Here is a 144179-nt window from a genome sequence, read left to right on the forward strand (position 1 = left end):
AGGGCTTGGTACTTTGTGGGAGGAAGGAGAGGGGAAGCAGCGCGCCGAGGTCCAGACCAGACCAGGTGCGCAACAGGGAGGCGGAGAGTAAGAGGTCGTCACGCCCGGAGCCGGATCCGCCTCCGAGGCGGAATGCCCACCCGGCCCCTACCCTGTTATGTTTATGTTGTGCGGTCGGAGTTCGCACCTTTGGGGGGGGGTACTGTCACGCCCTGACTCTGGGGACTCCTATTTGTTGAGTCAGGGTGTGTATATTCTATGTTGTGATGTTCTATGTTATAGGTTCTATTATGTCTAGATCTATGTTGGCCGGTGTGGTTCCCAATCAGAGGCAGCTGTCGCTCGTTGTCTCTGATTGGGGACCATACTTAGGCAGCCTATTGGCACTAGTGGGTTGTGGGATCTTGTTCCGTGTTGTGTTGTGTTGTGTTGTGTTGTGTTGTGTTGTGTTGTGTTGTGTTGTGCTGTGCTGTGCTGTGCTGCGCTGCTTTGGACTTCACGTTTCGTTTTGTTTGTTATTTTGTCGTTGTGTTTGATATTTAATAAACATGTACGCATATCACGCTGCGCCTTGGTCCGTCCCGTCTGTAAACGAACGTGACAAAATTGCCATCATCAAAACTGAGGCAGCAGACTTTGTGAAAATTAGTATTTGTGTCATTCTCAAAACTTTGGACCACGACTGTACATAACCCATATGTACAGTATGCCGTTTTGGTCCCAAACTTCATGTTGATATATCACAGACATCAATTGTCAACATACAGTACAGATGTATGATCTTAATTTGAGCCATGTGCTACAGCAGGAACATAACCCTGCAGCAACAGGAAATGTTAATTATTATGTGGATTATAATTCGTGGACATTTTTGTAGGGGTTGATATATTTTTTGTAAGGGAAAATCAAGTCTTTAAAAATGGAAATTATGAACTTCAGAAGCCTTTATAAACCTCAAATACACTACAGGTTTTAGATTTCCTGTTAAGATCCTCCATCTATACAGCAGGTCATTCTGAAAACCTGCAAACTCCTACTGACCCTACAGTACATCAGTAGATGGTGACTGTATGTTACTCTAATGCCGGGTGTAGCACGAAGCTAGCTAGCTAGCCGTTCTTCAAACAAAGTCAACACAGTGGCCATTGCTAGCTACCCAACACGACCAGCTAACTGTACGGTAGTAGCTAAATACAATATACTTGTCCTAGCTAGCCAGCGTCTAATCATTGCTGCGTCATGAAAGGAACTTGACACAGACACAAATGATCTGTTTAGTGTGTTATCACACTATTGGTGGTTTGTTGTGACCAAGTGTTGGTGCTAAACGGTGTGTTATTGTTATTGGATGCTAGCTTGCTAGTTAGCTATGGTGTCATAGTTTGCTAGCTGAATAAAGTGGGTTGAGTCTATTCCTTTAAACATTGAACCGCTGTGGTTCACAACAATTCTGATTTCTAAAGGTGGAAGTTGGGAGAGTTTTTGTTCGGGTGGTTCAGTGAAACAATTTTAGTTTCTGAGGTAGAAGTTTTTGGTGAGGGAGGCCCTGCTCTCTCCTCTCCCAGATGCTTAGCTCATTTCATTCCGATCTCCTCTGCATTTTTGTAGCCATTTGCTACAGCCTGTCAACTATGCCTCTGCCTATCCCTGTTCTCTCCTCTCTGCACAGGTTACACAAACGCACCACACCGCGTGGCTGCTGCCTCTCTAACCTGGTGGTCCCTGCACGCACGACCCACGTGGAGTTCCAGGTCGCAGGCAGCCTCTGGAACTGCCGTTCTGCTGCCAACAAAGCTGACTTCATCCCAGCCTATGCCAACCTCCAGTCCCTCGACTTCCTGGCGCTGACGGAAACATGGATCACCACTGAAAACACTGCTACTCCTACTGCTCTCTCCTCGTCTGACCATGTGTTCTCGCATACCCCGAGAGCATCTGGTCAGAGGGGTGGTGGTACAGGAATCCTCATCTCTCCCAAGTGGACATTCTCAATTTTTCCCCCTAACCCATCTGTCTATCTCCTCATTTGAATTCCATGCTGTCACAGTCACTAGCCCATTTAAGCTTAATATCCTTGTCATCTATCGCCCTCCAGGTTCCCTTGGAGAGTTCATCAATGAGCTTGACGCCTTGATAAGTTCCTTCCCCTGAGGATGGCTCACCCCTCACAGTTTTGGGGGATTTCAACCTCCCTATGTCCACATTTGACTCATTTCTCTCTGCCTCCTTCTTTCCACTCCTCTCCTCTTTTGACCTCACCCTCTCACCGTCCCCCTACTCACAAGGCAGGCAATACGCTTGACCTCATCTTCACTAGATGCTGCTCCTCTACTAATCTCACTGCAACTCCCCTCCATGTCTCCGACCACTACTTTGTTTCCTTTTCTCTCTCGCTCTCCTCCCACACTACTCACTCTGCCCCTACACAGATGGTAATGCGCCGCCGCAACCTTCGCTCTCTCTCTCCCACTACTCTCTCCTCTTCCATCCTATCATCTCTTCCCTCTGCTCAATCCTTCTCCCTCCAATCTCCTGATTCTGCCTCCTCAACCCTCCTCTCCTCCCTTTCTGCATCCTTTGACTCTCTGTGTCCCCTATCCTCCCGGCCGGCTCGGTCCTCCCCTCCAGCTCCGTGGCTTGATGACTCATTGCGAGCTCACAGAACAGAGCTCCGGGCAGCGGAGCGGAAATGGAAGAAAACTAAACTCCCTGCCGACCTGGCATCTTTTCCCTCCCTCCTCTCTACATTTTCTTCATCTGTTTCTGCTGCTAAGGCCACCTTCTACCACTCTAAATTCCAAGCATCTGTCTCTAACCCTAGGAAGCTCTTTGCCACATTTTCCTCCCTCCTGAATCCCCCCCTCTCTCTCTGTGGATGACTTCGTCAACCACTTTGAAAAGAAGGTTGACGACATCCGATCCTCGTTTGTTAAGTCTAATGACACTGCTGGTCCTGCTCACACTGCCCTACCCTATGCTTTGACTTCTTTCTCCCCTCTCTCTCCAGATAAAATCCTGCGACTTGTGACTGCAGGCCGCCCAACAACCTGCCCGCTTGACCCCATCCCCTCCTCCCTTCTCCAGACCATCTCCGGTGACCTTCTCCCCTACCTCACCTCGCTGATCAACTCATCCTTGACCGCTGGCCATGTCCCTTCCGTCTTCAAGAGAGCGAGAGTTGCTCCCCTTCTCAAAAAACCAACACTGATGTCAACAACTACAGACCAGTATCCCTTCTTTCTTTTCTTTCCAAAACTATTGAGCGTGCCGTCTTTAGCCAACTCTCTTGCTATCTCTCTCAGAATGACCTTCTTGATCCAAACCAATCAGGTTTCAGGACTGGTCATTCAACTGAGACTGCTCTTCTCTGTGTCACGGAGACTCTCCGCACTGCTAAAGCTAACTCTCTCTCCTCTGCTCTTGTCCTTCTAGACCTGTCTGCTGCCTTTGATACTGTGAACCATCAGATCCTCCTCTCCACCCTCTCCGAGCTGGGCATCTCCGGCGCGGCTCACTCCTGGATTGCGTCCTACCTGACCGGTCGCTCCTACCAAGTGGCGTGGCGGAAGCTGTCTCCGCACCACGTGCTCTCACCACTGGTGTCCCCCAGGGCTCAGTTCTAGGCCCTCTCCTTTTCTCCCTATACACCAAGTCACTTGGCTCTGTCATATCCTCACATGGCCTTTCCTATCATTGCTATGCTGACGATACACAACTAATCTTCTCCTTTCCCCCTTCTGATAACCAGGTGGCGAATCGCATCTCTGCATGTCTGGCAGACATATCAGTATGGATGACGGATCACCACCTCAAGCTGAACCCTGGCAAGACGGAGCTGCTCTTCCTCCCGGGGAAGGACTGCCCGTTCCATGATCTCGCCATCACGGTTGACAACTCCGCTGTGTCCTCCTCCCAGAGTGCGAAGAGCCTAGGCGTGACCCTGGACAACACCCTGTCGTTCTCCGCCAACATCAAGGCGGTGACCCGCTCCTGCAGGTTCATGCTCTACAACATTCGGAGAGTACGACCCTGCCTTACACAGGAAGCGGCACAGGTCCTAATCCAGGCACTTGTCATCTCCCGTCTGGACTACTGCAACTCGCTGTTGGCTGGCCTCCCTGCCTGTGCCATTAAACCCCTACAACTCATCCAGAATGCCGCAGCCCGTCTGGTGTTCAACCTTCCCAAGTTCTCTCACGTCACCCCCCTCCTCCGCACACTCCACTGGCTTCCAGTTGAAGCTCGCATCCGCTACAAGACCATGGTGCTTGCCTATGGAGCAGTGAGGGGAACGGCACCTCTGTACCTTCAGGCTCTGATCAGTCCCTACACCCAAACGAGGGCATTGCGTTCATCCACCTCTGGCCTGCTGGCTCCCTTCCTCTGCGGAAGCATAGCTCCCGCTCAGCCCAGTCAAAACTGTTCGCTGCTCTGGCACCCCAATGGTGGAACAAGCTCCCTCACGACGCCAGGACAGCGGAGTCACTCACCACCTTCCGGAGACATTTGAAACCCCACCTCTTTAAGGAATACCTGGGATAGGATAAAGTAATCCTTCTAACCCCCCCAATTGTAAAGTGGTTATCCCACTGGCTATAGGGTGAACGCACCAATTTGTGAGTCGCTCTGGCTAAGAGCGTCTGCTAAATGACGTTAATGTGCCCTTGAGCAAGGCACTTAACCCTAATTGCTCCTGTAAGTCGCTCTGGATAAGAGCGTCTGCTAAATGACTAAAATGTAAATGTAATGTAATGTTTCCCTATTAGGACTCTGATTCTGGATCTGCTATGATTAATGGCTAAATTATTTCTAAACAATTTAATTGAAACCCATGGAGAGGCTGTCTTCTGTCGTGCATTATCTGAGATCAGCTGTCTCACGCTCTGGTTTAGAGAGCGATACCTACTAAATTGCTCACAGGAGGAGGGCCAGTGCCTACCAGCTGACAGTGATTAAAGACTCCTACACTGTGATGAAGTTTGCAATTAAGACATGTAGGTCTGATCTAGGGAACCATTTGAGGATAGGAGTCAGGTGATACCAGAGAAGACAAGGCATGGGTGCCTCTATTCCCTTTTAAAAATAAGTCTCTTCCCTTTTGTATATTTTGCCATGATACCAATAATTTCTGATAAACACACTAGTTAAATATGTATTGCCAGTAATTCACCACGTTCTGCTTTATGATAAAGGAGGAATTAACAGTATCTGGGGCGGGTGTGATATAACAAAAAGGAACAGCCTGTTTAAAAGGGGAGGATGATATAGCACATTCCCAGAATGATGACTTCTATGTGGGATTGAGTAATGATGCCTGATGGTAATATCACGGGCACACATTGTGCACACACTCCTCAGGTTCCTGCGTCAAAGTGGCTGAGGCGGTGGGTATTTCACAGAGGTGGGAAACTTGGCTCGCAGAGGTGAGTGACCCAGTTAGTTGAAATAGACTGGCTTCTGATTTGGGGAGGGGGCACAGACAGGGGTCTGGGTAGATGTGGGGGTAGAACCAGGAGTGACAGGTGTGACTGAGGTCACAGTCCCCAGAGTGACCTCATGCATGGCATTGCATGGTATGATGCTCACGCCACCTTCCCATACTCTATTCTCCTACTCAAAACAAAGCTTTCAAAACGAGACCACCCCCACTCCCTATGCCCCCCCCAAAAAAAATAAAATAACTCTCAATAATTTTTTCTCATGATGAATCGGAAATTGCCATTGAATTTCCCTTGTAGTAATAATGGTGGATTGGATTTAAATACTATTTTAGCAGGTGCTCAAAAAGCTTTAGAGAGAGGAGGGGGGGAAGGGAATTCTTAGTAAAACTGGTATGGTGTATAAGGTACAACGATCTGTGCAGTGTGACTGTTTTTCACATTTGAGTTATTTGGCAGACGCTCTAGGACTTCCAGGAGCAATTATATTTCACATAGTCTGCTCAGGGATTCGAACCAGCAACCTTTCGGTTACTGGCCCAGCCTCTTAACCGCTAGGCTACCACCCAGCCCACAGTTAGTGCAACCTGTAATAGTAGAATGGTAATTTGGACCATTGTAAGATGTTCGATTTAGTGAGTTCTAATAACGGCTTAAAGTGCTAGTTCTCACTTTTGACATTTTAGCTTATTTTTGACTTCCCTGGGGCGTTATCATTTCCTCCAACCCGTTTTTAAATTCGTTTGCTGGTTATTTAGCAACGTACAACATCTCCTGGCTAGCATTTTTGGACAATGCCATTTTTGGACAATGCCATTTTTTGAGAATGCCATTTAGTTGCTGCATTGTTTAATGTACTTATAGCCAGACATTTTGCCAGATAAACAATAGTAAACCATCTGCATTATGGAAAGACTCTATCACCTTTTTATACCAACAAATCCCAAAATTGCTCTTGGGGATAAAGCAACCAATTTATAGCAAAATAAAATAAAAACTTACCCTGGTCTTTCTCTGTGAAATGTGAAAGGTTTTCAACATAGCATGTATTGTTCAGACATGGGTGAGTCTTTAGCTTGCAGGTATAGATCTATAAATACCAAGAGAGCTTATGCAACAAGTACTGTATGTTTTGATCTGTTAGCCAAATGGGAGTCACTCCATTGATACAGGTCTAATGTTTATACAAGTTCTGTTGTTATTTTAGCCTTGACAGTGTTTAAAGGTGCAATATGCAGAAATTGCTATGCCATTTCCTGGTTGCTAAAATTCTAATAGTTCGCCTAATTTCAGTTTATGTGACAAAAAAACAAGAAAGTATAGAGCCTTCAAACTCAACACTGGACCTCGAAGCCACTACATCTTTTCATTTTCCCCCTCTAATCAGGGACTGATTAAGACCTGGGACACCAGGTGGGTGCAATTAATTATCAAATAGAACAGAGATCCAGCAGGCTCCGGACCTCGTAGCGTAAGAGTTGAATACCCCTGGTGTAGAGAATCATTGTACCATCTAAACCGCTGTGAAATATATTTTCAATAACCAAAAATATTGTATGTTCAGCTGTTTGTAGCTGGTGTACAAAACCAAACGTAAACTTAAGCATAGAAATACTGCACATAGAACATATCTACCGCTTCTTAGACTTGCTTTCAATGAGAATGACAGATCTATAACTCACATTTATATGTCAATTTGTTCAGGTCGCCTAAAAAGTACATATTGCAGCTTTAAATAGTGGGTAGGTATGGTGTCCATTTCAGTAGAGTGACTTTTGGTCAATCCCCAAGACCTGTCAGTCAAATAGAAAGCAGACAGGAAATTGGGTCACTGAGCCAAATAGGTTTTAGCCAGTAGCCACTGACAAAAAGTCAAAGGATATATCCAGATTTTCAATGTTATGATCTGACATGATCAATTTACATGTTTCCATGCACTGAGGAGCAGACATGGGACCAAGTCCCAATTTTCAAGTTCTGAGTAACATCAAATCAGCCATGTTTTTTGGACAGCTGTGAGACACAACTGATACATCTCCACAGATGTCAATGTTGCCTGCTGCATCAGTTCTGTAAGCTGCATATTAGTGCAGCAGCAACACATGCAATCAGACTTACATCCCTGTTGTGTGTTCCTCCGTATCAAGTATATTTCCTATGGAGCATAAACACACAGAGTGTCTTACACTTCAGACTCAGACAAGTTATGTCTCTGAGATTGCCAGATTTTTGTAGAAGTTTGTGTAGAACTAAACTTTATAGAATACTCACTACATGCAAACCCGATACCTCTGGTGTAGTTAAGCAGTTAGTCTGGTTCTTCAAGTCTCAATAAGGTTCCAAGTTAAGAGGGTCAAGTCTCAAGAAGTCGTCCTGTGAACATAGTGAAAGTGGGAGGGGTATTTGTATAAAAAAAAGTGTTGAAATGGCAGAGCTGTCATCTGTTAAGTCATCAGTTTTAGTCTTACTCAAATCACTTTCAGTCTTAGTGTAAGGTTGACAGTAATTTTTTCAGTCATATATATATTTTTTGTCTTAAGTCATGAAACACTTGGTAAGTCTGGGTGGAGTGTCATGTCATATTTTTTTCAACTTTGAGTCAAGACTACAACTCTGTTGTGTAGAATACATTAGGCTGTATTCAATATGGTCAATATTCAGGATGAATAGAATGTTAATTGCATTTTTTATTAAACTCCTAACTTCACATGCTGATTGACAATATTATGAAACATTCATAATGTCAAATGAACATGCATTATGTAACGTCAGGCTTCAGATGGATGTGTTGAGTCAAATATAGGAAGACCAAGCGTTTTCATTTTTTAAAAAGTCAAACAGCAGACACCAGCTGTTCTTGTAGAATAATAAACAACTGTAAATGTATTGGCTCTCAACATGACCTGGACTTGAATTGTTTGAGGGACAAACAGTACTCAAGAGTGAATGTGAAAATGTGTCTATTTTTGCATGAGAGAACATCTGTGTACTCAGTTCATCTCACAGACAGACACAGAGGAAGTTCCCCAACCAACTGAAAAATAGGCCCCCTACAACTCCCTGTCCCTGTTCCTAGCTGTTTACTCAGGTGGGTATGGGCCACTCAGTCACAGCTCTGGGATCAGTGTTTAAGACAGGGCTCAGCAGAGCAATTAGTTCACAGGCATTGCCACTTACGATGGCCCCTTTAGATAAAAACATGCATAACAGGGGCACTGACAAACAAGATACCGTTACGAATGGTTAGAACTTCCCGAATAACACAGACAGACACATCTGACAGGTATAATTTCCATTACATCAAGTCGCACTTCAGCAAACTTATTTTGCAAAGTACTTGCCTAAATTACGATTAGACTGTTGATCAGAACATTGATTACTATCTCCTCAACTCAGTTAGATTTGGGTGTACTTCTTGTCATTATGTCTGGGTATTATTTGTATTCTTCATCCATGCATGCAAGCTCATTCATGCACACCAGGTTTTGATCAGTTGTATAGTAATGGCTCCACAGTCTTGGTCATACATTCAATTATACAGAAATAGGTCCCTCAGTTCAGTCCCTGTTTGTGACCATGTTCTTCTTTTGGAGACTTTGGCTTGACTTCAGACCAATTATCAAATTCCAGTCTCCTGTTTTCAATTAGTAAATTAATTCAACTTTTTAACCACGGAAACTAAAGAGTTACTCCATAAACCATAGGAAGTTGTATTTATTTATACATTTTATCTGAATAATTATAGAATTGTCCATTTCCATCCAAAAATGATTACCGGTAAGACAAATCAGTTCAAAAAAGAATAACACACTGCACTATGATTCCTGTCAGACTTATGACATTACTCAATCCATCTTGAATTGCACAGTTAGTTGCGCTGACTGTAATTCAAAAGTTGCTTAATGGGTTTCTGCATAGCACTCTGACTAACAGATGACTTTTTGCTTATTCTGGTGTACATCCTCTATTCCTAGAATGACCTCTGACTTCTTGAACTGGGTTGCCTCATGTGATTATGACTCCTGAGTGGCGCAGTGGTCTAAGGCACTGCATCGCAGTGCTAACTGTGCCACTAGAGATCCTGGTTCGAATCCAGGCTCTGTCGCAGCCGGCCGCGACCGGGAGACTCATGGGCGGCGCACAATTGGCCCAGCGTCGTCCAGGGTAGGGGAGGGAATGGCCGGCAGGGATGTAGCTCAGTTGATAGAGCATGGCGTTTGCAACGCCAGGGTTGTGGGTTCAATTCCCACGGGGGGCCAGTATATAAAAAAAAAATGTATTCACTAACTGTAAGTCGCTCTGGATAAGAGCGTCTGCTAAATGACGTAAATGTAAATGTAAAATGATTGGTTGTTGTCATAAAAAGTATGTATGTATCACGGCCCATTGTTTGTTGTACCCTAGTCATTAAAATGTTAATGGTTCTGGATGTTCCACAACTTGTTAATTTTTAAGATCAAGCAACACAAAACCTACCGGAGGTATAAAGCCATCATTTTTGTGTCTTACTCTTTGGGCAACGTGATTGAATAAATGCTTGTTGTCTGTTGATATGCCCTCCAGGGTTAGAGCAGGTTGTGGTTTAGGTCAGCATCTGGACAAAAGGAAACAAATAGTCTATTCAGCTAACCCTATATTCTCAGCTGTGAGGCTACAGGTCAGTATTTTTACATTTCTTTTCCCATCAAAACGATGGGCTAAGAGTACCTGCTGGGTGTGATATTTCTCCAATAGTCATCCTCAGCTAATTCATCTTGGAGGGTAGACACTTGACAGAATATTTTGCACTAACGTGAGATAGGATGACGGGAAACCCAACAATATCCTCCTTCTTCTCTATTCCTGGGTAATATTTATCTTTCATGGAGGGCATACCACAGGTGTATGTTTACTATTTTGCAGAAGTGGCAAATCTTGTCACAACATAAGGGCACCATAGAAACGTAAAAATATAGTTGTTTATCAAATTACCCTTGGACTAGTTTTCTCCATGACACTATTCACAACACTTTGTACCTTATCAAAATGGCAGTTTAGGTGGAATAGGCCTAACTGTCAATATAGAGTTGTGTTGAGAGTGAAAATCATAATCCGCATTATCCAATAGATAAGGCATATATAGCTGTTGTTATGACTGCATGTAGACACACTGTACCAGCCTCATTAGAGACTAACCCTTCGGAGGCCTCTGCTGTGCCTCAATGACCAGTCTAGGAGCTCAATGCCAAGGTCAACTGCATAATTTCCAAATTCTTCCGCTCCTCTACCCTCTCTTTAATTGTTGAGGTCGTTATGTAAAACCCATTATGTAATCTATTTTTCAGACGGTTATTTTCCTGGCCCCTGTTCTCTAATGGGGAAGGGGTTAGGGGGTCGCATCCCTCTGTTGACGTTCACATAGCCGTGATAAGAGCCCAGCTCATCTCCTGCTGTTGGGCTTCATTCACAAGGCACCCAAACACGCAAACAAATGGCCAGGTCAGATTGGAGGAGCGCTGCGAAAATACACACGGGTCCAACGGAACTGTCCACAACATGCAGCAACTCGTGCCAGTCCACTCTCCACATCATGACCACCAGTAATGTGCCGATCCACAGTGCAACCAACCGACGCATGCCTCATGAAACTGTAGACGTGTCTGCTGAAACCAGGCCCAGCTCACTTTCTTGCTATTTATTTGTTGTTTTGAAGGAAATAACAGGTGTCTCATCATACCATGAGGCACAATTTGTTTTGAGGCTTTTTAAAAGTGCATGAAAGAGTCTAAAGTTATGTAGAGCATTATGACCCTCTATGTCATGCTCATAAAGGCTTTATGAATTGTACATTATCACCACTCACAGGTGAAGTTCACTACACCGCTGGATCACAGTCAGTACACACCTAATGGACTAGAACGTGACGGACAAAACTATTAGCACGTGCTGGGATCTGAGGACAACCGATTGGCCTTCCCACATGGTCATACATGGTCTCCCGAGTGGCGCAGCGGTCTAAGGCACTGCATCTCAGTGCTTGAGGCATCACTACAGACCCCCTGGTTCGATTCCAGGCTGTATCACAACCGGCCGTGATTGGGAGTCCCATAGGGCAGCGCACAATTGGCCCAGCGTCGTCCGGGTTTGGCCGGTGTAGGCTGTCATTGTAAATAAGAATTTGTTCTTAACTGACTTGCCTAGTAAAATAAAATAAATACAGTGAGTATACAAAACATTAAGAACACCTGCTCTTTCCATGACATAGACTGACCAGGTGAAAGCTATAATCTCTTATTGATGTCACTTGTTAAATCCACTTCAAATCAGTGTAGATGAAGGGTAGGAGGCAGGTTAAAGAAGGATTTTTAAGCCTTGAGACAATTGAGACATGGATTGTGTATGTACGCCATTCAGAGGGTGAATGGGCAAGACAAAATATTTAAGTGCCTTTGAACGGGGTATGGTATGGTAGTAGGTGCCAGGCGCACCAGTTTGTGTCAAGAACTGCAAAGCTGCTGGGTTTTTCACATTCAACAGTTTCCCGTGTGTATCAAGAATGGTCCACCACCCAAAGGACATCTAGCCAATTTGACACAACTGTAGGAAGCATTGGAGTCAACATGGGCCAGCATCCCTGTGGAATGCTTTCGACACCTTGTAGAGTCCATGCCTCAACGAATTGGGAAGGTGCTCTTAATGTTTGGTATACTCAGTGTATATACTCTGAACTTCTATCTGGCCAGACAGGAGAGGATGAATTCCCCCTCTAGTGTCAATTTTTCATTGTCACCGTCATGTTGTTAAGCACTTCGTGACAAGAGATTGATTGATGGTGTAACAAATTGTCACCATTAAAAATGTGACAAACCACTACAGAAACAAGTGTGAAGGTGACAATCCCCAAAATGAAATTGCTGTGTAGGACTACCGGCTTCACACAACTTACTGGCATGCGAGTGTCTCACAGAAATGCTTCTGACACAATCATGTGACTCTTACAAGTGTGTTCTAATGTACCACCAGTGTAGAGGCGAGGATTTGATGCACATGCACCCTTCTTGATCTGCAGCAAAATAGTCACTACTTCATGAACTAGCACACCTGATTGAACTGACCAATGGCGTGCTACTTTAATCAGGTCTACTAGATCAGAAATAGATAAAAACAGTGAAATTAGCCAGGGGTATTAGAGGAGAGGTTTGGGAAAGACTGCTAAATCTAACTCCTAGAAGAGGCCTTCGGCATGGGCTACAGTGGCTGTGTGAGCGTGCTGGCCCTGAATAGCTTTCACAAAACTGAATGAACAGCTGTCCAACTTAATTGGATACTGTGGGCAGATTTGGAGAGATTTCATCAGTGAGATAGTTATTCCGTTCTGGGAGTTTTTCTGCTGTGTCACTAAGCAAATCAAAGCTGCCCCTCGTGAGGCGCTCGCACAAACAAGGACTTTGTGTGACGAGCATCATGCGCCTGTTGTTTTCATAAATTCAATTGCGCTAATTTAACAAACAGCACTGGAGCTTGGGAGGCAAGGGGGCGACTCAGTGTGAGGTTGTTATTGTTTTCTGTGTGTTGGACTGCAGATTACATGCTTTTAGCTGCATCAGTGTTCAGCTCATTGTAAGGGCGGGCGACCACCTGTACGCTCCATGTCCATTAGCTTCCTGTAAACATTATATTTTGGACTTGACTCCGTGACCCCCAAGCAGATCACAACATGAGCCATTCCCCAAGCCCCTTTGGGTCAAAAAGCAAGCCACCAACATGCCTAGGTTTAATTTTAAGAAATGAAGACAAAGCCAGAATCCTAGCAATACATTCAATTGTAGTTTTCAAACTGTCTCCGGTGGCGAACGTTCAAACAAACTTTCCTCTCACTCAAGCTATTTAACGTCAGAGTCTAATTGAAGGACCCCAGCAGTATGTTCTACCTGGAATGCAAACCCAGTGACCTCCTCCAGGGTTCACCTTTCCTTCCCTCTGACGAACAGGTCGTATTATTTACCTCTGTGTAAATACAGGATGGGTATTTTCTCTCCCGATGGGTTCAAAGTCTTTCTTTATGATCATAACATGATGTCTGGTGTAGACAAACATTTAGCCAGTTGCACGTTTGTCCACTTTTAAACCATAGGAGTCACACACACCTCTACATACAGTAATAACACTAAATTGACACAGCCCACAGGAACGCACAAGTGCGCATGCACGCACGCACACACATGCACACAAAAAGACATACAAGTACTTGAAACCAGTTCCATTACCAGTGAGATTATGGTTTCAAAAATAAGGAACTATCAAATACTTATAATTTGCCTATAGTTCAATAGTGACTGGCTTTGATACAATGGTGGATCTCCTTCCTCGCAAAGATCCATACAGAATGGTACGTACAGTAAGAAGCACGAACCTTGGCTTGTGTGAGCCAGAACGGCTAATAGAGGCAGGAGCCTACAGTATATTCTGTTTCTGTAACTCCCAACCTTCCTTACTTACCTTCCAATGTCAGGGCTGACACTAACCACAAGGCCACAGAGTTGGTATACAGAATGGACTTATTGTGTATCTGTGTCAATACTGCATCAATACTCAGAATGTGAATACATTGTATGAGTATACCAGTGTTATGGACATACTTCATGTTTCCTTTAACAACTCTTTGTCCAGCTCTTATCATCTGATATGTGTTAATTTCTTAGTATTTGTCTTTTTTTTTTTTACACATTTAAAATTTTAGAAACTTTTTTTTTTAAATTACTGAAAGAATATAAGTAAAATAAATGAAAATACAAAAAAACGAATAAAAGGAAAATATAATAATAATAAACGATTAAAAAAATAAAAATAAAATTTGGGGAAAATAATATAAGATAGCAACAGACTAAATGAATAAAAAGTTACATCACATGGAAGTACATGGAGAAACCAGAACAAATGATTGAGAGAACATGTTGCAAGTAGCACGATTTTGGATGGATGCTGATTTGGTGTTTGGAGGTAAAGTTCATGATCAACAATTTGAGACTAACGATGATTTTCCTTTGGTCGTGGTGAACGCTTTGGATTCTGTGATGGCAATCATTAGCAACCATGAACAGAGATTATCACAGTTACGGACTGTCTTGTGATGCTGCAACTGGCTTTATTTCAGTATGTACAACCTCCTCTTGGCCCCCAAATAGCTATCTGTAATAGTGTTACTAATGGAGCGCTGAATTGGTTAAGCATCGGACTTCTTGTAAATGCTTGTTTATGTCTCCGGTGTACAGTCGGCTACACTAATATTTGGAATCTGAAATGGTGACTCAATTAACCTTTCGTAACTTGATTAACTGTGCTAAATTGGACCATTTACTGGAAGCTTGCATGCCACAGGTGAGTGAATTTTCAGGTCAGACCGCTTGTAAGTCATTCTTTATTGTAGAGTACAGAGTATATAAGCTCGCTCCCATTCAAAGTAGTGTACACACATCCAACCAGTTACACTTACATAGGCACAGAGTACTGTCACGCCCTGGCCTTGAGAGCCCGGTTTTCTTTAGTTGGTTTGGTCAGGGTGTGAATTTCTATGTGTAAGATCTAGATATTGTAGATCTATGTTGGCCGGGTGTGGTTCCCAATCAGAGGCAGCTGTCGATCGTTGTCTCTGATTGGGGATCATACTTAGGCAGCCATGTTGCCTACCTATGTTGTGGGAACTTGTTTCTGTGTGTATGGCTTGTTTGATGTTAGCCTTTAGAACGTCACGTTTGTTGTTTTGTTCGGTGTTTATTCAATAAACAACATGTACGCATACCACACTGCGCCTTGGTCCAATCCTGTACTCAACGAACGTGACAAGTACAAAACAAGACCGTGGAAAATGTGATTGACATTTAGAAAGTAAGAATTAGAAAGCTACTTCTGAAAAAAATGTGGCTCCTTAGGTCTTGCTAAGCCAACAACATTCTGAGAGAGACAGGGAACAAGTTGAGAAAGGTCAAAATGCCGTGGAAATTACTTGTGTTGACAAAATTGGAGCCATTTTCTAAGAACGCTCATGTTCTCCAACTCAATACGTGTTTGACATCCTCATTATAATTGAATAAAGAAAATCAATGAATATTAAATGATCACTGACACATGGGAACTATGTCACTGTCACAGCCTGCTCTTGAACTGCACATACAACACTTAGATCTACTGTAGCCTAACCGCTGATTTCTACATTGTGCAGAGTGACATGGTAGACCTATGAGGTTTACTGGCTCCATCCAGTGGCTACTCACAACCGTTACACAGGGCCCTATTCTAACGAAGCTGCTTGCTGTGCTGTATGGCGTTGGCCTATCTTGTTTTATGATAATGGTCATTTAGAATCAAATCAATGTATTTTTTGATGTTTAAATAAAACGGAGGAAAACAATTAAATCAAACATTCTTTTTCTGCACATTATGTGGTTTGAGTGCACACAGTAAACTTCAAAATACCAATTGTGATCAAATAGGGCTTTCACCCTGGTCCTGAAGAAAGGTGGTGGGATGATAAAGCATTACCATCTCATACATTTAAATTAGGAATTATAACTTGTCCTGAAATCTTTTAGATTTTACCCTCTGGCCTGGACTGAATGGACTTTAAATAGAATACTCCTCAATTTTGTATGAGCGCTTTCATAAAGTTAGTATAAAAACATTTACACATGGTATCGTATTGCTATTACCCAATTGCTATTCGTTATTACCCAAAGATAGCGCTAACTCAAACCCTAATGTTGTTGTGGTGTGTAGCCTACTATTTAGTGTACTTGTAGCGTGTATATGTCCTACGGAATAAGCCTAACGATACATCTCACAGTCGGAACGTGGCACCCTCAGTCAAAGCACATGAGGGTGCCATTTCTCTACTGCACTAGGCTATGAGCAAAACGCATGCCACCAATAGGTGTAAAGTACCAGAAAATACCCAATGCTACCACATTACTTCCTATCAAATACCAGGTAAATACCAGTCAAAACAGCACTGTTAATTTAGTGCTACAGAGAAAATGTGCCTACTGTACACATACAGAAGGTAGAATCATGGAGATATGATGCACTCATTACTCAAGCGCTAATTATTCATTGATATAAACAGGAATTTCAGATTTGCATATCTCAAGTTGGGATTGAATAGTACACTAAACAGTGTGACATGGCAGAGTTACACGGGAGGGTAAAACCTTGCCAGTATGAACAAAGCAGAGAAGGACAGAGCAAACCACCCACTGGGCACACACTGGTTGAATCAACGTTGTTTCCACGTCATTTCAATGAAATTATGTTGAACCAACGTGGAATAGACGTTGAATTGACGTCTGTGCCCAGTGGGCATTGTAAAGGGCAAACCTTCATGTAGTAGACATCAAGAAAACCCAGTTCTGTCAAGGGGAGCTCAGGTAGCTCTCCTCTCCGCACAGGCTATACAAACGCCTCACACCGCGTGGCTTCTGCCTCTCTAAGCTGGTGGTCCCTGCACGCACCACCCACGTGGAGTTCCAGGTCTCAGGCAGCCTCTGGAACTGCCGTTCTGCTGCCAACAAGGCAGAGTTCATCTCAGCCTATGCTACCCTCCAGTCCCTCGACTTCTTGGCGCTGACGGAAACATGGATTATCACTGAAAACACTGCTACTCCTACTGCTCTCTCCTCGTCTGACCATGTGTTCTCGCATACCCGAGAGCATCTGGTCAGCGGGGTGGTGGCACAGGAAACCTCATCTCTCCCAAGTAGACATTCTCTCTTTTTCCCCTGACCCATCTGTCTATCTCCTCATTTGAATTCCATGCTGTCACAGTCACTAGCCCATTCAAGCTTAACATCCTTGTCATTTATCGCCCTCCAGGTTCCCTTGGAGAGTTCATCAATGAGCTTGACGCCTTGATAAGTTCCTTTCCTGAGGATGGCTCACCCCTCACAGTTCTGGGTGACTTCAACCTCCCTACGTCTACCTTTGACTAATTTCTCTCTGCCTCCTTCTTTCCACTCCTCTCCTCTTTTGACCTCACCCTCTCACCGTCCCCCCCTACTCACAAGGCAGGCAATACGCTTGACCTCATCTTTACTAGATGCTGTTCTTCTACTAATCTCACTGCAACTCCCCTCCATGTCTCCGACCACTCCTTTGTATCCTTTTCTCTCTCGCTCTCCTCCAACACTACTCACTCTGCCCCTACTCAGATGGTAATGCGCCGTCGCAACCTTCGCTCTCTCTCTCCCGCTACTCTCTCCTCTTCCATCCTATCATCTCTTCCCTCTGCTCAATCCTTCTCCCTCCAATCTCCTGATTCTTCCTCCTCAACCCTCCTCTCCTCCCTTTCTGCCTCCTTTGACTCTCTATGTCCCCTATCCTCCCGGCCGGCTTGGTCCTCCCTTCCTGCTCCGTGGCTTGATGACTCATTGCGAGCTCACAGAATAGGGCTCCGGGCAGCGGAGCGGAAATGGAAGAAAACTAGACTCCCTGCGGACCTGTCATCTTTTCACTCCCTCCTCTCTACATTTTCTTCATCTGTTTCTGCTGCTAAAGCCACTTTCTACCACTCTAAATTCCAAGCATCTGCCTCTAACCCTATGAAGCTCTTTGCCACCTTCTCCTCCCTGCTGAATCCTCCCCACCCCTCCTCCCTCTCTGTGGATGACTTCATCAACCATTTTGAAAAGAAGGTTGACGACATCCGATCCTCGTTTGTTAAGTCTAATGACACTGCTGGTCCTGCTCACACTGCCCTACCCTATGCTTTGACTTCTTTCTCCCCTCTCTCTCCAGATAAAATCTTGCGACTTGTGACGGCCGGCCGCCCAACAACCTGCCCGCTTGACCCTATCCCCTCCTCTCTTCTCCAGACCATTTCCGGAGACCTTCTCCCTTACCTCACCTCGCTCATCAACTCATCCTTGACCGCTGGCTATGTCCCTTCCGTCTTCAAGAGAGCGAGAGTTGCACCCCTTCTCAAAAAACCAACACTCGTTCCCTCTGATGTCAACAACTACAGACCAGTATCCCTTCTTTCTTTTCTCTCCAAAACTCTTGAGCGTGCCGTCTTTAGCCAACTCTCTTGCTATCTCTCTCAGAATGACCTTCTTGATCCAAACCAGTCAGGTTTCAAGACTGGTCATTCAACTGAGACTGCTCTTCTCTGTGTCACGGAGGCTCTCCGCACTGCTAAAGCTAACTCTCTCTCCTCTGCTCTTGTCCTTCTAGACCTGTCTGCTGCCTTTGATACTGTGAACCATCAGATCCTCCTCTCCACCCTCTCCGAGCTGGGCATCTCCCGGCGCGGCTCACTCTTGGATTGTGTCCTACCTGACCGGTCGCTCCTACCAAGTGGCGTGGCGAGAATCTGTCTCCGCACCACGTGCTCTCACCACTGGTGTCCCCCAGGGCCTCAGTTCTAGGCCTCTCTTATTCTCGCTATACACCAAGTCACTTGGCTCTGTCATATCCTCACATGGCCTCTCCTATCATTGCTACGCAGACGACACACAACTAATCTTCTCCTTTCCCCCTTCTGATAACCAGGTGGCGAATCGCATCTCTGCATGTCTGGCAGACATATCAGTGTGGATGACGGATCACCACCTCAAGCTGAACCTCGGCAATACGGAGCTGCTCTTCCTCCCGGGGAAGGACTGCCCGTTCCATGATCTCGCCATCACGGTTGACAACTCCCTTGTCCCAGAGTGCGAAGAGCCTTGGCGTGACCCTGGACAACACCCTGTAATTCTCCGCTAACATCAAGGCGGTGACCCGATCCTGTAGGTTCATGCTCTACAACATTCGGAGAGTACGACTCTGCCTTACACAGGAAGCGGCACATGTCCTAATCCAGGCACTTGTCATCTCCCGTCTGGATTACTGCAACTCGCTGTTGGCTGGGCTCCCTGCCTGTGCCATTAAACCCCTACAACTCATCCAGAATGCCGCAGCCCGTCTGGTGTTCACCTTCCCAAGTTCTCTCACGTCACCCCGCTCCTCCGCACACTTCACTGGCTTCCAGTTGAAGCTTGCATCTGCTACAAGACCATGGTGCTTGCCTACGGAGCTGTGAGGGGAACGGCACCTCCGTACCTTCAGGCTCTGATCAGTCCCTACACCCAAACGAGGGCATTGCGTTCATCCACCTCTGGCCTGCTGGCCCCCTACCTCTTGCGGAAGCACAGTTCCCGCTCAGCCCAGTCAAAACTGTTCGCTGCTCTGGCACCCCAATGGTGGAACAAGCTCCCTCACAACGCCAGGACAGCGGAGTCACTCACCACCTTCCGGAGACACTTGAAACCCCACCTCTTTAAGGAATACCTGGGATAGGATAAAGTAATCCTTCTACCCCACCTTACCCCCCCCCCCCCAAAATAAATAAATAAATACATATATTAAAGACAAAAAACGAAACTAAAAAGTAAATAAACAAAATAATTTAAAAATAAAAATAACTGAAACAAATAAAAAAATTTAAACAATTAATAAACATTTTGTAAAGTGGTTATCCCACTGGCTATAAGGTGAATGGACCAATTTGTAAGTCGCTCTGGATAAGAGCGTCTGCTAAATGACATAAATGTAAATGTAGGTCACACCACAGATATGCATTAGCTGAAAAGAGAGAAAGGGGGAGTGTTCTATGAAATGGAAACAACTGGATATATGGAAGTGTTGTCGATTCACTCTTTTGTATTGCTTTATTAGAATGGCAATTCAATGGTAGTTATTTTGAATGATAAAAAAATTTAATTGCCTTGAAATGAAGGTATTCTGGAATAACTACCTTCTCTGTTATAAGGATCCTGAAGCGTTTGGTCTCCTGATCCACCTAGACTCAAGTAAGCTTTATGCAGAAACAACACTCTGAAGTTATTTTCAGTTTCTGCGAATGGAAATTGCATCACTTGTAATTCTCAGAAATGCACCACTAATATATTTAGATGACATCAGCGTTTTCCCAGGTAGATTGCGTCAAATGGGCTTCCAACAACTATTTCAATGATTCATACGTTTCCTATAGAAATAGTTCCTCCTTCTCTCACAACTGAATATTTCTGTTTTTTATCAATGACTTTATAAGGACATTGATCCCAAGCATATGAAGTGTCAGTGACTCAATACACATATGATGTGTGTCAATGTTGTATTTTCTGTTCACTTACTTATGGTTACATAGTTAATGTGCTGCTACACCGCTAATGTTGAGAACCTTAATATTGGACTGACTGAGGGAAAAGTTGGCTTGAACAGTTACATGTATTACTTAGTTATTACATATTTACACTTACAATCACCTGTCAACATGCCAATTTAACACACATGTACAGTCTCCGTACTGCTGTGCTAGTCTCCGTACTGCTGTGCTGTTTGTTGCTACTTGGCTACCTGCCAAACTATTCACGTTTTACTTTTAATAAACGTTTAATCAATCTTTGTGTTCAACAAATTTACCAACTTTTTAGTTTTGTCCTCACTCATCTTTTTTCGTTAAACTTTTTCACCCCGGACGTTTATCCCGAGACAGAAGAGTCATTTTCCTGTGCGTTTTAGCTGCCAACTTTACGTTATTTTCCTTTTTTCCATCGCAACTTTTTTCCCTTATTCAACTTTTTTCACTCCGGACGCTTTATCTGGACATGGTTCATCAACATCTTCAACAGCCGAAGCTAAGTAGTAACATTAACATGATGTCTTCTAATTGCAGTCGCTGTACTCATAATATACAGGAGAACGATCGCCTTCACGGCGAAAATAGCTGTGCTACAAGCCCAGCTTCAGACGCAATCGTTAGGCAAGGGTAACCTCAGTGTAGGAAAGGAAGAAACAGCGTCTGTGCCACCAGTAAGTACAGACAGTAACGTTAGTATAAATCCCCCCCGCACAGTCCCCGCAGCCGGACAACTTTCTCATGGCTTCTGGAGGGAAATACTGTTGGAATGCTCAACCGGTGTCGCTCATTCAGCCGACAGAAACCTTCAACCGGTTTTCCCCATTATGTAGCGAGTCGGAGTCTGAGTCTGAGTCTTCTCTAGTCTCTACTCCTCCCGTTACGGGTCTGAGACGCCGAAGGCTCCCACCATTAGCTCTGACAAATTGAAAACCCTAGTCATTGGCGACTCCATTACCCGCAGTATTAGACTTAAAACGAATCACCCAGCGATCATACACTGTTTACCAGGGGGCAGGGCTACCGACGTTAAGGCTAATCTAAAGATGGTGCTGGCTAAAGCTAAAACTGGCGAGTGTAGAGAGTATAGAGATATTGTTATCCACGTCGGCACCAACGATGTTAGGATGAAACAGTCAGAGGTCACCAAGTGCAACATAGCTTCAGCTTGTAAATCAGCTAGAAAGATGTGTCGGCATCGAGTAATTGTCTCTGGCCCCCTCCCAGTTAGGGGAAGTGACGAGCTCTACAGCAGAGTCCCAGCACTTAATCGCTGGTTGAAAACTGTTTTCTGCCCCTCCCAAAAGATAACATTTGTGGATAATTGGCCCTCTTTCTGGGACTCACCCACAAACAGGACCAAGCCTGACCTGCTGAGGAGTGACGGACTCCATCCTAGCTGGAGGGGTGCTCTCCTCTTATCTACCAACATAGATAGGGCTCTAACTCCTCTAGCCCCACAGTGAAATAGGGTGCAGGCCAGGCAGCAGGCTGTTAGCCAACCTGCCAGCTTAGTGGAGTCTGCCAATAGCACAGTCAGTGTAGTCAGCTCAGCCATACCCATTGAGACTGTGTCTGTGCCTCGACCTAGGTTGGGCAAACCTAAACATGGCGGTGTTCACCCTAGCAATCTTATTAGGATAAAGACCTCCTCCATTCCTGCCATTATTGAAAGAGATCGTGATACCTCACATCTCAAAATAGGGTTACTTAATGTTAGATCCCTCACTTCAAAGGCAGTCATAGTCAATGAACTAATCACTGATCATAATCTCGATGTGATTGGCCTGACTGAAACATGGCTTAAGCCTGATGAATTTGCTGTGTTAAATGAGGCCTCACCTCCTGGTTACACTAGTGACCATATTCCCCGTGCATCCCGCAAAGGCGGAGGTGTTGCTAACATTTACGATAGCAAATTTCAATTTACAAAAAAAAATGGCGTTTTCATCTTTTGAGCTTCTAGTCATGAAATCTATGCAGCCTACTCAATCACTTTTTTATAGCTACTGTTTACAGGCCTCCTGGGCCATATACAGCGTTCCTCTCTGAGTTTCCTGAATTCCTATCAGACCTTGTAGTCATAGCAGATCATATTCTAATTTTTGGTGATTTTAATATTCACATGGAGAAGTCCACAGACCCACTCCAAAAGTCTTTCGGAGCCATTATCGACTCAGTGGGTTTTGTCCAACATGTCTCTGGACCTACTCACTGCCACAGTCATACTCTGGACCTAGTTTTGTCCCATGGAATAAATGTTGTAGATCTTAATGTTTTTCCACAAAATCCTGGACTATCGGACCACCATTTTATTACATTTGCAATCGCAACAAATAATCTGCTCAGACCCCAACCAAGGAGCATCAAAAGTCGTGCTATAAATTCTCAAACAACACAAAAATTCATTGATGCCCTTCCAGACTCCTTCTGCCTACCCAAGGACGTCAGAGGACAAAAATCAGTTAACCACTTAACTGAGGAACTCAATTTAACCTTGCGCAATACCCTAGATGCAGTTGCACCCCTAAAAACAAAAAACATTTGTCATAAGAAACTAGCTCCCTGGTATACAGAAAATACCCGAGCTTTGAAGCAAGCTTCCAGGAAATTGGAACGGAAATGGCGCCACACCAAACTGGAAGTCTTCCGACTAGCTTGGAAAGACAGTACCGTGCAGTACCGAAGAGCCCTCACTGCTGCTCGATCATCCTACTTTTCCAACTTAATTGAGGAAAATAAGAACAATCCAAAATTTCTTTTTGATACTGTTGCAAAGCTAACTAAAAAGCAGCATTCCCCAAGAGAGGATGGCTTTCACTTCAGCAGTGATAAATTCATGAACTTCTTTGAGGAAAAGATCATGACCATTAGAAAGCAAATTACGGACTCCTCTTTGAATCTGCGTATTCCTCCAGGGCTTAGCTGTCCTGGATCTGCACAGCTCTGTGAGGGCCTGGGATCGGGAGAGACACTTAAGTGTTTTAGTACTATATCTCTTGACACAATGATGAAAATAATCATGGCCTCTAAACCTTCAAGCTGCATACTGGATCCTATTCCTACTAAACTGCTGAAGGAGCTGCTTCCTGTGCTTGGCCCTCCTATGTTGAACATAATAAACAGCTCTCTATCCACCAGATGTGTACCAAACTCACTAAAAGTGGCAGTGATAAAGCCTCTCTTGAAAAAGCCAAACCTTGACCCGGAAAATATAAAAAACTATCGGCCTATATCGAATCTTCCATTCCTCTCAAAAATTTTAGAAAAAGCTGTTGCGCAGCAACTCACTGCCTTTCTGAAGACAAACAATGTATACGAAATGCTTCAGTCTGGTTTTAGACCCCATCATAGCACTGAGACTGCACTTGTGAAGGTGGTAAATGACCTTTTAATGGCGTCAGACCGAGGCTCTGCATCTGTCCTCGTGCTACTAGACCTTAGTGCTGCCTTTGACACCATCGATCACCACATTCTTTTGGAGAGACTGGAAACCCAAATTGGTCTACACGGACAAGTTCTGGCCTGGTTTAGATCCTACCTGTCGGAAAGATATCAGTTTGTCTCTGTGAATGGTCTGTCCTCCGACAAATCAACTGTACATTTCGGTGTTCCTCAAGGTTCCGTTTTAGGACCACTATTGTTTTCACTATATATTTTACCTCTTGGGGATGTTATTCGAAAACATAATGTTAACTTTCACTGCTATGCGGATGACACACAGCTGTACATTTCAATGAAACATGGTGAAGCCCCCAAAATTGCCCTCGCTAGAAGCCTGTGTTTCAGACATAAGGAAGTGGATGGCTGAAAACGTTTTACTTTTAAACTCGGACAAAACAGAGATGCTTGTTCTAGGTCCCAAGAAACAAAGAGATCTTCTGTTAAATCTGACAATTCATCTAGATGGTTGTAAAGTCGTCTCAAATAAAACTGTGAAGGACCTCGGTGTTACTCTTGACCCTGATCTCTCTTTTGACGAACATATCAAGACTGTTTCAAGGACAGCTTTTTTCCATCTACGTAACATTGCAAAAATCAGAAATGTTCTGTCCAAAAATGATGCAGAAAAATTAATCCATGCATTTGTTACTTCTAGGTTAGACTACTGCAATGCTCTATTTTCCGGCTACCCGGATAAAGCACTAAATAAACTTCAGTTAGTGCTAAATACGGCTGCTAGAATCCTGACTAGAACCAAGAAATTTGATCATATTACTCCAGTGCTAGCTTCCCTACACTGGCTTCCTGTTAAGGCAAGGGCTGATTTCAAGGTTTTACTGTTAACCTATAAAGCGTTACATGGGCTTGCTCCTACCTATCTTTCCGAGTTGGTCCTGCCGTACATACCAATACGTACGCTACGGTCACAAGACGCAGGCCTCCTAATTGTCCCTAGAATTTCTAAGCAAACAGCGGGAGGCAGGGCTTTCTCCTATAGATCTCCATTTTTATGGAACAGTCTGCCTACCCATGTGAGAGACGCAGACTCGGTCTCAACCTTTAAGTCTTTACTGAAGACTTATCTCTTCAGTAGGTCATATGATTGAGTGTAGTCTGGCCCAGGAGTGTGAAGGTGAACGGAAAGGCTGGAGCAACGAACAGCCCTTGCTGTCTCTGCCGGGCCGGTTCCCCTCTCCACTGGGGTTCTCTGCCTCTAACCCTGTTGCAGGGGCTGAGTCACTGGCTTGCTGGTGCTCTTTCATGCCGTCCCTGGGAGGGGTGCGTCACTTGAGTGGGTTGAGTTACTGACGTGATCTTCCTGTCTGGGTTGGCGCCCCCCCCTTGGTTTGTGCTGTGGTGGAGACCTCTGTGGGCTATACTCGGCCTTGTCTCAGGATTGTAAGTTGGTGGTTGGGGATATCCCTCTAGTGGTGCGGGGGCTGTGCTTTGGCGGAGTGGGTGGGGTTATATCCTTCCTGTTTGGCCCTGTCCGGGGTTTCTTCGGATGGGGCCACAGTGTCTCCGGACCGCTCCTGTCTCAGCCTCCAGTATTTATGCTGCAGTAGTTTATGTGTCGGGGGGCTGGGGTTAGTTGGTTATACCTGGAGTACTTCTCCTGTCTTATCCAGTGTCCTGTGTGAATTTAAGTATGCTCTCTCTAATTCTCTCGTTCTCTCTTTCTCTCTGAGAACCTGAGCCCTAGGACCATACGTCAGGACTACCGGGCATGATGACACCTTGCTGTCCCCAGTCCGCCTGGCCTTGCTGCTATTCCAGTTTCAACTGTTCTGCCTGCGGCTACGAAACCCCTACCTGTCCCAGACCTGCTGTTTTCAACTCTTTAATGATCGGCTATGAAAAGCCAACTGAGAGACCTGAGCCCTAGGACCATACGTCGGGACTACCGGCCGTGGTGACTCCTTGCTGTCCCCAGTCCGCCTGGCCTTGCTGCTATTCCAGTTTCAACTGTTCTGCCTGCGGTTATGGAACCCCTACCTGTCCCAGACCTGCTGTTTTCAACTCTTAATGATCGGCTATGAAAAGCCAACTGAGATTTATTCCTGATTATTATTTGACCATGCTTGTCACTTATGAACATTTTTGAACATCTTGGCATGGTTCTGTTATAATCTCCACCCGGCACAGCCAGAAGAGGACTGGCCACCCCTCATAGCCTGGTTCCTCTCTAGGTTTCTTCCTAGGCTTTCGCCTTTCTAGGGAGTTTTTCCTAGCCACCGTGCTTCTACACCTGCATTACTAGCTGTTTGGGGTTTTAGGCTGGGTTTCTGTACAGCACTTCGAGATATTAGCTGATGTAAGAAGGGCTATATAAAATAAAATTGATTGATTGATTGATTGAAGTCGGAAGTTTACATACACTTAGGTTGGAGTCATTAAAACTAATTTTTTCAACCACTCCACAAATTACTTGTTAACAAACTATAGTTTTGGCAAGTCGGTTAGGACATCTACTTTGTGCATGACACAAGTAATTTTTCCAACAATTGTTTACAGACAGATTATTTCACTTATAATTCACTGTATCACAATTCCAGTGGGTCAGAAGTTTACATACACTAAGTTCACTGTGCCTTTAAACAGCTTGGAAAATTCCAGAAAATGTCATGGCTTTAGAAGCTTCTGATAGGCTAATTGACATCATTTGAGTCAATTGGAGGTGTACCTGGGGATGTATTTCAAGGCCTACCTTCAAACTCAGTGCCTATTTGCTTGACATCATGGGAAAATCAAAATAAATCAGCCAAGACCTCAGAAAAATATTTGTAGACCTCCACAAGTCTGGTTCATCCTTGGGAGCAATTTCCAAACGCCTGAAGGTACCACGTTCATCTGTACAAACAATAGTACGCAAGTATAAACACCATGGGAACACGCAGCCGTCATACCGCTCAGGAAGGAGACGTGTTCTGTCTCCTAGAGATGAACGTACTTTGGTGCGAAAAGTGCAAATCAATCCCAGAACAACAGCAAAGGACCTTGTGAAGATGCTGGAGGAAACCGGTACAAAAGTATCTATATCCACAGTAAAACAAGTCCTATATCGACATAACCTGAAAGGCCGCTCAGCAAGGAAGAAGCCACTGCTCCAAAACCGCCATAAAAAAGCCAGACTACGGTTTGCAACTGCACATGGGGACAAAGATCGTACTTTTTGGAGAAATGTCCTCTGGTCTGATTAAACAAAAATAGAACTGTTTGGCCATAATGACCATCGTTATGTTTGGAGGAAAAAGGGGGTGCTTGCAAGCCGAAGAACACCATCCCAACCGTGAAGCACAGGCGTGGCAGCATCATGCTGTGGGGGTGCTTTGCTGCAGGAGGGACTGGTGCACTTCACAAAATAGATGGCATCATGAGGAAGGAAAATTATGTGGATATATTGAAGCAACATCTCAAGACATCAGTCAGGAAGATAAAGCTTGGTTGCAAATGGGTCTTCCAAATGGACAATGACCCCAAGCATACTTCCAAAGTTGTGGCAAAATGGCTTAAGGACAACAAAGTCAAGGTATTGGAGTGGCCATCACAAAGCCCTGACCTCAATCCTATAGAAAATCTGTGGGCAGAACTGAAAAAGCGTGTGTGAGCAAGGAGGCCTATAAACCTGACTCAGTTTCACCAGCTCTGTCAGGAGGAATGGGCCAAAATTCCCCCAACCTATTGTGGGAAGCTTGTGGAAGGCTACCCGAAACGTTTGACCCAAGTTAAACAATTTAAAGGCAATGCTACCAAATAATAATTGAATGTATGTAAATTGAGTGTGATGAAAGAAATAAAAGCTGAAATAAATCAGTCTCTCTACTATTATTCTGACATTTCACATTCTTAAAATAAAGTGGTGATCCTAACTGACCTAAGACAGGGAATTTTTACTAGGACTACATGGCAGGAATTGTGAAAAACTGAGTTTAAATTTATTTGGCTAAGGTGTATGTAAACTTCCGACTTCAACTGTACGTGTTTTAACGTATGTATTTGACAAAAATTACCATAATTTTTTTTAGTATATCATACAAACATGTTCATCATAACATCATCAATATTAATTTATCAATAGGCACACATACTTACAGTGAGGGGGAAAAAGTATTTGATCCCCTGCTGATTTTGTACGTTTGCCCACTGACAAAGAAATGATCAGTCTATATTTTTAATGGTAGGTTTATTTGAACAGTGAGAGACAGAATAACAACAACAAAAAATCCAGAAAAACGCATGCAGACAAATGTTATAAATTGTTTTGCATTTTAATGAGGGAAATTATTTGACCCCCTCTCAATCAGAAAGATTTCTGGCTCCCAGGTGTCTTTTATACAGGTAACGAGCTGAGATTAGGAGCACACTCTTAAAGGGAGTGCTCATAATCTCAGCTTGTTACCTGTATAAAAGTCACCTGTCCACAGAAGCAATCAATCAACCAGATTCCAAACTCTCCACCATGGTCAAGAACAAAGAGCTATCCAAGGATGTCAGGGACAAGATTGTAGACCTACACAAGGCTGGAATGGGCTACAAAACCATCGCCAAGCAGCTTGGTGAGAAGGTGACAACAGTTGGTGCGATTATTCGCAAATGGAAGAAACACAAAAGAACTGTCAATCTCCCTCGGCCTGGGGCTCCATGCAAGATCTCACCTCGTGGAGTTGCAATGATCATGAGAACGGTGAGGAATCAGCCCAGAACTACACGGGAGGATCTTGTCAATGATCTCAAGGCAGCTGGGACCATAGTCACCAAGAAAACAATTGGTAACACACTACGCCGTGAAGGACTGAAATCCTGCAGCGCCCGCAAGGTCCCCCTGCTCAAGAAAGCACATATACAGGGCCGTCTGAAGTTTGCCAGTGAACATCTGAATGATTCAGAGGAGAACTGGGTGAAAGTGTTGTGGTCAGATGAGACCAAAATCGAGCTCTTTGGCATCAACTCAACTCGCCGTGTTTGGAGGAGGAGGAATGCTGCCTATGACCCCAAGAACCCCATCCCCACCGTCAAACATGGAGGTGGAAACATTATGCTTTGGGGGTGTTTTTCTGCTAAGGGGACAGGACAACTTCACCGCATCAAAGGGACGATGGACGGGACCATGTACCATCAAATCTTGGGTGAGAACCTCCTTCCCTCAGCCAGGGCATTGAAAATGGGTCGTGGATGGGTATTCCAGCATGACAATGACCTGAAACACACGGCCAAGGCAACAAAGGAGTGGCTCAAGAAGAAGCACATTAAGGTCCTGGAGTGGCCTAGCCAGTCTCCAGACCTTAATCCCATAGAAAATCTGTGGAGGGAGCTGAAGGTTCGAGTTGCCAAACGTCAGCCTCGAAACCTTAATGACTTGGAGAAGATCTGCAAAGAGGAGTGGAACAAAATCCCTCCTGAGATGTGTGCAAACCTGGTGGCCAACTACAAGAAACGTCCGACCTTTGTGATTGGCAACAAGGGTTTTGCCACCAAGTACTAAGTCATGTTTTGCAGAGGGGTCAAATACTTATTTCCCTCATTAAAATGCAAATCAATTTATAACATTTTTGACATGCGTTTTTCTGGATTTTTTTGTTGTTATTCTGTCTCTCACTGTTCAAATAAACCAACCATTAAAATTATAGACTGATCATGTCTTTGTCAGTGGGCAAACATATAAAATCAGCAGGGGATCAAATACTTTTTCCCCCTCACTGTAACATCTCTCAGCTGTCATTATTACAGAAGCCATGCCTATAGTCCGTGTGGTGGTAGCTCCCTGCTCTTCTTCTTAGGAGAAGAAAGCCCAAACAAAGTTGTTTTCACATAAGTTTGCGGGCAATTTTTGTTTTAGGGAGAACTTCAAAACCAAAAACTACACAGTTCAGAATATGGTACACTATGGCCATACTGTACTCTAAACTATGTAATTGCATGAGGAAACCATTTGTGAGTTGCCGTACACAAATGCTTGCCTCGTCTTGCCCCTTCATCAATGATATAACTGTCATGGAGGCAGAGTTTCATCCTACATATTCCTCTAACTCCCCTACAGTTATGGTAATGACAGCAAAGAGATCCGTTGTTGACGTGGCTTTTCTGTTACAGTTAGCGAGACAGTGCGATCTAAAATCCGCTACAGCGCCAGCATCCCTGTGGCTTTAAGCATTAAATCAATAATAGTTTGTTCTGTTCCTACAGTACAGACTACAACATACTAAAGCATGAAATGTCGTTTTTGTAAAGATCCTCTTTTCCTTTGTTGAATGAAAGGCCTTTTGAAAACGTAGCTAAAAGATCAATTGGATGGAGCCTCGCTTTTTATTGGACCACATTTCCATAAAATAACCCTGAACGGAATAACATTTCTTTTGATCTACTTTATGGGTGGTTTCTGGCGTAGCTTATTGCTGACCATTCCCCTGTCACATGGATGGCAAATGAGCTGAGGTTTACTTAACGAGGCAATGTCAATGACCAAACAAACACTTTGCATTTAGTGAGCAAGAAATCCCTCACACCTCTCTCAAACTTTGTTCTATTCCATGATTGAATTAATTCATACCTCTAAACATTGCAATACATTTGATAGCAAAATGTTATGTTACGAGAATGACAACTTTTGCATACATTCCGTGACAAATGAGAACAGCGTTACCCAGATAAATGAAACAGTAATCCTTCAGATAGGTAGACAATTTACATGTCACGTTTGATTCAAAACCTTTTTATATGATGCAAGCTTGGCAGCATTGCTTACATGGGAACGAGCTTGGCAATGGCAAAACATATTTAGCACACAGGAAATACAGTAACTACATCTAACAATATTCCTATCTGAGGAGTCAAGGACAAGACCATTGGTGAAAGGGCACAGGTCATGGTTGTAAAAACTAGGGCTCAGATACTGTAGCTACTAGCTAGAGGTGACAAAATACCCAGGACATGACTAAAGGGGAGGACTGAGTCTTGGGAAATGGGACATGGTAGTTTTACGTTCCATTTGACAAACATTCTATAGAAAACTGAATGAAATACAATGAGTAGACTGAAAGAAGCTCCTACTCCCTTGTTGTTTGCAGATCTGGAGAAACCTGATATGTGTAAACAATATGGCGGAAGCTCCCCAAAGCCCACTGAATAGGCTAGACGGTGCCATCACCATTGTTGCTTACATCTATCCAGCTCCTTCAGACCTGTAAACACAGAAGGGATGGGGGCTAGGGGTTCAGATCACACTTGTTTGTCCCGTACATACAACGTTCTCTGCACTAGACAACACTGCCTTAAAAATGGTCACAGATTTTAGTTAATCAGATTCCTTCTTCAGATACTTCACATCACTAGGTTCTATCCTGGTACTTCATGTCTGTACAAGTCACATTTAGCTGTGGTATACTGTGATCACATAATACTCACAACACAGTTTGTAAAAAAAAAACAAAAAAAAAAACATAACATGTAACTCTGGACTTTGTCTATAAACATGTAGGTTTGGTACAGGGACCATTCAATTTGACATGCTAAGTCACATCTGGATGTCAGTTACCTTGTCATGGGGGGGAATGGAAACCTAGTTAAATCTGTCCCCTAGAGAACTGTCAGTGGGGTGGAATCTCGGCAATCAACACCTGTCCAGTCCATCACCTCGAAGGACGTGAAAACACTGTTTAAAGCTTTATTCCATTACAGCCTAACGCTAAGATTAAATTAAGTGTTTTCTTTCTAAAAATGGTGTCTGCAAGATATATCAGGTCTCTTGCACTGTTTAGAGGTAATTTATGGATAAAAAAGCTCTGAAAAAAACTCATCTGAAATGCATATATACAGTAACAGTCAAAAGTTTGGACACACCTACTCATTCAAGGGTTTTTCTTTAGTTTTACATTGTAGAATAGTGGAAACTATGAAATAACACATATGGAGTCATGTAGTAGCCAAAAAAGTGTTAAACAAATCAAAATATATTTTATAGCTCAGTTGGTAGAGCATGGCGCTTGCAACGCCAGGGTTGTGGGTTCGTTTCCCACGGGGGGACAGTATGAAAATGTATGCACTCACTAACTGTAAGTCGCTCTGGATAAGAGCGTCTGCTAAATGACTAAAATGTAAATGTATATTTGAGATTCTTCATAGTAGCCACCCTTTGCCTTGATGACAGCTTTGCACATTCTTGGCATTCTCTCAACCAGCTTCATGAGGTAGTCACCTGGAATGCATTTCAATTAACAGGTGTGCCTTGTTAAAAGTTAATTTGTGGAATTTATTTCCTTCTTAATGCGTTTGAGCCAATCAGTTGTGTTGTGACAAGGTAGGGGGGGTATACAGAAGATAGTCCTATTTGGTAAAATACCAAGTCCATTTTATGGCAAGAACCGCTCAAATATTCAAAGAGAAACGACAGTCCATCATTACTTTAAGAACTTTGAAAGATTCTTCAAGTGCAGTCGCAAAAACCATCAAGCGCTATGATGAAACTAGCTCTCATGAGGACCACCACCGGAAAGGAAGACCCAGAGTTACCTCTGCTGCAGAGGATAAGTTCATTAGTTACCAGCCTCAGAAATTGCAGCCCAAATAAATGCTTCACAGAGTTCAAGTAACAGGGACATCTCAACATCAACTGCTCAGTGGAGACTGTGTGAATCAGGCATTCATGGTCGAATTGCAGCAAAGAAACCACTACTAAAGGACACCAATAATAAGAAGAGACTTGCTTGGGCCAAGAAACATGAGAAATGGACATTAGACCCGTGGTAATCTGTCCTTTGGTCTGATGAGTCCAAATTTGATATTTTTGGTTCCAACCGCAGTGTCTTTGTGAGACGCAGAGTAGGTGAACGGATGATCTCCACATGTGTGGTTCCCACCATGAAGCATGGAGGTGGAGGTGTGATGGTGCTTTTCTGGTGACACTGCTGGTGATTATTTAGAATTCCAGGCACACTTAACCAGCAGTTAAGAAGGAAGGAGAGTGATGGAGTGCTGCATCAGATGACCTGGCCTCCACAATCACCTGACCTCAACCCAATTGAGATGGTTTGGGATGAGTTGGACCGCAGTGAAGGAAAAGCAGCCAACAAGTGCTCAGCATATGTGGGAACTCCTTCAAGACTGTTGGAAAAGCATTCCAGGTGAAGCTGGTTGAGAGAATGCCAAGAGTGTGCAAAGCTGTCATCAAGGCAAAGGGTGGCTACTTTGAAGAATCTCAAATCTAAAATATATTTTGATTTGTTTTAACACTTTTTTTTGCTTACTACATGATCCCATATGTGTTATTTCATAGTTTTGATGTCTTCACTATTATTCTACAATGTAGAAAATAGTAAAAATAAAGAACAACCCTTGAATGAGTAGGTGTGTCCAAACTTTTGACTGGTGCTGTACTTAAAGGAAGATACAACATTGAGACAATGGAATGTAGGTCTTCTAAATTAATGTCAATATCCAAGTTAGTTCAATATATTAACACCAGCAGTAACATATCAGTCCCTTCCTCACCTTGAAAAACTCTATTCACAGTCACACCTACAAAAATAACCGAGAACAACAATAGTATATAGGTCATGGGAGGCTTGGGGCTAGAGCTGGCTAGTTCCCAGACACTGATCAGGGTCGACTTTGGCATTTTTGTCTGAATGCATCCATTCAACCTACATATAATACATTAAGAATACATTTACAGTGTTCGCCCCGTTATGATCATTCATAATAGTGCATGACACCTTATGACAGACTAGGAACCTGCTAGTAAGCATTTGGTTGGACAGTGTATACCATGTGTATCCTGTATATACAACATGAAATGATAGATCCATGAAAGCCTACATAATGCATTACACACGTGTGTTTCACAGAATGTGGAAGTTGGAAGTTCATGTGTATATGAAACTTTGACCTACAGAAACCCACTACTGGATGTTTCCATAGCTGTCCACACAGTAGGCATAAAATTAAAAAGCGGTCTGATGTTAAAACTACTTTCATGTATGGATTCTCAATGCGAGGTTTCAATATTTGACATTTTGAGAACCATGTTACAAACAGTCCATTTTGCATGGTGTAGTCTAGTCCAGTGAGAGCTTGGTGGAGCTTGAAGGATAGACACAATGCTACGCAACGTAGTCTTCCAGGACCTGCTCCAAGGCTCTGCTTCCATTCTTCAAAATGCCCTCTGTGGCTGCAGTGTCCATTACTGGGTGCTTGGCGCTGCATTTGTGGGGGTGCTCGTCCCCCGTTTCGAGGAAGGCCACCCGCTTTCCACCGGTGACCCTTCTGTCTGCGAGCTCCACCTCCCTGGGGTCTGCACAGAGGAGCATGGCTCGCCCGCCGCACCCGCCAACGCCCCCTGCCCTTCCGCCATGGCAACGGCAGGGAGTGAGGTACAGGTAGAGGAGCACCAGGATGATGCTGACCACACAGGACGCCAGCGTGGTAAAGGCCGTGTTAAAATGCTCCCCGCCGCTGCCACGTTCCTCCCTGCTCTCGCCTGGTCCGCTGGTGTTACCTACGGAGACGGTGACCTCCAAAGTCTCGTTGGGGCTCCGGTGTCGTCCGCGGACTGCCACGCAGGAGTAAGTCCCTGAATCCTCCAGGAGAGCCCCTCGGATCTCCAGGGTACCGTTGGTGAGGACCGTGAGGCGGCTGCTCTGATCGCCTGTTACGCCCAGTGCCGGGGATCCATCGCCCGGGGTCACCCAGAACACCACCACCTCTTCCCGGAGGGGGAGAGAAACGCCGGGACACGGCACCATGAGCCAATCGCCAGGCTCTGCCTGGCAAGACACTTCTACAGTTCCATGGAACCCACCCTGAGGGCTGCCAGAACAATTCAGCCACTCCTCCTGACCCAGGCTGCATGGATACTCCTCTCTGAAGTCCAGTAGGGGACGGTACTGCCTCCTCTCCCAGTACTCAAGCATGGCGCGCAGGGCACAGTCGCACACCAACGGGTTCCCCTGCAAGTAGATGCCACCCTGCTGCCAGGTGGCCAGAGAGAGGAGGCTCTGCACGGGCACCTGCCTCACCATGTTCATCGACAGATCCAGGAAACGCAGGCGTGGCAGAGCCCCATCTCCCTGGTAGAGCTCCAGGGGGAAGGCAGCCAGTCTGTTCCTGCCCAGATACAGCCTTTCCAGGCTGTTCAGCCCCTGGAAGGCTCCCGCCATGGTCTGGCTGATTCGATTCCCAAACAGAAGTAGCACTTCCAGTTCCCCGAGCCCATGGAAGGCAGACGCGTTGAGCCAAGACAGCCCATTGGACGAGAGGTCCAGGTGGCGGAGGTGAGGGGTGGGGGCGAAGGCGTCCGGTGCCAGATGGGTAATGGCGTTTCTGCTGAGGACCAGCGCGGTCAGCCTGTCCAGACGCCGGTCTGACCAATCCAAAAGCAGAGCAGAGAGGACGTTGTGGCTGAGGTCCAATCGGGTGATATAGCCAGGGAGGTCAGGGGGAACGGTTGACAGATTGCGACCACTGCAGGAGATGATGTCGCTGGCACACAGGCAGGGTGGTGGGCAGGCAGCCGTGATCGTCGTACAGGACAGACACATGGACAGAAGGAATGCCAAGGTAACCATAAAGTGCCCGTCAATGGACACACACAGCGGTTGTGGCACAACGGGACACATTCTACTGTTTCAGGTTGTTGGTGAAGAAGTTGCAAACATCTTATGAGCCACTCTTAGGCGTCCCATTCAAAAAGAGCTGAGAGAGAGAGAGACAAAGAGAGAGATGGGTTTTGGCATCCAATACAGTCATATGACAGTGATTAACTTGTTTTCTCTGCAAAATAACCTTAAAGCTAGAGTCCTTAATTAAAACAAAAAAGCGTCCACCCCGCCTCTGTTTTGGTAAAAACTGAGGGATGGACCTGGAGAAATGTAACCACTCAAATTCATAGAGCTGTGGATGCAAGGATTCACGATCCATGATATCAAAATGATAGTTTTAACGATGTGTTGAGGCTATACAGTGTTTGTTTATATTAACATTGTTTACAACCAAACATTGCAGTAACCTATATTTTGGGTTCTGATGGGGTTAGACAGTTGAACTAAACTCATGAGGCATTAGCTATTAAATTAGATAACCATCTGGATGTTTTTTAATGCTCGTTTAGTAGGCTTCTTACAGTGAAATAGCTCGAACCACCATGTAGTTTAGAACTACTAGTGAAACTATTCTTGTACCAGATGAAAATTAGGCTATAAGGGAAGAGATTGAGTCTCATAGAAAAGACTCGCAGAGGGCGGCCAAACAAAAGAAAAGGTCCAAGCAGTAGAAAGCGTAACATAACCACTTACATTTCCAAGCGGAGAAGATCCTCACAATAATGCGACATCGTTTTCTTCGTATTGTGACCATACCCAATGAATGTATTTCACTCTCCTCTGGAACTTTTTTCAACTCACACAAGATGCGTTGGCTATATTCCGTTATAATAAAAAAATTAAGAGCCAATACTTCATACAATAAAATACACTTTCAAGCAGAATGCCACATGATTGCGCACTTCAAAAGCGGCGTTGTCATCTCCAAACCGACTCCAAAAGCGTCCAAATGAAAGCAGAGTTGTCAGGACTCAGTAAGCGTGTTGTTCAGTTCACCTTATAGTGGGAGTGGTTGAGCACAAAATAAATATGGCACAATCGATAGTAGGCTTAGGCTATTAAACCAATTAGGCTACTTGTTTCCTGCTGTCCCCGACAAATACAACCGTTGCTTGGATGCCACGGTGTGTCTGGGTCGATTACGCTATTGCGCAGCATCAGTGGGTGTTCACAACCCTCAACTGGTAAAAAAAAGAAAGAATCTACAACGTGTGTAAACAGAGAATTTTTAAATAAACACGTTTCATTTGCAAATCAAAATAATTTTACTGCAGGCTGATAGATGGATCTATTGATAACCAGGCTGCAACAATTGCATAATATTGGCATTAGCGTTAATGACAAATGGATAAGAAATATAAACGCAACATGTAAAGTGTTGGTCCCATTTTTCATGAGCTGAAATAAAAGATCCCAGAAATGTTCCATATGCACGAAAAGCTTATTTCTCTCAAATTTTGTTTACATCCCTGTTAGTTATTTTGTCATTTAGCAGACGCTCTTATCCAGAGCGATTTACAGGAGCAATTAGGGTTAAGTGCCTTGCTCAAGGGCACATCAACAGATTTTTCACCTAGTCGGCTCGGGGATTAGAACCAGCGACCTTTCGGTTACATTTTACATTACATTTTAGTCATTTTAGCAGACGCTCTTATCCAGAGCGACTTACAGTTAGTGAGTGCATACATTATTTATTTTTTCATACTGGCCCCCCGTGGGAAGCGAACCCACAACCCTCGCGTTGCAAACGCCATGCTCTACCAACTGAGCTACATCCCTGCCGGCCATTCCCTCCCCTACCCTGGAAGACACTGGGCCAATTGCACTACGCCCCATGGGTCTCCCGGTCGCGGCAGGCTACGACAGAGCCTGGATGGTTACTGGCACAACGCTCTTAACCACTAAGCTACCTGCCGCCCCATTTCTCCTTTGGCAAGATAATCCATCCACCTGACAGATGTGGCATATCAAGAAGCATGGTCATTACACAGGTGCTCCTTGTGCTAGGGACATTAAAGGCCACTAAAATGTGCAGTTTTGTCACACAACACAATGCCACAGATGTCTTAAGTTTTGAGGTAGGAATGTCCACCAGAGCTGTTGCCAGAGAATTTAATATTCATTTCTCTACCATAAGCTGCCGCCAACGTCATTTGAGAGAATTTGGCAGTACATCCAACTGCCCTCACAACCGCAGACCACATGTAACCACGCCACCACATCCTGCTTCTTCACCTGCAGGATCGTCGGGGGAGGGGGGGTGCTGAGAAGTATTTCTGTCTGTAATAAATTCCTTTTGTGGGGAAAAACTCATTCTGATTGGCTGGGCCTGGCTCCCCAGTGGGTGGACCTGGCTCCTAAGTGGGTGGGCCTATGCCCTCCCAGGCCCACCCATGTCTGCGCCCCTGCCCAGTCATGTGAAATCCATAGATTAGGGCCTAATTAATTTATTTCAATTGACTGATTTCCTTCTATGAACTGTAACAGGTCGATAGTTTTATCTAAAAATGATAACCTTTTTAATGTTTCACTCTAAAAAATTTTTTGAAATTCACTGAGGAGGATGGTCCTCCCCTTCCTCCTCTGAGGAGCCTTCACTGATTCACGTCACCAAATAGTACATTAAAACACACTGTTTTGCAATGAAGGTCTACAGTAGCCTCAGCAGCACTCTGGTGGGTAGTACCATGGTGTAGCCGGAGGACAGCTAGCTTCTGTCCTCCTCTGGGTACATTGACTTCATTACAAAACCTAGGAGGCTCATGGTTCTCACCCCCTTCCATAGTCTTACACAGTAATTATGACAACTTCCGGAGAACGTGCCCCAACCTATCAGAGCTCTTGCAGCATGAACTGACATGTTGTCCACCCAATCAAAGGATCAGAGAATGAATCTAGTACTGAAAGCATAAGCTACAGCTAGCTAGCACTGCAGTGCATAACGTGGTGAGTAGTTGACTCAAAGAGATAGAAAGACGATAGTTGAACAGTTTTGGACAAATTCATTTCTTCAAAAATGAAGGAGAAGCAAAGCGAGAGCTATATTTAGTTATTTTACTTTCACGTTCACTTACTTAGCTAGCAAATGCAGCTAGCTAGTTTTGCCCACTCAAACACCCGGCTCAAACAGAGGAATGCTATGTTAGCTAGCTGGCTATGACTATCCAACACAACACTGGAACTCTTCCAAGTCAAGGTAAGCTTTTAGTTTTACTTATTTATTGCCACTGGGGCCCGCCGGTGTAACTGCTAAACTGCTTACTGACTGTACACTGTACTGCATGATTGTAGCAGGTTTACTAATGCGTTAGTTATATTAGCTATGTTGACTATGACGTTACTTTAGCTCATATGGTGACAACGATGTAGGCTGTGTGTAGCGGTTATGATATGGTTTGGAAAGGTTTTTTCGCCTGGTCACATACAGCTGATGTGTTGTGCATTGAAGTCCACAAGCGAAGGGAAAAGGTGAGAGGAGGAGAGCGCATAGATGCGAGAAGGAATACAACGTGGCTGCTATGAAAGTAAAACTGTGTTTATGTGTGATCAGGGGTGTATTCATTCCGCAGATTCTGTTGAAAAACATTTCTCAAACAGAACGCAACGGAGTTAACATAGAGTACCTGAATTTGTCCAATAGAAACTCTTGTTTGCAACTGTTGGACTAATGATTACACCCTAGATCAGCTAGATTAACCTACGTTGTAAACTTTCATTCATAGGCTAGGTTGTAGCAACCTCATGATGGGTATAGGGAAAATTTGAGTATCATGTAGTAGACTAAACCTATCCATGTTACATTGAACTGGGTTAATGGAATATGAATGACAGTCATCCAATATGCTGTAATAGAAATAAGGTCATGCTCATGATTAGTTTTTTTCCCCTCCCTCATCTTAAGTGGCACCGACCGCCACTGATCTGAATATATTTAGTATCGTTTTATCTACAAAGCATAACTTTAAGGTTTCGAAATGTTTATGAAATTCACTGAGGAGGGTGGTCCTCCCCTGAGGAGCATCCACTGATACAGATATGCTTACCTAAATCATTCCTATTCACACCCAATAATTAACATCTCTAGAAGATGCAGTTTAACCGGGAAAAAATGACTCCTATAAGTGAGTGGTATTTACAATTATTGTTGCTAAAGGCTAATCAAGAAGTGTAGGCTATGAAAGCAAAGAGAAATCATCACCGATATTGATCAAATCCTTTGATTGCATAAAGTGCAATCAAATGAATTTTCTTCAGTTATGTAGGCTACATCCCACTGGGCACAGACGTCATTTCAACGTCTAGTTTTAATTTACATTTGATTGAGTTGTCAACTAAAGTGAATGTTAAAAAAAAATCACCATGTCATTGGATTTAGGTTAAAAGTTGGGTGAAAACCCCCAAAATGCCCTTATGTTGATGACTTTTTGCAATCCAAATCAGTTTTCCACAATGATTCAACGTCATATCAACAACCAGTTTTTGCCCAGTGGGATGTTGCCCAAAGGATCCTGTGTTGATACAGTTAGGTGGCCTATCCCATATCTCTCAAGTCTCCACTTAAAGGCCGAATCCGCAGTTGAAACAATAACAAAGTGTTTACCCTGCCTCTGTTTTGCTAAAAAGCTGAGGGATGGGCCTGGAGAAACCTAACCACTCAAATTCATAAACAGAGGACTGACCATACATTATATCAAAGGTATCGTTTTAACCCTGTTTTGAGGCTATACAGTGTTGAGGCTATACATTTACAATGTTTACAAACATTGTAGTAAAACCAGCTTATATTTTGGGTTCTGATGGGGTGTGACAGTTCAACTAAGCTCATGAGGCATTTTATAAGTTATATTCCTCAAGAATCAATGGGTATATATAATTAATTTACAAGTCCAAAAATGGATGTAGCAACTGCAGTTTTCCCCTTTAAGTCATACGAAGACAGTGGCCTATTTAAATCAGAATAGAGAGTAGCTTGGTTATGGAAATCACCATATGTCTTCTACCACAGTGGAGAAGGGCCTTAGAATTTCAACAGACATCCACTGTAACAAACTGGTGAATTGACCTGTATTTAGCACCTGGAAAAGGGAACAATGAAATTGTATATTATTTTAATAGATTGATTGTATAAGAAGATAAATCATAGGCCTACAGTATATATTTATACAAAATAATCAACACTTGAACTTGTCTACTTTGGATAAAAATTATAATATATTTCATAAATGAATATGAGGTACTGGCATGTCTATTGAACAGCAGTTATTAGGCCTATCTGGCAGTGTTTAAAGTATTTTGTGACAATCTAAAGCTTTAAATTCTGCCCATACCCCTGACTCATGTACCTCATTTCCTGTGACTGTGTGCTTCGAAGAGGTCCCGCTGACATGACCAATGCCTCATGCTGTTATACAGTATGGATGTTATATGCCTCCCACAGGGTAGTGTTACCCACATATCCTATTAGGAATAACATTATATTAACTAATTCAGTTTATGGTAAAAATCCAACTTTGAAGGGTTTGATCAGCATAACCAACATGAAACACTTCTCACCCACCTAACAGCTTTTAGCATTGAACATAAAATATCTGATTAGCTTGAATGATACAACCCATCCCACACAGATTCCCTCCCTAAATAAAACATGTGTGAATCGCTGTAGGCAGTGGTGTAGTGGTGCCTGGAGAAGTGGATATACTGTAATTGTGCAACAAACAAAAAAAGCGGCCCGCCCGGCAAAGGAAAGGCACCCTGTGTGAAATATTCTATGAGAAACAGTGACATACGCTCTGAATGACCAAAAATGATAAATCCCATATTGGTCTTTCACATTCAGGCAACCCAAGCTGTACTGTACAAGTAGGCTAATAGTAGGCCTACTATTGAAACAGATAAATGAGGCTGTCAACTGAGTCACAAATTCACAGGTTTCTTATTTATTACTTTTTTTAAAGGTTTCACTTAAAAAATAAAAAAAATAAAAAATTGGATGTTCTAAGTCACACTTGTCAAAGTCATACCACGGAGGGCCGAGTGTCTGTGGGTTTTTGCTCCACTCTTGTACTTCATTGATGAATTAAGGTCACTAATTACAATAGTAAGGAACTCCCCTCACCTGGTTGTCTAGGTCTTAATTGAAAGGAAAAACCAAAAACCTGCAGACACTCGGCCCTCCATGGAATGAGTTTGAACCTCCTCTTCAAGTCCACAACAGCAATGCTTAAACCACATCAGGAGACCACTTTTGAGATCGAAACTCCATCTTTACTCCTCCTCCATATTTACTGGATTGGTTGAACAGTGCAGAAGAGGACCTCCCCCGACAGCTTTTTTTCTTCTCTTCAAGACCAATATGTAGGGGATCTAGTTTCAGGCGTTTCTTTTACGCCTGCTACATTAGGTTAACCGCCGTGTGCACGTTGCTGCGCTTAAAATGTGAAGAAATAATAGTTTATCAACATTTTAAGCTAAACATTCCGGCCTGTTCCATCAGCCTTATTAATTGATATGGCGTATATGTCCACTACACTAGGCCTACTTAGATATGCATCGTGGGGATTAAAAAGTGAGTATACGTAATGCCCACTGAAAGATACGTGGGTATACGGCATATACCTGCGTATACCCTCCACTACACCACTCTGACTGTAGGTTGATTTTATCATAACAGCCAAGACAAAATCTCCCTGTGTGAAGTTATATATCATATACAGTTAAAGTCGGAAGTTTACATACACTTAGGTTGGAGTCATTAAAACTTGTTTTTCAACCACTCCACAAATATCTTGTTAACAAACTATAGTTTTGGCAAATCTACTTTGTGCATGACACAAGTAATTTTTCCAACAATTGTTTACAGACAAATTATTTCACTTATAATTCACTGTATCACAATTCCAGTAGGTCAGAAGTTTACATACACTAAGTTGACTGTGCCTTTAAACAGCTTGGAAAATTCCAGAAAATGATGTCATGGCTTTAGAAGCTTATGATAGGCTAATTTACATCATTTGAGTCAATTGGAGGTGTACCTGTGGATGTATTTCAAGGCCTACCTTCAAACTCAGTGCCTCTTTGCTTGACATCATGGGAAAATCAAAAGAAATCAGCCAAGACCTAAGTAAAATAATTGTAGACCTCCACAAGTCTGGTTCATCCTTGGGAGCAATTTCCAAACGCCTGAAGGTACCACGTTCATCTGCACAAACAATAGTACGCAAGTATAAACACCATGGGACCACGCAGCCGTCATACCGCTCAGGAAGGAGAGGCGTTCTGTCTCCTAGAGATGAACGTACTTTGGTGCGAAAAGTGCAAATCAATCCCAGAACAACAGCAAAGGACCTTGTGAAGATGCTGGAGGAAACAGGTACAAAGGTATCTATATACACAGTAAAACGAGTCCTATATCGACATAACCTGAAAGGCCACTCAGCAAGGAAGAAGCCACAGCTCCAAAACCGCCATAAAAAAGCCAGACTACGGTTTGCAACTGCACATGGGGACAAAGATCGTACTTTTTGGAGAAATGTCCTCTGGTCTGATTTTAAAAAATAGAACAGTTTGGCCATAATGACCATCGTTATGTTTGGAGGAAAAAGGGGGACGCTGGCAAGCCGAAGAACACCATCCCAACCGTGAAGCACGAGGGTGGCAGCGTCATGCTGTGGGGGTGCTTTGCTGCAGGAGGGACTTGTGCACTTCACAAAATAGATGGCATCATGAAGAAGGAAAATTATGTGGATATATTGAAGCAAGACATCAGTCAGGAAGTTAAAGCTTGGTCGCAAATGGGTCTTCCAAATGGACAATGACCCCAAGCATACTTCCAAAGTTGTGGCAAAATGGCTTAAGGACAACAAAGTCAAGGTATTGGAGTGGCCATCACAAAGCCCTGACCTCAATACTATAGAAAATGTGTGGGCAGAACTGAAAAAGCGTGTGCGAGCAAGGAGGCCTACAAACCTGACTCAGTTACACCAGCTCTGTCAGGAGGAATGGGCCAAAATTCACCCAACTTATTGTGGGAAGCTTGTGGAAGGCTACCCGAAACGTTTGACCCAAGTTAAACAATTTAAAGGCAATGCTACCAAATACTAATTGAGTGTATGTAAACTTCTGACCCACTGGGAATGTGATGAAAGAAATAAAAGCTTAAATAAATCATTCTCTCTCCTATTATTCTGACATTTCACATTCTTAAAATAAAGTGGTGACCCTAACTGACCTAAGACAGGGAATTTTTATTAGGATTAAATGTCAGGAATTGTGAAAAACTGAGTTTAAATGTATTTGGTTAAGGTGTATGTAAACTTCCGACTTCAACTCTAGCTCTGTTTAATCCATCACATAGCCTTTAAATGTACAATTAACTTGGTAGCTTTCATTGCTTTCCATTAAGATTGTCTTAACTTTTATGAGGTATTGGACAATGTTACACAGAGTTAAGGGTGCACTTCTTGCCCGCTGTAAACTTGAATGCAGCCTACATTCAAATAGTTGCTGGCTTGCCAGACAATCAGATATTAATTTAGAGCAATAGCAAACAGGTCCTATTATATACACTACCGGTCAAAAGTTTTAGAACACCTATGCATTCAAGGGTTTATCTTAATTTTTACTATGTTCTACATTGTAGAATAATAGTGAATACATCAAAACTAGGAAATAACACATATGGAATCATATAGCAAAACAAAAAAGTGTTAAAACAAATCTAAATATATTTCATACTTGAGATTCTTCAAATAGTCACCCTTTGCCTTGATGACAGCTTTGCACACTCTTGGCATTCTCTCAACCAGCTTCACCTGGAATGCTTTTCCAATGGTCTTGAAGGAGTTCCCACATATGCTGAGCACTCGTTGGCTGCTTTTCCTTCACTCTGCGGTCCAACTCATCCCAAACCATCTCAATTGGGTTGAGGTCAGGTGATTGTGGAGGCCAGGTCATCTGATGCAGCACTCCATCACTCTCCTTCCTTCTTAACTGCTGGTTAAGTGTGCCTTGAATTCTAAATAAATCACCAGCAGTGTCACCAGAAAAGCACCATCACACCTCCTCCTCCATGCTTCACGGTGGGAACCACACATGCGGAGATCATCCGTTCACCTACTCTGCGTCTCACAAAGACACGGTGGTTGGAACCAAAAATCTTACATTTGGACTCATCAGACCAAAGGACAGATTTCCACGGGTCTAATGTCAATTTCTCGTGTTTCTTGGCCCAAGCAAGTCTCTTCTTCTTATTGGTGTCCTTAGAGTAGTGGTTTATTTGCTGCAATTCGACCATGAAGGCCTGATTCACACAGTCTCCTCTGAGCAGTTGATGTTGAGATGTGTCTGTTACTTGAACTCTTTGAAGCATTTATTTGGGCTGCCATTTCTGAGGCTGGTAACTCTAATGAACTTATCATCTGTAGCAGAGGTAACTCTGGATCTTCCTTTCCTGTGGTGGTCCTCATGAGAGCTAGTTTCATCATAGCGCTTGATGGTTTTTGCGACTGCACTTGAAGAATCTTTCAAAGTTCTTAAAGTAATGATGGACTGTCGTTTCTCTTTGAATATTTGAGCGGTTCTTGCCATAAAATGGACTTGGTATTTTACCAAATAGGACTATCTTCTGTATAGTCCATGTTTCAAACTGATTGGCTCAAACGCATTAAGAAGGAAATAAATTCCACAAATTAACTTTGAACAAGGCACACCTGTTAATTGAAATGCATTCCAGGTGACTACCTCATGAAGCTGGTTGAGAGAATGCCAAGAGTGTGCAAAGCTGTCATCAAGGCAAAGTGTGGCTACTTTGAAGAATCTCAAACATAAAATATATTTTAATTTTTTTAACACTTTTTTGGTTACTTCATGACTCCATATGTGTTATTTAATAGTTTTCACTATTATTCTACAATGTAAAACTAAAGAAAAACCCTTGAATGAGTAGGTGTGTCCAAACTTTTGACTGTTACTGTATATATGCATTTCAGATGAGTAGGCTTTTTTTATCCATAAATTACCTCTAAACAGTGCAAGAGACCTGATATATCTTGCAGACACCATTTTTAGAAAGAAAACACTTTAATTTAATCTTAGCGTTAGGCTGTAATGGAATAAAGCTTTAAAAAGTGTTTTCACGTCCTTAGAGGTGATGGACTGGACAGGTGTTGATTGCCGAGATTCCACCCCACTGACAGTTCTCTAGGGGACAGATTTAACTAGGTTTCCATTCCCCCCCCCCCATGACAAAGTAACTGACATCCAGATGTGACTTAGCATGTCAAATTGAATGGTCCCTGTACCAAACCTACATGTTTATAGACAAAGTCCAGAGTTACATGTTATGTTTTTTTTTTTTTTTTTTTACAAACTGTGTTGTGAGTATTATGTGATCACAGTATACCACAGCTAAATGTGACTTGTACAGACATGAAGTACCAGGATAGAACCTAGTGATGTGAAGTATCTGAAGAAGGAATCTGATTAACTAAAATCTGTGACCATTTTTTAGGCAGTGTTGTCTAGTGCAGAGAACTCTAGCTCAATTGTGAAATTAGGCTCTCATAAAAGTTGTATGTACGGGACAAACAAGTGTGATCTGAACCCCTAGCCCCCATCCCTTCTGTGTTTACAGGTCTGAAGGAGCTGGATAGATGTAAGCAACAATGGTGATGGCACTGTCTAGCCTATTCAGTGGGCTTTGGGGAGCTTCCGCCATATTGTTTACACATATCAGGTTTCTCCAGATCTGCAAACAACAAGGGAGTAGGAGCTTCTTTCAGTCTACTCATTGTATTTCATTCAGTTTTCTATAGAATGTTTGTCAAATGGAACGTAAAACTACCATGTCCCATTTCCCAAGACTCAGTCCTCCCCTTTAGTCATGTCCTGGGTATTTTGTCACCTCTAGCTAGTAGCTACAGTATCTGAGCCCTAGTTTTTACAACCATGACCTGTGCCCTTTCACCAATGGTCTTGTCCTTGACTCCTCAGATAGGAATATTGTTAGTTGTAGTTACTGTATTTCCTGTGTGCTAAATATGTTTTGCCATTGCCAAGCTCGTTCCCATGTAAGCAATGCTGCCAGGCTTGCATTATATAAAAAGGTTTTGAATCAAACGTGACATGTAAATTGTCTACCTATCTGAAGGATTACTGTTTCATTTATCTGGGTAACGCTGTTCTCATTTGTCACGGAATGTATGCAAAAGTTGTCATTCTCGTAACATAACCTTTTGCTGTCAAATGTATTGCAGTGTTTAGAGGTATGAATTAATTAAATCATGGAATAGAACAAAGTTTGAGAGAGGTGTGAGGGATTTCTTGCTCACTAAATGCAAAGTGTTTGTTTGGTCATTGACATTGCCTCGTTAAGTAAACCTCAGCTCATTTGCCATCCATGTGACAGTGGAATGGTCAGCAATAAGCTAAGCCAGAAACCACCCATGTAGATCAAAATAAATGTTATTCCTTTCAGGGTTATTTTATGGAAATGTTGTCCAATAAAAAGCGAGGCTCCATCCAATTTGATCTTTTAGCTACGTTTTCAAAAGGCCTTTCATTCAACAAAGGAAAAGTGGACCTTTACAAAAATGACATTTTGTGTTGTAGTCTGTTTGTACTGTAGGAACAGAACAAACAATTCTTGATTTGATGCTTGAAGCCACAGGGATGCTGGCGCTGTAGCTGATTTTTAGATTGTGCTGTCTCGCTAACTGTAACAGAAAAGCCATCTCAACAATAGATCTCTTTGCTGTCATCTGTAGGGGAGTTAGAGGAATATGTAAGATGAAACTCCGCCTCCATTACAGTTATATAATTGATGAAGGGGCAAGACAAGGTGAGCATTTGTGTACGGCAACTCACAAATGGTTTCCTCATGCAATTACATAGTTTAGAGTACAGTATGGCCATAGTGTACCATATTCTGAACTGTGTAGTTTTTGGTGTTGAAGTTCTCCCTAAAACAAAAATTGCCCGCAAACTGATGTGAAAACAACAATTTGTGTTTGGGCTTTCTTCTCATAAGAAGAAGAAAAGGGAACATTTTCGCAGCAATAGCAGGGAGCTACCACCACACAGACTATAGGCGTGGCTTCTGTAATAATGCTGTGTTGAAACAAATCAAAATATATTTCATACTTGAGATTCTTCAAATAGTCACCCTTTGCCTTGATGACAGCTTTGCACACTCTTGGCATTCTCTCAACTAGCTTCACCTGAAATGCTTTTCCAATGGTCTTGAAGGAGTTCCCACATATGCTGAGCACTCGTTGGCTGCATTTCCTTCACTCTGCGGTTCAACTCATCCTAAACCATCTCAATTTGGTTGAGGTCAGGGGATTGTGGAGGCCAGGTCATCTGATGTGGCACTCCATCACTCTCCTTCTTGGTAAAATAGCCCTTACACAGCCTGGAGGTGTGTTTTGGGTCATTGTCCTGTTGAAAAACAAATGATAGTCCCACTAAGCCCAAACCAGATGGGATGGCGTATCGCTGCAGAATGCTGTGGTAGCCATGCTGGTTAAGTGTGCCTTGAATTCTAAATAAATCACAGACAGTGTCACCAGCAAAGCACCCCCACACCATAACACCTCCTCCTCCATGCTTTACGGTGGGAAATAAAAATGCGTAGTTAATCCGTTCACCCACATCGCGTCTCACAAAGACACAACGGTTGGAGATGGCGCCGTTTCACGGCCCTCTAACCAATTGTACTATTATGTGTGTTTTTTTCGCGTTATTTGTAATTTATTCTGTACATAATGTTTCTGCCACCGTCTCTTATGACCAAAAAGAGCTTCTGGATATCAGGACAGCGATTACTCACCTCGTATTGGACTAAGATTTTATATTCAACTAGTCGGACGCAAAGGGTATTCTACAGACACCCGACAAGGCCCAAATCCCTGTCATTCGCATGAGAAAGAGACGGAGATATCGTGGACGTAGGTCGGGGTGCCTTGTAAGGATCCGACGGCGAGCGAGTAAACTACCTCTTCCATCAATCCTATTAGCCAACGTTCAATCATTTCAAAATAATTTCGACGACCTAAGATCAAGGTTATCTTACAAACAGGACATTAAAAACGGTAATATCTTATGTTTCACCGAGTCGTGGCTGAATGACGACACGGATAACATACAGTTGGCGGGATATACGCTACATCGGCAGGATAGAACGGCTGACTCCGGTAAGACAACGGGTGGCGATCTGTGTGTTTTTGTAAACAACAGCTGGTGCATAAAATCTAATACCAAGGAAGTCTCTAGGTTTTGCTCGCCTGAGGTAGAGTATTTCATGATAAGCTGTAGACCACACTATTTACCAAGAGAGTTTTCATCTATATTTTTCCTAGCTGTCTATTTACCACCACAAAACGATGCTGGCACTAAGATTGCACTCAATTAGCTGTATAAGGCCATAAGCAAACAGGAAAATGCTCATCCAGAGGCAGCGCTCCTAGTGGCCGGGGACTTTAATGCAGGGAAACTTAAATCCGTTCTACCTAATTTCTACCAGCATGTTAAATGTGCAGCCAGAGGAAAAAAAAACTCTAGACCACCTTTACTCCACACACAGAGATGCGTACAAAGCTCTCCCTCGCCCTCCATTTGGCAAATCTGACCATAACTCTATCCTCCTGATTCCTGCTTATAAGCAAAAACTAAAGCAGGAAGCACCAATGACTCGGTTAATAAGGAAGTGGTCAGATGACGCAGATGCTAAGCTAGAGGACTGTTTTGCTTGCACAGACTGGAATATGTTCCGGGATTCTTCCGATAGCATTGAGGAGTACACCACATTAGTCACCGGCTTCATCAATAAGTGCATCGATGACGTCGTCCCCACAGTGACCGTATGTACATAACCCAACCAGAAGCCATGGATTACAGGCAACATCCGCACTGAGCTAAAGGGTAGAGCTGCCCCTTTCAAGGAACGGGACTCTAACCCGGACGCTTATAAGAAATCCTGCTATGCCCTCCAACGAACCATCAAACATGCAAAGAGTCAATACAGGACTAAGATTGAATCGTACTACACCGGCTCCGACGCTCATCGGATGTGGCAGGGTTTGCAAACTATTACAGACTACAAAGAGAAGCACAGCCGCGAGCTGCCCAGTGACACAAGCCTACCAGACAAGCTAAATCACTTCTATGCTCACTTCGATGCAAGCAACACTGAAGCATGCATGAGAGCATCAGCTGTTCCGGATGGCTGTGATCATGCTCTCTGTAGCCGATATGAGTAAGACTTTTAAGCAGGTCAACATTCACAATGCCGCAGGACCAGACGGATTACCAGGACGTGCACTCCGAGCATGCGCTGACCAACTGGCAAGTGTCTTCACTGACATTTTCAAGATGTCCTTGACTGAGTCTGTAATACCAACATGTTTCAAGCAGACCACCATAGTCCCTGTGCCCAAGAACACTAAGATAACCTGCCTAAATGGCTACCGACCCGTAGCACTCACGTCTGTAGCCATGAAGTGCTTTGAAAGGCTTTGCATAACGCCCCAACAGATCCACAGATGATGCAATCTCTATTGCACTCCACACTGCCCTTTCCCACCTGGACAAGAGGAACACCTACGTGAGAATGCTATTCATTGACTACAGCTCAGCGTTCAACACCATAGTGCCCTCAGCTAAGGACCCTGGGCCTAAACACCTCCCTCTGCAACTGGATCCTGGACTTCCTGACGGGCCGCCGCCAGGTGGTAAGGGTAGGTAACAACACATATGCCACGCTGATCCTCAACATGGGGGCCCCTCAGGGGTGCGTGCTCAGTCCCCTCCTGTACTCCCTGTTCACCCATGACTGCATGGCCAGGCACGACTCCAACACCATCATTAAGTTTGCCGACGACACAACTGTGGTAGGCCTGATCACCGACAACGATGAGACAGCCTTTAGGGAGGAGGTCAGAGACCTGGCCGTGTGGTGCCAGGATAACAACCTCTCCCTCAACGTGACCAAGACAAAGGAGATGATTGTGGACTACAGGAAAAAAAAGAGGACTGAGCACGCCCCCATTCTCATCGACAGGGCTGTAGTGGAACAGGATGAGAGCTTCAAGTTCCTTGGTGTCCACATCACCAACAAATGATCATGGTCCAAACACACCAAGACGGTCTTGAAGAGGGCACGACAAAGCCTATTCCCCCTCAGGAGACTGAAAAGATTTGGCATGGGTTGTCAGATCGTCAAAAAGTTATACAGCTGCACCATCGAGAGCATCCTGACTGGTTGCATCACCGCCTGGTATGGCAACTGCTTGGCCTCCGACCGCAAAGCACCACAGAGGGTAGTGCGTACGGCCCAGTACATCACTGGGGCCAAGCTTCCTGCCATCCAGGACCTCTATACCAGGCAGTGTCAGAGGAAGGCCCTACAAATTGTCCAAGACTCCAATCACCCTAGTCAGACTGTTCTCTCTGCTACCGCACGGCAAGCAGTACCGGAGCGCCAAGTCTAGGTCCAAAAGGCTTCTTAACAGCTTCTACCCCCAAGCCATAAGACTCCTGAACAGCTAATCATGGCTACCCAGGCTATTTGCTGTACCGGTACCCCCTGTATATAGCCTCCCTACTGTTATTCTATTTTACTGCTGCTCTTTAATTATTTGCTATTTTTATTTTTTACTCATCTATTTTTTACTTAACCCTTTTTCTTCTTCTTTAAACTGTATTGTTGGTTAAGGGCTTGTAAGTAAGCATTTCACTGTAAGGTCTACAGGTCTACATTTTATTTTATTTGGAACCAAAAATCTCAAATTTGGACTCCAGACCAAAGGACACATTTCCACCGGTCCAATGTCCATTTCTCGTGTTTCTTGGCCCAAGCAAGTCTCTTCTTCTTATTGGTGTCCTTTAGTAGTGGTTTCTTTGCAGCAATTTGACCATGAAGGCCTGATTCACACAGTCTCCTCTGAACAGTTGATGTTGTGAAGCATTTATTTGGGCTGCAATTTCTGAGGCTGGTAACTCTAATGAACTTATCCTCTGCAGCAGAGGTAACTCTGGGTCTCACATTCCAGTGGCGGTCCTCATGAGAGCCAGTTTCATCATAGCGCTTGATGGTTTTTGCAATTGCACTTGAAGAAACTTTCAAAGTTCTGTCTGTCATTTCTCTTTGCTTATTTGAGCTGTTCTTGCCATAATATGGACTTGGTATTTTACCAAATAGGGCTATCTTCTGTATACCCCCCCACCTTGTCACAACACAACTGATTAGCTCAAACGCATTAAGAAATTCCACAAATTAACTTTTAAGAAGGCACACCTGTTAATTGAAATGCATTCCAGGTGACTACCTCATGAAGCTGGTTGAGAGAATGCCAAGAGTGTGCAAAGCTGTCATCAAAGCAAAGGGTGGCTATTTGAAGAATCTCAAATATAAAATATTTATTTGTTTTAACACTTTTTTGGTTACTACATGATTCCCTGTGTTATTTCATAGTTTTGATGTCTTCTCTGTTATTCTACAATGTAGAACATAGTAACAATTAAGAAAAACCCTTGAATGAGTAGGTGTTCTAGGACTTTTGACCGGTAGTGTAGGTAAACTGGGAAACAATATTTTTGATAGCAGGCCTCCATTTTGGATAAAGACATTCAAGTTTAGTCACGACACCCATTGCATGTGCACCAGCGCACATGACACCTTTGTAGCGTCACACGTGATGCTTTAGTAAGCAGTGACGATAGTACCTGATGAAACTACAGAGCAGCTTGAGTCCATTTAATTCCCGCACCCAAAGTGAAGTCAATTCCATTAGCTGTATGGGAATTGAATGGGAGGCCTACAGCGTAATCCAGACGTCCTATCTAATCTCTATGCACTTGTAATGCTCTGTCGTAGCCGGCCGCGACCGGGAGACCCATGGGGCGGCGCACAATTGGCCCAGCGTCGTCCAGGGTAGGGGAGGGAATGGCCGGCAGGGATGTAGCTCAGTTGGTAGAGCATGGCGTTTGCAACGCCAGGGTTGTGGGTTCGATTCCCACGGGGGAAAATAAAAAAATAATGTATGCACATACAAAATAATGTAAGTCGCTCTGGATAAGAGCGTCTGCTAAATGACTAAAATGTAAAACAAAATTTTTTAAATGTAATTATGAGCTTCCCATCCCGGACACCGTGTTAGACACTCTCTGCCTTAGGGATGGTTGCCATGGCAATCATCATCAAAGGGAATAGTCTCGAGAGCTCTGCAAAAGTGACAACCACCACGACACATCGAGGATTGAAATTACAGAAATTGGATCATTTACCCCAGACACCTTGCTGCATTTATAGTCTGGTCACGCCGAGGGGCGTATCATTGATCTGAACCTGTGTAGCTTCCTTTTTGTCAGAGATAACAGCTTTTTGGAAGCCTTGCTATTTCAGATCAAGCTGCAGTTATAAAAATGTACCGACCTGTTTCCATCACAGCTGTTGTGATTTATTTTTTTATACGGTATGACTTGACGCGCATAAAAACTGTGGATGGAAACGTGGTTACTGTTACTAATTGCAACACCATCAAGTGTTTCCATAAAATGCTGCATACTGCACCTTTAAACTTTACATGGGTGAATTACCATAGTGAAACACATGGGAGATTTTGAAAACAGACAGTAGAGAAATACTGGCAGGTTGTGATAAACAACAGCTGACTGCACGTTTACAAACCCTTCAGGTAGATGCTGGGCTAAGTGCCTGTGTGTGTGTGCATGTCTGTGCGTGTGAGTGTTAATAATACATTGGGTTTTGTAAGTAGTGTCTTCTGCAGGTCATACATCCCCTTATCCCCTGCAGGTCAGGGGTCACCAAGGCTATGACAGAGGTGTAACTTTAGCCCACCCTTTAAAAGTTCCCACCCAACTTTGTTTACGACCTATGAGGTGACAGTGAGAGGAGAGACCTGTGAGGTACGTACAATGCACCTGACATGGGACAGGACTTATTTGTGGAGGAATGTAACAGTTTTTCTGGGTGATTTGTGATGTTTTATTTGTGCTTCCCATTACTGTGTTTTTGTATTTTAATGTGTGTGTATATTTATATTGTATTATACAGGGCGCATTTGAAAAAGAGACCTAGGTCTCAATATGTCTTCCCTGTTAAAATAAAGGTTAAAATAACATTCAGTGAGAAGGAGATGTACGTTTGGAAAGTAAACAAGTAAATTAACAGGTTAGTTTAGCAGGAGCTTATGAAACAGGTGTAGACAAATACATTTAAAAGTTATGATGGGTCTGCATTAGCAAATTTAGCCAGATCCATAATTTGATATTTATTCACTTAGATTTCTTACACGCCTCCTCTGAAAGCTTACACGTTTGACATTTGACCATAATCTCTAAGTGATATGCAGTTACATGGGCGAGAAAGATCAAACATGATTGGCTATGAAACTATTAAGCAGCATTTAAAAATGTTTGACTTAGAGAGCCGCAGCGCACACTATTGTTCAGTTATTAAATATGGAACTCATTTCATAATTCGTTTTACTATCAATTTATAACAATGCTATGTGTTCTTTCAGAATTCATTAATTTGTACGGTCGGTGGACCTATTAAAGTGAGGGGAATAAGATTTGTGTGTTGTGGCACTATTTCCTAGACCAGGACTGGTAAAGGGTGCCATGAGATTTCATATAAACAGAAATGAGTTCAATGGACAAAACAATAGAATGTGGTGCCTTTGACCCAGTTCCTTGTGTGGGGAAGGTGAAGAGTGATGCACTGTTGACATAATTGCCACTTTCACCGGGACAAGCGCTGACAGATTCCCCCTTAAAATGGTCCCTTCCAATGTATTGGGTGCACGCAGCAGGTCACGGTTTGGACAGGATGAGAGCAGCTTTCCACATCATCAACCGTGTTTTAGACTACATTATTATCTATCCGCCGTTACAAGGGTTGTAGGCGCACTTAAGTGTGTGTGTGTGTGTGTGTGTGTGTGTGTTTGATGGAACAGGCTGCTGTGTCAAACCAGGCAACCAGTGAGTGGTTCTTTCTCTCCCTGTAGCAGGGACAGAGGAAGACAGTCATACATCTAATCTGCGTGTGCAAACAGCCCGTGAGGAGGACTCTTTATCAGCTGGGGCCCTGACATTCAAGGACATGCACCATGGCACTGTCCCCACGGGAGCGCTGAAATCATTTATGACATATATGATAAAAATACAAGACCATGTTAGAAACCAACACAACAGTTGTGTGTTGGGGTTTTCTGTTGTCCAAAGGGCCTAGGCATTCTTCTGGCGAAGCTCTCAGTGAGGTTGGGAAATGCCTGAGGGACCAGAACTGTGTGATTCAGGTGAGCTACAGCTTTTTCACCCTCACATTGAAGTTCTGGATCCTGACAAATTAGCTTTTACCCGTGAGCCTTGATCTTGGGGTATACAAATTTGACCAGTATCAAACCCGCGTTGTCTTTGGTAGCCCACTGAGCTAAAGCCTTAGAATGAGCTCTAGGAGCTGACATGGGTTTTCAGGTATCAGGCATGGTTGATCATTAGGCAAGCAAAAGTAATGGAACCACACAAAGCAGGGGGTCTCTTTAATTAAAATCTGAAAGTCTATATTTGAGAACTCCTATTAAATGTTATTGAACATCAATACGTTTGGGTATAACATTATGAGACATTGTGTTTGACGTCTAAATCTGGATCGTGGCTGAGACAGACTGGAGAGGCAGACTGAGTAGTCCTGCATGAAAAAGTATTAGACAATGAGTTAGAATGGATTAATTAAAAAGACTAGCAAGGGATAAAAATTGGAAGAAAAAAAAACCCAGACAGATCAAGGAACACTGGTCACCAGTCTGAACGAAATAGATGAAAACTCAAATGAAGCTTACATCCCATCAAACAGTAGCCCAGACATAGAATTATAATCTATTCATTCATTCTATTTCTATGAGCCCAGGTCCCTACCACTTCCTATTGGACATAGCTGCCAAAATACAGGATATGAGGACACGGCTGATATGATCGCAGATTCCCAGGATAGCCTTACGCAACTCAAAGCCGGTGTCAGGGATAATCCTCTTATAGGAGAAAATTCGCATTAATAGGAAACAAACACGTCATGTTTCCCCTCTCCTGTTTTTAATCATAAAAATGGAGAGTTTACGTGTAGATGGGCACCCTGAGATAACTCCTCAACCACACCACAGTAATCCACACTGAAGGACATGGCACTGGACAACATATAACTTGTAGCCTCCAATTTGTAGTGATGTGCATCATGTACAAGCGAAAGTTAAAAATCTGCACAGCAGATTACAAACATTTTTCAAGGGTCAGGAGGATTATTACGTTAGCTCCATCACTACGACTCAGATTTGGCTAATGTGATTTCCAACAGATTCCAACAGCTTCCAGCTGCACATGTAAGAATCCCAGTCAAGGTCAGACAGTTAGGCTAAGAAGAGATGCTCTGTGTATCCTCAGAATGGCTTTATAATGCTAACACAATATGACCATAGACAACATACTGTAAAAGCAGTGTTCATAAAACATACAGAATGGTTTGCAACTTCCCAATGGCATTACAAAGCCATTTTCTCAGGCTTCCAGGGTCAAGACAGTTGCAAGATGGTTGTGATTCCATTGTCAAGACAATCAACTTCCAACCAAAATGCTGTCTCTCTTCAATGACATTCAGCCAATACAAACAGGAACATCCCATTTCTGCTAGAATCCAGCCCTGTGGTTGCTGATGAAAAAGCCCTTTCAGTGTGCTCTGTGTGCCAACATGACCTTGATTGGCCTCTTCAGCTATCCTTTTGTTTAGTCTTATTAGACCCCTGAACCTCAAACCTGAATAGGAGCTGTAACAGTTTTAAATTACATCTGTCCTCAATGTAACTGTTACCTGTCACAGAAAGGGATAACAAGCTAGTTCACCTTGATAGGCTGTTGTAGCGCGAAATGTGTGAAACAAGTCTGTCTACGGATATAAAAGAAAGTGGTTGATATTGAGACTTGCATACAAAGTGGAGCTTGGCAACCAACTGTTGCCCTTGGCAAAATGTGTATTAATATTATATCGACATGTAGACACTATAAGAATTATATAAACGTACAAGAGAAAGCTGCCAACAGTTAAGAGCATTCAAATAAACATACAGCTTTAAGGATTTGAGAAGATATTTTACACCAATAATGGTGTTAATCTAACAAGAATTACTCCAGGGGCACAACAAAAAACACCCTACAATGTCACTGGTCAAAACAAACATACTTTTGATCTTCAAAGTATCAGAACATGACTGTGTTTATCTTTGGACACTTGACTGAAAATACGTGAGAACACTCACAAAATGCTAAATGTAAACCTATTCCCATCTCTCTCTCATTGCTTTGAGCCCTGTGGCTGCGTCAGGAGATAGGTATATTGGCGCCCCCTGGTGATCCAGTAGGGAACTGCACAGGGGATCAGGTGTTACCACACTAGTCACTAGAGACAGACAGTAGCTGCAGTTACAGTCACTTGGTGGGCAGCCTCTAAACGCGCTGGAGGAGACATTAGTGGTAGTGATGTATACAGTGTCCTGACAACCTGACCTACCCGCTAAGGATGTGATAACCTCAATGGAGATTCTAATAGTGGCAGATGGAAAGATGTTGAAACAGGTTTAAAATGACATCAAAGTGCAAATGGGACAATTACAAAACCGGTTTGTAATAAATATGAATCTTTATTACTCTTGTTATTAGTATCCATTGTAAAGGAAGGCATATGATGTTTGAGCAGTCTGCGTCCCCAACCACAGATCTGATGGAACATTGTTTCAAAATAACATCTTATTGCAGCACACAATGTAAGCAGAGAACATCGCCGAAGGTTTACAACCTCGTGAAAGCAACTGATCATGATTTCTCATGAGTTTTGTCCTCAAAATAAAAAGGCTAGGATTGTAAACAGGGTTTGTCATAAACAGGGTTTGTCATTCAACCGCACGGATGACAGAATCTTTTTTTAAAGTTGTGACAATAGAAATGCAAAAGTTTTTTTTGTGTCTCTTTTCTTTTAAATCTACATTCAGGTTTTGAAGAAATGTACAGTTGTGAGTCCAAAGTGGAAGGAGAAATCTGGAAAAAAGTAGCAAACCCCATTGTCAAATGTTCCAATGTATGTCCTCTTTTTCCCTCACCCACTGGCCTCTCGGCATCAGAATGACATACAGTACGTTTGAACACCATGGCGAGGAGTATGCTGAATGCAGTTTGTTGGACGGTCCTCTTGGGGGTGCTCACCTGGTCCAGCGGGAGACACAGACAGGCAGGACAGTCCCTGGCATGCATGCAGCCAGTTCTCTGTCATTCCCCCACACAACACCACCGAGCAAAAATGGTCACCAGTATGACCTGTGGAGTCATAGAGAGAGTGTCAGTTGATAATCACAACAGTAGTGGAACTTCTAGACAACAGGAACAAAAGCGACATTACTTATTTAACTTCCTTGCACAACCTGGTCCCTTGTCATCCAGTGCTTCAAATTGGCAAATCTTACTTCGATAGCTGATGTGTGTTGAGCGTTCAGGCATAAAATGACAGCCGTGCTTCACCCAGATGAGTGGTGCTACACATTGGTCATGCAGGTGAGTTATCCTTCCTATATATAAATGTAAATCCTATGCGCCACACTCTGCAGCCTGCAAACTGTTATAGATTGCCTGTCCAGTATTCCGTGCTGGTCCCTTCAGTGCAGTGCAGTTATTTATCACCTGTTTGTGCATTCAGGGCAACGCGTTATGATTGGCCCTGTAATTCTTCTTCTTCTCGTTCTTCTCCTTCTGCAGTCTCTCTAGCTCAGCCTCGTACATCATCTCCTGGATCAGGTACTTCTCCCGCCGCATGCGGTCCCGCAGGTCCTTGGGCAGGTCTGGGATCAGGTAGGCGATCAGGTTCTTGATGGTGAAAACCATGTGCTACAAAAGCACAATAGTACAGTAATTACAGAATGCAATCTTGGCTGAACATTGTTATGGTTTTGCATGCGGTATCTGAGTTTAATAGAATTAATTTTACAAACTAACCTCGAAGACTATGATGAAGGCCAGCCGTGCGGCCAGGACATGCCAGAACTGCAGCGTGTAGGAGTATGGTTCACCGGGCGAGTCTGGGGGCTCTCTGTAGTCACGGTACCTGGGGGTCAAACACAGGGTCAAAAGGTCAAAGGTTATGACTTTTCTGTTCAAACAAGCCCAACCATACCAAGACTCTCTTTGGTCACCAAACCTACCTGCAGTACTTCACTGCTTCTCCAAACGTCTCCGATCCATCTGTCCTGGGCTCCGACTTGTTCTCAAAATCAGACACTCTGAACATCGATAGACTGGCGTTCACATATCCCATCATGCACCTGGACAGGAAACAATAAAATGTCAGTGCTTTGACATTGTGATGCAGGACAATGCCGCTGCCCTCTATTACTAACCATAATACATGTCAAAGGCAGACACTTTGTCTGTGTGGTCACTGTGGTCTGGCTCACTCACCTCTCCCCGGCTCGGCCCTGCCCGGCACACGGGCCGTACTTGTATGCGTAGACAAGGCGTGGGATGAAGTCGGAGGTGACGGCGATGACAAAGGCATTGGTGATGACGGACAGGATACCGATGCCCTCCAGGATGCCGTACCAGATCCCTGGAGAGAAAATAAAAGAATGTTCTTGCTCCGATGCAAATGATTTATTACGGTTCACCAACAAGCAGCCTTTGTCAGGACTTCTTCAAAGAATACTCAAAGGGGTTTGAAAATGATTCCAAAAGTATGAAGCATAAAAGACTAGTCGGCTAAAATTGGTTGTCTGTGCTGAAACGAATAAAATAGGGTTCTATTGAGTGAAAATAGCTGAGGCACGGTGTTGGCGTAAAACAATTATGTCTATACGGCATGTTTTGCGTTCCTTTGAAAATGGCCCTACAGTAGGGGATGGTCAGAGCGGAAGATGAGCCTAACCTATGTCTTTGGCTTGAGTGGGCAGCGGTCGCCGCCACTGGGTGACAAACTTGTAGGCGTCAAGGCGAATCTCGATGATGTTGTTGAGGAGGGCCAGGAGCGGGGCCAGGGGGAAAGCTGCCACAAATATAGTGGTGAAGCCAAACTGTAAAACTGAAAAACACACAGGCACAGAGAGTAAAGCATGAACAGTAGTCCTATTCAAAACCCCATTCAAAAAAACCATTCCATTTTGTACAGATGGCCAACCCAAAGCCATATTCACTCTGAAAGGCCAATATGATTTGAGGTTATACCATTCAATGTCACAATTGTTACTGTGCGTGTGGGCATTGCACAGGACAAAGTTAGCCATTTAGATTTTGTGCTTCGTGAAGAGCCTCGCCAAGGAAGTCACAGACGGTAGTACATCGAGCGTAATTACAAATCAGCATTCAAAAGCCTACAGAGACATCACATAATGGATCTATGGAGCATTATGGGTTAAAATAGCATTATGGGTTAAAATAAACAGTGACACATGCATGTGGATATAGTTGCATGCTGTGTGCAACCACGGAATCCTAGCCTAAGTGTTACACTGATCTGTCATTGTCATAAATGTCACGGTCATCTGACACTGTCATACATATATCTGTCTACATCAAACACATGAAGGAGAAATGCTTCAAGTAACCATTGTGTGATTAATACATGGCATGTGCCTGCTTTATGTATACTTCACATAATCGTACTTAAAAGACTTAATTAAAGGACAACTCCACCCCAAAAACTATCTTTTGGTATTTGTTTTATTAGTCCATTGTTGACATAGTCCCAAAAGGTTTTGCTTGTCAGCGCTCAAGTTTTCAAGATATGGAACTTTCAAAATACAGAAATCATCTGCTTATGATGCATATGATGCAAAATGCAGCATCATATGATGCAAAATGCATCATACAGGGATGATTTCTGTACTTTGAAAGTTCCATATCTTGAAAACTTGAGCGCTGACAAGCAAAACCTTTTGGGACTATGTCAACAATGGACTAATAAAACAAATAACAAAAGATCGTTTTTGGGTGGAGTTTTTCCCTCAATATACACATGTGGAAAAAACTATATAGACAAGGATTCATGTCGCTGGTAAATAAATGTAAACATGACATACAGTACATGGCATGTATATAATGGTTTACATGAGCTAACACAGTACGAATGCTGGATTATGGTTAACCTTCGACCTCCAGTTCCCCAGGGGGCAAAGAGGTTAAGTCAGTCATGTAGATCAACTTATTGTAGAATGTAACAAGAGCAGGTTAGAGTTCTTACTGTCCAAACATGTTCTGGTTTTTACTCAACAGTTCTTAAATGTCAAACTGTATTAGAGGATTATAAAATAGTGAAATATTGAAATGATGACATTTCAATAATGATATCTCCTAGTTAGTAAAGTTGGCAGAGGCTGCATGCCGTTTTAGAGGATGTTATTCCTTTAAAGGTGAAGAGCTTACAGATTGATATGGACATTTCACATGGAGAATTGTATAGCATTATACTTCAGTTAACTATGAGATAATAACTTTTCAATAATGACATCATACATAACCACTCATTATTCTTACACCAGTGTTTACTTGGTAAATTACATTCCCGGATCATTTGTAACACTGGTATAAATTGTTATAAATTCTGTATTCTTATGACAGATGTTTTTAGCCTTATGTGGGCCTTGTGACGTTTAATCAATCAACTGGCCACTTATTCAAGTAGGCTGTATTTCATTCTGGAATCTCTCCGGTAGAAAGGTCATTTCCACCACCCAGAAACTAGCCCGATTAATCAGCATCCTCTGAGGTGATCTATAGTCATCAACAGACTGTAGCCAGGTGTGTTATTGTTTTGGCTGGCTGGAGAACAATTTGGCACTAACACCAGCACTTTCCCCACCCCAGAACCACCCACAGCTCCTCATAGGACACTGTTTTGACCAGTGGAAATATTTGTTCTATAGAAGTAATTAGGTCCTAAGCTAATATTCATGGGCTTTGTCCTCTCCATGTGCAGTTTGCCTGGCAAAGCAGAATATGATGGCAAGGAGTGCAATAAACATATTTGGCACATGCATTCATGACCTAACTAGTAAACAACATTTTTTTCTACAGTACCTTTCATGTTCACTGCAAGCAATCAGGCAATCAGGGAGAAATGACAACGGAGTTGGTGTCCCACAACTGACCAATAGGTTCTCTCAACTTTTAACAATTTACGTTACAGTAGTCTAATTACTGTATAATTATTATTGTAAGCAGTGCAACAAGTATTGTAATTACTCATTGCTACACTGTACATACTGTTAGTGTAACTAATGGTTATGTCTAGGGGTGCTGCTAGGGTTAGTTGTGCTGCTGTAAGTTGGAGTGTAACTATGAGTTACAATACTTGTAACACTGTACTCACAGGAATAATTACACAGTAATAAGAACCCTATGTAAAGTGTTACCCAAATTTCCAAATGCTAACATTTTAGTATTTTTGTCCAAAAATCAATATCCCCAATATTAGCATGTTTAGCATTTCATGTCCCAATCATCCCAAAGTGTCTAAAATTGAGCCATTTGTAGTGAAAGCGTGTGAACATAACAAACAGAACAGTGTAAGCACCACTGATGGGAATGGGACAAACAGAAAGAAGAGGATCTATCGATGATAACAAACTTACAACATCAACACATTTTTACACCCATCTTACACAGAGGAGTTAGCTATGTTTTCTGCACTTGTGTATTAACCGTATACAAGATGATGACGGCAATGATTCTCAGTGTTCTCAATGCAGAGCAGTGGCTTACTTGGTTGCTCACTCAGGTCTATATGGCTCTTCTGATTGGTCAATTGATTGATTGTGCTTGAATGAAATTGAGGTAGAAATTATTTGCGTTTTAAAGTAACTGTCCAGTGTTTCCAGATTTCTATGGAATATAACCTATAATTAATTATAATATGAGTGAAATTTTTCCTTCCAATAAATGGTAATTAAGTATGTTAAAAAGCAGCTTTTCTGTATTGGAATGGCGTACCCCAACAACAGAAAGGTGTGGGTGCATACTGGTCATTAAAAACATTTATTTGAGTAGACCACTGATTGGCCAGCTCATCCTTCTCAGGAGGATGACATCATCCTCTATGTTGAAATAGCAAGCATTTTTTAAACGGTCAGTTTGACATGGGGTTTTTGAAGTGTTTTTTCTCCTATGTATGTTTTTGCCACAAATACGAGTATAGGATGAGCCAACAACATTATTTGGGTATGAGTTAACAGAATATGACCTTTTAAAAGTGAGATTTTCACTGGACAGTTACTTTAAACGTGTGCTCAGGGTCAAAGGGCACATACTCATCTCCAGGTATTCGTCAAACAGTCCGTAGGCATTCATGGGCTGCAGGTTGTAGTCCCTCTCCCACTGCGGGAAGCTGGCCTTGGCGTTGGGGCCGTGCTCCTGCCTCAGCCTTCGCCGTGTCCACCAGTTCTGGATCAGCCTGACAAACAACCAATTATTAAGAGTCACGGGGGGGTGACTGGTGGAGATGACATGCTAGGCGCTATCTGCGTCTAATTGGCTAAGGCAGGCCATACTCACGGGTAGCCCAGCTCCATGAAGTTGTTCCAGGTCTGCTTGAGCACCATGATGATACCCATCTGCATGCAGAGATCTATCAAACAGCCACTGGGATGGCACTACACAGACAGGGGAAACAGTGCCGCCACTTACTATAAACAACTGTTCAACTAACTATACAGTAACCCTACACCCTAATTTTCTGGTTCATAACACAGAGGTTCGAGTGACAATACAGTGTTCCAAGCTACTTTCCACTTAATCTGGGACACCCAGAACACCATCACACGTGTTAGGAAATATACTAAAGAAACTAGTGAAGTCTCCACCCCTCTAAACTGAAACTCTCAGACAGTTTCTGGCAAGTCTCTGGGACAAATGTCCCCTCCACTTCCTAAATTCAAAAGATGCGAGCGCCTGCGAATTTGTGATATAATCAGCGATTAAAACTCTACGTACTGGATCAAAGTTCCTAATTCGTTGTGGCATCCCACAGTCTGTCGACAGATGCTACTACCATTTATGTTACGTGCATCTGTCCACAAGAGTACTTTCCACTAGAAATGTTCCAAGTTGAACACATTTGAAAAGCCTTAGTTCACTCACCTCTTCCAGTTTCCAGCGGTTAATGAGGCGGATATAGGCTCCTGGCCGACCAGTGAACCTGACAAAGGTGGTCACATCATTCTACTAACCAATCTCAATGAAATATAGTGTGAAATATGGTCGATATTATGATTTAACCCCATGAAGTAGAGATGTTTCCTCACCTTCCCAGGAAAAAAGCTATGTAGAAGGTAGAGCTGTTGAGATTGACAAACTGAAACAGGAACATCTTCAGGGTGAAGCTGTTCTCCCACTCTGACTCAGTCCTTGGCTGCTCTGTGGATATAGAGCCAGAGGGAGAGAAACAGAGAAAATTGAGAATAAGATTAAAGAAACATAAAGAGAGGGAGAGAGAAAGAGAGAGAGGGAGAGAGGGCATGTTACAGCATTATGACAGATGGAGGAACATTTGTAGCTTACCTAAATTGGTGAGCAGAAGGGCGACTTTTTCATACAACTGAAAAAAAAACAAGGTTACCAGTTAATATGGTTTTGTTTTCCTTATTCTCATGCTGTTGTAGCTAAAGCGCGATGTCCTGACATTGAAGGGCATTAGGATACATTTTTATCAACATTTTGAGCACCACTGTAGTTAACTATATCAAAAAGCGCTACATGACATTAGGGTTTCACCACTGATAGACATTAAAATACACTGAGTGTACAAAACATTAAGAACACCTTTCTAATATTGAGTTGCACCCCTCTTTGCCCTCAGAACAGCCTCAATTAATCGGGTCATGGACAAGGTGTCAAAAGCATTCCACAGGGATGCTGGCCCATGTTGACTCCAATTCTTGCCACAATTGTGTCAAGTTGGCTGGTAGTGGATCTCTACTCCGAATAGCTTGTTCCATCTCATCCCACAGATGCTCAACTGGATTAAGATCTGGTGACTGGGCAGGCCACTGCGGTAAACTGAATTCACTGTCAAGCTCGTGGAACCATTACTGGACAATCCTAGCATGGGGCATTATCCTGCTGAAAAAATCAATTAGCAGACGGATACACTGCTGCCATGAAGGGATGCACCTGATTGGCAATGATGTTCAGATATCCTGTGGCATTCAAACGTTGCTCCACTTTTATCAAGGGGCCTAATGTGTGCCATGAAAACACACCCCACACCATCACACCACCATCACCAGCCTGCAATGTTGACACGCATCAGTGTGAAATAGCAGGAACCAGGATTCATCAGACCAGGCAATGTTTTTCCAATTCTCCAGTGTCCAGTGTTTTCGTTGCTTAGCCCACTGCAACCGCAGTTTCTTGTTTTTGCTGAAAGAAGTGGAACTCTTTAAGGTCGTTGGCTGCCATACCCCATTCGTGTCAAGGTACGACGAGTTTTGCATTCTTTAATGGGTCTTTGGGCACCAATGTTGTACTAGTCTGTCAGTTGACTAACTGTAGCCCGTCTGTTGCTCTGCACAATTCGGGTTAGCCTCCTTTGTCCCCTTTCATTAATTACCCGTTTTCAACCACTGGCCTGCCGTTGGCTGGATGTCCTTTGGGTGGTGGACCATTCATGAAACACACGGGAAACTGTTGATTGTGAAAAACCCCGCAGAGTTGCAGTTCTTGACACACTCAAACTGGTGCACCTGGCACCTGCTACCATACCACGTTCAAAGGCACTTAAATATTTTGTCTTGGCCATTCCTCCTCTGAATGGCACACATACACAATCCATGACTCAATTGTCTCAAGGCTTTAAATATCCTTCTTTAACCTATCTCCTCCCCTACATACATACATACACACAACCAGTCAAAGGTTTGGACACACCTACTCATTCAAGGGTTTTTCTTTATTTTTACTATTTTTTTACATTGTAGAATAATAGTGAAGACATCAACACTATGAAATAACACACATGGAATCATGTAGTAACCACAAAAGTGTTAAACAAATCAAAATATATTTTATATTTGAGATTCTTCAAATAGCCACCCTTTGCCTTGATGACAGCTTTGCACACTCTTGGCATTCTCTCAACCAGCTTCACCTGGAATGCTTTTCCAACAGTCTTGAAGGAGTTCCCACATATGCTGAGCACTTGTTGGCTGCTTTTCCTTCACTCTGCCGTCCGACTCATCCCAAACCATCTCAATTGGGTTGAGGTCAGGGGATTGTGTAGGCCAGGTCATCTGATGCAGAACTCCATAAATCTCCTTCTTGGTAAAATATCCCTTACACAGCCTGGAGGTGTGTTGGGTCATTGTCCTGTTGAAAAACAAATGATAGTCCCATTAAGCCCAAACCAGATGGGATGGTGTATCGCTGCAGAATGCTGTGGTAGCCATTCTGGTTAAGTGTGCCTTGAATTCTAAATAAATCACAGACAGTGTCACCAGCAAAGCACCCCCACACCATAACACCTCTTCCTCCATGCTTTACGGTGGGAAATACACATGCGGAGATCATCCGTTCACCCACACCGCATCTCACAAAGACACGGCGGTTGGAACCAAAAATCTCAAATTTGGACTCCAGACCAAAGGACAGATTTCCACTAGTCTAATGTCCATTGCTCGTGTTTCTTGGCCCAAGCAGGTCTCTTCTTATTATTGGTGTCCTTTAGTAGTGGTTTCTTTGCAGCAATTCGACCATGAAGGCCTGATTCACACAGTCTCCTCTGAACAGTTGATGTTGTGACTTGAACTCTGAGAAGCATTTATTTGGGCTGCAATCTGAGGGGCAGTTAACTCTAATGAACTTATCCTCTGCAGCAGAGGTAACTCTGGGTCTTCCTTTTCTGTGGCGGTCCTCATGAGAGCCAGTTTCATCATTGCGCTTGATGGTTTTTGCGACTGCACTTGAAGAAACTTTCAAAGTTCCTGAAATTTTCCGGATTGACCGACCTTCATGTCTTAAAGTAATAATGGACTGTCATTTCTCTTTGCTTATTTGAGCTCTTGACATAATATTGACTTGGTATTTTACCAAATAGGGCTATCTTCTGTATACAACCCCTACCTTGTCACAACACAACTGATTGGCTCAAACGCATTAAGGAAAGAAATTCCACAAATTAACTTTTAACAAGGCACACCTGTTAATTGAAATGCATACCATGTGACTACCTCATGAAGCTGGTTGAGAGAATGCCAAGAGTGTTGAAGAATCTCAAATATAAAATATATTTTGATTTCTTTAACACGCTTTTGGTTATGACATGATTCCATATGTGTTATTTCACAGTTTTGATGTCTTCACTATTATTCTACAATGTAGAAAATAGTAAAAATAAAGAAAAACCCTGGAATGAGTAGGTGTGTCCAAACTTTTGACTGGTGCTGTATATATGCCACTTTATTGATCTCATAATCCTAAATGCATTTTTCAACAAAGCCTTTACCACATTGAGGAGCATGATGATGCAGAAGTTGATGCACACGGCTGTGCCGGTGGTGGCCACCTGAGAGTTGTTCCTGATAAGAGCCCAGCCGAAGGCGGCAAAAGTGCTGACTGTGATCACGCGGTAAATCACAATGCCGAAGACGGCAGCGATCACCACCAGGATCTGAGGAGGTCAATAAAACATTCTGGTCAGGCACACATATAGCAACAAGGCAAATCTGATTAATTGCTCACTGGGTTGAGTTGGCTTGCTTGCAACATCACAGTTGTGGGTTTGATTCCTACATGGGCCACATACTGAAGATTTGAATGAATTCAAACATAAACCAGTGGGAAACTGGTTTAACAAGCAGCAAGCATGAGGCAACATGCAAACCATTTTAATGCATCTGTCCCTACTCAAATTAAATTATTACGAAATATTCACTATACCTATTCCAGGGACTTACCATAAAGAAGATTCCAGAAGCTGAGACAATGAGTCGGCTGTACTTGTCTGTAAAGGCCTGGTACGGCTCAGGCTTTCCAGATATGGGGTTCATCCTCTCCTTTTTTGAATATTTGGCCTCAAACTGGGGACGGATTTCCTCCTGCAGCACACAGAAAGCTGGCTGAGCCACAAACACTCTCAGAATGTTCTGCAAACATCTGCAAAATGTAGTCATGACACGTCTCCTTGGCTTTCTTGAAACAGCTTTAGAACACAAACTGTGGGTATTTCAAGAACACAGCAGAGTGTCATAACTAAGGTTGAATATTTTCCTGGTATTTTACAAATGTCCATCCCCGAGAATAAATAACTTTTCTCCCGGGTAACCTGGTATTTCCCGCCAAAACCGGAAGTGTCATTCTAAAGTGTTGAATCTTTGAGTGTGGACTACGTTACTGTCCTGTATTATATGGACTGGAATTACGTACCTCGCTCAAACCATGAAGCTGGGAGAGAAGCTGTGATGCTGGTAAAGGACATGGGTCCTACAAAGTTACAATTATAGGCAAGTGAATTTGATTTAAAAATGTATTAAGTCCTATTTTACATTTCTATAATTTGTAGGCTTAAACATATATACACCTTTCATAATATTTCCGCTAATGTTGTCGACGTCTGTATTATACTACCTCATCGCTCTCTCTATTGTTGCTTCATTCCTTCCTCACTTTCAACAGTTAAATGAAATTAGTTTCATTGTCCTTATCTTCATCATTCTAATGACATCCTTGAATAATATAAGACTAGAAGATGCCGACGGCTTTCACTTCTCTTCACGAAGATTGAATGGTTATGGGTCTGAATAAATAACTGCCATAGTATACCGCCATCGCGCATTCTCTCTTCTTTCAAACTCCCAATGAGTTCTATGGGCTGCTGTATTTAATGTTCAGCAAACAAGAGCTTGCATCCCTCTTCCAATAGTCTATTAGTATAAGAAATGCTGAAATAAAAAGTCCAGCAAGCTATTCTAGTCTAGCTTTTCCTGGGACTCCAAGAGCCAAGGAGTGTTTTTTAAAGAAAGAGAGGAGAGAGGAGTGTGGGTGCGTATGCGCAAAAGTTAGAAGCTTATGCATATGAACCCATCATTCATTAGCTACATATAATGCTAATATGTATTACCTGGAAGAGGTAGGCTAGGACATCTACTGTATATATAAATCAACAGGATTATCTATTTTGGATGCAATTTGAATGGAATTGATGGACAGAGAGAAACACTGCGAGAGAGTGGTCACATGCGCACTGATTTAAAGCAATGACATTGGAGTGATAGGGTGTTTTAAAACTCTGCAGCTGGAATAAAAAATAATAATCTTTAAACAAAAAAAATAAGATGACCCCCGAAAGCCAGATGGAGATGTGTAAATTAGATGTGCATTCAGTCCTTATATTACTGCAGCAAATGTAGGCCTACTTGTCACAATAAAAAAAAGTTAAGGGACGGGGGACGGGGGACGGACGGACCCCCCCTTAAGGGAAATGTATATTTCTGACAGAAAAAAGCAGCGTTTGGTAAGATTTAGATATGTGCAAAACTGGCTATCCTTAGGCAAACACATTTTGAAGGAAAATAAATGTTGGCAGAATGAATATATTTTTGGTTATTCTATAAAAACAAACTTTAGAAAGGGGTTGTTAAAAAAAAATATTAGAACAATGTACCTCAAAATCGTTGTTGGAGTGACTTAAGGTGAGACGAGGCCGATAACATTTTTAGTTGAGCAAGACTAGTGTAAAGTGTTGAATTTTCTTGGGGTGATATAAAGTGGAATTTATGAGAATTACAGGAGGGGGGCGTTTAACACTGGGGGGCGTTTAACCCCAAGTCACCCTACCATGATGAGATAATACATGCATTGTGAATACTGAGATGCGCAGTCTGTCCCCAACCTGAGTATTGATGATTGATCATGCAGATATGCGATAGCAGAGAGAAGGCCGTAGCCTAGAGAAGATTTAGACATTGCATATAATTTAACAGTTCTATTTCACATCATGCTGTTCATATAAATAATTTACCGGTTTCTTGTAGTTATTTATCCCGGGAAAAGGGATTGGGTTTGGGTGGGAAATCTTGGTAACCCAGTTCCCGCTACTCAACCCTCGTCATAACCGAGTGGGAATCTCAAGGCAATGCTCCCTCTTGTAATATTTTGTATACATCAGAAAAGTGGAATGTCCCTAGGACCTTCATGGCATGATTGCTCAAATCTTTTAAGAAATGTAATAATTTTTTTGTTGAAAAGGTCTTCATGGTTGAAAAACAGCAGACAGTTCATTACCATTTATACGTTCACACACACACACACACACACACACTACACACACACACACACACACACACACACACACACACACACACACACACACACACACACACACACGTTATGCCTGGGAGGTTATTTCTTAAATTGATGATGCTGATCATAATGAATGTATTTTTACCTCCTCTTCCTCCCAGTCAATTAGGTCCCAGTCATACGCAAGGACCGCTCGCCGCCTCTTCCAGAACTCGAGAAACACGGTTGCTAAAATACACAACTAGGTTAGTGTTTGAGGGTTGTTAGGGCTAGGTCAGTATGTGTCATATTCAATGTGGGACAAGTACAGTGGGGAAAAAAGTATTTAGTCAGCCACCAATTGTGCAAGTTCTCCCACTTAAAAAGATGAGAGAGGCCTGTAATTTTCATCATAGGTACACGTCAACTATGACAGACAAATCGAGAGAAAAAAATCTAGAAAATCACATTGTAGGATTTTTAATGAATTTATTTGCAAATTATGGTGGAAAATAAGTATTTGGTCACCTACAAACAAGCAAGATTTCTGGCTCTCACACACCTGTAACTTCTTCTTTAAGAGGCTCCTCTGTCCTCCACTCGTTACCTGTATTAATGGCACCTGTTTGAACTTGTTATTGTTATGATTTAACTGGATAGAACCCAAATGCAGACAAGTACACCAAGCCAGAGAAGTTTTAACAGGTTTATTATAATGTTCAATAGTCCAGGTTTCCAATAAATGGGGAAGAGCAAGTCCAGGTTACAGGGAGGGTACAGATCCAGGTCAGGGCAGGTGTGGTACCGTAATGTCCTAGTGTCCGTGGTGAGTCCAAAGGAGAGGCCCGATAGTGGAGAGCAGGATGGTGGTGGCAGGAGTGAAGCGGAGGCAGGAGTCAGGTTCCAAATATCTGTGGCACAGGAGAAAAAGTAAATAAACAGTCCAAAAAACACAAGAGCGAAAACAGACAGGTTGAGTCGGCAGCGAGACTAACATGGTTGTCTTGACTATGATCTGACGATGAGTGGAAAGTTTGACCGGGTCTTAAAGGCTGAGGTGATTATGGTGAATGAGCTGCAGCTGGAACCCTGACTCCCGCACACCAGACTTCACTCCTGCAATCAAGGACAGACAGAGGGGGAGGGGGAGAGCAGAGAGAGAGCTACCTAGCAGCAGTAGGCCTAACAGTACCCCCCTCTACGGACGCCACCTGGCGGCCGACAGGGTTTATCAGGATGTAACCTATGAAACTCACGAACCAGAGCAGGATCCACAATGAAGCTCCTGGGCACCCAGGAACGTTCCTCAGGACCATAACCCTCCCAATCCACCAGGTACTGGAAACCACGACCCCGGCGGCGAACATCCAGAAGTCGCCGGACAGTGTAGACCGGACCCCCACCCACGATCTTGGGCGGAGGAGGGGGACGAGAGGGCGGGCACAAAGGGCTAACCGACACAGGCTTAATCTGGGAAACATGAAAGGTGGAATGAACCCGTAGGGAGGCAGGAAGCTGTAGCTTAACCGCGCAGGGGTTAACAATAGACAGTATCTTGAACGGTCCTATAAAACGAGGCGCCATCTTCTTCGACTCCACCTTCAATGGAAGGTCCCGTGACTTCAGCCATACCTCTTGACCAGGAGAGTAACCGGGAGCCTGGGACCGGTGACGGTTGGCTTGCCTCTGCATGTACGCCGAAGCTCGGGACAGAGCTACCCTGGCCTTCCTCCAGACCTTGCAGCAGCGGCGCATGTGGGACTGCACCGAGGGTACCGCAAGTTCCCTCTCTTGGGAAGGGAACAGGGGAGGTTGATAACCCAGAGCACACAGAAAAGGAGACAAACCAGAGGAAGCGTTAGTCAAGGTGTTATGAGCATATTCCACCCAGGGGAGCATGGAGCTCCATGACCCAGGGGTTAGACCCAGTGACACAGCGAAGTGCGGTCTCCATCTCCTGGTTCGCTCTCTCGGCTTGCCCGTTGGTCTGGGGGTGATATCCAGAGGACAGGCTGGATGTAATGCCCAAAGCTTTACAGAAAGCTTTCCACACCTGGGAGACAAACTGGGGACCCCTGTCAGAGACAATATCCGTGGGTAGACCATGAGAGCGGAACACATGTTCAACCAAAATATCAGCCGTCTCTCTGGCAGTGGGCAGTTTAGGTAGGGCCAAAAAATGAGCGAACTTAGAAAAAACGATCAATCACCGTAAGAATGACAGTCTTACCAGATGAGGGGGGAAGTCCAGTGACAAAATCCATAGCGATATGCGACCAGGGCCGGCTGGGTATAGGTAGAGGTCGTAGATGACCAGCGCTGGCCTGGGTGGAGTTTTTACTTCGTGCACATACCGTACAAGCAGCAATGAAGGCTCGAGTGTCCGCCTCCATCGTGGCCCACCAGAACTTCCGTCGCACAAAGTCAAGGGTCCGCGAAACTCCAGGGTGACAGGTAAGGGGAGACAGAGTGAGCCCACTGAAGTACCTGGGAGCGAGCAGACTCAGGGACAAACATCCGGTTAGGAGGACCCCTCCCAGGGTCAGCTTGATGATGTTGAGCCTGTCTAACAATCCCCTCGATGTCACATGTGATGACTGCAATACTGCAGGTAGGAGGCAAAATGGGTTCAGGGTTACTACCAGTATCAACAGCCGAATGAACACGAGACAGGGCGTCAGGCTTGACGTTGCGTGACCCAGGACGGTAAGACAGAGAAAAATTGAATCTCCCAAAAAATAGTGCCCACCTGGCTTGACGGGGGTTGAGCTGCTTCGCTGACTGGAGGTAAGCCAGATTCTTATGATCCGTCCAAACGATGAAGGGTTGTTCCGCCCCCCTCCAACCAATGTCGCCACTCCTCGAGAGCCAGCTTAACGGCGAGCAGTTCACGATTTCCAACATCATAATTCCTCTCTGCCTGAGAAAGTTTCCTTGAGAGAAAAGCACAGGGATGCAGTTTGTTATCTTCAGGAGAACGTTGTGACAACACTGCACCTACCCCCAGTGTCGGATGCATCCACCTCCACGACAAACTGGCGGTCGGGGTCCGGCTGCATCAGAATGGGAGCCAGGCGAAGCGATGTTTCAGTTCTTCGAACGCTGATTCGGCCCCTTCATTCCAAGCGAACGGTCGTGAGATGGAGGTGAGAGCGGTGAGTGGCGCCGCAATGCGGCTGTAGTCCTTGATGAACCTCCTATAGAAGTTCGCAAACCCCAGGAATCGTTGAAGTTGTTTTGCGGGTAGAGGGAGCTGGCCAGTCCGTGACAGCAGAGATCTTAGCTGGGTCCATCCGCAGCTCCCCCTGAGCTATGATGTAACCCAAAAAAGAGGTCTCAGACACATGAAATTCACATTTCTCCATCTTCACAAACAGTTTGTTCTCCAACAACCTTTGCAACACCTGGCGCACATGCAGTTCATGTTCCTGGGAGGACTCTGAGAAAATCAAGATATCATCCAGATAGACAAAAACAAACCGATTCAACATGTCCCGAAGGACATCATTGACTAGTGCCTGAAAAACAGCAGGGGCATTAGACAACCCAAAAGGCATAACCCGATACTCAAAATGTCCCAAGGGTGTGTTGAAGGCAGTCTTCCATTCATCACCCTTACGAATGCGCACCAGGTGATACGCATTTCGTAGATCCAGTTTCGTAAAGATGGTAGCACCATGAAGGAGGGGAAAAGCAGAATTAATCAAAGGCAGAGAATACTTGTTCTTAATGGTGATGTTGTTAAGTCCACGGTAATCAATACAGGGTCTGAGGGTCTTATCCTTCTTAGCAACAAAAAGAATCCCGCTCCTACAGGTGACGAGGAAGGACGCATAATACCTGCCGCCAAGGAGTCCCGAATGTAGTTCTCCATAGCCTCCGTCTCCGGCCGGGAGAGATTGTACAGGCGACTGCTGGGGAGCGGGGCTCCTGGCTGGAGGTCAATGGCGCAGTCGTAAGGCCGGTGAGGAGGAAGAGAAGTAGCTCTGTGTTTGCAGAAAACGGATGCCAGGTCATGATACACGTCAGGAACAGCAGAAAGATCCATGGACTCCAGTGGAGGTTGAGGCACAGTACTGGCAGGAGTCTGAGCAGAACACAAACAATTCACATGACAAAATGTGCTCCATGAAACAATGCTACCTGTCACCCAATCAATGTGTGGATTGTGTTTTATGAGCCAGGGGATACCAAGGACCAGGGGAGTCTGTGGGCAGTCGATAATATGGAATTGAATGTTCTCCTGATGATTTCCCGACACTCTAAGACAAACAGGAACAGTCTGATGGGTAATGCGGGTCAACAATTGTCCATTTAGACCCTTAGCCTGCAGCGGACAGTCCATAGGAACAGTCTCCAAATCCATTTGTTGAGCCCACTCTCTATCCAAAAAGCTTTCGTCGGCACCAGAGTCAATCAGCGCACTAACAGAGAAATTCTGGGACTGCCACTGGAGGGATGCCTGGAGCAGAATGCGGGGAGAAGAGGAAGAATCCGCTGCTCGGCTCACCAAAACTTCTCCCATAAATGATGAGCCGGCCCTTTTCCCCGGACGAACTGGGCAGGAAGGAACGAAATGACCAGCTTCTCCACAATACAGGCAGACCCGAGCCTGAATACGACGTGCACGCTCCTCTGAGGACAACCGTGCACGACCCACCTCCATGGCTTCGGGTTCAGTGCTCCTCGTATCGACTCGGGAAGACACGGCTCTCTCCGTAGGGACGATGCAGGAGGAGTTTGTTGATGACAGACAGGTTGCTTGGAACTAACACTCCTCTCCCGGCGGCGCTCCCGAATCCGATTATCCAACCTGATAGTGAGTGAAATAAGATTATCCAGCGTAGGCGATTCATCATATGACACCAATTCATCTTTTAAAGTCTCAGACAAAGCATTGATGAACACTCCTTGTAATGCCTCGTCATTCCAACCACTCACTGCTGCTAAAGTCCGAAACTCCACTGCCATCTCCGCCACACTACGAGCCCCCTGCCGAAGAGAAAACAACCGTTTCGCAGCCTCCTTGCCTCGTACGGGGTGGTCAAAAACCTTCCTCATCTCCGTGGTGAAGGCCACGTAAGCGTTGCAAATGTCCGACTGACTCTCCCAGACCGCGGATCCCCAGGCACGAGCGGAACCGCTAGTAGAGTTGATAAGGTAGGCAATACGGGCTCTTTCTGAGGCGTAGGTGAGGGGCTGTTGTTCAAACACTAACGAGCATTGAGTCAAAAAAATCGCCACAGGTTCCCATGTTCCCGTCATAGCGCTCTGGAGCAGGAACAAAAGGCTCTCTGATCTGGGCTGAAGGGGTAGTAAGGACAGACACTTGATTGGTGAGTAATTGAACCTGATTAAGCAGCACCTGACTGTCCTCAGCAATCGTCTTAAACAGGGTATCATGTTGGCCAAGTAGAATGCCCTGATTGGCTATGGCAGTCCAAATTTGAGTGCACTCTGGGGTGGTATCCGAGCTACTGTCTGCTGGGTTCATGTTGGTCAGATCATACTGTTATGATTTAACTGGATAGAACCCAAATGCAGACAAGTACACCAAGCCAGAGAAGTTTTAACAGGTTTATTATAATGTTCAATAGTCCAGGTTTCCAATAAATGGGGAAGAGCAAGTCCAGGTTACAGGGGAGGGTACAGATCCAGGTCAGGGCAGGTGTGGTACCGTAATGTCCTAGTGTCCGTGGTGAGTCCAAAGGAGAGGCCCGATAGTGGAGAGCAGGATGGTGGTGGCAGGAGTGAAGCGGAGGCAGGAGTCAGGTTCCAAATATCTGTGGCACAGGAGAAAAAGTAAATAAACAGTCCAAAAAAACACAAGAGCGAAAACAGACAGGTTGAGTCGGCAGCGAGACTAACATGGTTGTCTTGACTATGATCTGACGATGAGTGGAAAGTTTGACCGGGTCTTAAAGGCTGAGGTGATTATGGTGAATGAGCTGCAGCTGGAACCCTGACTCCCGCACACCAGACTTCACTCCTGCAATCAAGGACAGACAGAGGGGAGGGGGAGAGCAGAGAGAGAGCTACCTAGCAGCAGTAGGCCTAACAGTTATCAGTATAAAAGACACCTGTCCACAACCTCAAACAGTCACACTCCAAACTCCACTATGGCCAAGACCAAAGAGCTGTCAAAGGACACCAGAAAAAAAATTGTAGACCTGCACCAGGCTGGGAAGACTGAATCTGCAATAGGTAAGCAGCTTGGTTTGAAGAAATCAACTGTGGGAGCAATTATTAGGAAATGGAAGACATACAAGACCACTGATAATCTCCCTCGATCTGGGGCTCCACGCAAGATCTCACCCCGTGGGGTCAAAATGATCACAAGAATGGTGAGCAAAAATCCCAGAACCACACGGGGGGACCTAGTGAATGACCTGCAGAGAGCTGGGACCAAAGTAACAAAGCCTACCATCAGTAACACACTACGCCGCCAGGGACTCAAATCCTGCAGTGTCCCCCTGCTTAAGCCAGTACATGTCCAGGCCCGTCTGAAGTTTGCTAGAGTGCATTTGGATGATCCAGAAGAGGATTGGGAGAATGTCATATGGTCAGATGAAACCAAAATAGAACTTTTTGGTAAAAACTAAACTCGTCGTGTTTGGAGGACAAAGAATGCTGAGTTGCATCCAAAGAACACCATACCTACTGTGAAGAATGGGGGTGGAAACATCATGCTTTGGGGCTGTTTTTCTGCAAAGGGACCAGGACGACTGATCCGTGTAAAGGAAAGAATGAATGGGGCCATGTATCGTGAGATTTTGAGTGAAAACCTCCTTCCATCAGCAAGGGCATTGAAGATGAAACGTGGCTGGGTCTTTCAGCATGACAATGATCCCAAACACACCGCCCGGGCAACGAAGGAGTGGCTTCGTAAGAAGCATTTCAAGGTCCTGGAGTGGCCTAGCCAGTCTCCAGATCTCAACCCCATAGAAAATCTTTGGAGGGAGTTGAAAGTCCGTGTTGCCCAGCGACAGCCCCAAAACATCACTGCTCTAGAGGAGATCTGCATGGAGGAATGGACCAAAATACCAGCAACAGTGTGTGAAAACCTTGTGAAGACTTACAGAAAACGTTTGACCTGTGTCATTGCCAACAAAGGGTATATAACAAAGTATTGAGAAACTTTTGTTATTGACCAAATACTTATTTTCCACCATAATTTCAAATAAATTCATAAAAAATCCTACAATGTGATTTTCTGGATTTTTTCCCCTCATTTTGTCTGTCATAGTTGACGTGTACCTGTGATGAAAATTACAGGCCTCTCTCATCTTTTTAAGTGGGAGAACTTGCACAATTGGTGGCTGACTAAATACTTTTTTCCCCCACTGTATGTACACTTGTGTTCAAGCCATAAAACAATGTTGGCAATGTAATACAAACAGAATCATTTAAATGTAACCATCTCTAGCATTGCTGCCGAAAACAGGAATCATTTAAATTAATCTCTTTCTTTGTTGAAGGAAGGTTGTTTTGCATGACTCAAAATGATTCAATTATCACTTCAAGTAGTTCTCCACATTCAGATAAGACAATTTTGCAGCACAGTTGCTGGGTGCCAGGATTCATACCGTTACTTCAGTTATCTAAAATCGTTCACTATTCTAGCTATTTAGGATGGACGCTGTGCAATAGGTCATTTCAAACAAGCCACTGCTGCCTTTAAAGCACTGGAGAGAGAGGGTAGGTTCTCCTGAACAAAGTCCTTGGGATGGGTTACCCATTGCCAATCTGTTTACCAGTGTGTCACTTGACAATCAGAGCAATCTCTTTGCAGAGGCTGGACTAAGATCAGTTGAACTAGTAGCTCTGAATGGAAAGGCACATGTTTCTGTAGTTCCAGACAGTTGTATGAGGCCAGTCAGTGACTAGCGGTCTCTTTTGGTGGAAAGGCACATGTTTCTGCAGAGCCAGCAGCAGGGGAGCACACTTCAGAGGAATGTTAATGAAGTGATTTCAATGGGTATTCTACTGTAGGTGAATGCCAAGAAATAGTCCAGTGTTGGACAACAGCAAGGCCCTGCAGCAAGATCCACTGCTCTCCAGACAAACCCAGGTAGGTTGAGTTTTATACTTATTTACAGGCAGTCCAACGATATTGTATTGCAGGGATCATCAACTAGATTCAGCCGTGGGCCAATTTTTTTCTTCAAAAAGTCTGCCCAAACAGATAATGTTTGACTAAAACAATCATTTCAAACCTTGCTTACATTTGTATACGATCACGTTGTGTCTCTCTATTATGTGTGGGAATAGTTGGGAACAGGTTTCTTACATTAAAATAACTTGGAGCTGATTTCCTGGTGTTTTTTTAATGCCCAACAATGAAAATGGGGGCCAAATAAAACCACAGAATTTGGCCCGTGAGCTGCCAGTTGGGGAACCCTGCTGTATTGAGTATCTGAGGGCCTATACAGTTATTTAGCCTTGATTAAATGTATTTTTAAATGTTTTGCTTTATTGTCCTAATTTTATAGCTGTGGTTCCTCTTGTATGCACCGATATGATTGTAAGTGTGTCTGGATAGTGTGTCAGATAAACGACAAAAATGTAAATGTGAATGTAATTGCACTACAGAAAATGATTGCAATCTACCAGTTGAATGAGCACCGAATGCAGTTAGGTTGTTTATCAGTTGTAGATTTGAGAGTTACCATCATTTGACTAACAACAACAACAACAACAAAGACTCAAAATGTCAGTAGGCTATGGGATTGTTACAAAAGAGTAGTGCGCTATTGAAGTGTAGCTAACAATTAACTACCTCATTTTCCAGGTTAGTTTATTACATTTTTCTACCTGTTTTCACGTTTTCAGCCGATCTACTTTGTTGCATGAAGTTGGGTGAAGAACATTTCACTCAACATATTTCACCTTTGTACCAATGAGATAACACTGCCAATTTGTGATGGATTAAAGGGAAGGTTAGATAAAAGGGATTTGTGGTGATGAATGGTGGATATTTAGTGTAACAATGACCTGCATTTGACCCCATTAACCTATACATTAATCTCACCAACACATTATATAACACATTAGGAGAAGACTAAGTACACATGAAGACTGCGTAAAGCAATCACAAACAACGACCATTGATCAACATGTGACCTTTCAAAACAGTGAACAGTATAACAATAGATGACAAATGACACAATCATGACTCATGAAGAAGTTCGCAATCAACAGTGGTGCAAAGTACTTAAGTCATTTTTTTTAGGTATCTGAATTTTACTTGACTATTTATATTTTGGCCTACTTTTACTTCACTACATTCCTAAAGAGAATTATGTACTTTTTACTCCACACATTTTCCCCGACACCCAAAAGTACTCGTTACATTTTCAATGCTTAGCAGGCCAGGAAAATGGTCCAATTCACTCACTTATCAAGAGAACATCCCTGGTCATCCCTACAGCCTCTGATCTGGAGGACTCACTAAACACAAATGCTTTGTTTGTAAATTATGTCTGCGTGTTGTAGTGTGCCCCTGGCTATACGTAAATAAAATAAAACAAGAAAATTGTGCTGTCCGACTTGCTTATTATAAGCAATTTGAAATGATTTATACTTTTACTTCTGATACTTAAGTAAATGTATGCAATTACATTTACTTTTGATACTTAAGTATATTTAAAACTAAATACTTTTAGACTTTTACTCCACTGGCAATCAGTAACCATAGCTACTAACATACACTGTAGAAATATGTTATCTCTACTGTCACAAACTCTTATGAAAGAAGTATGACAGCCTCTGTCAAGTCCAAAATGTTATCTAAAGCAATCTGTTGTTAATGCTACATACTAATGTCTCCGTCTTGTCTAGATAGGTCCTGGTTCTGTGCAAGGACGATGATCGATGGGCTGTCCACAGAATGACAGCTTCTCTCTGGACCTTTCCCAGCCAGACGTCTGGGTCTGGGAGCCAGAACCAACGGAGGGTGAGTAAATCACAGACCATGCGGTGACACACTCAAATCAAGTGCTATATATGCATGTGAAAATGGCATAGAATGCACCTTGGAGTATTGCTCCATTGTTTATGTGTTGGTTAATTAATTATTCTTGGATAAACAGAATTTAAATTGTTGACTTACAGTACAGTAGTATATGTAGAGTGTGTAATGAATACCTGATCCAATGTATGTTGAAGTTAAATCCCTCTATCCAATACATTTCTCACCATAAAAGATGAACGACAGGGAAATGTATGAGTGGTTTCCATAAGCCCTGAAGACAATGTCTGAATTTGCAGTGCAATCAATAACGGAAAAACTAAGAGCTACAGCTATTTTAATATGAGCACAGTCTTGCAGTGCACTCACCGCCTGAGCTTTGGAAGTCACCAAGCTCTCTAAGAAGAATAGAAGATACATTACACAACTTGTATTACTCATTTGAACTACAGTGCCTTCGGAAAGTATTCAGACCCCTTGACTTTTTCCACATTTTGTTACGTTACAGCCTTATTCTAAAATTGATTAAATAAAAACAAATCCTCATCAATCTACACACAATACCCCATAATGACGAAGCGAAAACAGGTTTTTAGAAATGTTTGCAAATGTATTCAATATAAATGCTATGAGACTCGAAATTGAGCTCAGGTGCATCCTGTTTTCCATTGATCATCCTTGAGATGTTTCTACAACTTGATTGGAGTCCACCTGTGGTAAATTCAATTTATTGGAAATGATTTGGAAAGGCACACACCTGTCTATATAAGGTCTCACAGTTGACAGTGCATGTCAGAGCAAAAACCAAGCCATGAGGTCGAAGGAATTGTCCGTAGAGCTCCGAGACAGGATTGTGTTGAGGCACAGATCTGGGGAAGGGTACCAAAAAATTTCTGTAGCATTGAAGGTCCCCAAGAACACAGTGGCCTCCATCATTCTTAAATGGAAGAAGTTTGGAACCACCAAGACTCTTCCTAGAGATGGCTGCCTGGCCAAACTGAGCAATCGGGGGAGAAGGGTCTTGGTCAGGGAGGTGACCAAGACCCTGATGGTCACTCTGACAGAGCTCTAGAGCTCCTTTATGGAGATGGAAGAAACTTCCAGAAGGACAACCATCTCTGCAGCACTCCACCAATCAGGCCTTTATGGTAGAGTGGCCAGACGGAAGCCACTCCTCAGTAAAAGGCACATGACAGCCCGCTTGGAGTTTGCCAGAAGGCACCTACAGACTCTCAGACCATGAAAAACAAGATTCTCGGGTCTGATGAAACCAAGATTGAACTCTTTGGCCTGAATGCCAAGCGTCACGTCTGGAGGAAAGCTGGCACCATCCCTACGGTGAAGCATGGTGGTGGCAGCATCATGCTGTGGGGATGTTTTTCAGCGGCAGGGACTGGGAGACTAGTCAGGATCGAGTGAAAGATGAACGGAGCAAAGTACAGAGAGATCCTTGATGAAAAGCTGCTCCAGAGCGCTCAGGACCTCAGACTGGGGTGAAGGTTCACCTTCCAACAGGACAACGAACCTAAGCACACAGCCAAGACAACGCAGGAATGGCTTCGGGACAAGTCTCTGAATGTCCTTGAGTGGCCCAGCCAGAGCCCGGACTTGAACCCGATCGAACATCTCTGAGAGACCTGAAAATAGCTGTTCAGCTACGCTCCCCATCCAACCTGACAGAGCTTGAGAAGATCTACAGAGAAGAATGGGAGAAACTCCCCAAATACAGGTGTGCCAAGCTTGTAGCCTCATACCCAAAAAGACTCAATGCTGTAATTGCTGCCAAAGGTGCTTCAACAAAGTACTGAGTAAAGGGTCTGAATACTTATGTAAATGTGATATTTCCTGGGTTTATTTGTTATAAATTAGCAAAAGTTTATAAAAACCTGTTTTTGCTTTGTCATTTTGGGGTATTGTGTGTAGATTGATGAAGAAAAAAACCAATTTAGTCGATTTTAGAATAAGGCTGTAACGTAACAAAATGTGGAAAAAGGGGTCTGAATACTTTCCGAAGGCACTGTATCTGGAATAGAGAGAGGACTGGTCACTATTGGTAGTATGGATTAGCATGTGGCAGTTTACAGTCAGGTATCTAAAGTGTATTAAAGCCATAGTTTATGCCTATTGTTCAATTGCGTACGTTTCTGGAAAACAGATGGAAGAGGACTGGTGTGGAAAAGAAAATTAGATTTGTTATCAAATATGACCTGAAGAAGACACAGGTCATCCTGTTCCTCGTCTTGTCTGTAAGGTTGCTCTGTTCCCTGATATGTATTATAATCAGTCTGTTTTATAACTGTTTCTAAATTGCCCAGTTCTAACTTTCTGTCAAACAATCTTTCATGGTTCCTGTTATCCCAGGATCTGTGGGGGAGTGGATATGTCCTTGGTATGATTTTCTCTATTATTTGTGGTGATAAGCAGAAGTACCGGACTCATTTGAAGGGCATGTGATACACCCCACCCATCCTCGGTCTGTATACAATGTCTGTGAGAACAAAGAGCGAGTCAAATTGGTTTTCCCTTGCATGAATGCTCGTAATAAAGCTTTTGTATATTGAGATCGGACTGCCTTCGGAGTGATTTTTCCACCACACTGGTTACAGTCTACAACTTCTGTTTGGTTACTTTGCTATACATTGCAAAAGGCTTGGCCCTGGCCATTAGGAGCTCTTGTCAAGATGTGCTAGGCCTAATCTAGGTCCATTTCCCCAGGGATATTTTGGATTAACCGTAGACATTCGATCATCCCTTCCTCCACATCAGTCTCTACCATCTTTGCTCTCTTCCTTTACCTCACTCACTCACCCTCTCCCTAATAATTTTTCCCCACCTGTCTTCTCACACAGCCACTCAGGTCTTCATTTGGCTAGCGCTTCTGTTGACCTTTGGCCTGCAGTTCTACCTAGCTGTGTTCTGCCTGCTGAAGTGCTGGAGTTATGACACGAGGCTAAAGCAGGCTCTTAAAAACCTGCCCTCTACAGGGAAGCTCCCAACAACAGGTAGGTCTATTCCAGGGATGTTGCCTTGACACAGTGTAGTGATCCATTAACTGACCAAAGCAAATATCTAGTTTGATAAAAACCTTTGTTTTTGTTTTATCAAATCCACTGAACACTTTCGATCTCACTACATTCTGAAATCAAAAGTTTAGCAGGTTGAAATGAGACCTTTCATTTGACTAAACTGGAGGTAATGTTAATAACACATGTATTCCAGATGTTTCAGTCCCTTCTTCCATCATTCAACTTCCAGAGGATTTGAAGAGTGTGAAACCACCTGCTTACTGTCGTTATGATGTAGAAGTGGCTGAATCCTCCCTGCCTAGGCCCAGCTGCTATGACGATGAGGAGGCTAGGCCCTGCACTAACTCTCCCTATACACCTTTTGCCTGGGATCTTGTGCAACGCTGAGGAGGACCCTGTACCACTTCCCTGTAAATACTGTAACTTAAATAAAGTGTACATGGAATGCTGACGAGTAACTTCTTAAACTTTATTTTACAATAAAATTAGATTTGTTTTAAATTGAACCTATCATATTTACAATAAATGATAAAAACTCACCCCACACAGCCATGAATACAGCAAAGAAAACTGTTGCTCCGTTGTCAAAAAGATGGGTGACCTAAAGCCAAGAAACAAATCAATAGCAATTGCTTAGAGAAATGATTTCTGTAAACAGGAATTCAGTACAAACACATACAGTAGTAACATTTGTATATAAAGATAGCAAATGAGGGCTGTTTGTCAGACATTTTCCAGAGCAAGCTCACAAAGTAGTCCCGTGTAGCTCAGTTGGTCGAGCATGGCGCTTGCAATGCCAGACTTGTGGGTTCGATTCCCACGGGGGACAAGTACAAAAATGTATGCTCTCACTACTGTAAGTCGCTCTGGATAAGAGCGTCTGCTAAAAATTAAATTGTAAAGTAAAAAGATTACCTGGCTAAATTAGTTATACTTCTGTTACTGTGACATGGCGCTGGAGTAAATGTTTGTCAAACAATTGAATATTTTTCTAAAAAGTAAATGACAAAATCACTGTTCCTGGAGAGCTGCAGTGTACGCAGGCTTTTGTTTCAGCCCAGCTCTAACACAAAATAATTGTGGTCTACATTTATGACCATCATTAGTTAAATCATTTGAGTCACACAAAGTGGCTCTCCAGGATCGGAATTAGCCACAACTGCCCTGATGTTTGTCAGCAGTGCTCAGTCTGGGGCAAACGTTTAACATACTCTACATGGTAGTACTGAAGTCACCTTGGCATAGATGCAGCTGTCTGAGAGTCTCAGGTAGGGGCAGTACTCGTCACATATGGGGCACATGATGATGTCAGTGGCTTGGCAGATTTCTTTACTGGAGAATCACAGACAACCTTTAGCCTGGTTCAATACACTCATCAGTTCTTAGTGCATTTATCAGCCTGTCTCAGTGCTGCCAAACGACTAACGCACTGATAGCATTGGTAATAGACTTCTACCAGACTAAGGCCAGATTTACACCAGTGTAAAGCATGCGTCTGTTTGGTATTTTTTCTTGGGGAATAGCACAAGACCAAACATTAAAGTGAATGATAAAATATTAAGGTAAAACATTGAGGTAAAACTTAATTAAAGAAGACCAATGAGTATCAGGTGAGCTCACATTACCTGACCTGGCAGTGGTCTAGGGTGAACCAGCCATAGAGGAAGACCATGAGCCCAACCAGCGCCGCAGGGAACAGCATCCCAGTGTACCAGCCCAGCCAGGCAAAATAGAGACCAATTTTCTCCCCGAAGTACCGCCTGACAGCCCCATCAGGAGATAAACACCAACAAACAGGTCACTATGTACAACCATTACAACGATGTTGTGGCTTCATAAGTTTTTAATGATCTAGTAAATTCACTCCATTAATTCATTAATTAATGTGGCTTTAATACATGTGGCTGGTGAAGTTGTATTGCTTGCAGGATCTAGGGACAACCTGCAAAGTGCAGATAATACACTGTATTAGACCTGTGATGTCCTTATACAGCAGGAGTGTTAACAGTGTTGTACCTTATGAGGTCCAGTGGCTGGTACTTGTACCACACCCCCCACCAGGCCCAGCATTCATACAGCAAGTGTCTGTGGTTCTCTGCCCCATGCGTCCGGATGGAGTTCTTACTTCTGTAGCTCCCCTGTTAACACACACACGCAAGTAATGTACCATCATAACTACAGATGTAGGATCTTCATTTGATCACTCTTTTGTTGCTGAGAATTTTCCTGCTAAGCAGGAAATGCAAACTTGTTGTGTATTTGAGTTTTAAAAAAGGCTTCTAAAGTTTGTAATTTCCACTTTGAAATATCAGACTTGATTTGCCCTTATGAAAATGTATCAACCCCTACAAAAATGTCCATTAATTATAAACCACATAATAATTCACATTTCCGGTTGCCGCAGGATTATTTTCCTGCTGTAGCGAACTGGCTCAAATGAAGATCCTACAAGTGATATTTCTCTTCCAAGCCAATGTGTGAAGTGTCAGTGCATTACCTCATGAAGGGGAAAAGCTGCCTCGTATGAACTGTTGCTCAAAAGACGATTCAGCCCTGGAGCATGAACAAGAACATGAAGACACTTGTCAATATCTCTACACACCAGAGACATGCTGTACCTCAAACATGGATTACATCTAGCAGTGGTCTTTTACTATTTAGAGAGGCAGCAGGTAGCCTAGCGGTTAAGAGCGTTGGGCCAGTAACTGAAAGGGCGCAGATTAGAATCCCTGAACCGACTAGGTGAAAATTCTGTCGATGTACCCTTGAGCAAGGCACTTAACCCTAATTGCTCCTGTAAGTATCTCTGGATAAGAGCGTCTGCTAAATGACAACAATGTAAATGTATTATCCAGAGGCCATTTGTAACTGTGTTATATGATGATAAAAGCCTCACCCATTTTGTCTTTGCCCTCCTCATATTTGACCCTTTGCAAGATATGATGGACGATGCGACTCCTGGTAGCGTTGTTGAAGAACGTGTCTTTGTTGTGAATGGTGAAACTGTAACAGAATATTGACAGAGAAAAGGATCCTAGATCATATTTCTTCTAAACCGCTCCAGTCCGTTGGATTTATTGAGCTTTTGAAAAGCACACCATTTTGGTCTGAGGTCATCTCAGTGCATTCTATATAATTTTGCCTTGACGGGCGCTTGTGAGCCCCCCAAAAAGGCCCCTAAAATTGGACCACACCCACAAGGAAATGTAGTTTATTTCCTTACTAAGAACTATGGTTTAAAGATGTAAGACTGATTAATCTTCACCTTTAAGTTAGTAAGGAAAAACCATATACCAGACTGGTGGTGGACACACACACAGACACACACACACACACACACACACACACACACACACACTTACTGATGTATTCTGGAGCGACTGAAGGGGGCGGTAAAGCTCTCGTTCTCCTCCAGGTCAGGGAGGGTGTCGTTGTCAAACTTCATGGGTTTGCGAGGCAGCCATCCTCGAAATCTGTTGATTCTCTTCTCCATCCTGGACGGTGACAGAAAGCCCAAAATCACATCACACATCACACACAGCCAGAGACCGTTAACATTAGGGTCGTACCCCAAAAATGTGATCAATAAATAAATCAATTAACACTCACCTACTCATGAACTTGTACCGTCGATGCATGTAATAGATTTTCCTCCTGAAAAACCCCACAACATTATCAACTATTAAAACTTAATCTCAGTGCATTAATGCAATGCAGTGGCTTGGGGTGGTCTAGCAGTCTAGGTCGCTTATGCTTCTGGAACACATGCACTGGTGCTCACATGTGTTAGAATCTGACCCCTCTAGAGCACTCTCTTCTAGCTTTCCTGTCAGTCTCTCACTATTCTATCTAATAAACATGAAGAAATACAGAAAATAAAAGTACATTGCAAATATTCATAGTATGCGAGAGAGAGAGAGAGAGAGAGTGAGTGTGTGTGGTGGGAACCTGTCTGTCGACGTGATTTAGGTGTGTGAGTTTCTGGAGCTACAGAGGCTGCGTGTTCGTCTCCCCACCTGAACGGCATCCGAATGTTCATAAGCTCTGCGTAGCGACATAGCACCTCCCAGGGAGCATGCAGCTTCAGGAAGATCACATCACTGTTGCACACAGACAACTGTTTGAGGGGAAAAGACCCAGCATTAGAACTATTAAGTCCTGTTAACACTATTTCTTACAACAGTTTCTTAGCACATTAAAAAGGTATATAATGAAGGATCAAATGTTTTAAATGAAAATGTTTCCATTCTAAATCATGTTGCCACACGTGTATCCAAATTCAGTAGAGAGGTTTATGGATTTCATAACTGGACATAGAGAGGAAAGGGACGGTTGAAATATAGATTTCCTTTGACATCCATTAGTGACATCTCACACAGTTAACAGGCATTCGCTGTCATGGCCGTGGAATAGTTTTTACTAGGATCTTTAAAAGATACCAAACTATGTGAGTTTGATGTATTCAAAATCCCAGTAGCCAAGTTATATAGTCAGTACTGCATTCTCTGATCATTTCAAGCAGAATTCTGCCTTGCATCTTGTCATCATAAGAAGTCTGACTACACAGTAGGCAAATGAAAAACTAGCTACCCTCGCAGGACCTAAACATAACAAAGCGTCTCCATGCAGGAGAGAAGCAAATGATGCTGTTAAAGGAGAGAAGAAGCAGCATAGTCTCTTTGAATGATTCAGATGATGACCTTGATGCTACTGCGTCAGCACACTATGTGGCAGCCACACACACACATGCAAACGCACACACACACACACACACACACACACACTCAGCACAATTGCTTCCCTGCAATAAACCAGATTGAGGGTGAAACTTGCCATCAGCACATTTGCGTTGGTTTATGAGTGACAGGCAGAGCTTCAGTGACTACAGTAATACTGTCATACTATAATATACTGTTACTATAATACTATGTTACTGTAATACTATATTATACTGTAATACTCAGTAGTACTCGCCTCCTTCTCCATCTGCAAGCCCTCAGCTCGGATGTTGCGCTCAAATATTTCCCTCTTCTCCGACTGCGGACCAGACTTCCTGTAAACCAGGATGTAGTCGATGTGGCACTTGCCATCACTGAAGCACAGCCCACTGGACCTACTTCTCCCTACCTGGGGAGAGAAACAGAGGGAGGGAGTAACCACTATAAGGTTGTGACTTCAATGTATTTTACCATTAGCGCTGCTGAACATTTACAGAGGCGGTTCAGCTGAAGTGCTTTGCTCATAAGCATAACATTGAAATGTGCCCTTCCAAGGGTTATACATCACACTATTGTAGTAAGAAACCAATGTGTTCACCCTAAGAAGGCAAAACGTCAGATCCCCCAATGAGGATAAGAATAACACTTACAGCTAGGGGTGTAACGATTCGTTTTAACAACGATTCGATTTGTATCACGATTCGTGGTTGTCGATACGATTCAAGGACGATATTGGTTCATTTAGAACGATACGATCCGAAACGATTCAGTGACTTGAAATCGATTCAGTAACCTTTTAGCCAAAAATTCAACCAGTGTGACTGAAATAAATACCTGGATACTGGACAGTGCAGGTGAAGTTTCCTAGATTCCTGTTTCTTGTAAGGACCGCAATGGTGGCTTGATAATTTCTCGCTCGTCGGCTTCTCCTCTGTCGTCCGCCATGCTATGTTTTGTTGTCTTTGCACCTTTGCGCTGCTGCTGGCGCGGGGCGATGACGTCACGGATAGGCAGACTGAATTGAGTAATGTTTAAAGCCTTTATCATTAAAAGTGCTAAGAAAAAACATCCATATAAAGTCTGACGTGCTTAAATCCAATGGGTTATTTCCTAGTATCGATACAATCGATTTATTACATTTTAAAACGATGTTAGATTGATATATGTTGTCCAAAAGGCCAACTCGCCGAGCACAGATCGATGTAGTTGGATCATAGGAATATAAATCGATACATCGATGTAGTAGATGGATCGTTACACCCCTACTTACAGCAGCCAGCTTCAAGCCACATTGACCATACGTACTTTACGGACACACCAGTAATTGACCTCTCACCTCTGGTGCCGGGTCAGTCCTGGTGTTGTCGTCCAAGATGCTACTGGTCCCGGGGTCGAGCAGGGTCGAGTCGCCGTCTTTGGATGGGGTGCTCAGCCCCTCCAAACTCTCCATTAACAACTTCACATCCTTCAGAACTGGACGGGAAATCAGCAGAAAACACATTGTGAATTGTGAAACCCTCAATATGTTGTTGATTCTGTGGACACCTAGACTACTTCCTAACTCAGATAATATAACTAAAAGATTAACTGAAGTGCATGACTACCACTCAGATTTGAACTTTAATAAAGTTTTTTTGTCTTATAAAAGTTGCTCTTTAAAAAGGTGCTGCACAACAGTTACATTATGGAAATGTTATTTGGTCGAGGTACCTCTTTAAGGAGGTGCCACATGGCTTACCGTGGGGTGGCGCATTGTCCTGTGTGCTGGGGGAATCCGGAGCCCCAGCCAAGGACTCCTCCATTCTGACTGGCGACCTGGTGGGGGGGAAGGAGAAGGCTGAGTCCGCCGCCTCGCACCCAGGGGTCGGGGGCCGCAGCACTCTGTGTCTGTGGGGGCTCTGCCACTGGAGCTCAGCCCCATGTAGAGAGAAACTCACACCTGGAGGAGAGAGACAGAGAGAGAGTGAGACAGGGAGAGAGAGAGACAGGGAGAGAGAGAAAGTGAGAGGAGAGAGAGGAGAGGGAGAGAGACAGGGAGAGAGAGTGTGAGAGGAGGGAGAGAGAGAGAGCGAGAGAGAGGGAGAGAGAGCGCGAAAGAGAGCGAGGAGAGAGAGAGAGAGAGAGAGAGAGAGAGAGAGAAAGAGGGAGAAAGAGGGAGCGAGACAGAGAAAGAGGGCTTTCCACATTTAGTGGAAAAAAGAGAGGATAGAAGAGAGGGAGAGTGGTATTATGATCAGAGATCAGTAAAGAACGTGTCAGCATGACGAGGTATATAACCTCAAATATAGAGAGATGTAACAGTAAGGGAGCAGTAACATTCACACTGTAACGTTTCTGAGACCTTATCAAACATTCAGGAGACATTCTCTGTTGGTTAGGTAATGGGAGATAGGTGAGTCCCTGGGAATTGCCAGGGACCTCATGTTACAATATTATTACCATACTTAGATGCCGATATGTTATGTATGACGATTCTCACGATTCTATATGTATTGTGATTCTATATGTATTGCGATTCTATATATGTATTGCGATTCTATATGTATTGCGATTCTATATGTATTGCGATTCAATACTGTGATTTGATTGCGATTCGATACTGTGATTTGATTGCGATTCGATACTGTGATTTTATTGCGATTCGATACTGTGATTTTATTGCGATTCGATACTGTGATTTTATTGAGATTCGATACTGTGATTTTATTGCGATTCGATGTTTCAAACATGTTGCTCACTATATGTCTGCTGCAGAGAGACAAGAGAGAGCATGAGAAACCTCGTTTTGATCAGACAGGGAAATAAAAGTGCTGAAACCATGTTGTCTTACTATTTAAAAAGAAGATGGAGGACAAGCTATAGGATGTAAATACCAGCGTTTTGGCGCAGGTAAGACCACAGCCGATAGCGCTACCTAATGCTACCTACAGTAGCAAAAAAAGTACTTTGTGTCAAATATGAATATAATATTGACCAACTGTATTGTAACTGTATCGATCCCCCCCGCATCACTATTATATAGACATGCAAATCATGAGTAAGCTTTACAGTGGCTCCAAAGGAGATGTAGAGATAGATATACAGCACCATTCAAATATTTGGACACACCTACTCATTCCAGGATTTTTCTTTATTTTATATTTGAGATTCTTCAAAGTAGCCACCCTTTGCCTTGATGACAGCTTTGCACACTCTTGGCATTCTCTCAACCAGCTTCATGAGATAGACACCTGGAACACATTTCAATTAACAGATCAATTTAACCTTGTTAAAAGTTAATTTGTGGAATGTCTTTCCTTCTTAATGCGTTTGAGCCAATCAATGTGTTGTGACAAGGTAGGGGTGGTATACAGAAAATAGCCCTATTTGGTAAAATACCAAGTCCATATTATGGCAAGAACAGCTCAAATAAGCAAAGAGAAACGACAGTCCATCATTACTTTAAGACATGAAGGTCAGTCAATACGGAACATTTCAAGAACTTTGAAAGTTTCTTCAACTGCAGTCGCCAAAACCCATCAAGCGCAATGATGAAACTAGCTCTCATGAGGACCGCCACAGGAAAGGAAGACCCAGAGTTACCTATGCTGCAGAGGATAAGTTCAAAAGAGACTGTGTGAATCACGCCATCATGGTCGAATTGTTGCAAAGAAACCACTACTAAAGGACACCAAAAAGAAGAAGAGACTTGCTTGGGCCAAGAAAGGTGGAAATCTGTCCTTTTGTCTGATGAGTCCAAATTTGAGATTTTGGGTTCCAACCGCCATGTCTTTGTGAGATGCAGAGTAGGTGAACGGATGATCTCTGCATGTGTGGTTCCCACTGTGAAGCATGGAGGAGGAGGTGTGATGGTGCTTTGCTGGTGACCCTGTCAGTGATTTATTTAGAATTCAAGGCACACTTAACCAGCATGGCTACCACAGCATTCTGCAGCGATATGCCATCCCATCTGGTTTGGGCTTAGTGGGACTATCATTTGTTTTTCAACAGGACAATGACCCAACACACCTCCAGGCTGTGTAAGGGCTATTTGACCACAGAGGAGAGTGATGGAGTGCTGCATCAGATGACCTGGCCTCCACAATCACCCGACCTCAACCCAATTGAGATGGTTTGGGATGAGTTGGACCGCAGAGTGAAGGAAAAGCAGCCAACAAGTGCTCAGCATATGTGGGAACTCCTTCAAGACTGTTGGAAAAGCATTCCAGGTTTCCAGAATGCCAAGAGTGTGCAAAGCTGTCATCAAGGCAAAGGGTGGCTATTTTGAAGAATCTCAAATATAAAATATATTTTGATTTGTTTAACACTTTTTTGGTTACTACATGATTCCATATGTATTATTCTACAATGTAGAAAATAGTAAAAATAAAGAAAAACCCTTGAATGAGTAGGTGTGTCCAAACTCTTGACTGGTACTGTATTTATCTCTATACAGTCGGGTCTGAAATTATTGACACCCTTAATAAAGATGAGCAAAAAAGACTGTATAAAATAAATACAAATACTGAGCTATATTGTTTGCCCAAATGTTTTTTATACTAATGCAATTGATCAGAGAAAGAAATGGTGTGCCCTGAAGTGATTCTGTGCGCCCGCTGAGAGGAGCCATTATCTAACATGGCCTAGTGAGGAGGCTAACAACAACCCCTCTGAAGAGGTCTGTGACCCACTCTTCATTCTGACGAGCCTTGTCTCTGGGGAAGGTCGTCGATGGCCTGAACGCTGAATTTCCCTTTGTGACAGCTCCGCAACTCAGCAGAATCTTTCTGCTGAGCCCCAGACATACAGAGAAGGAGAGGGAGGGAGAACGCTCAACGCTCGCGCCCTTCTGCAGTGGCTGAGGTATTGATATAGCAGCAGGTAATAAAACCACCATTAACTCTTTCCTCCTGAAATCGATGGTCGGCTTCACTCTGTGACTTGGGTTGTAATAAACGTTTCACTCAACCGTCAGCGGCTAGGAGGTATTTTATAGCGCGAGTAGAGGTTACAGCAGCCCCAAAGGAGATGTGAGTGATAAAAGCTAGGGCACTATAGAAATAGATTGATTCCTTCCATAATAACATTACATTTGAAAGAGTTGTCTAATGTAGCTCTGCCGGTGTGAATTTACATATCAAAGCATATCATTTGCACACTTTAAAATTCCATCTGTGCCCATCAAAATCCAATGACCTGCTAATTCCAAACGCAAGGTTTATTTCATGCTGTTTCTATGACTACCACAGTACCCTCTAAGTTCAAAATTAAGCACAAGTCACAACGTTGAGAAAACACTTTACATTTAAGATATACTTTATAAAAGGTTAAGTCTCTACATGCTTTATATTAACTAGTCAGTAGACTATACCCTGGAAAATTACAAATATTGAACATGACAAGATGATTGGCCTACTAATAGACCATTAGGTTGATCTATGACAGATGATAGAAGCCTATGTGTCCATAGAGAAACAGAAATTCATCAATAATTAACGACAGTGGTTTTGTTGCCTCTGAATGACCACTGGGCAGCAGCACACATACACTTTAGTCATTTCACACTCTTAGCCCGAGCAACTTACAGTAGTGAGTGCATACATTTTCGTACTTTTCCCGTACTGGTCCCACGTGGGAATCAAACCCACAACCCTGGTGTTGCAGCGATGAGACAAGATCGAAATTGGGGAGAAAAAGGGGGTAAAATATATGTAATAATAATAATAATAATCTGGAGCTGTTGAACAGGACAGACTACAGCCAATGTTGCATGATACCCAGTCAGACACTGATTAACCCAACAATCTAGGCTACATGAGAATATTTGAATCAGAAGTAAGGTTAGAATGGAATGTGGTCCTCTGTAGCTCAATTGGTAGAGCATGGCGCTTGTAACGCCAGGGTGGTGGGTTCGATCCCCGGGGACCACCCATACGTAAAAATGTATGTGCACATGACTGTAAGTCGCTTTGGATAAAAGCGTCTGCTAAATGGCATATTATATTATTATTATTATAATAAATAGTCAAAGTTAGAAGCCCTCTAGTTTCCTTTGGCTTTCAAATAGATAGTTAGCGGACTTCTCCATGCATCAGGAAGCAGGAAACAAGCCCAGGGCTTCCAGGCTCCCACTGATGCAACAATGGTGAGTTACATTGCATTACATTCTTGGGTACAATAAAACTTTTTTGAACCACCATATTAAGATGTTGTCTCCCATTTGCAAGTGTATGAACTGCTAGTTATGCTGCGACAATGACTTTTGAACTGAACAAAATATTTTACAGTATAACAGTATAGCTAGTTGATTTGTAACCCTGAATCATAAGCCACTGATGATTGTCAGTAGAGAAATCCTTCTTGCGAAAAAGTATTCCTTAATGAGATCACTAATACCTCCTCATTTCATATGGCATAACCTTGCCTTAGCATGACAGCTCACAGAAGGCTAGCTGGTTGGGTAACTGAGCGAAAAAAAAAGAAGAAAAAAAAAGGGGTGTGGGGGTGGGGGGTGGGGGGGTTGCCATGGGGACCAGGAATCAGGAAGACAGAGGATGGTTCTGGACCACTACATCAGCACAGTCAGGGGACAACAGACCTCCAGGCTCCGTCAGGCCCCAGGGCAACACAATGGCCGTTTCACGCCTGCCAGACGGGCAACGGAGCACGGACACACGGTGTCTCCACTGATCCCTGACCCACTTCTCCTTCCCTGAACCATGCATAATGGAGGAGTGCTACACTTAGGACACACAGCTCATTTACAACCCCCGTAGTGAAACCGTGTGGGAGGGCGATACGGGGAGAGAGAGAGAGAAGGGGGGAACGGGAGCTAAGGAGAGATGGGAGAAAGAGGGAGAGAGAGTGTGTGTATGTGTGTGAAGGTCAAATGCCTGTATGGTTCAGGAACACAACAGTGTGAAAAGAGAACAGAGATAATAGACAGTAAAAGGAGAAGAGTACATGTGGGTCATAGAGAGAGAGAGGAGAGAGAGAGAGAGAGAGAGAGAGAGAGAGAGAGAGAGAGAGAGAGAGAGAGAGAGAGAGAGAGAGAGAGAGAGAGAGGGGGAGAGAGAACGACAGAGAGAGAGAGAATCACTGCAGCAAAACCACTATAGAGAAAAAAACACTGCTGTGGGTCTAAAACAAGTTGCCTGCAGCACTCACCATGCGAGGTGGAGCGGGGGAGAGCTTCAACCCCTCAGAGGGCAACAGGAGGAGAGGACAACACAGCCCCGGGGCCGCCCCAGTGGAGGCTCCACAAGCACTACAGTAGCTACAACTAGCAAAACTTGGCTCCGGTACTAAAGACCCCGCAGCGGGAAAAGGAAAACGACCTTCTGCAGAGGCGATCAGCTGCATTCACAATATTTACCTCCACTCCCGAGCACCGCAGCACTCTGCTCTAGCTCCTGAGCTCCCGCACGCTCACACACACACACACACTCACAGTGAAACACACACTCCGCTCATCCTCAAAACATCCCTCAGATTATATAAACCTCTGTCCAGTCGGCACGAGGCAAAGCTCAGGAAGAAACAGATGGAGACCAGCTTAGATCCTCTCTCAGGGAAAAATACAAGCAGAATGTTTATGCAGAGAGAGGGAGAGAGCGAGGGGGGAGAGCTAGAGAGCTGCAAGACAATCAGTATTCTTTATCAGTCAACCCGTCAGCCAATCCGTGGGAGAGGAGCTTTGAGGGTAGCCAATCGGAGCAGGGCTGGCTGTATCAGTGTCGTTGTTGACCAAAGGAATGACAGTTGTTGCTGCTCTGGGTGTCAATGTGTTCTTTAAAAGCCAGCACCTCACACAAATGCACATTCACAAATACAGTGTGTATCTTTTAAAGGAGGAATCCCTTAGAGAATTCTACCATTAGTCACTCTACTTGCATGCAATACTCAGAGTGAGTGTCACGCTACTGCAAATTAAACAAACCCTACATATATAATAGCTGGCTGCTTTCCAAAAGTGTGTTTTCAAAAGTCTGCTGTACGCTTTACCATGTTAGTAACACTATTTTAACAATTTGTTAGTTTTCATGCAGGATCCAACTGGAACACAGTGTGCTAACCAGAAATGCACTGTGTGTGTGTGTGTGTGTGTGTGTGTAACAATCATATTTGTTTCAGCACTGAATTATTTCCAGCATTGTTAGATTTTGTGACGTACAGTATGGTGTTTCAAATATTCCATTCTAATATTGACACATATTTAGATCCACAGTCAACCAATAAAGTGGAAAGCCTCCACATATTATTTCAAAAGGTCAGAGGTGGGTCGTTCCACCTCAAAAAGTTCTGAAATTGTTTTGGTTGTTAGAAACAGATAAGATTAGCATTCCTGCAACATTCTTTTGTTGAAATATAATTTGATCTGAAAAATTAAGCTAATTGATTGCACCCAAATTGGCCATTTTCAATGTATAGGATTCATATAATATTCAATAAATATAGTACCTAATAAACTTTTTTACTAACAATGAGTTGTCCAAAGAAATGTTCAAAAGCCACTCACGGATCACCCACACCCATGCCAATCCCACCCCATCAACTAGTATATAGAGGTGGCAGGTAGCCTAGCAGCAGGTAGCGTTAGGCCAGTAACTGAAAGGTCGCTGGTTCAAATCCCAGAGTCAACTAGGTAAAAAATCTGTCGATGTGCCCTTGAGCAAGGCACTTAACCCTAATGCTCCTGTAAGTCGCTCTGGATAAGAGCGTCTGCTAAATAACTCAAATGTAAAATGTACGAAAATGTATATAGTATCAGTTCTCTATGTCTGACAAGTAGTATGGAGCTGCGGCTCTGAGTATTGTTTCTTCATCCTATGTAATGTATTCCCAGAGAATTTGTTGATGTTTTTTTTCCCCTGTTCAGAGAAATTAGTCATTGAAGTTGTTAGGTTTATGTCCCATCCTACATCCGGATATTACCAGGTTCTGACCACTAGATGGTGCTGTTCCTGCTATTAGGTGAGAAAATATTGAAGAATCCCCCCCATAAATGTTAAAGGGATAGTTCACCCAAATTACAAAATTACATATTGGTTTCCTTACCCTGTAAGCAGTCTATGGACAAGGTATGTCAGCAACCCATGCTTTGATTTGTTGGCCACTGTTTCAATGCTAACTTTTTAGCATTTGTGTCAGAAATCCAATGCAAGTCAATAGTACCTATATTAGCATTTTCACACTTCATATCCAAATGATCCTAAAGTAACACAAAATGGATTGTGTAACTCAATGATGTTACTTATAGATGATTTGGACATGAAGCGCGAAAATGCTAATATAGGTACCATTGACTTGCATTGGATTTGTGCCACAAATGCTAAAAAGTTAGCATTTGAAATAGTGGCCAGGTTTGTTTGTTTATTATAATCCCCATTAGCTTTTGCAGAAGTCACAGCTACTCTTCCTGGGGTCCACAAAAAATACAAAACATGACAAGTAACAAAACACTGATACACTGATAGATAAGGACAGTCACACAAGGTAAATAAAACCAAAGCATGGATTGCTGTCATACCTTGTCCATAGACTGCTTACAGGGTAAGGATATATATATATTTTTTTGTAATTTGGGTGAAATATCCCTTTAACATTGAGGGGGAGGGGGATTCTTAAAAAAAAAGTCAATTCATAGCATTAACAATCTAGTGGTAAGAACCTGGTAATAAAATGATGTAGGATGGGACATATACCTATCAAACTTCAATGACACATTTCTCTGAACAGGGGAAAAAAAACATCACCAAATTTACTGAGAATACATTACATAGGATGAAGAAACAATACTCAGAGCCGCAGCTCCATACTACTTGTCAGTCAGAGAACTGATACTTTATACTCATTATTGGGGTGGGATTGGCGTGGGGACCCCGTTGGTGGCTTATGACTATTTCTTTGGATTCCTCATGTCTTACTCATTGTTAGAAAAAAGTTGGGTCCAAATCAGATGTTAGGTACTATATGAATCCAATAAATAAAAAATGGCCAATTTGGGTGCAATCCATTAGCTTAATGTCTCAGATATCAAATGATTTTCAAAAAATTATATTTCAAAAAATAATGTTGCAGGACATCTTATCTGTTTCTAACTAAAGAAACAATTTCAGAACAATCTGAGGTAGTGGGTGTCATGGCTTGCTGAAATGACATGGAACGACCCAGGTGTGTTCATCCTATAATGTGATTCCAGGATACTCTCTTATGTGTAACTCAGAACCAACAGACTGACTCGATATGACTCATCACCATTGGCACTGATAAACACTGTACTGGCCTAACTCACAAAAGCACAGACACTACTGTCATTATCACATCTATACTGAACACAAATATAAACTCTGTAAACACAAATATAAACACAAATATATGACTCTATTCCTTATATGAACTGTAACTCAGTAAAATCAATGAAATTGTTGCATGTTGCATTTATATTTTCGTTCAGTATACATCTCCTGATGGCTCTCACTACTGCCATCTACACCGATTACTGTCAACGGCAAAGGTTCTGAGCTTTGGCAGGATAAGCCGTTTCTAGACTGGCTTCTTAGGGACCAAACCACATGGCTGAAATTAGAATGAAGTCAGGGTTCAAAGTTGAAAGGTGAAACCTTACTTGTGCTGCTGTCGCTGATGGTCTCCTGGCTGTCGCTGATGGTCTCCTGGCTGGCGCTGCAGTGGGATGATACAGGGTTGATTGACAGGGAGGCAGGACAGGACACTGGCTCTGGGTACTCAGGGAGTTGCGGAGCCGCGGCGGCGGAGGCCTCGGAGCGAACCCCATCAGGACTGTCACACAGGGGGTGACCTCTGGGAGGGAATGGACTCTTCCAATGGGAGATACCAATGGCCACTTGGCCCCCGAGATCAAACCCTGTAGGGAATATTAATATCTCAGACTGAAAGAGTTTCTCAAGACTCCCCTCCTATAGCACATAACCATGGAAAGCATGCGAATGTGATTGTTTTTGTAATGTGATTGTAATTGTCCTTGCAACTTGCATACTTAGTCAATTTCTCTTATAGCAATGTCAGGGTTCTTTGAAAATCCTTGATATTGAATAGTTCCCAGAAAGTCAGACATTGCAGAAAAATCCTATTCCTTGAAAAGGGAAATTAGTGATATTAATAAAATAATTTCCTGTTTCATAATGAAACTAAGGTTGTTGCTCTCTGGAGGAGTGAGTTTCCACTAACAATTACATTTCCCATATCTCAGAAATGCAGGGTTCTGCTTCCCTAGTTTAACCAATTTAGCAAAATGCTGACATATTTCGCTCTCCCAGTTCAAAAGGAAAAATGGGGTGACTATGTCCATAACAATGCTGCTCTCTAGTGGTTGATTTTGCCAACTCCATGACTGTCCTTTCCCTTGTCTGATGAGTCCATCTCCGTTCCTTGTTTGTGAGTGGTCTACTTCCACATACATCTTGGGAAGTATCATAACTAAGTATGAGGAAGCTACTTATGACAAAAACTATGTTTTGACGGTTGACAACTAAATCTATATTAAAAGGTGTGTTGTGCAACATTTCCACCTGCAAGCACCTTTGTGGAAGTCCGTAAATTCTGTAAAAGCTGTAGAATTAAATAAATAAAATTCCTTCAAAGAAAAATATAGTAACATTGATAGCGTGCTGCATAGTGTACATTTAACTTGAATTGATTTAACTGAGTTTACTTTATGAAATTGACTTTGCTTTTGAAGCATACCACAGGAAGGTTGCCAACAAACCCAACAATCCTAAAGACATTGTATGAACACAAATGTCTCTCTCCCTCTGTCCACGCTCAACGGGCAGCACACCACAGAGAGGAGGAAAGATGTCTCTCTCCCTCTGTCCACGCTCAACAGGCAGCACACCACAGGGAGGAGGGAAGATGTCTCTCTCTCCCTCTGTCCAGGCTCAACGGGCAGCACACCACAGAGAGGAGGGAAGATGTCTCTCTCTCCCTCTGTCCAGGCTCAACAGGCAGCACACCAAAGAACAAAGAGAGGAGGGAAGCCTTCTTTAGCTTTTCTGGAGACACTACCCCAGCACATTTATAAGATACACTACTTCAAATTAGTGGATCCGGCTATTTCAGCCACACCCGTTGCTGACAGGTGTATAAAATCGAGCACACGTCCATGCAATCTCCACAGACAAACATTGGCAGTAGAATGGCCCATACTGAAGAGCTCAGTGACTTTCAAAGTGGCGCTGTCATAGGATGCCACCTTTCCAACAAGTCAGCTGGTCAAATTTCTGCCCTGCTAGAGTTTCCCAGGTCAACTGTAAGTGCTGTTATTGTGAAGTGGAAACGTCTAGGAGCAACAACGGCTCAGCCGTGAAGTGGTAGGGCACACAAGCTCACAGAACGGGACCACAGAGTGCTGAAGCACGTAGCGTGTATAAATTGTCTGACATTGGTTGCAACACTCATTACCGAGTTCCAAACTGCCTCTAGAAGCAACGTCAGCACAATAACTGTTTGTTGGGAGCTTCATGAAATGGGTTTCCATGGCCGAGCAGCCCCACACAATCCTAAAATCACCATGCGCAATGCCAAGTGTGGGCTGGAGTGGTGTAAAGCTCGCAGCCATTGGATTCTGGAGCAGTGGAAACGCGTTCTCTGGAGTGATGAATCAAGCTTCACTGTCTGGCAGTCCGACGGATGAATCTGGGTTTGGCGGATGCCAGGAGAACGCTACCTGCCTGGGTGCATAGTGCCAACTGTAAAGTTTGGTGAAGCAGGAATAATGGTCTAAGGCTGTTTTTCATGGTTCGGGCTAGGCCCTTCGTTCCAGTGAAGGGACATCTTAACGCTACAGCATACAATGACATTCTAGACGATTCTGTGCTTCCAACTTTGTGGCAACAGTTTGGAGAAGGCCCTTTCATGTTTCAGCATGACAATGCTCCCGTGCACAAAGTGAGGTCCATACAGAAATGTTTGGTCGAGATCGGTGTGGAAGAACTTGACTGGCTTGCAGAGCCCTGACCTCAACCCCCATCGAACACCTTCAGGATTAATTGGAACGCCGACTGCGAGCCGGCCTAATTGCCCAACATCATTGCCCGACCTCACTAATGCTGGTGACTAGATGGAAGGAAGTCCCCACAGCAATGTTCCAAAATCTAGTGGAAAGCCTTCCCAGAAGAATGGAGGCTATTATAGCAGCAAAGAGGGGACCGACTCCATATTAATGTCCATGATTTTGGAATGAATGTTCGACGAGCAGGTATCCACATACTTTTAGTACACATCAGCAGCAAATCTTTAACTGAGAAAGAAGCACAGTTCGCTCAATAAGACAGAGCATGAATCTGGCAGCTGGACGCATTTCTGCTTGGTCTACACAGGACATCTCAAAACATACATTTGGAGACCAGGAACCAGGGGCACTTTGTATTTGGTGTTGCTAGCAGCCTTCGTATTAATGCTGTGTAAAGCATCAGTAGACAATAATACATTATTCATTGCATTTTTATAGAAGGGTATATATTACACTGAAGCAAGTGCTAAAATGTAATTAATGTAGGAAAAAAGTTTAGCTTCTTCGGGTGGCAACTTTATTACTACTATTTATTCATTAACATAAATCTTTATTCTTATCATTGCAAACGTAGTGGGTCCCTGGGAAATCTCAATCTCCATTGCCATTGCAACTGTATACCACTTGAAATGCTATAGCATACAAGGTAATCCACACCACCTGCGTGTGCTTCAGGGTGTCCTCTAAAACCATCCATGCAACGAGCCGTTTGAATGATACAGTGTGTTCTAAGCAACATCTCTGTCGCAGTCATCACAAAAAAATGCCCTGCCTAGCTCTCTGAGGAACGTGAGGCCCAGATCCCCACCGCCAGCACTTCCTGCCTCTTAGAGGGACCAAGGTACACTACAATGCAGGTGCCTAGAATTGGGCTAGATTTGTATTATTTGGTATTTACTAAGGATCCCCATTATGCAGCAGCTACTCTTTCTGGGGTCCAGCAACATTAAATCAAATCAAATTGTATTGGTCACATACACATATTGTAGTGAAATGCTTGTGTTCCTAGCTCCAACAGTGCAGTAGTATCTAACAATTCACAACAATACACAAATATAAAATATATATATATATATATATATATATATATAATGTTGCATTAAGGCAACATATTACATGAAATTACATTTCCTAACACTTTTCACAACACATTAAGTGTGTTCCCTCAGGCCACTACTCGACTACCACACAGTGTCTTCAGAAAGTATTCAGACCCCTTGACCTATTCCACATTTTGTTACGTTACAGCCTTATTCTAAAAGTGATTAAATTGTTTTTTCCCCCTCACCAATCTACACACAATACCCCATAATGACAAAGCAAAAACAGGCTGTTATACATTTTGCTAATTTATAAAAAAAAAAAATGGAAATATCACATTTACATAAGTATTCAGACCCTTCACTCAGTACTTTGTTGAAGCACCTTTGGCAGCGATTACAGCATCAAGTCTTCTTGGGTATGATGCTACAAGCTTGGCACACCAGTATTTGGGGAGTTTCTCCCATTCTTCTCTGCAGATCCTCTCAAGCTCTGTCAGGTTGGATGGGGAGCGTCGCTGCACAGCTATTTTCAGGTCTCTCCAGAGATGTTCGATGGGGTTCATATCCGGGCTCTGGCTGTGCCACTCAAGGATATTCAGAGACTTGTCCCAAAGCCACTCCTGCATTGTCTTGGCTGTGTGCTTAGGGTCGTTGTCCTGTTAGAAGGTGAACCTTCACCCCAGTCTGAGGTCCTGAGTGCTCTGGAGCAGGTTTTCATCAAGGATCTCTCTGTACTTTGCTCCGTTCATCTTTCCCTCGATCCTGACTAGTCTCCCAGTCCCTGCCGCTGAAAAACATCCCCACAGCATGATGCTGCCACCACCATGCTTCACCCTAGGGATGGTGCCAGGTTTCCTCCAGACGTGACGCTTGGCATTCAGGCCAAAGAGTTCAATCTTGGTATCATCACACCAGATAATCTTGTTTCTCATGGTCTGAGAGTCCTTTAGGTGCCTTTTGGCAAACTCCAAGCAGGCTGTTATGTGCCTTTTACTGAGGAGTGGCTTCCGTCTGGCCACTCTACCATAAAGGCCTGATTGGTAGAGTGCTGCAGAGATGGTTGTCCTTCTGGAAGGTTCTCCCATCTCCACAGAGGAACTCTGAAGCTCTGTCAGAGTGACCATCGGGTTCTTGGTCACCTCCCGGACGAAGGCCCTTCTCCCCCGATTGCTAAGTTTGGCCGGGTGGCCAGCTCTAGGAAGTGTCTTGGTGGTTCCAAACTTCTTCCGTTTAAGAATGATGGAGGCCACTGTGTTCTTGGGGACCTTCAATGCTACAGAAATGTGTTGGTACCCTTCCCCAGATCTGTGCCTCGACACAATCCTGTCTCTGAGCTCTACGGACAACTCCTTCGACCTCATAGCCCATGCTGAAAGTCTGTTGTCAATTTGTTTACAGTAAAATAGAAGTGTATCTGGATTCATCATGGGCTGTGATCAGCTGGCCTGGTCAATAAGTGAAGTCAAACAATGGTGAGTGCAGCAGTCAGTATGTTTGACCAGGCTAATATTCTGCATCAATAAATCAATTCAATAAATTTGATTAGATGTAGATCATCACTTTAGAACACCATTTGCTTGTAATCCAGGAATTGTCCATGGTTATAATACGCTTATTCATTTCCAATATTCAACAGCACTTACTACAGTAAAGACTAGAACAAACCGTTAGGGTTGAATTAGGGGAGACTGATCTTCCATTAGTGCTTTAGGGGACCCATACTAATGCTGATTACCCTATTCTGGCCAAACAATGGGGAAAGCTTTTAAATCACGCTCGTCCAGGCGGTATATTGACTCCTCTGAAGGTAGCTTTTTGAGGAAGGCTATTGATTTGTCTCAAGGTAAAGCATGTGGGCTACATTTAGAATGATCAATCTGTGAACGACTTGTGCTTGGTCAAAAACTCATCCATGCAGCCATTAACATTAGCTTTTTATCTAGGCTACTCTATATCAATTTCATTGTCAAGAACTCCACATACAGCACCTGAGGAATTGTTCATGTGCAGGTATAAAAGATGCATGATATTGGCTCTTGTGTACTTCTACCTGATAAAGGATAGACTTATTTTTGGTTGATTTCTTGGCTTGGTCACCGTTTTCACACAGGGTCTATTTTCCACACATTTCTGAAAGTTTCAGCGTGACTTTTTCCCACCAAACCAAATATAGCTGTCACACCCTGGCTCTGGGGACTCTATATGTTGAGCCAGGGTGTGTAAGTTCTATGTGTTTTTGTTCTATGGTGTATTCTATGGGTGCTATTTCTATGTTGGCCAGAGTGGCTCCCAATCAGAGGCAACGAGTGTCAGCTGTTGCTGGTTGTCTCTGATTGGGAGCCATATTTCAACTGTCTGTTTTCCCTTTGTGTTTGTGGGATCTTGTTCCGTTTTGGTTTGTTGCCGTGTCGGTTGTGTTATACCGAGGACGTCACGTTTTCGTTTTGTTGTTTTGTTCGTGCATTCATTAAATAAATAATATGTTTGCAACTAACGCTGCGCATTGGTCTACTCCATATAACGATCGTGACAGAAGATCCCACCAACACTGGACCAAGCAGCGTGTCCAGGAGCAGGCAGCCTGGACGTGGGAGCAGATCTTGGACGGGCAGGGGTCCTGGACCTGGGAGGAAATCCAGGCCGGGATGGATCGCCGGCCATGGAAGGAGACGGTAGAGGTGCGACGGAGAGAGGAGCAACGGCGTAATCAGTGTCGTCGTCGGACGGACGAGAGGCAACCCCAAAAAAAATTTAGGGGGGGGCACAGGGCATGGACGACGGGGCTGACGGAGGCAGACAAGGGGCGAATTCAGAAGGCCACCAGGTTACGGGAGCCATTGGTGAGAGGAGGGAAGGAAGATGTAGAGGCGCGGCGAGAGGTACTGAGGTGTATTGCCAGTCCGGTCCGGCCCGTTCCTGATTCCCGTTTAAGGCCAGTGGTGTGTGTTCCCAGTACGGTCTGGCCTGTTCCTGCCCCTGGCACCAAGTGTACGGTGCGCGTCGCCAGCCCGGCCCGGCCTGTTCCTGCTCCTCGCACCAAGTGTACGGTGCGCGTTGCCAGCCCGGCCCGGCCTGTTCCTGCCACTCGCACCAAGCCTACGGTGCGCGTCGCCAGCCCGGCCCGGCCTGTTCCTGCCACTCGCACCAAGCCTACGGTGCGCGTCGCCGGCCCGGCCCGGCCTGTTCCTGCCACTCGCACCAAGCCTACGGTGCGCGTCGCCGGCCCGGCCCGGCCTGTTCCTGCCACTCGCACCAAGCCTACGGTGTGCGTCGCCGGCCCGGCCCGGCCTGTTCCTGCCACTCGCACCAAGCCTACGGTGCGCGTCGCCGGCCCGGCCCGGCCTGTTCCTGCCACTCGCACCAAGCCTACGGTGCGCGTCGCCGGCCCGGCCCGGCCTGTTCCTGCTACTCGCACCAAGCCAGGGGTGCAAGACGTCAGCCTGGTAAGGCCCGTTCCTGCTCCACGCACCAAGCCAGGGGTGCGCATCGTCAGCCCGGTCCGGCCCGTTGCTGCTCCACGCACCAAGCCAGGGGTGCGAGTCGTCAGCCCGGTAAGGCCCGTTCCGGCTCCACGCACCAAGCCAGGGGTGCGCATCGTCAGCCCGGTCCGGCCCGTTGCTGCTCCACGCACCAAGCCAGGGGTGCGAGTCGTCAGCCCGGTAAGGCCCGTTCCAGCTCCACGCACCAAGCCAGGGGTGCGCATTGTCAGCCCGGTCCGGCCCGTTGCTGCTCCACGCACCAAGCCAGGGGTGCGCATCGTCAGCCCGGTCCGGCCTGTAGCTGCTCCACGCACCAAGCCAGGGGTGCGCATCGTCAGCCCGGTCCGGCCCGTTCCTGCTCCACGCACCAAGCCAGGGGTGTGCGTCGTCAGTCCGGCACAACCCGTGCCTGGGTCACCGGTGCCTGGTCAGGTACCGGTCAGCTGCTCCACACCGGAGCTGAAGCTATCCGCTCCTACGATGTCCAGTTCAGCTCCAGCCAGCGGGGCCAGACCGGACCAGGGGCGCTACGGGGGGATTATTAGAGGGTGGTGGTCTAGCCCGGAGCCGGAACCGCCTCCGAGGAGGAATGCCCACCCAGCCCTCCCCTGGTTTGTTGATGTTCAGGCGCGGTCGCAGTCCGCGCCTTTGGGGGGGTGGTACTGTCACACCCTGGCTCTGGGGACTCTATATGTTGAGCCAGGGTGTGTAAGTTCTATGTGTTTTTGTTCTATGGTGTATTCTATGGGTGCTATTTCTATGTTGGCCAGAGTGGCTCCCAATCAGAGGCAACGAGTGTCAGCTGTTGCTGGTTGTCTCTGATTGGGAGCCATATTTCAACTGTCGGTTTTCCCTTTGTGTTTGTGGGATCTTGTTCCGTTTTGGTTTGTTGCCGTGTCGGTTGTGTTATACCGAGGACGTCACGTTTTCGTTTTGTTGTTTTGTTCGTGCATTCATTAAATAAATAATATGTTTGCAACTAACGCTGCGCATTGGTCTACTCCATATAACGATCGTGACAATAGCCTCCCCTTGCGGTCTCTTTTGGATATAGGGTAAGACATTCTGTAAAGTGCAATTACCGATGGTGATCTGACTGACGCAGCTGTAAAAGGTTCCAGTTCCAGTGGAGACGTTGTAACTGCCACTGCTTGGTTCACGGTCTGGAAAGACAACATCATCATTGGTTCCCCTTGAACAGAGCTACTCTCACATCACACTCAACCTTCAAGGACATTTTCATTCACCCCAGATAACCTGGATTTATCGCAGAAAAAATCATGCAAGGTCACACACAGTAGTCAATTTACAGCTTCAGCGTTTCTTGGAGGACATTTTTGTGTTTTAGAGCAGAAGACAAAAACACCCCCATTGGTTCGATTCGCTTTTATGGAGGAGCTAAATCTTGCCAGAGGCTGCTGAAGCTTATTAAATAAATAACGTCTATTTTTTGGACAGACTTTTGTGTCTGGGATGGGGAAAGTGCTGCAATATAATCTATACTGTACTCAGAGATACATTTATTTCATTCAGGGGGATGTTTGTTGTCGCCACTCTGAAAACATTTTGCCTAACTATCCAACATGTGTCTAAAGTAAAGGCACACTCAATTGGTCCTAAAATGCAATACTGTCTCCACGTCCACTACAAGACCTATGTTGAGTCAGACTGCTCAAAAGATGCAATAGTCATTTATTAGCAAAAATGCATTCACATTTTGGAAACTTCGCTAATTATATTGAGGGGAAAGGGTGCCAACATTTACAAACAATTACTTAGGCCTACTTCAGATAACATGATGCAAAAGGTTTAAAAGACTCACATCTTGTATTTCCACACTTGGTGTCATATTGGAATACTGGTGTGCATGCATGTCAATGACTCTCCATAATGGATGAATGTGAATAGGGAGCAGCTTTGCTGGCTAAGATTATGAGGGTCACCCAGTCAAATGAAAAATCAACCCTGAAACCTATGGCTGATGAGCTGAGAAATAACCAATTAAATCTGGGTCATCAAGGGAAATAAAAAATGTCATGTTTAATAACTCTCAGAGTGGGGCCTATAGAAAAACAATCACATGTAGGCTACATCAGGACTATACATGATTTATATTAAGCATCTATGTGCTTTCTTATGGCTGCTCTTAAATTGTTAATTTAAAGTTAATGTGGGATGTTAGTGTAAATTGTATGCGCACTGTAAACTTAGCTACATTGTATCACCACACATGCACCAACACTTCAGAATCAGATATAAGCGCTCCTGTGTGAAGGGGATACATTATTCGTTTGTCTTCATTCATCTCTTGTAGCCTACTTTGAAAACCTTATAGAATAAATATACAATGCTTTCTTTGGACTTTACCTGCTGTGGAACAGGAGGATAGCCGCGTGTCTGTCGCTAGTGCTGGGCTTCCAGGACACACCCGTCCCGTTTCATCCTGAGATTGCAGACAAACAATATTTTCGTTGACGTCTCCAGTTTTACATCCCCGTTGCTGCTCGGTCCCTCCGCTGCACATCCCTGGTTGAATCCTCATACCCTTGTTGAGCTGACGAACCAACCGAACATCAGTCCCAGAACAGTCATGATCCACGAGCATCATCACCAGCAAGTTCAATTCAAAGCCTGGGATATGTTAGCCAGCCTACATGTCTCGAGCACAGGTGTAGCTAATATTTTAATGACTATAAATAAATACAGAACCTAGCCTAAAACTACTCAGGAGGTATAACGGTTTCTTATAGATAATTTAGCTTGCCATTCTGGTATCGTCCACCCTGACTTCGTCCTTCCAGAAAGATTGGAGAATAAGGTCGATGGATTTAGAAGCGGCGAAGGGTTTGGGACAGGCGTGGTTTTCATGGACGTCGTCCAGGTGGCATCCTGCCACACTTTCCTGACTGTTCATAGGCTACAGATCAATAGATGGATGTGTTCTTACAAAATACGTATCTTTATGAGTTAACCATGAGTTTAGCATATTACTGTAGCCTAAGCCCGTTAAATATATTTTAACCTTAGAGGCATTTTCTGATTAAGCTCACAACCTTTTATTGAAAAGTAGCCTACATTTGACTGACGTCAAACAACAAATTCTGTAGCATATAGCACATTGTGTGTAAAAACGTAATGTATAACGCTATTATAGAACAATATGGCGGCATGAAGTAGCCTATTTCATTTCACTAGATCTAATGCCAGTGGTTTCAACCGAAATGATAAGGCTAGGATTGGGATAGGGTAACCTGTGATCCCACTCTCGTAGGGTGTCTCAGGGGGAGTTGGGATATGAAAAACAAATAGGACAAACAATTATAAGCACCCACCAAATTATTATTGTTGTAGATCTGTGGCTACAGGCAATTACGGACTCTCTCAGAAGAGGGGATTATCCTGCACAAAATGTCTACATAAAAATGTATGAATGAATCAGCAGTCAAATATAAATAGAATAATGCATTACCCATACACTCTAAATTGTGGATGGTTTGCATGGTACAGTGAGTACAGATGGCTTTTATCATTAACACAGATAAACACCTCGGTGCAGAGCTGGTCCACAGCATCTTTCAGCACTGTCAGATTGTGCTATAACCTTGAGTCTCAATATTTTAGTCAGGTTTTCACATTGGAGGGAGCTGTTTATAATATAATATATAATATATATAATATAATATAATATAATAATATAATAATATAATATGCCATTTAGCAGACGCTTTTATCCAAAGCGACTTACAGTCATGCGTGCATACATTTTTTTTTTTTGTGTATGGGTGGTCCCGGGGATCGAACCCACTACCTTGGCGTTACAAGCGCCGTGCTCTACCAGCTGAGCTACAGAGCACGGCTGTTCCAGCTGAGCTACAGAGCAACTGTTCCAAAACACTTATGCAATCAAATTCTCAGATGATTCTACCAATGAGGAATACCAGTGTGATCAAAAGGGTATAATCCTGAGGTTGAAGAGGCGCTGTTGCGCCTTCTTCACCACACTGTCTGTGTGGGTGGACCATTTCAGATCGTCAGTGATGTGTACGCTGAGGAACTTGATGCTTCCCATCTTCTCCACTGCAGTCCCGTCGATGTGGATAGGGGCGTGGTCCCTCTGCTGTTTCCTGAAGTCCACGATCAGCTCCTTTGTTTTGTTGATGTTGAGTGAGAGGTTATTTTCCAGGCACCACACTCCCAGGGCCCTCACCTCCTCCCTGTAGGCTGTCTCGTCATTGTTGGTAATCAGGCCTACTACTGTTGTGTCTTCTGCAAACTTGATGATTGAGTTGGAGGCGTGCGTTGCCACGCAGTCATGGGTGAACAGGGAGTACAGGAGTGGGCTGAGCATGCACCCTTGTGGTGCCATATCTTAAAATGTCCATGTGAATTTAATTTGCAGTAAGAAGTTCATCAGCAAATGTAAATTCTTGCATCTAGGCTAAGGTCAAGGTATTTTGGGTCAAGAAGACAAATGTTGTTTTTCATGTTTCTGCTCCACCATTCAAAGCTTCATGTAGTACAGAATGACAGTTTGATATGATATAGCAGCTTCTGCCTCCCTGTACAGCTTAAAAACCCGATGTTGACTCCTGCAAGTTTGTTTTTAAAAAATTGGTCACTTGCACTTGAAGAGTCCTTTAAAAACTAGGATAAAACATTTTGGTGCAGCGGATGAAAAGTATGTGCAAAAAACTATATGCTTGCTCAGATGCTGAGAAGTGGAATCTCAGCTAAATCAATGTCTAAAATGAACATGGAAGTATCTAAAATAGATTTGCAGCATTGGCATAAAAAACAAATTTATAGGACATGGTTAGCATTGCAACATCTTAAAACTGGAAAATACTGGTAAAATGTGGAGCATGTTTAATATATTTTTGGTGCATGTACTGTATATCAACTTTGGGTGGAAAAGCTCCTCAGCAAAGCACAGCACTGTGGAGGAAGGCCCTCTGGCCCAGGGGAAATAGCCCTAATCCGTCAGGTCATTACTCAAAGGCCGATATCCTCAATGGCGTGTTCTACATTCACAAACATAATGTGAAGGACCTGGGGACTTTAAATTAGGGTTTCGCCTGCGGGGGGAACTTCTGCAAGTATCCCTCGCTTTATCTTCACATCTTTCAATGTAAAAGGGGGAAAAATAGAGAAAAGTTAGAGCTAGGCTGTTTTAAATGGCCAGTGTAGTCAAATACCTGATTTCCCTGTGTTTATATGCTATTTCCACACTATGAGGTTGAAATAATACTGTGAAATTGTGAAAATGATGATAATGCCCTTTTAGTGTAAGAGCTGTTTGAAAAGATAGCCTGACATTTCAGACCAATAACAAAGAGAGTTCCAAACCTCTCTGCCAATAACAGCTCGTTTTCAGGTAACATATCCCTCCCATTAGGCCACTCCAATTAGGTCCCTCACTCAGACTGGTGATGATATTGAGATAAAAACTGCTGCATTAGGCCTTTAAGGGTTGAGGGACAGTTTCCCTGACCCAGATTAAGCCTAGTCCTGGACTCAATTGAGAATCTCCATGTAAAGTACTTTTTAAGTTCAGGACTAGTAGGTTTAATCCTTGGCTGGAAAACCTTCCTTTAATGTTTAGCAGATTATGCTGTCGTAAGCTTTGCTTGCCTTATGCTGAATTCAATCAGTACATCACATATCAGTGTCTACACTCTTAGAAAAAAAGTGCTATCTAGAACCTAAAAGGGTTCTTTGGCTGTCCCCATAGGAGAACCCTTTGAAGAACCCTTTTTGGTTCCAGGTAGAACCCTTTTGAGTTCCATGTAGAACCCTTTCCACAGAGGGTTCTACATGGAACCAAAAATGGTTGTCCTATGGGGACAGCCGAAGAACCCCTTTGGAAGCCTTTTTTCTAAGAGTGTATTTCACACAATTACATTCAATGTTATATCTCATAGACATGTCTCATTCACCGTGAAACAGTTATCTCTCTTCAAAGTACATTTTGAAGATACTTTTTGGGGTCACTAGCAGCTGCACTGTCGCACCATCGGACCCATAAAGAGTGGGATGTTTACCTCTAATTTCCGTGAAACACAATACATATTTTCTGATGAGCTACAACATTATCATAGTCATAGAAACAAGACTATGGGTTAATCTTATGTCAAAAAGGGACATCAGTCAGTGACTTTTATCTGGCAACCTGCCGCTTCCCAGGGTACAGCTTCTGTAATCGGCAATCTGACATCAAATGTGTGTGTATGTGTGTATGTGTGTATGTGTCAAGGTGAGAAACAATCAATGTCAGTCGCCTCACACCAAGCAGCTGCATGATAGACAGCCATGTCTTTTGTTTGTTTGAGTTAGGTTAGGCCACACTACACAGCTGCACTTCTTCATTTCACTCACCAAGTAGCCTAGAGTGCCTCCTTGCAGCCAAAGAGTATAGTCTAGATACAGAAAGAGGCCCAGAAGCTGTCATTCTTGAAAGCTGGAAAACTAAGCAGTCACAGCTTCTTTGGCTAGCTCAGCCAAACAGCACAAAAGACATGTGACCATGTCAAGTTGCAGAACATGTGTAGTACAAGTTGTTGTGTTGGAAACTTTGACAATAAACTTTGTTGTAGTTATTGTGTTTGAATTGAATCTGAGTCTTATTAGCCGCATCAACACAAAACGTATGAAAGCCATCTGTTAGGACGGAGTAGCCCACACACATCAAGCAGGAACCTGTTACCTAAGGAGCGAGAGAGAGGTGACCTAATCGGTGCCCATCTACAGTGGGGAAAAAAAGTATTTAGTCAGCCACCAATTGTGCAAGTTCTCCCACTTAAAAAGATGAGAGAGGCCTGTAATTTTCATCATAGGTACACGTCAACTATGACAGACAAATTGAGAAAAAAAATTCCAGAAAATCACATTGTAGGATTTTTAATGAATTTATTTGCAAATTATGGTGGAAAATAAGTATTTGGTCACCTACAAACAAGCAAGATTTCTGGCTCTCACAGACCTGTAACTTCTTCTTTAAGAGGCTCCTCTGTCCTCCACTCGTTACCTGTATTAATGGCACCTGTTTGAACTTGTTATCAGTATAAAAGACACCTGTCCACAACCTCAAACAGTCACACTCCAAACTCCACTATGGCCAAGACCAAAGAGCTGTCAAAGGACACCAGAAACAAAATTGTAGACCTGCACCAGGCTGGGAAGACTGAATCTGCAATAGGTAAGCAGCTTGGTTTGAAGAAATCAACTGTGGGAGCAATTATTAGGAAATGGAAGACATACAAGACCACTGATAATCTCCCTCGATATGGGGCTCCACGCAAGATCTCACCCAGTGGGGTCAAAATGATCACAAGAACGGTGAGCAAAATCCCAGAACCACACGGGGGGACCTAGTGAATGACCTGCAGAGAGCTGGGACCAAAGTAACAAAGCCTACCATCAGTAACACACTACGCCGCCAGGGACTCAAATCCTGCAGTGCCAGACGTGTCCCCCTGCTTAAGCCAGTACATGTCCAGGCCCGTCTGAAGTTTGCTAGAGTGCATTTGGATGATCCAGAAGAGGATTGGAAGAATGTCATATGGTCAGATGAAACCAAAATATAACTTTTTGGTAAAAACTCAACTCGTCATGTTTGGAGGACAAAGAATGCTGAGTTGCATCCAAAGAACACCATACCTACTGTGAAGCATGGGGGTGGAAACATCATGCTTTGGAGCTGTTTTTCTGCAAAGGGACCAGGACGACTGATCCGTGTAAAGGAAAGAATAAATGTGGCCATGTTTCGTGAGATTTTGAGTGAATACCTCCATCCATCAGCAATGGCATTGAAGATGAAACGTGGCTGGGTCTTTCAGCATGACAATGATCCCAAACACACCGCCCGGGCAACGAAGGAGTGGCTTCGTAAGAAGCATTTCAAGGTCCTGGAGTGGCCTAGCCAGTCTCCAGATCTCAACCCCATAGAAAATCTTTGGAGGGAGTTGAAAGTCCGTGTTGCCCAGCGACAGCCCCAAAACATCACTGCTCTAGAGGAGATCTGCATGGAGGAATGGGCCAAAATACCAGCAACAGTGTGTGAAAACCTTGTGAAGACTTACAGAAAACGTTTGACCTGTGTCATTGCCAACAAAGGGTATATAACAAAGCATTGAGAAACTTTTGTTATTGACCAAATACTTATTTTCCACCATAATTTGCTAATAAATTCATTAAAAATCCTACAATGTGATTTTCTGGATTTTCTTTTCTCATTTTGTCTGTCATAGTTGACGTGTACCTATGATGAAAATTACAGGCCTCTCTCATCTTTTTAAGTGGGAAAACTTGCACAATTGGTGGCTGACTAAATACTTTTTTCCCAACTGTATCTGGGTTGCAGTGTCTGCAATCTAAGGGCCTGTTCCACTAAGGCTGTGCTGAGTGCTGACACTCAGGCTCCCTTCCTCACCCTCTCTCTGGCAGCAGGGGGTGGGAGTATGCCAGTGAACAGATGCATAAATAGGCCATGGTGCATGATTCCCACTAAACAGATCTCCAAGGCTACCTCTAGCAAGAAAGATTCCCACTAAACAGATCTCCAAGGCTATCTGTAGCAAGAAAGATTCCCACTAAACAGATCTCCAAGGCTACCTGTAGCGAGAAAGATTCCCACTAAACAGATCTCCAAGGCTATCTGTAGCGAGAAAGATTCCCACTAAACAGATCTCCAAGGCTACCTGTAGCGAGAAAGATTCCCACTAAACAGATCTCCAAGGCTATCTGTAGCAAGTAAATGTTTTGCACATAGCCTACCACCAGGTACTACAGTTTGACACTTTGACTCGTGCCTCTTGTATTGTCACTCAGCAGAGTGATATTAGAGTGGATTAGGTCAATTTGTATTTCTGAATCTCTACTCATTCATGTTCAGATGAGAGCTCACATTTGTATGTGTTTGCAATAGTGCTTTTTTACATTCATGCTAAAGACGCAATCATTACCTTGCACAGTTTGTCTATAAAACACTGTTTCGTTTGTAACATTTCTACCGCGTCACCATCTTGAAAGTCTCACGTTCGGTGTTCTCGAAAGTGCTCTCATGCACTACTCTACCTGTGTAGTGCGCTGACATTTTTTGGGATAGCATAGGCCTAATCCATTCTGAAACATCAGTGATTAGGCCTACGTTTTGTGTCAATTAAAATGCATTATGTTAATTCCATGACCATTATACACTGAGTGTACAAAACATTAGGAACACATTCCTAATATTGAGTTGCTCCCCCTTTTGCTCTCAGAACAGCCTCAATTCGTTGGGGCATAGACTCTACAAGGTGTCGAATGCGTTCCACAGGGATACTGGCCCATGTTGACTCCAATGCTTGCCACAGTTGTGTCAAGTTGGCTGGATGTCCTTTGGGTGGTGAACCATTCTTGATACACACAGGAAACAGTTGAGCGTGAAAAACCCAGTAGCATTACAGATCTTGACACACTCAAACCAGTGCGCCTGGCACTTACAACCATACCCAGTTCAAAGGCACTTAAATATTTTGTCTTGCCCATTCATCCTCGGAATGGCACAGATACACAATCCTTGTCTCAATTGTCTCAAAACTTTAAAATCCTCCTTTAACTTGTCTCCTCCCCTTCATCTACACCAGGGCTCTCCAACCCTGTTCCTGGAGAGCTACCGTCCTATAGGTTTTCACTCCAACCCTAATCTAGCACACCTGATTCTAATAATTAGCTGGTTGATAAGCTCAATCAGGGTAGTTACAACTTGGGTTGGAGCGAAAACCTACAGCAGGGTAGCTCTACAGGAACAGGGTTTGAGAGCCCTGATCTACACTGATTAAAGTGAATAAGGGATCATAGCTTTCGCCTGGATTCACCTGGTCAGTCTATGTCATGGAAAGAGCAGGTGTTCCTAATGTTTTCTACGCTCAGTGTATGTGTTGATGTTAAATAAATGTTTATTGTATCTCGTTTTCTCGAAGGAGAAAAGCATTGAACACATTTAAAAACGATAGCTACTTATCCTTTTATCCATAAAATGTCTAGCACAACTAGCTTCATTTATTATTATTTTTTACCACTTTACACATGTACTTTTGGATTCCATCTCTGTAAACATAATTTGTCTGATGACACGCTAGTGGAGAAGGAGAGCCTCATTTCATACAAGCTAATTTGTTTCCATGTTTCCTCTCCTCGCCTCCTCGATTACCTTCGACCTTCTTCAAAATGAGGCAAGGAGAGGAAGGAGGAGAGGAATCGAGGAAATCCAATTGAGAAAAGGCCAAGGAGGCATCGAGAGAGGATGCGAGGAATCGAGGAAAGATGAATTGAGAAAGAGCCAATGTCCTATCCCTCTCTCTGTATTGTGATTCTAGTGCCTTCTAGTACCAGTGTGTGGGAGGACGTGCAGGCCAAGGCCCGACACCTGTTGCTGCATACCTACAGCCTGACCAGCTGCACCGAGCAGGTTCTGATTCACAGGAACAGGGCTACACACAGTGTCCACCGCCTAGCCTAAAGAATGTGGATGCAGCCTATGATTGGGCATGCATTCTAAGTGGTACACTGGTATGGCCATTAGAACAGAAACTGCAATTCCCTTCCAGAGGAGGCTGGAGGGAGGAGCTATAGGAGGACAGGCTCGTTGTAATGGCTGGACTGGAATAAATGGAACTGTATATGGAAGCCACATGTTTGACTCAGTTCCATGCATTCCATTCCAGCCATTACAATGAGTCCGTCCTCCTATAGCTCCTCCCACCAGGCTCCTCTGTTCCCTTCATAACCTCAGGATGCAGTCACATGATCAGCTGTTTGTTTGTTTGTGAATGGTTATCAATCCTGAGTTAAATTATCACTAGACCTTTTACTAAACTAATCACAGGAGGTTGGTGGCACCTTCATTGGGGAGGACGGGCTTGTGGTAATGGCTGGAGCGGAATTAATGGAATGGTATCAAATACATGGAAACCATGTGTTTGATGCCATTCCATTTGCTCCGTTCCAGCCATTATTATGAGCCGTCCTCCCCTCAGCAGCCTCCACTGAAACTAATGCAGCATAACTGTCAGTCACTGTCTCACCTGATAGATTCGTTGACTGGAAACGTGAATGAAGAACCTGTTAGTACATTCTGAAATAATACATTTCTTATTTTGAACACTCACCTAAAGAGTTGATACGTTATTAGATACAAGGACCCCACTGGGCACAGATTTCAAATCAACATCAATTTCACATTTGTTCAACGTGATTTCATTGAAATGACGTGGAAAAAAAGTTGATTCAACCAGTGTGTGCCCAGTGGGAAGAGGCAGAGAGACGTGAGTCAGGTTAACATGTTTAGTGATAATATGGCAATGACAGAGGTCATACATCTGGGTTTTGACATTGACCGATATATTATTGGACAAGAGCGTTGTTTGTGGTCTCTCCTTCTGTGGAAAACTAGAGTGGTGAGATCCTGTTTGTGCTGTTGTGTTACATTAACACCACTAGATGGCGTAGTTGTCACTAGTATGGTGTGTTCCTTCCAGAATTGAGCCTAGGTGTCACAGTTAGGAAGAAGTGAAACAAAAACTCTCATGCTGATAACCACCACACTTGACTAGCCTGTTTTCCTTCTATACTTATAACCACCACACTGTGACTAGCCTGTTTTCTACGCAACATAGCAGGACTATTAGTGGTTAGTTAAGCGAGCTGGCCTAATGACATCTTCCTGTTTACATTTCCCTCAGACCAGAGATTTACAACCTACACTTGACCTTTAGCTCTGGAGCACCATAAAACTTTAGTACTGCACTCAGCTCTTGGCCTGTGTGATCAGTTTAGAACTGATACAAACCCTGCCTATCCCAATAACCATGGCCAAAGAGGAAACAGTCAGTGTTCTGAGAGTTCCACCCTGGTTATGGAGTGGAGTGGGCGCCTAAGTCACAATGAGCTAGACTTCCTGATCACATGAGAGGGGTGTAAGTGGTGGTGGCAGGAAGTGTGTATGTGAGACTGTTGTCACGTACACACACAGACCCAATTCAAACCTTTTACACGTGCACCTTTAATTTCTTACTTCTTTCCTGTAGGTAAGTGCAGATCTCACACAATCGAATAGGTGTAAGCAAGGGTTCTGTTGTATAGCTTTCACCCATCCAGTCATATCAGATCGTTGATTACCTCAAGTAGAGGATGATGGACTATTTAGCCTCTGTGGTAATATAGACAGTCTTTTTTACTTGAGATCACAAATTGCTATGGTTATAGCGCAATATCTCTTGATATATGGGTAGCGAGGTAACAAGAGGAAGTCTACCTGTCCAGGCTCACCCAGTGGTTAAATGACACATGCGCATCTGTGGTAATGGCAGCTACAGTGCCTTCAGAAAGTATTCACACCCTTGAGTTTTTCCACATTTTGTTGTGTTACAGCCTGAATTTAAATGGATTAAATTGAGATTTTGTGTCACTGTCCTACACACAATACCCCATAACGTCAAAGTGGAATTACACTACCGTTCAAAAGTTTGGGGACACTTAGAAATGTCCTTGTTTTCGAAAGAAAAGCAATTTCTTTGTCCATTAAAATAACATCAAATTGATCAGAAATACAGTGTAGACATTGTTAATGTTGTAAATGGCTATTGTAGCTGGAAACGGCTGATTGTTTATGGAATATCTACATAGGCGTACAGAGGCCCATTATCAGCAACCATCAGTCCTGTGTTCCAATGGCACATTGTGTTTGCTAATCGAAGTTTATCATTTCAAAAGGCTAATTGATCATTAGAAAACCCTTTTGCAATTATGTTAGCACAGCTGAAAACTTCTGTGCTGATTAAAGAAGCAATAAAACTGGCCTTCTTGAGACTAGTTGAGTATCTGGAACATCAGCAATTGTGGGTTTGATTACAGAATCAAAATGGCCAGAAACAAATAACTTTCTTCTGAAACTCGTCATTCTATTCTTGTTCTGAGAAATTAAGGCTATTCCATGCGAGAAATTGCCAAGAAACTGAAGATCTCGTACAACGCTGTGTACTCCTCCCTTCACAGAACAGCGCAAACTGGCTCTAACCAGAATAGAAAGAGGAGTGGGAGGCCCCGGTGCACAACTGAGCAAGAGGACAAATACATTAGAGTGTCTAGTTTGAGAAACAGACGCCTCACAGGTCCTCAACTGGCAGCTTCATTAAATAGTACCCGCAAAACACCAGTCTCAACATCAACAGTGAAGAGGCGACTCCGGGATGCTGACCTTCTAGGCAGAGTTGCAAAGAAAAAGCCATATCTCAGACTGGCCAATAAAAATAAAAGATTAAGATGGGCAAAATAACACAGACACTGGACAGAGGAAGATTGGAAAAAAGTGTTATGGACAGACAAATCGAAGTTTGAGGTGTTCGGATCACAAAGAAGAACATTTGTGAGACACAGACCAAATGAAAAGATGCTGGAGGAGTGCTTGATGCCATCTGTCAAGCATGGTGGAGGCAATGTGAGGGTCTGGGGGTGCTTTGGTGGTGGTAAAGTGGGAGATTAGTACAGGGTAAAGGGGATCTTCAAAAAGGAAGGCTATCACTCCATTTTGCAACGCCATGCCATACCCTGTGGATGGCACTTGATTGGAGCCAATTTCCTCCTACAACAGGACAATGACCCAAAGCACAGCTCCAAACTATGCAATAACTATTTAGGGAAGAAGCAGTCAGCTGGTATTCTGTCTATAATGGAGTGGCCAGCATAGTCACCGGATCTCAACACTATTGAGCTGTTGTGGGAGCAGCTTGACCGTATGGTACGTAAGAAGTGCCCATCAAGCCAATCCAACTTGTGGGAGGTGCTTCAGGAAGCATGGGGTGAAATCTCTTTAGATTACCTCAACAAATTGACAACTAGAATGCCAAAGGTCTGCAAGGCTGTAATTGCTGCAAATGGAGGATTCTTTGACGAAAGCAAAGTTTGAAGGACACAATTATTATTACAAATAAAAATCATTATTTCTACATTTTACATTTCCGTCGTTTAGCAGACGCTCTTATCCATTAATTTGTTTTTTATTTTTATTTTTTGGGGGTGGGGTAAGGGGGGGTAGAAGGATTACTTTATCCTATCCCAGGTATTCCTTAAAGAGGTGGGGTTTCAAGTGTCTCCGGAAGGTGGTGAGTGACTCCGCTGTCCTGGCGTCGTGAGGGAGCTTGTTCCACCATTGGGGTGCCAGAGCAGCGAACAGTTTTGACTGGGCTGAGCGGGAACTGTGCTTCCGCAGAGGTAGGGGGGCCAGCAGGCCAGAGGTGGATGAACGCAATGCCCTCGTTTGGGTGTAGGGACTGATCAGAGCCTGAAGTTACGGAGGTGCCGTTCCCCTCACAGCTCCGTAGGCAAGCACCATGGTCTTGTAGCAGATGCGAGCTTCAACTGGAAGCCAGTGGAGTGTGCGGAGGAGCGGGGTGACGTGAGAGAACTTGGGAAGGTTTAACACCAGACGGGCTGCGGCATTCTGGATGAGTTGTAGGGGTTTAATGGCACAGGCAGGGAGCCCAGCCAACAGCGAGTTGCAGTAATCCAGACGGGAGATGACAAGTGCCTGGATTAGGACCTGTGCCGCTTCCTGTGTAAGGCAGGGTCGTACTCTCCGAATGTTGTAGAGCATGAACCTACAGGATCGGGTCACCGCCTTGATGTTAGCGGAGAATGACAGGGTGTTGTCCACGGTCACGCCAAGGCTCTTTGCACTCTGGGAGGAGGACACAACGGAGTTGTCAACCGTGATGGCGAGATCATGGAACGGGCAGTCCTTCCCCAGGAGAAAGAGCAGCTCCGTCTTGCCGAGGTTCAGCTTGAGGTGGTGATCCGTCATCCACACTGATATGTCTGCCAGACATGCAGAGATGCGATTCGCCACCTGGTTATCAGAAGGGGGAAAGGAGAAGATTAGTTGTGTGTCGTCTGCGTAGCAATGATAGGAGAGGCCATGTGAGGATATGACAGAGCCAAGTGACTTGGTGTATAGCGAGAATAGGAGAGGGCCTAGAACTGAGCCCTGGGGGACACCAGTGGTGAGAGCACGTGGTGCGGAGACAGATTCTCGCCACGCCACTTGGTAGAAGTGACCGGTCAGGTAGGACGCAATCCAAGAGTGAGCCGCGCCGGAGATGCCCAGCTCGGAGAGGGTGGAGAGGAGGATCTGATGGTTCACAGTATTAAAGGCAGCAGACAGGTCTAGAAGGACAAGAGCAGAGGAGAGAGAGTTAGCTTTAGCAGTGCGGAGAGCCTCCGTGACACAGAGAAGAGCAGTCTCAGTTGAATGACCAGTCTTGAAACCTGACTGGTTTGGATCAAGAAGGTCATTCTGAGAGAGATAGCAAGAGAGTTGGCTTAAGACGGCACGCTCAAGAGTTTTGGAGAGAAAATAAAGAAGGGATACTGGTCTGTAGTTGTTGACATCAGAGGGATCGAGTGTTGGTTTTTTGAGAAGGGGTGCAACTCTCGCTCTCTTGAAGACGGAAGGGACATAGCCAGCGGTCAAGGATGAGGTGATGAGCGAGGTGAGGTAAGGGAGAAGGTCACCGGAGATGGTCTGGAGAAGAGAGGAGGGGATAGGGTCAAGCGGGCAGGTTGTTGGGCGGCCGGCCGTCACAAGTCGCAAGATTTTATCTGGATAGAGAGGGGAGAAAGAAGTCAAAGCATAGGGTAGGGCAGTGTGAGCAGTGTGAGCAGTGTGAGCAGGACCAGCAGTGTCATTTGACTTAACAAACGAGGATTGGATGTCGTCAACCTTCTTTTCAAAATGGTTGATGAAGTCATCCACAGAGAGGGAGGAGGGGGGTGAAGGAGGAGGATTCAGCAGGGAGGAGAAGGTGGCAAAGAGCTTCCTAGGGTTATGCTTGGAATTTAGAGTGGTAGAAAGTGGCTTTAGCAGCAGAAACAGATGAAGAAAATGTAGAGAGGAGGGAGTGAAAAGATGCCAGGTCCGCAGGGAGTCTAGTTTTCCTCCATTTCCGCTCGGCTGTCCGGAGCCCTGTTCTGTGAGCTCGCAATGAGTCATTAAGCCACGGAGTAGGAGGGGAGGACCGAGCCGGCCGGGAGGATAGGGGACATAGAGAGTTAAAGGATGCAGAAAGGGAGGAGAGGAAGGTTGAGGAGGCAGAATCAGGAGATTGGAGGGAGAAGGATTGAGCAGAGGGAAGAGATGATAGGATGGAAGAGGAGAGAGTAGCGGGAGAGAGAGCGAAGGTTGCGATGGCGCATTACCATCTGAGTAGGGGCAGAGTGAGTAGTGTTGGAGGAGAGCGAGAGAGAAAAGGATACAAAGTAGTGGTCGGAGACATGGAGGATGGAGGGGAATTGCAGTGAGATTAGTAGAAGAACAGCATCTAGTAAAGATGAGGTCAAGCGTATTGCCTGCCTTGTGAGTAGGGGGGGACGGTGAGAGGGTGAGGTCAAAAGAGGAGAGGAGTGGAAAGAAGGAGGCAGAGAGAAATGAGTCAAAGGTAGATGTAGGGAGGTTGAAGTCACCCAGAACTGTGAGGGGTGAGCCATCCTCAGGAAAGGAACTTATCAAGGCGTCAAGCTCATTGATGAACTCTCCAAGGGAACCTGGAGGGCGATAAATGACAAGGATGTTAAGCTTGAATGGGCTAGTGACTGTGACAGCATGGAATTCAAATGAGGAGATAGACAGATGGGTCAGGGGAAAAAGAGAGAATGTCCACTTGGGAGAGATGAGGATTCCTGTGCCACCACCCCGCTGACCAGATGCTCTCGGGGTATGCGAGAACACATGGTCAGACAAGGAGAGAGCAGTGACTACATTTCCTATGCATATTGCTATATTTCCTATTCAAACTCATTTCATGTATGTTTTCATGGAAAACAAGGACATTTCTAAGTGACCCCAAACTTTTGAACGGTAGTGAATGTTTTTTGAAATGTTTACAATATAATTAGAAATGAAAAGCTGAAATGTCTTGAGTCAATAAGTATTCAACCCCTTTGTTATGGTAAGCCTAAATAAGTTCAGGAGTATAAATGTGCTTAACAAGTCACATAATAAGTTGCATGGACTCACTCTGTGTGCAATAATAGTGTTTAAAATGATTTTTGAATGACTACCTCATCTCTGTACCACACATACCACTGAGTGTACAAAATATTAGGAACACATTCCTAATATTGAGTTGCACCCCCTTTTGCACCCAGAACAGCCTCAATTCGTTGGGGCATGAACTCTACAAGGTGTCGAAAGCGTTCCACAGGGATGCTGGCCCATGTTGACTCCAATGCTACCCACTACCGTTGGCTGGTAATCCTTTGGGTGGTGGACCATTCTTTATACACACGGGAAACTGTTGAGCATAAAAAACCCAGCAGCGTTGCAGTTCTTGACACAATCAAACCGGTGCGCCTGGCACCTACTACCAAACCCTGTTCAAAGGGAATACAATATTTTGTCTTGCCAATTCACCCTCTAAATGGCACACATTCACAATCCATGTCTCAATTGTCTCAAGGCATAAAAATCCTTCTTTAACCTGTCTCCTCCATCTACACTGATTGAAGTGGATTTAACAGTTGACATCAATAAGGGATCATTCACCTGGATTCCCCTGGTCAGTCTATGTCATGTGTTCCTAATGTTTTGTCCACTCAGTGTATACTTGTAGTAAGTGGTTATATAATAATAAGGCTTTATGAGGGGGACATGTAGGTGTTATTGCTCCTCCAGTCAGTAAGAGGACTATCTCTGAATGCCAAACACAAGGAGAGCAACACACACACACACACACACACACACACACACACACACACACACACACACACACACACACACACACACAGTGTCCTGAGGGTAACTCTATCCCCATCCTGCTTTTCCTCTGCCTCAGTGTAATCAGTAATGATGTTAAGAGAGGGAGTGGCTCCCCTCAGCCCAGTCTGGTGCATTAAGTCTGTTCCATCAGTCAAGACAATGCATGGCCAATAATGTTTTTTGAATACTAATTCTAGACCGACATTTGGGGACACAGACAGAAGCCAGACAGAACTATGATGTCACCTTATGGACAGTTTTGCACAAGGGCTTTCGTTTCACAGGTTAATGTCTCCATCAGACACACTTTTGGGGACACAGACTGAGAGAAGCCAGACAGAGCTGTGATAAAGTTACCTTTATGATAGTTGGGGACACAAGCTTTTGAAAACAACCACCAGAATGGACGTACTTAACTCCATGTAGACACTCCTCATTAATAACACGAGCAATGGTCATTTTCTATTGCAATAATTATTATTTCACACACACATACAGTATGTTTCACAAACAAACAGCTATGGTCACATTTATAGTCATCTATAGTGCAGTACAGTGCAGTTACATCTCTGGGACAGCCAGACAGCTGGTTTAAAGTGCAGACAAAATGGGGAATGGATAGAAAGAGAGAGATAGAGAGATCACTTGGTCATGCTCTTCACCAGCTCCAGTTCTTCAATGGGCCTCCATTTCTGGTTGATAGTGAACAGCTGCAGTTGAGAGAAAACCACACTAACTTACACAACAACAACAATAACAACAACAAAGTAAAATTCTAATTCCAGTTTTCCTCCTTGCTTGACTAGAATGACAGTTTCAGTCAACTTCCTGAATTGACTAAATTGAAATGGAATTGACACCAACCCTGCTAGATTCATACTACATCCACAGTCAATCAATCCCACAGGGCATTGAATCATGTAACACTACGGCATCTGCCTCCTTTATCAATAGGTCCCCATGCAAAGAATCAACCGTGAATACAGATGTTTACATAACAGTTGAAATGACTTTTAGATTACAGTAGAACTGGGAGACGTCCCGCCCATGATGTGTGCCCAGCCCTTCATGGTAAGTTATAGTCATACTTGGCAACATTGCTCTGTTGTGTGACTCAGCAGAATAGAGGAGAAACCACTGCATTGGCACACTACTATACCCATGACGTTACCCACAGAGTGGTCCCAATACCCATACCAATACCAATATCAACTTAGAGTGGTCCTCTATCAGAAATAACTAGGCATATGAAGAGTGTTTATAATGTTAAGTATACACAGCACACTAATTAAGCCCAACAAAGCAAGAAATGTCAATACCAACATTGATAGGTAAGAAATAGACAGACATAAAAGTGTTTATAATGTTATCAATCACCTTCTGTGGTTTAGATGGGTCCAGTCTCTCCCAGGGTTCAGGGTTTCTGCTTCTATTTAATCTGAAAGAAAGTTAGAGAAATTATTAAAACAGAACATATCCCTGCCTGCTATGCCAGGGTTTGTCTTTTATCAAATGAGATAATTAAAGAGGGAGGCCTGTCAGATACTGATAAGCAAATTCACTTAAGGAAATCAGCATGTGGTTACAGTTAAAGCTAGATCATACCAGGTTTTAGTACTTCAAGTTCCCATTACTAGAAACACAATGAAATAGCCAGACAAGGAAATATAATCCACATGCAAATAAGAAGAAATGCGGATTCCCCAGACCCAGATGAAATCTTACCCTGGACTAAAAATACTACATTGAGAATCTCCACAAAAATGCTTTAGTACAGAACAAGGTTTATTTGGGTCCAGGAAACCAGCCCTAAAAATGTACGGCAAATACATGATAAAATACATAAAATCTCACATGACATCATTCTTTGTAAATAGGAAGTAGAAGGAGGCAGAGGTGGCTCCTGCAGCAGCCAACGCCATGAAGCCGATCAGAGGAATCAGCTGGGAGAGAGAAACATGTAGCTGTCAGGATGAGGGCCTTCTACTGGATAGCATGATTGGTCTTAACTCCATTTGAGAATTGGGGTCCACATATTTTAATTCAGGAAGCAAGGGAAATGGAATTCCCATAAATACATCTGATAGTAAAGAAAAACTGAAACTCTTTATTTGGAATTTCCTTTAATCTCCTGAGGGGAATAACCTAGCTAGGATAGGAGGAAAGAATAACCTTTATCAGAAACATAAGACAACACTGATCCAAAACAAGAAATAGAGAGAAACTCACCTCTTTCCTCTTCCTCAGCATCTGAATAAATCCAGACTTCATTTTGATTTTCAAATTCCCTTCAGGTATCTAAAAGAAAACATGTAAGATTGTTTTAAATGATTGAGTTGAATATCAATGTGGTAAAAATGATTATTCTGTATAGCAAATTCTTAATCTGTGTAGCTCCATCCTATAAGGCAACAGGTCTATAGATGCTGTCAGTTTCACCTGCTACTGCCAGAGTCCCAAGGTGCTTGTGAGCACAGCATCCTGACCGTCTGTTTGAAGTAGGCTACTTTCCGACAAGAGGTGATACGAGTTGTAAAGCACGTAGACATATGCGCTATCGAAATCCTTCACAGCGTTTCAATTGAGATGGCAGTTGATCAACTTTCCTCTGTGAGCGTGAGCGCATCGCCCCCCTGTGGTTTCAAATGTTTAAGGTGAAAAATGGCAAGTGCATTTCTTGCTGCACTTTTTCTGAGCGTCCCGAAAGCAGAGAAATCTTTCAAGTAAATAATAATAATTGTTGGAACCATTTTGATAGAACAAATAATGTGTTTAAATTGTGTATGGAATGTAAAGAGACTATTATTTTGGGAAAATAAATATATGTTTAGAAAAACTTATTTTGTTTATTGTGACAGCTGGTGGTTACCTGTATTGCACCAACAAATTAATATGGTGCAGTCAGTCTTTGATAGACGCCAAGCAAATACATAGTTTTCAAATACACTGAACAAAAATATAAACGCAACATGTAAAGAGTTGGTCCCATGTTTCATGAGCTGAAATAAAAAATCCCTGAAATGTTCTATATGCACAAAAAGTTTATTTCTCTCAAATGTTGTGCACAAATTTGTTTCCATTCCTGTTAGTGAGCATTTCTCCTTTGCCAAGATAATCCATCCACCTGACAGGTGTGCCATATCAAGAAGCTGATTAAACAGCATGATCATTACACAGGTGTACCTTGTGCTGGGGACAATAAAAGGCCACTTTAAAATGTGCAGTTTTGTCACACAACACAATGCCACAGATGTCTAAAGTTTTGAGGGAGTATGCAATTGGCATGCTGACTGCAGGACTGTCCACCAGAGTTGGAGTGGGTGGGTCTGGCTGCCAAGTGGGTGGGCCTATGCCCTCCAAGGCCCACCCAAGGCTGCACCCATGCCCAGTCATGTGAAATCCATAGATTAGGGCCTAATTTATTCATTTCAATTGACTGATTTCCTTATATGAACTGTAACTCAGTAAAATCTTTTAAATTGTTGCATGTTGCTTCATTTTTGTTCAGTATATGTGTATCGTGTTAATCTAATCCTACCATTTTGTTTGGAAATTGTATCATTGTATAATTTAATTTACAATTTTTACTGGATCATTTTTGTGCCATTTTTGTGGAATTGTGTTGTTCGAAATTGTAACACAAATTAATAAAAACTTAAAAGCTGAAATTTGCTTAACAAGTCACATAATAAGTTGCATGGACTCACTCTGTTTGCAATAATAGTGTTTAACATGATTTTTGAATGACTACCTCATCTCTGTACCCCACACATACAATTATCTGTAAGGTCCCTCAGTCGAGCAGTGAATTCCAAACACAGATTCAACCACAAAGACCAGGGAGGTGTTCCAATGCCTCGCAAAGAAGGGCACCTATTGGTAGATGGGTAAAAATAAAAAATAAACAGACACTGAATATCCCTTTGGGCATGGTGAAGCTAATTCAGGTGTTCTACTTTTATTTAAACTGAAAGAAAGTTAGAGATAAATTATTAAAACAGAATATATCCCTGCCTGCTATGCCAGGGTTTGTCTTTTATCAAATGAGAAAGTTCAAAACGGGCAGGCCTGTCAGAGACTGATAAGCAAATTCACTTTAGATAAAAGTATTTTAAAATGTCAGGTTAGTACTTCTAGTTCACATTACTAGAAACAAAACAAATAGCAAGACAAGCAAATATAATCCACAATAAACAGTAAATAGTAGAATATGACGGTTTCCAAAACCCAGATTAAACCTTCTCCTGAACTAAGAATTGAGAATCTCCAATGGAAACTAGGCTTATTTGGGTCCAGGAAACCAACATGTACAGAAAATACATGATAAAATACATCAAATCTCACATGACATCATTCTTTGTAAATAGAAAGTAGAGGGAGGCAAAGGTAGCTCCTGCAGCAGACAATGCCATGAAGCCGATCATAGGAATCAGCTGGGAGAGAGAAACATGTAGCTGTCAGGATGAGGGCCTTATACTTCTTATAGTGGATAACAGGGTTGCTTTTAACTCCATTTGAGAATTGAGGTCCACATACAGTATTTCAATCCAGGAAGGAAGGGAAATGAAATTCCCATAAATAAATAAATCTGATAATAAAGAAAAGCTTAAATTCTTTATTTGGAATTTCGTTTAAACTCCTGAGGGGAATAACCTAGCTAGGAAAGGAGGAAATAATAGCCTTTATCAGAAACCATAGACAACACTGATCCTCTTTCCTCTTCCTCAGCATCTGAAAAAATCCAGACTTAATTTTGCTTTTCAAATTCCATTCGGTATCAATTGTTATTCTGTATAGTAAATCCTTAATCTGTGTAGGTCCATCCTATAAGGCAACAGGTCTATAGATGCTGTCTGTCTCACCTGTTACTGCCAGAGTCCCAAGGTGCTTGTGAGCACAGCATCCTGACGGTCTGTCTGAAGTAGACAACTAGCCAACCAGAGGTGAGAGGAGTTGTAAAGCACGATATGAGTTGTAAAGCACGCAGACAGATGCCCTATCGAAATCCGCCACAGCGTTTCAATTGAGCTGGCACATGATCAACTCTGAGCACATCGCCCCCCTGTGGTTTTAAATGTTCAAGGAGAAAATGACATGTATTGTTTTGTACGCGTTTTCTGAGCATTCCGACAGCAGAGAAATCTTTTAAATACATTTTGTTCGAGCCACTTTGATAGAAAATAAAATGTGCTGAAATTGTTTATGGAATGTAAATAAAATATTATTTGGGAAAATAAATTAAAAACCCTTATATTTGTTTATTGTGATACCTGGTAAGTTACCTGTATTGCACCAGCAAAGTGATACGGATAGACTGTGATATATGCCAAGCAGAGACACAGTTTGTCTACCGTTTTGTTTGGAATTTGTATCATTGTATCATTTCATTGACAATTTTTAATGGATCCTTTTAGTGCCATTTTATTTTGTTTACCTTTGCCATCATTATCACTTGGACTCAAAGGTGGCTGGTGGAACCTTAATTGGGGAGGACGGTGTCATAGTCATGGCTGGAACAGAATGAATTGAATGATATCAAACACATCAAACACATGGTTTCCATGTGTTTGATAACACTCCATTCACTCCATTCCAGCCATTATTACGAGCCTTCCTTCGCTCATCAGCCTCCTGTGCTTGGAATACATTCAGTGTCTTCCACAAACCAAAACTGGAACTGTGAGTAAAAGGCTAATTGTTGAACATCAAGTTGCAATAAAGAATATCTCTCACGTTGTTTCATTGGATTTATGGGAAACGAGTTGGAACCTATTTAGATGCCTAATAAAAATGTAGCAACGTGCATGCCCCGCCAACCTGAGGATCTGTATTTTTTAGCTATCTATTTCCAGTGTTTGAAAGGTGCAAAATCAACTTCAATATCACTGGATTGATTGCTTTCAATTTACTCCGGTGACTCATACTATTGCTTGTGCCTGTCTTTTTTTCCTGTTAACGTTACGACCACGGAAATGTTTGTAATGACCGGTCAAACACACCTCAGTAATGGCTGAAATGGGCTCAATGGAATACTTTGTCTTTCTGTTGCATCCATAAGAACGCTGAAGCTTTTTTCTGGGATTCAACAGATTGTCTCGACACCTATATCATAAGAAAGAGAAGATAACTTTATTTTTATTAGTGTATATGTTTTTTGGAATTGAAAAAAGTAATGATTTAATACAGTTGAAATGTTTACAAATTACATGTGCTGAAATGAAAGCATGTTCCGAAAATGAGCACTCGGATTATGGTGATATTATGTCTGAACGTGACAACAACAGTAATTAATGAGGCAGGCTAGACAGCATAGGTTAGTGCAGGTAGGCCTTCTAGACACAGCAAGGTTTTTGGTGGTTCCAGTCCTGTTCTACCCCTTTACGTTAATTTATTAATATATGCAAATTGCCACAGTGTATTTATTCTAATTAGGCACATATACGTTTCTTTGTTTTTATCTATCTTGTCTCCTCGCTGCAACTCCCCAACGGGCTCAGGGGAAACACTGTTCAACTGACGACCAAGGTCAGCCTGCAGGCGCCCGGCCCGGCACAAGGAGTCGCTAGAGCGCGATGAGCCAAGTAAAGCTCCCCGGCCAAACCCTCCCCTAACCTGGACGATACTGGGCCAATTGTGCGCCGCCCTCTGGGACTCCCGATCACGGCCGGTTGTAATACAGCCCGGGATCGACCAGGGTCTTAGACCGCTGCGCCACTCGGGAGGCCACATTTCTTTGTTTTAACACAAAATATTTGTTTGTGAATTCTACATTTTTTGTTGTTGAAATTTGACAATTAAATATCTGAATTCCTGCAAAAATCCCTGAACTCCAATCATTTTTTTGTCCATGCCAGTACAATATTTTATGTGCTATAATTCTGTCAATATCTGATGGATTTTTTAAATTCTAAAAGTTTGGCGTATCTTCATCCATTTTCCAACTGTTGCATTTATTAGAATTGCGTTTAAAAACTTTTAACAATTTTGATGACTAATTAGAATGTTGGAATTGAAGCCATAAAGTTATACAAATTGTTAATTTTACGGGCGAAATGATTCGGCTGACTAAAGAATGGAAATGCCCATCACTACTAGGCCTTCTACTACATCCAACGCATTCACATGGGGCCAGAGCTAGTCTGTCGACTGACAGATTGCTATAACATATGATATGGTTAGCTGATACTTAAAATACCTATCCAGGCATTGTAAGATATGACATGCGTCAGCAACGCCTGGGCACAGTGTGTTCAAGCAGTATTGCCGCGTTGAAGACAACTCGGAAACTCAGAAATATCCGACTTGGAAACTCGTTGTAGAAAGATGAGGTCCGAGTTTCCCACTTGAAAAGTATCAGAATCAACCAATAGGAAGCTCTACGCAAAAAACGTATGCAAATATTCACTCTGATGTTCAGAGTTGTCTTGAACACACCATAAGGCTAACAAAGGGGGAGTTGCATCTGCGACAGCAGAAAGTCGGACGCCATGGTGATTTTCCAACAGCAAGGCTCAGATCAACATGACAGTGTCAACATAGCTGCTACTGTTTATAAAAGTTTTTGTCAAAATATACTTTTCTATACCCCAATATCGCACACTCACAAACTGACAACATTTGTACAATTAATTGGTTAGAGAGAGGTACTAAGATACTATTTGTATCTTGTTTCAGTCACGTCTTTGGTCACGTTCGCGTGGGTCAACCAAAAACACCCTAATGATCAAATAGTGACTTCCACAATGCAGGTGATGGCTGCATGGTGCAGTTGGTGAGAAGCAGCTGCAACGACTTGAAGGTGACTTCATCAAAAACTGCATGACCTTTGATCACATGGTTTTTGAAAAAACGAGCTGATGGTGCTTCCAAGACAACTGGGAACTCGAGGTCAATTCATATCAGTGTTCTTCAGATCAGAAAGTCGGGGTTCTAGAAATATGACAGAGTTTGTGACTTGGAATTCCGAGTCGGCCTGAACACACTGAAGTCTGAGTTCCGACTTCCGACTTCCCATTTGTTTTGAAAGCGGGATCAGACTGGGAACATTTGTGATGTCAGTGATCTTCAGGTCGGAGAAGTCAGAGCTCTACTGGCGCGTTGAAGACAATTCAGAAACTCTGAACCTCTGAGTTAAAATAAACATAAGTTATTTGCGCAGAGCTTCCTATTGGTTGATTCAGAAACTTGGGCCTCATCTTTCTACAACAAGTTTCCAAGTCGAAAATGTCAGAGATCCGTGTTGTCTTAAACATGGCATTAGATGATGCCAGAGTTTCCAACTTGTAATTCTGAGTTGGATGACCGTTCAAAACAATGTTTCCCAGTCGGAGCTTGTTTTTTCAGAGTTCCCAGATGTCTTGAACGCACTGAAGTTGGAAGTCAGAGATTTTCTAGTTCCGAGTTCCGAGTTGTCTTGAATGCACCATTACATTTGGTCTATGGGGAACATAACCTAATTGATTTTAATTTACAGTTGGATGAAGCATGAATGGTGTCGGAAGTTCTCGATAACCCTCTCCAGCGGGGCCGCCTGCTGAAACTTCAAAGGCAGGCCTTTCTAGCACATAGCAGGATCGGTAAGTTAATCAGTTTACATTGATAAACATTAAGATTTAGCTCTTGCATTTCTGGTTCCTTAATATGGGTTATTCATTGTCGAGTTAGGTAGGCCTATAGGTGTAGGATATTAATTTGACCTGTATTGTCGCAGCAAAATAATCCTGCAGCAACAGGATTTTAACGTTTGGTCCATAATGTTGCTTGATCGGTGGTTAGGTTATTAGCTGGTCAAAATGAGGCTACATTAAAAGTGGAAAACTGTTAATATAACCGCGTGTCAGTGCGGGTTTACAGTTAATTTATGTAAATCACGAAGCTCATCTGCATTGCGCAGGAAAATTATCAGCATCAAAATAGTGATCAAATGAAGATCCTACATCTGTATAGCCTACATGCACATTTCAAGTGTCTCTATCTGTACGAACTCTGAAATATACAGTTATCTCAGAATATTATTTGTCCAGCTTTGTGGCATCCCTGGCGTAATGCACAGCCACCGGACCAGTCAATTAAAAGTTCATCTGTGTACACCTTAATACTGTGACGTGGCATAAGCATGCCTATGCACTGCTGTGTGATGTGCAGGAGTTATTTTAAGCAGTACATTTTGGAACAGCTGAGCTGTTGGGATGTTGCTTGTTGATCATTGCTCTGTTTTGGACTGTTTGATCAACAATCACAGTAGAAGTTGTACAGGCTTTTTTGTGTGTGTTGGGTTGTGTATAATGTGTGTGCGTTCAGGTAGTTACTTTCATTTGTGTATCATGTTAGGCCATTTGTACTTCTGTCGTTTATTTCAGTGGTTCCTAAACCTCTCCTCAGGGACCCCCAGACTTTTCACAATTTTATTGTAGTTCTGAACTACCTCACCTGATTCAACTAGTCAAGGGCTTGATGATTAGTTGACAAGTTGAATCAGGTGTGCTGGCTCTGGAATAGATAAAATACATGGAACAGCTGGGGGTCCCCGAGGAGAGGTTTGAGAACCACTGGTCTATTTGATGCACAATAATATAGTATATTTTCTGAGGTCCCTATAGTGCTCTGACAGGGCTTACTTTTACCCGTAATCACCACTAGAGAGAGACAAATACCTTGGTATAGAGAGGATGAGATGGTCAGTGGCAAGACGACTAGGGATGGACATTCATACATAGCTGCTAGTAAGAACATTGTTACACGTTACAGTACAGAACCCACACAGGTTAATAGGATAATCACTTTGAACAGTCACTTTTGAAAGAGATAACTTGTTAAGATGCAACAGAGCTTCTACCACTGTTGACACGTTGGCTCGTCCATGAAAGGAGTAGTGGTCACACATTGTGTATCCAGGGATTTACTATGAATTTCTAGGTATTGCCAGCTATGACTGATTCATGTGTTATGTTAGATTGGTCTGTGTGTTTCATAGATCAGTATTCGAGCAGTGTTGTCAGTCTGCAGACCTACCGTCAGCCTGTGTGTCTGACTCATGTCTCCATCTCAATTGATTGGGGTTATAATTGAGCTATGAGACAAAAGAAAGAGCTCTGTCTTGATACTCAGACAATTTAACCAGGGGTGGAGAGACCACAAGGGTAGGAAGAGCGAGAGACGACCTGAATGCCTCATTAGGCAAAATGTCTCAAGGCCTCAAATGGCTCATTAAATTTGTTTAAAAACCTGTTCTATTTTGTCCTCATATTATGAAATGGTCATGTAGTGTTCCTTAGCTAGAAGTGTGAGATTTGATAGAAAAAGGTAGAAAGTCCCTCCTAAAAAATAGTTTAATTAAAAGTACACGAACCTGATTAAATACATTTCACTGGTGGAGGATTTTCAGCCACACCACTTTATGTTGAGGACATTAAAAACATGAATGAATTTTCCAAATATAACAAATTAAATGAGTGACAGAATTCAACATACCAGTGAGTCAGAAATGATTCAGACAAAGCAAGGCCACTAGTCAATAGACACCAGTCTAGTTATTCATTACTTTTATCATTTATTTAACAGGGACAATGCGTCATTTGTTTTTTTGGGCCACTTTTGTTCATAATCCAAGGGCAGCACCAATATGGTCCCTGTACGACAGCATGATGGCATGTTGTAATGAAGCCCAAGCTACAGGTCTAAGTGAAATATTTTAGAACCCAGAATCCCAGGATTGGTTGAATAGGACCTTATGACTTCAAATGAGTCACTGTAGACTTAAACAGGAGACCATTCTCCTGGTTGCTCAAAGGGCTATTGAATTACTGACAGGGCTGTCTAGATTAAAACACTTTCTGTCTTTCTGCATGTCAGGAAGCCAGCAGAGTTGGGTCTTTGCACTTGGCCTCAATCAATCTCAGGTAAAACGATAAACTGTGGTTTATCTCGCCCAGGTCACTGGGATGAAAATAGGTAATCGATTCCCTTGTCAGCCACTGTAGATTGCAAACAGCCGCTCTGCCCTAGTGCCCTCCTGAACATGAGGACATTTCAAGCCAATCAAAGAGTGAGCTCTTCTGTGGCTGATGGAAAACAGAAAGGAAAATGCCGCACACTGCTGCTCATGCTCCCAGGTGATATTTAATTATAACAAAGTTTCCACCCTTAGGTCTTCATCAGGCATCCGTATCCCAGGTGGAGGTGGAAGGTCCTATATATAGAGGCAGTACTCAGTGACATCACTTCCTGAAACAGGAGGTAAAAAATATATAACATAGGTTCACAATATTAACATTCAATGTATCAAAATATATGATCATACACAAGGAATGTGATCAATATTTACAGTAATATACAGTACCAGTCAAAAGTTTGGACACACCTACTCATTCAAGGGTTTTTCTTAATTTTTTACTATTTTCTAAATTGGAGAATAATACTGAAGACATCAAAACTATGAAATAACACATATGGAATCATGTAGTAACCAAAAAAGTGTTAAACAAATCAAAATATATGTTATATTTGAGATTCTTCAAATAGCCACCCTTTGCCTTGATGACAGCCTTTCACACTCTTGACATTCTCTCAACCAGCTTCACCTGGAATGCTTTTCCAACAGTATTGAAGGAGTTCCCACATATGCTGAGCACTTGTCTGCTGCTTTTCCTTCACTCTGCCGTCCGACTCATCCCAAACCATCTCAATTGGGTTGAGGTCGGGGGATTGTGGAGGCCAGGTAATCTGATGCAGCACTCCATCTCTCTCCTTCTTGGTAAAATGGCCCTTACACAGCCTGGAGGTGTGTTGGGTCATTGTCCTGTTGAAAAACAAATGATAGTCCCACTAAGCCCAAACCAGATGGGATGGCGTATCGCTGCAGAATGCTGTGGTAGCCATGCTGGTTAATAAATCACAGACAGTGTCACCAGCAAAGCACCCCCACACCATAACACTTCCTCCTCCATGCTTTACGGTGGGAACTACACACGCAGAGATCATCCGTACACCCACACCGCGTCTCACAAAGAAATCTCAAATTTGGACTCCAGACCAAAGGACAAATTTCCACCAGTCTAATGTCCATTGCTCATGTTTCTTGGCCCAAGCAGGTCTCTTCTTCTTATTGGTGTCCTTTAGTAGTGGTTTCTTTGCAGCAATTCAACCATAAAGGCCTGATTCACACAGTCCCCTCTGAACAGTTGATGTTGAGATGTGTCTGTGACTTGAACTCTGTGAAGCATTTATTTGGGCTGTAATTTCTGAGGCTGGTAACTCTAATGAACTTATCCTCTGCAGCAGAGGTAACTCTGGGTCTTCCATTCCTGTGGCGGTCCTCATGAGAGCCAGTTTCATCATAGCGCTTGATGGTTTTTGTGACTGCACTTGAAGAAACTTTTTAGAAATGTTCCATATTGACTAACCTTCATGTCTTAAAGTAATGATGGACTGTCATTTCTCTTTGCTTATTTGAGCTGTTCTTGCCATAATATGGACTTGGTCTTTTACCAAATAGGGCTATCTTCCATATACCCCACCCCCCCCTACCTTGTCACAACACAACTGATTGGCTCAAACGCATTAAGAACGAAATAAATTCCACAAATTAACTTTTAAGAAGGCACACCTGTTAATTGAAATGCATTCCAGGTGACTACCTCATGAAGCTGGTTGAGAGAATACCAAGAGTGTGCAAAGCTGTCATCAAGGCAAAGTGTGGCTATTTGAAGAATCTCAAATATAAAATATATTTTGATTTGTTTAACACTTTTATGGTTACTACATGATTCCCTATATGTTATTTCATAGTTTTGATGTCTTCACTATTATTCTACAATGTAAAAAATAGTTTAAATTATGAAAAACCCTTGAACGAGTAGGTGTGTCCAAACTTTTGACTGGTAGTGTATATATACACATACAATATTAAATGTAGGACAAAAAACACAATAATTTGTACATTTTGAAACTATAAAAACGGTTTCAAGTCGAACTCCTCGTTAAGGCCAAGAGGAGACAGTGTGTTGAGCCTGTGGATCCAAAAAGATTCCCTTTGAAGAAGTTTCCTCTCAATGTCCCCTCCCCTGTGTGACATCTTGACCATTTCTATTCCAACGTATCTCAGAGAACTAATAGGATGTCCAGCTTGTATAAAATGAACAGCAACCTGATTTTGTGTCTCACCTGTCCGTATATTGCTGCAGTGCTCACTGATCCGGGTCTTAAGGCTTCTACGGGTTTCCCTATGTGTGATGAGTGTGATAGGAGTCAGGCGCAGGAGGGTAAATCACTGAATACAGAGTTTATTCCGTCGTACACAATTGCGCTGGATAGCGACACATGAAAACAGGCACAGGGGAAATATCTACCTTGGCAATACAAGGTACGGGTAGCTCCAACAATATACAGGCACAGGAGAAATATCTACCCCGACAATACAAAGTGCGAGTAGCTCCATCGAGCTACACTACTCTCACAAATAAACAATCACCCACAAGGACAAGGGGGGCAGAGGGAACACTTATACACGACTAATGAGGGGATATGAACCAGGTGTGTGTAATTGACAAGACAAGACAAATGGAGTGATGATATATGGAGCAGTAGTGGCTAGTAAGCCGGTGACGACGAACGCCGAAGCCTGCCCGAACAAGGAGGGGAGGCAGCCTCGACGGAAGTCGTGACACTATGTAAGACAGACCACAAGGACATTTCAACATGTAAATAACATTGGTGGACATGCAGGTAATCAGGCCTTTGATCTTCAATCTTTGTCCTGTGCGGGGGTGGGTAAATGAGTTACATTTGTACGTGAAGCTGCATTAAGCAATTGACCACATTTTCCGGAACCTTGTCCAAGAAAGTTTCCCTTTTCTCTGGTGGATAATCAGATTTAACCACAATGTCTTTCACGTTTGTGGGTCAGTATCAATAATGTACCAGTGCTTCCTGATAATGTCCTTAAATGCCTTCCCCAATGGTGAGTATTCTGCTTTTTCTTTAACTTTCCAACTGTGTTAGTCCTTCAAAACGATAATTGGCATGTTTTACCCAATTGTCTTTGTACCCCCTTTCCTTAAACCTTTGTATGAGGTCTGTGGTCTGTTTCTGGTAAGAAGCATCAGAGCTGCATATTCTTCTGATGCGACTGAATTGACTTAGAGAAAGACTTTTAATAAGTGGACGTGGATGGAAGCTGTCACCTCTAAGGAGGGTATTCCTGTCCGTAGGTTTCCTATAGAGACCTGTAGAGAGGGAGGTTTTGTCCTTAATAACCATCACATCAAGAAAACTGATGTGTTATAGGTCATAGTTAATGGTGAAACGAAGGTGTTAGGCTGACCATGACGGTTGTAGGGGGAGGAGGTGTATTAGGATGCAAGTGGAGTATGCATTGTGCTACAGGCAGATTCAGAAGCCTTTGTGACTTCCTGCTGAAAGAAACCAGGGCTAAGACATAGGAGACATAAAATGATATCCTGATATCAGAATATGTCCTTTTTGGTGACACTAGTAACAACATTGAATGTAGGCCTATTGACATATTGTTGCACAATAGTTTAGTAATTGTATAGCAATTGAGTTTAGTGTTTTTGTAATCACACAAGATGACTAGCGACTGTAATTACAGTGTTACTACACAGGCATTTGTCTGTAAACCGGAGGGTGTGTGTAGCGGAGGATGTGAAAGAGACACAAGGATGACTTGGACTGTGTTGTAGTGTGTGTGTGTACACAGGTTTTTTTTTTTGATGGCAAAAGGAGTGAGATGAGGCAGGCTGGTGCTCAGCCAGCCAAAATCCTATTGCATTCTCAGAGCTGGAGAGTGGGGGTGTGTACAGTAATTACTTTGGGGGAGACCGTCGCTGGGGTGGGGTGGAGGGAGCTTGGAGCGCGTAGCTGTGCAGCTTTGTAGCCGTGATCTTGCCATCTCATCTCATCACCTTCGTCTGGCAAATTCCCTCGACGGCTCTGTGAAGCCTGCTGCGTTCAGCGCTGTCAGTCTGGGCCGTCAACTCTAAGAAAAATCGATGCCCATCTCGGCCACTTCTATATTTAACCAGGTTCAGCGACCCAGGCACTGATAGGGAGCCTGCCTCCTTGCCGCTCTGCTCCCGCTCTCTGAGGTTAGATTAGCAGCAGCACCAGACTGATCAGGGCAGGATAATACACTCTGCAGCCAGATCAGATTGGACTGAAGCTCTGAGATGCCTTCTGTTATAATGCCAATTTGAATTATATTGTATGCAGTGGCAACCCGTCATTCAGGTTTCTGTTTTGAGCCCCACCTGTTATGCATGTTATTTTGGCATTAATACGTGTCACATATCAGTTTGCAAAAAATGTAAAAATAAATTAATAAATTATTGAGTTAATAAAGCCACATACAAACTTGGTCTCTTTTTTGCTTTCTTGAGTATGGCAGCTCCAAAATGCAGGTGTTTCAGCCTAACTCAGTGTTTTCTGTAGTGGTGGGGCAGCCAGTGGAAAATACGGAGCGTAGGGGTTGATAATGTTCTCTAGTTGCGCCATGATTGGCTCAGTGTTCTGTCACTCATGGGGACACTACGTCACCGCAAAATCTATGGGTAGAGCTCGAAAAATCAAGCCCCTTGGGTGCCATAGAGTTACATTAGAAGAGCCCATCCAAGAAGGCTCAAGGTCATTGGCCACAGCTAAATGACGTCAAATCATGTTATATCTACAGTAGCTTTGATTGGACTGATCATGTCAACGTCATACTTTCAAAATTAGCTAGCATCATGAATCAAGTCGACAATCTACTGGCAAATCCTTTTCAATCCTTGTCACATGAAGAGAAATAATGAAGAGAAAGTATAGATAAAACGTATCGGTGCTCATCGGCCATTGGACATAAACATTACACAACAAGTTGGAAATCGCTAATTCAACAATGAGTGGTTTGGAAGGAATCAGTGGCTAACTGCAAGCATTGAAAAGCAATCACTAGCCTGCTATTCAGTGGAGTGTGCGTGTGTGGTCCAAGTCAACATTGGCCATGCTGTCAATCCAGCATGATTTATGCCGTGCTCAAAACAGCTGGAAACTCGGAACTGGGAACTCTGAAAAAAACGAGCTCCGACTGGGAAAATACGTTTTGAATGGTCACCCAACTCGGAATTGTAAGTTGGGAACTCAAGTCTCTTCTAGAGTTACGACCTGAAGATCACTGATGTCATGAATCAACCTTGTTCTTTTCTGAGTTCCCAGTTGTCTTGAAAGCACCATAAATTCAGAGAATGGCAGACTTTGATGAAAAAGTTTGATGACTAATTTTGCCCATGAAGGACTGTTACGATCGTCATAATGATTGGACCAAGGCGCAGCGTGATATGCGTACATCTTTTTAATAGTGTACTGGCAACACGATACAAAATACAAAACAACCAACCGAAACGTGAAGTCCTCGGTTAACAACACAAACCAACACGGAACAAGATCCCACAAAACACAAGTGCACAACAGGCTGCCTAAGTATGGTTCCCAATCAGAGACAACAAGCAACAGCTGATTCTCGTTGCCTCTGATTGAGAACCACCCCGGCCAACATAGAAAACGAAACATAGACACTACACAAAGAAACTAACACCCTGGCTCAACATACAAGAGTCCCCAGAGCCAGGGCGTGACAAGGACCGCCGCGCCACCTCCTGTTCAAGTGAGCACAGCACAAGGTGAGTCCAAAAATGTATTGTATGCTGCTGCATAAATGATGTAATATGCCAGGGAGATATGTATACTGTAGCTAATAAAGTAATACTAAGTGTATGTTGTGTAGTAAGCTGTTAGTAGCCCATGTGCTTCACCCTAATAATTTGGTCCCTTTTCCCCTCATCATTTCACCTACTGTTTTGACTTGGTGGTGCACATGTAGCCTATAACCTGTTTTTAGAGAAATGTAATCATCGAATATTGTAAGAGCTTTCATTGTCTGCTTATATGCCCCCTTTATTTATCCTATGGTTCTGACTTGGTGTACAGGAAGAATACTGTAAGAATGGCCCATGTTCTACATTTAAAAAGTGCTGAACAAATAGTTATATTGACTACGTCCGTCCTAGCTCTCTTATTAATGTCTTAATCGAAATTATGATTTGCCTCATCCGTTCGTCGCCCCCTTACGCCATAGTTTGTACAGTAGAAACCACATTTGTTTAAGCAAGTCAGCCATATCAGCTATATATTTATTTAAAGGCTCCTGAGTGGCGCACCGGTCTAAGGCACTGCATCTCAGTGCTTGAGGTGTCACTACAGACCCCCTGGTTTGATTCCAGGCTGTATCACAACTGGCTGTGATTGGGAGTCCCATAGGGTGGCACACAATTGGCCCAGCGTCGTCTGGGTTTGGTTGGTGTAGGCTGTCATTGTAAATAAGAATTTGTTCTTAACTGACTTGCCTAGTTGAATAAAGGTCAAATAAATATAAAAAATATATAAAAAATGAGGCTGAATGAACTGTTTTGCTGCCAGGCAAGGCTCCGCTGATAGCCAGGTGTAGCAGTGGTAAGGTGTTGGGACTGCTGTTGGGACTCTGCTGTTGGGACAGCTTTATGTAGGCCCTAACAGTTTGTGGGCACCGTTTGTCACCGTTATAGTGAAATTAATGTATTGTTTAGTGTTGTGTTGTGTAGTGGCTTTGCTGGCATGCATCTAAACATTTTTGGGGGGAGTTTGCCCCACCAAGATTTACATGCTAAAATCGCCACTGGTTGTATGGACACTTTACAGTGCTGTAATAATAATCAACTAAGCTATAAGCTAATGACAATACAGTTTCCTCCAAAGACACACTTGAGATGTTTGTAAGGACATTTCGATTGAAAGAGCCCAAAGTCAATCTGTAATAAAGTCCTTTATCATTATCAGTCAATGTAATTTCCGCTGGTACATTTCACCTTTATAGTCAAACGTGGCATACTGCTGTAATTGCACACGGTAACATTTGATATTGCCCTCATTAACGTGACCGAGTATCCTCGGGAAGAATGAAAGCATATGAACAAGGTGGATCTTATTTTTAACCCTGTCGATAAGCGATGGTGAACCCACCTGGATAAAGGGTGGCTGCTAAATTAATGAGTAAGGAATGGGGGAATGAATGAAAAGCGGAGGAACGTGGCGAGGAAGCATATTTGAGACAGGTGGCACAGCCAACTTCATCAAGGGACAGTGCTTTCTCTGGCAAGAGATGGGCCGATAGTCTGCTGTGCTAATTAATCCTTGGCATCATGGAGACTGCAACAGTGTGTGTGTGTGTGTGTCAACTAGCTCTCACAGTCTCACGTCAGAACCAGACGTTCATCCATGTTTCTCAAACATCAAATTTCGAAGTTGCTCCAAACGTCACATTTCAAAGTGTTGGCATTATCTCCAAAATCTTTAGGTTAGGCATTAACTCCAAATGGTTAAGGTAAGGGTTAAAGTTTGGGATAGGCTTAAAACAAAAATCTAAAAAACTACTTTCTATCGTTGGATTTGAACTTGCAACCTTTGGAATCAGAGGCAGATGCTTTGAACCAATCTTTGGAATCAAAGGCAGATGCTTTGAACTTGCTATCTTTGGAATCAGAGGTAGATGCTTTGAACTTGCTATCTTTGGAATCAGAGGCAGATGCTTTGAACTTGCAATCTTTGGAATCAGAGGCAGATGCTTTGAACTTGCAACCTCTGGAATCTGAGGCAGATGCTTATGCCCATCTGCCATCCCTGTCCACATGCCCTAGCAAAACCAAAACCTACTTGAAGGTAACAGCGCTCACTGTTGCCCCTAGTGGCCGGTTTCCACGTCATCTCCCGACATCCTCAGACATGGATGGACGTCGAATACCGACTTGTATCACGGGTGACCTGGCTGGTGTGTGTGTGCACTGGTGTGTGTGTACTGTGTTGCTGGTTGCGCTGAACGGCTGTTGTTATCTGAACATAACACAGGCTTATTTTTAGTGTCTTTCGTTTGACGAGGCCCCCCACTCTACTTTTGTTAGGCAGTTTATATAGGCTTGGAGTAAGAGAATGAGAGAGGAAATATACTTATTGATTACCAATACAATTAAAAAGATAACGTCTTTGAAACCAGGCTACTGAAATTATGATTTTACAAGTAGGCCTATTGCCTCGTTCCCATGCTAGACGGAACTATAGGAAACTCAGAAATGTCTGACTTGCTAACTGGTTGTAGTTCTACACGTGCCACGTTCAACCATTTAGTAAGTCGAAAATGTCAGAGTTTTCTATTTCCGACTAGCACGTGAACACGGCATATGACTGTATTCTTGCGTCAAGAAAACATCTGGCTTGTCAAAAAATATTTATAATAAAAAACTGCCTGATAATATAGAACGAATGTTTGAGAATATAACTTCAACTTCTTGTTAGTATTCTGAGGAAGCACAACATAGTCTCTGTCGATTTTTTAAAATTAGTTTTCCATGAACAGACAGTAAATTTACAGTGGCGAAAAGTTTTACAAATAACCACCTCTGTGTCCTTGGCTGCACACCCAGTCAGTGCTCCTGCAGGCATTCCCATAATGATACCAAACAGTGAGACATTCCCATCTAACTAATCCCACTCTTTATGTATGATAGTGATTCTCTGTATTAACAAACCACCCAATTGCAACATAGCATCACTTCTGACTTTCAGGATCTCTTGGTGGAGAAAAGTAGGGGTTCTGTGTTACGCTGGATGCTTGAGAGCAAATTACAGTAATTAATTTAATCAAATCTGTGCAAGGAGTTGATGGAAGTACACCCCAGTTGTGAGCACTGTTTGTCATTGTTCTACCATGCTAAATCAAAGACACCTGTAGGGAGGAACACTTGTCGAGCGTAGCAATTCCATCTTCTAATTGGGAAGACTTCAGCTGGAGCACAGACACAATCAATAGCCCACTGTGAGAGGAAAGTCAAACCCATTCATACGCTGCCATGAGCATTACGAAAAGTTTGAGAATACATTTTGTATTTATACACTTTGTTTCAGATCGATTACAGAAACCAGAAGTATATTGTAAATAGTCATAATAGGACAAGAATAAGCTCAGATGTAGGCTAACAGCTGTGAAATTATATGAGGTCAAACCACATCATTTGGGTGTCATTATGGCTCCTTAATTCCATAATGGTTAAGTTTGCCCTGTGGCCTTTCGGAGTGGCTGGCACTCTAGGTAACACAATCTGATTGGTTCCAAAAGGGTTCTTTGGCTGTCCCCATAGGAAAACCCATTTTGGTTTGATGTAGAACCCTTTTGGGTTCCATGCAGAACCCTCTGTGGAAAGGGTTTTTCATGCAACCAAAAAATTTTCTACCAGGAAACAAAAAGGGTAATTCAAAGGGTTCTCCTATGGGGACAGCCAAATAACCATTTTAGGTTCTAGATCTTTTCTTCTAGGAGTGTGCGGCAGGTAGCTTAGTGGTTAAGAGCGTTGTGCCAGTAACCGAAAGGTCGCTGGTTCTAATCCCCGAGCCGACTAGGTGAAAAATCTGTCGATGTGCCCTTGAGCAAGGCACTTAACCCTAATTGCTCATGTAAGTCGCTCTGGATAAGAGCGTCTGCTAAATGACTAAAATGTAAATGAGTGTACAGTGGCATGTAAAGTGAGTGGATGTTGCAGAATCAGCTAACAGCAGGGGGCGCTGTGTCTATTCCAGTCATTCCCCAGTATTGGGTTCAGGTGTGATCACTGAGCTGCTATGCTTATGCACTTCCCTAATATACAGTGTTGGGGATCGATGTTGACATTAATCCATGCTGAATGTAGGTGGTTGTATGTGTATGGCACGAAGGGAGGCACAAACAAGAACTGTCTTCAACTGGACATTCAATCAGGTCCCATTTATCTTCAAGCACCTGTTCAGTAGTGAATGCAATTTCCTTTGCAGGAAAACATTTTTCGAGTGCCTATTGCCTTGTTTTATTCAAAATGGACCACAACAAACTGGATTGCACCAACTGTGCCTTGGCTGTGAACTGATATTTACTCAGACAGGTAGACAATCATATTTCATCATGCATATACACGATGGTTTCATCAAATAGAACTGTGGAGCTCTTATGGCAATGTCGGGTTGTAGTAATACCATTCACTTCACTAACCATTTAATAGGATATACAGTTGAAGTCGGAAGTTTACATACACTTAGGTTGGAGTCATTAAAACTCGTTTTTCAACCACTTCACACATTTCTTGTTAAC

The 144179-nt window shown here is 43.4% G+C and overlaps 3 protein-coding genes across 7 annotated transcripts; all 3 read right to left on the reverse strand.

Moving 5' to 3' along the window:
* Positions 1-33402: 33402 nt before the first annotated feature.
* On the reverse strand, positions 33403-36728 carry LOC121542506 (amphoterin-induced protein 2-like). Its single transcript, XM_041851900.1, has 2 exons — positions 36312-36728; positions 33403-35712 (listed from the first exon to the last, which is right to left on the reverse strand). The coding sequence occupies exon 2, from the start codon at positions 35634-35636 to the stop codon at positions 34122-34124; it is 1515 nt and encodes a 504-aa protein (XP_041707834.1). The 5' UTR covers positions 35637-35712; positions 36312-36728; the 3' UTR covers positions 33403-34121.
* A 19111-nt stretch (positions 36729-55839) lies between these two features.
* Positions 55840-108037, reverse strand: LOC121543963 (anoctamin-4-like). Of its 3 annotated transcripts, XM_045208860.1 has the most exons (29): positions 107563-108037; positions 106278-106358; positions 98250-98507; positions 89382-89582; positions 88980-89116; positions 87900-88052; positions 86942-87042; positions 86535-86579; positions 86288-86419; positions 85822-85928; positions 85423-85478; positions 84942-85063; positions 84551-84685; positions 84161-84257; positions 83466-83526; positions 70096-70178; positions 67607-67747; positions 67156-67320; positions 64215-64251; positions 63959-64070; positions 63795-63852; positions 63210-63307; positions 62966-63108; positions 59590-59742; positions 59127-59274; positions 58871-58990; positions 58665-58773; positions 58353-58556; positions 55840-57992 (listed from the first exon to the last, which is right to left on the reverse strand). In XM_045208860.1, exons 1-28 carry the CDS (start codon positions 107801-107803, stop codon positions 58365-58367), a joined length of 3486 nt encoding a protein of 1161 aa, XP_045064795.1. In that variant the 5' UTR covers positions 107804-108037; the 3' UTR covers positions 55840-57992; positions 58353-58364. The 3 variants fall into 3 exon arrangements, with proteins under 3 accessions (XP_045064795.1, XP_045064796.1, XP_045064797.1); XM_045208861.1 differs by lacking the exon at positions 106278-106358; XM_045208862.1 differs by lacking the exons at positions 98250-98507; positions 106278-106358; positions 107563-108037 and adding an exon at positions 94790-95210 and having other exon boundaries at positions 55849-57992.
* Positions 108038-123326: 15289 nt separating this feature from the next.
* Positions 123327-127943, reverse strand: LOC121542507 (normal mucosa of esophagus-specific gene 1 protein). Of its 3 annotated transcripts, none has more exons than XM_041851901.2 (5): positions 127846-127943; positions 125213-125281; positions 124838-124926; positions 124361-124421; positions 123327-123693 (listed from the first exon to the last, which is right to left on the reverse strand). In XM_041851901.2, exons 2-5 carry the CDS (start codon positions 125252-125254, stop codon positions 123625-123627), a joined length of 261 nt encoding a protein of 86 aa, XP_041707835.1. In that variant the 5' UTR covers positions 125255-125281; positions 127846-127943; the 3' UTR covers positions 123327-123624. The 3 variants fall into 3 exon arrangements, with proteins under 3 accessions (XP_041707835.1, XP_041707836.1, XP_041707837.1); XM_041851902.2 differs by lacking the exon at positions 127846-127943 and adding an exon at positions 125423-125728; XM_041851903.2 differs by lacking the exons at positions 125213-125281; positions 127846-127943 and adding an exon at positions 127694-127766.
* Positions 127944-144179: the final 16236 nt, after the last annotated feature.

Source organism: Coregonus clupeaformis, chromosome 28 (genome assembly GCF_020615455.1).
Source record: "Coregonus clupeaformis isolate EN_2021a chromosome 28, ASM2061545v1, whole genome shotgun sequence".
Taxonomy (NCBI): domain Eukaryota; kingdom Metazoa; phylum Chordata; class Actinopteri; order Salmoniformes; family Salmonidae; genus Coregonus; species Coregonus clupeaformis.

Excerpts from the sequence above, each read along its gene's own strand:
- LOC121542506 (XM_041851900.1), bottom strand. The coding sequence starts at position 35,636 with ATGTGTCCCGTTGTGCCACAACCGCTGTGTGTGTCCATTGACGGGCAC.
- LOC121543963 (XM_045208860.1), bottom strand. The coding sequence starts at position 107,803 with ATGATGCTCGTGGATCATGACTGTTCTGGGACTGATGTTCGGTTGGTT. Across the intron at positions 98,508-106,277 it reads CGTCAGTCAGATCACCATCG|GGTTTGATCTCGGGGGCCAA; the intron begins GTAATTGCACTT and ends TATTCCCTACAG. Across the intron at positions 59,275-59,589 it reads CACTCAAGCCAAAGACATAG|GGATCTGGTACGGCATCCTG; the intron begins GTTAGGCTCATC and ends TTTTCTCTCCAG.
- LOC121542507 (XM_041851901.2), bottom strand. The coding sequence starts at position 125,254 with ATGAAGTCTGGATTTATTCAGATGCTGAGGAAGAGGAAAGAG. Across the intron at positions 124,927-125,212 it reads TGCTGAGGAAGAGGAAAGAG|CTGATTCCTCTGATCGGCTT; the intron begins GTGAGTTTCTCT and ends TCTCTCTCCCAG. Across the intron at positions 124,422-124,837 it reads TTTACAAAGAATGATGTCAT|ATTAAATAGAAGCAGAAACC; the intron begins GTGAGATTTTAT and ends ACTTTCTTTCAG.